General features: G+C 41.8%; 2 protein-coding genes and 1 pseudogene across 5 annotated transcripts; 1 reads left to right on the top strand and 2 right to left on the bottom strand.

Annotated features, from left to right (window-relative positions):
* Positions 1 to 1,212: 1,212 nt before the first annotated feature.
* On the bottom strand, positions 1,213 to 22,431 carry RWDD4 (RWD domain containing 4). Of its 4 annotated transcripts, XR_010794682.1 has the most exons (8): positions 22,282 to 22,431; positions 20,901 to 20,981; positions 19,349 to 19,458; positions 19,110 to 19,254; positions 17,834 to 17,951; positions 16,550 to 16,599; positions 4,329 to 4,717; positions 1,213 to 1,272 (listed from the first exon to the last, which is right to left on the bottom strand). XR_010794682.1 is itself a non-coding variant. In XM_066632695.1 (7 exons), the coding sequence occupies exons 1-7, from the start codon at positions 22,303 to 22,305 to the stop codon at positions 4,697 to 4,699; spliced, it is 549 nt and encodes a 182-aa protein (XP_066488792.1). In that variant the 5' UTR covers positions 22,306 to 22,431; the 3' UTR covers positions 4,288 to 4,696. The 4 variants fall into 4 exon arrangements, 3 of the variants coding, with proteins under 3 accessions (XP_066488792.1, XP_066488791.1, XP_066488793.1); XM_066632695.1 differs by lacking the exon at positions 1,213 to 1,272 and having other exon boundaries at positions 4,288 to 4,717; XM_066632694.1 differs by lacking the exons at positions 1,213 to 1,272; positions 4,329 to 4,717 and adding an exon at positions 9,103 to 12,967.
* A 353-nt stretch (positions 22,432 to 22,784) lies between these two features.
* On the top strand, positions 22,785 to 61,663 carry TRAPPC11 (trafficking protein particle complex subunit 11). Its single transcript, XM_066632350.1, has 30 exons — positions 22,785 to 22,892; positions 25,959 to 26,183; positions 27,013 to 27,182; positions 27,690 to 27,760; positions 28,681 to 28,795; positions 29,354 to 29,453; positions 29,941 to 30,014; positions 30,518 to 30,614; positions 32,002 to 32,135; positions 33,135 to 33,282; positions 34,575 to 34,668; positions 36,215 to 36,294; positions 36,374 to 36,452; positions 36,532 to 36,586; positions 38,087 to 38,232; positions 39,415 to 39,476; positions 39,565 to 39,697; positions 41,538 to 41,668; positions 44,351 to 44,506; positions 45,184 to 45,371; positions 46,450 to 46,598; positions 49,533 to 49,654; positions 50,465 to 50,584; positions 51,855 to 51,920; positions 52,010 to 52,166; positions 52,927 to 53,038; positions 54,561 to 54,649; positions 56,288 to 56,421; positions 56,769 to 56,936; positions 59,810 to 61,663. Exons 2-30 carry the CDS (start codon positions 25,980 to 25,982, stop codon positions 59,852 to 59,854), a joined length of 3,399 nt encoding a protein of 1,132 aa, XP_066488447.1. The 5' UTR covers positions 22,785 to 22,892; positions 25,959 to 25,979; the 3' UTR covers positions 59,855 to 61,663.
* Positions 61,664 to 75,402: 13,739 nt separating this feature from the next.
* LOC136656334 (5S ribosomal RNA) lies at positions 75,403 to 75,519 on the bottom strand (annotated as a pseudogene).
* Between the last annotated feature and the right edge of the window lie 66,557 nt (positions 75,520 to 142,076).

Raw genomic sequence — 142,076 nt, forward strand, 5'->3', positions numbered from 1 at the left:
GCGGAAAGGCTTGTACAGGCCTCGTCCCAGTGGCGGTCCTGGGCTTTTTCCCCATCTGGGGCCACCACTCTATTTGCCGCCCTGACCCAAAAGTAATTGCAGTGTCATCACATCACTGCAACTGCTTCTGGAATCACATTGGGAGTTCAAGCCTCTCCCAGAGTGATTCCGTGCCACTTTGGGCTGCCCCCCCCCATGGAGAGGAAAGATGCAGCCCAGAGCATTACAAAATTGTGCCAGGGGTCTCCTGGTGCGCTGCCATTCTAGGACGAGATGAAAGACACAGCCCAGAGTGGAGAGAAATTGTGCCTGGAGTGGGGCAGCGTTTTCATCTCCTCCAAAGAGACAGAAGATGCTGCCCAGAATCACAGCCAGAGATGCTGCGAATTGCTGCCTCTCCAGCTGTGATTCGCAGCCAGACTGGGCAGCCCCCTCTCCTTTAGAGGAGGAGAGGAGGGGAGCAACCTAGAGTGCCTGCAGCATGCCAGGAATTATGACTCCTGGTTCACTGCTGCTCTGGGCTGCTCCTTTCTTCTCCTCCTATAAAGGAGGTGGGTGGTGGCCCAGAATCTCAGCCAGAAAGGCAGCAACTTGCAGCCTCTCCAGCCAAGAATCTGGGCTGCCCCCCCCTTCATGAGGGTTATTTTAAAGGGAGGGTTATTTTAAAGGGAAAGAAGCTGGTGGAACTGCTTCTTCCAGAAAACCCCCTCTATACCCAGAAATGTCTTCCTGTCCGTCAGCAGGGCACTTAACATTGAGCATTAGTGCTGCTCCTGCTGCTGGCACAGAGGCCTAGCACTAAGTGGCACTAGCCTCCCCTCCTGCCACCACAACATGCCCTGTGGCATTTACATATAACTGGCCAAATAACTCAATCTCACTTCCTTAGTTGTAAGGGAGGAATATTTGTATCACAAGGGCTTGTTTTCAAGGCAAACAGTTCCACTATCTAACTTCCTGTGTGACCTGCATGTGGCAGGTCAGTATATAATCCAGTGAAAGCACTACTTTAATATTCACGTGTTTGTATATCCACCAGCTACAGTCAACCAGCTACACTTGAGTTGGATATGGGAGCTAACCAAGTAAAACCTTGAGTTCAACCAGCTAAAATTTCCCAACCTTGAGTCAACCAGCTACAAGGTGGTGAATGGCAATGACATCATGTAGGATACTTTGGAATGTTTGATCCATTATTATTCAAATACATACAGTCATATTCTTCAGTGACCTCTTGTGAATTGGAGGCAAAGCAATTCTTTCTTGATGATCCTGTAGGAAAACAATGCAACATAAAATCTTGCTGTTCCCCAACCTTGCACCAATCTATTCATGTGAGGCCAATAAAAATAATTTTCTTCAGTGTTATAAGGCTAAGCAAGTACAGTTGGCTTCCGAAAAGCAATTTTACTGATGTTTAGAAAATATTAGTACCTCATGGTTGTTTCCTAACAGCTCGAGCCTATTCGTTTCTACTCAGAAGCAGGGATATGCTGAAGTCACTGTGTCAAGTCGTGTGTCACTGACCCTGAGTTGCAAGTCAGGTCTGGGTCAGTGACATTTGTGACTTAAGTTAATATGAATCCTGACTAGAGTTGAGTCTTTGAGTTGTTCCCATCCTTGCACAGCAGTAAGCCCCATTAAATTCAATGGAACTTGCTCTTTTTTAATTTTTTAAAATATTTTTCAAAAACAAATATAAACAAACACACATAACACAAAAAACATACTTCACTACAAAAAACAAAAAAGGTGCAGGAAATCATGTATCACTAAAACTAATAAATCATTACATAATCAATTTCATCTTCTAAATTTACCTCTTAATATAATTTTTCATTCATCATTCATCTATCATATCATATCAAGTTATATATGTAATACAATCATCTAAATGCCCTATCATATATTTCTAAAACTTCATTTTCAACCAAGCATAAAAAGGTTTCCATTGCTCAATTTGTGTTGGTTTTCGTTGGTGATCAAAATTTCTGAAAGTCTGCCCCCTTCTGCCACATTCATTATTTTCTCTTTCTCCTCTTCTTACTCTTCATGGAACATGTCTCAAAATTTTGACTTTATTATCATCCACTAACCATTCCTTTTCCTGTGAGGCCTTCAGTAATTTGTCACTGTAAAAGGTTCTGATGAATTTCACATAAATTTCTCTTGGTAATTCGTGTTTTCTCAGATAAAAAGTGTCCACTCTTCTCACTGAGTCCAATTCTTTAGATATCTCCTCCATCAGTGTATCAATCCATTCTGATATTAATCTGACAATCTGTCACGACGTATCTTCACCTTTCTCTTCTGGTATATTTTGTATCCTCACCACTCAAGCTGCACTATCCATCTGAATTTCCATTAACACTGCCTCTGCGTCATGCTGATTCTCTTCTATCTCCGGTAGTTTATGTTGATCTTTTCTTATCTTTTTCCCCAATCTCTCAATCTTTGTTTATTTTCTTCTGATCTAATTTTCGCATCCATCAGTTGCCAACTAATTTCATCTAATTGTTTAGTTAAAGCATCTACGCTGGCTTGGGTCTGTACAGATTGGTTCATTTGTTGCTGTACTGTTGCCAACAGTTTTTCCATGTTATCTTGCATAGTCTGTTTCCAGTCTTTCCCTTTTGATTCCTCTTGTATTAATTTTCCAAGTCCCGTCTCCAACTCTGGCGAGCTTTGAACTTTTACTGTTTTACCCACCATCTTCATTCTTCCTTCCTGTAAAGCTCAAATATCTGTTATCAAACAAATCACTTTCACTTTCAGTTATCTATACATCACATCACATCAACAATCAATCCTCTAATCCAGGGGTGTCAAACTCGTTTCATACAGAGGGCCGAAGTCAGCATTCAGGGCTCAGATGAGGGCCAGAAGTGATGTCATTAAGCAGAAAGTGACATCATTAAGCAGTTAATAGCCAGAAATCAGACCCTGTTCTCATATAGAAACTCATTAACTGCAAATGACAGAAGAGAAAGTATGCAAATCTTGATCATATTTCAAGATTTGGGAAAGCCCAATTTTCATGTTGGCTGCCATTTCAGCTGTAACACCACAGCAGCCGAGAGCCTGCGAGCTGAATAAAAAGCTTCTGGGGGGCCGCATTCGGCCCCCGGGTCTTACGTTTGACACCCCTGCTCTAATCACTCATCAACAATAACAAAAGAAAATTATAAAGTCAAGTAAAACCTTTTGCTCAAAATGTTCTTTAAAACCACTAGATGTCCTCAGCATATTATCTTCTTTGTTCCACTTATAAACACAAATCTAGTTCTTGCAATGTCTTTCTAGATGTCACTAGATGTCGCTGGTGCACTGTTCTTCTATTTCTTGTTTCTGTTTTTCTTATCTGTTATTTATACTTGTAACCTTGACAACCGCATTCCTCCATCCGCAAGAATGTCAACACAACCAGCCACTCTTTCAGGCAATCCCAAACAATAATATCAAGCCAAAGCAATAAATGCTCCAATACACAAACTTTGTCCAAGGACAGTTAATTTGTAATCCACCGAAATTCAAAGTTGTAAAGTTATAATTATATTTTCATATATCCATAACAAGCTTGGCAAATCTCCTCTACAATTTCTCCTCACACTGATAAACAGCTGGGGGGGGGACCTCTCCCCCTTCTTCTCATGGCGGAAAAAGAACTAAGTCAGGCAATCAATTACTCAGTCCACACCAGGCATACACAAACGGAATGACACTTACTTAGATTTCTGCACATCTTTCCCTGCTGGGGCCTTCAGCTTGATTCAGCATGAATTCTTCACCATTGCTGCCAAGATGGCGGAATCTCCTGGGAAAGCCCCCCTGGCTGGGCCTTATCTGCTCAGGGATCAGCCATCACATGGAGGAGTTTGTCTCTCCTGACAAACAATCCTCGGGTCTCCTCAGATCCACAGTTTTGGGGAAACTGTTATGTTTCCCAAAAACATAACATGTGAGTTATGTTGATGTAACAGTGATACAATCACATTTTGTTCCCTGCTACAGGAGGTTTGGCATTGTAAAATAAAGCATTGTTGTTACCTTGGATCTATCTTATTAATGCTGAGATTATTACAGTTCCTATATACCATTTCCCTGTATGCTACAAGTAATAGTTAAACTATTGTTAGAATAATTTATAAATACATTTCATTTTTTAACTGGTTTAATGGAGTCTATCAGGTTCCAATAAGTGAATAATGAAAATGATTTTTAATAATCATATGAAGGTTTAATAGATTATTTTAGAGCTTCAATTTACATAAATAGACAAAGTAGTTTCAATATAATATTTAGGTTAAATTTTGTCAGAATGCACTTACTATACGCCATGGCATCTGAGACACGTTTTCTTTCATGTAAGCTGTCCACATGGCTTTTGCAAAGATGTTTAATGTGTAAATGGAAAAAGCCAACTTTGGAAAAATTTATATTTTGTTGTCTTTTGGCATTGCCAGAAGTGTTGTAGCTTTCTTCTGAGTGAAGAAATGACAGCTTATACTTGAAAAATTCTTCCAAATATCTTCTTATGGCAAACAAAAAAGGTCTTCTTTCCTATTTCCCTTCTTCTTGACTTATGGAAATGAATGAGTTTACTGACTCCTTGGCAGCACTAATCCATAGCAACATTCAGTGGCAAAACTGGTTCAGGTTGCCATACAAGTTTCAGCTTCCTTTGAAGTGCTGTTGACTAGAGTCTCAACCCCAATAACTAACAAAGAAACAAGGAAAAAGAATGAACCAAATATTAGCCATGAACATTATTTTGTACTTAGTTTCACAATAATATGTTTAGTATTTCTGAAGGTCTTCTAACTTATTGGTCAGAGGCGACGACATATGTTTTTCTCTTGGGGTGGGGGGAGAGGAAGGAAATTCACCTTCATGTTATAAGCACAAAGCTTAGCTTGAATCATATTCTTGCATAAATTATTGTGAAGGAGAAACTGATATTGTTTAGAATTATTAAGGGGCTGTTTCTGCTGGTAGTAAAATTCAACAAGCTGGATTGACCTTTTTCATCAACTAAGTTTAAATGATTATCTGAGATCAAAATGACTACATAATGAATAGTCATAGAATGCTTATTTCCTCAACAGGCTGTCTGAAATTGTGTTGGCACAAATTACTGCAACTTTTTGTCTCTGCAAAATTAATCAGAGATCTCTACTTGCTTTGTTCCTTGACACTGTAGTAGGTAATTGACACTTTTGTTTGTGAGATTACTCAACTGTTCCCTGCTCAATTCATTCTATTATCTGAAAGGCCCCAAATGCTACATCAGTTAGAATAAATATGCGTTTTGTGATCCAGCAACATCTGGTATAGGCTACTGTCTTAAAATAACTTACATCCAACTCCTACTGTATGATAACCTTTTAAAATTATGGTGCATAGCAACATCTCTGACTGGTAATTTGTAGTTTCTGGTTATGTGACCATTGCTGTGTAGCTGCTGTGCTTGTGTATTCATGTATCACACCACAGTAGTCTACAAAAACCATTTGGGGCAGTGGATGCAGTGTTTACATGTCACATCAGAACTGCTGTCCCATAGGAAATATGCTGCCATGGGAAATAATCATATTGTCCATCACACATAGCACTAGTACACTATGGGACCAATGACGCAGCAGTGGTGATCATTGGTTGGCAACCTTCAGTCTTGAAAGACTATGGTATAAGCCTACAGCACCCAGTATTCCCAGGTGGTCTCCCATACAAGTACTAACCAGGCCTGACCCTGCTTAGCTTCTGAGAATCAGACAAGATCAGGCATGTGCAGGGTAACAGTTGTCTTATCAATTGGCCCAAGGTTCAAGCAATCGGGTGAGCATAGTTACAGTTCCCCAAATGACCAGACGCACAGGTGACTATTTCTTAAAATAGAACCATAACTGAATGTAGCTCCACATTTTTCAAACTTCTCCCCCCCCTTTTTTTTTTTTGGTAGTACAGTCTTCAAGTATCACCTTTTTGAGTGAGTTTCACTGTCAACAGAGATGGGTGCTATACACAGGAGTGGGTGATTTGACCTTGTAGTTAGGGAACTGCTTGTCCATTTGCTGCTGCTTCATGATCTCTTCTTCCCCTCATTCTTCACTCTGTCCCCCTCATTCCCTGACTTGCACCTTTTTTTGAAGCACCAGGCCTGGAGTTGCCAATCCTCAAGGACTGGCTTTAGAGTCTCCAGGAGTTAGAATCCATCTCCAGGTGACTACTGAAGCAAACATGGAGATTTTAGCAGAGACTCCCTAGCGCAATGCTATGTCATACAGTGCTTTTCTACAAGGCTATGTAGAAAAGAAAATCTTCAAAAATAGTATCCATCAGACAAGCCTAGCCAGACCACCATACAATTCATCTTGCCACTGGTCCACCACTACTCCTTCTATTTGAACTTCCAGTGGAGGCAGGCTAAGTCGAGCAGTCAACATGGCAGTGGGGTCTATCACCTGCTATACACTGAAGTACCATGGATGGGAATATCCTGGTTGAATTGGCTTCACTGAAAGGGGCAAATTGAATCCACTTTTGCCTATGCATTTTCTGAATGAAAGGGACCTAGCTGGAAGATAGAAAGGAAGGTTACTGCTGTAGAGGAAGGGAAGGCACATGCAGTACTTCCTAAGGCAGTGGTTCCCAACCTTTATAGCACCAGGACCCACTTTTTAGGTATGACAACCTAGCAGAATCCCCTATCCCCAGATATCATTGTTTTAATTAATCAGATTTGGAGAAATGAATGGAAAATGAGAGAAAACCTGCAAATTGTCTAATTTTGTTGTTGCTGTGGCCAGATCAATGTAAAAAAAAAAATAGGTTTTTTTCACTAAGGCACTCCTTATTCCAGGAGGCCCACCCTGGGGCCTTCCTCTATAAGATCTTGCAGTAGGTAAGCTGTGTAAATCAGTAAAACCAAGGTGGTTTTTAAAAAAAGATTTTCTGGGGTGAGTTCAGTTTTTTTGCATGATTTACATAGAAATTAATTTTAGCACTCAGGACAGTGCCCATTAAAAAAAAAGTTCAGCATGTAGACTACCCTAGGTTACCAAATGCAACAATAATTTTCAGGTATGTGGAAACACCTTGAAATTAAAAAAAATTATGTTTGGAGGTTCCCTGAAAATGTTGCAAAAACGTAACTCTTTAACTGTTGCATAAACACAACTACAGTAGTAAATGAGTTCCATGACCCCCTGAAAATCACCTCGCAACACCCCAGGGGATCATATCCCCCAGGTTGGGAACCAGTGTTCTAAGGTATGTTACCCAGGAAGTGTAAAAGCAGCCTGCATCCTCTACAATGCACCATGCTGCCGAACAGATCTCCTACCTCTCAATGTCTTCCTTCAACTCTGATTTCCTATCGAGCTGCTGTATGCAAGAAAAGAATGAGCAAGCTATTCTAGTTTGTTTAGCTTGTCCCCAGAATTGGTCTATTCAGATAAATTGTCATGGCAACTAAATTTACACTCCAAAGAAAATGAGCAGCAAGTTTCCTCTCCCTGGGGGAGCTATTGAATAAATGCACACAATCTCTTCTGTAGCTGGCAGTCCTTATTAGCTTCACATATGTGATCTTACTCCCATCTAGTATTGACAGATCCAAAATCTGCTCCTCCAAAATGTTAGTGCTTTATTAGTATGATTAATTTTAAAGAAATGGCTTTTTTTGTATAGTAACCAAGGAAACATACAGGAACTCACTGTCAAATATGTGATGGAACTGGGTTTTTTGGTTATTTAGAGGAGAAAATTGCTCCATGTAAGACCACAATCAGATGAAATTGTGCTTTCTGAAGGTCAGAACACAGTAGAGCAGTGATTTTCAACCTTTTTCATCTCATGGCACACTGACAAGGCACTAAAACAGTCAAGGCACACCATCAGGTTTTTGACAACTGACAAGGCACACCAGGCTGCCAGTGGGGAGCTCACATCTCCCATTGACCCTACTAATAAATGACCTGTGGCACACCTGTGGACCACTCGCACCACACTAGTGTGCCATGGCACAGTGGTTGACAATGGCTGCAGCAGAGAGTGATTTTTTTTCTGTAATGAAAGCTTTTGACTTGCATATTTTGTTGTTTTATGTGATGATTTAACTAATTCCAACAAAGGCTTGACCAGAAACAACCCCTGCACAGGAGAGAATAGTGTTGTGTAGCTGATTGCATCTATGCGCCAGGTCCTTACTGCAACAGGTGCCAGCATCCTCCCCACAGCTATCCCTACTCCTGCCAATCCAGCACTGCCACAGTGAAAGTTTTGGCATTGCTTATCAGATGCCCAAAAGGCCTCTTCCCCCTGTGTTCTCCCCTTCTCTAAATAGTGTTTTCCACATGGGATAGGGACAGAGTACCTCTACCTTTAACCACTGTATAGAAGAGGAAATTTTGGCAGGTGCAGCGCAACATGGCCTTTAAAAAGCTGCAGCTGCCAAAATTCTCTCTTCTATACAGTGGTTAAAGATATAGGTACTCTATATCTGCTCACCCTGGATAGGGAGCATTCACATGCATCCAAAATCATGATATTTCAGAGAAAATACAAGCTGGTCAGGGAGGGCTTTGTTCCTGCATGCCTCTGGGTTTCAGTGGTTCCCCACATCCCTCATTTTGTCAGAAATGTATCAGAACCGCTCCACGTTTTGGTAACTTTGGGTGTGCAACATTTGGACCTCATCCCCCTGCCAAATTTCAGTAAACATCCTGAGCATCTCCTTGGTCCACAAAGGACTCCTCAGATGTTCAAAAACCCACATGAGAAAATCTAAATTCATCAATTAGGAGGGTGGTAAGTGGCAAAAAGATACTTGGACTGTCTGAGGCACAAAGCACATGGGACAAATAAATCTATATGTGTAGTGCTTCAAGTCATGTGCTTTTTCCATGGAGAATCTCCAATACCCTGTAGATTTCTAAAAGTTTGGTTTGGGCTTAAAGCCATTTCTGCATATATGCAACAGGGCCAAATGTGTACACCTGTGGACCAGGCAAAAATAGGTTTTAGTCATGACTAACTTTGCCAGGATATAATCCAGCATGCCCAGTGATCATATATAGAATAGAAATAAATGCACAACAAAGCTGTTAAATAAACAATTTATTTAAACCACTTTTTCCACAATAAAAAATAGATGGTATTAAGGCATCTTGTGCTCTATTTCCATTTATATAGTTAAGTGAACTTTCAGCTACAAGACAGCACAGCTATACAAATTTTATTTTATCCACCTTTTTGGTGTAATGGTAACATCTAACTCCTTATTCACTGACAAATACAAGGAAAAAATGAAAATTCCTATTCTTAAAGGGAAAGAAATACCTGAAACTGAAATACATGGAGTCAGGATAGCACCTAGGACTGGGGCAGTGCTACCTGTTAACAGATATGAACTACAAGAAATTCATTTTCAACAGAACAAATAGACTGATTTGTTAGTACTAATCTCTTCTTCAGCACAGATTTTCATACTCTTAGAATTAACTCTCAGGCAAAGTTATCACTATTCATTGCTTAAAAACTAAAAATCCCTGAAGTCTAATGACATTTAAGATTCCACTCCTGAAGCTGAGTGAATGAAAACAATCACTTGTTATAATGTTCGTAATCCTCAAGATACAGTGGCCCTAGACAGCATATTAGGACGTGTATTTCCATCTGGACTTAAAGAGAGATTGAAATGTGTGTCTTCATCTTCACATTATACAGGGGTTATGTGCTGTATGGTGTGTATTAACAAGTATAGCCTGTCCCTGCAATATGTGCCACCTGCATCCACAGATGGATTGCAGGACCAGCTGCTCAAAATGCAGAAAAATAAATTTCTACCTTCCCCTTTTCTTTCACTGCACACTACAAGATCTTTTGCAGGATAACTGTCTGAACGGGTCACAAATCTAAGAAGGGATGCTGAAGAGTCAGAAACAGAAGTCAGGCTTAGAGAAGGGAATAACACACTAATCTAGTCTCCAAGTTATGTGCACAGGGCAGTCCACACACACACACACACACACACACACACACACACACACACACACTTCTGTTTTCCATTACATTGCTCCTTTCCAATGAACTTATCAAACAGTTTTTGATGCTGTCTGCTGTAAGTTCCCTGTTAGTTTCCCTTCTTTCTAAGGGCTCTGGGGGGTAAAGACTGGTCTACTCCTAAATCCCTCTGTACCAATGAAGCTTAAAGATATGTAGGCATAGTAGATTATGCCAGTAGTGTACCCTGTTGTGCCAGTGTTGCATTATGTCAGTGTAATGTTACCACACCATCATGACACAGCCACTATGAGGCCCAAAAGTGGGCAGAGCTCAGGGAATGACAGTGGAGTACTGAGCCTTTGTGGAATCCTATGCTCATCCAGAGATTAGTAACACCACAGGCACTGGAGTAACATTTCAGGTGGAAAAGAGGAAGCAAGAAATAAAAACCACTTCCATTAGAGTCAATGGAGATCTCCAAATGACTGCCTCCTTTTCAGAGTACTAACTGGACAGGCCATGGGGCCATGGCTACCAATTGAGAAATGAGTTCTCAACATGCACTTGTGAAGGCAGTGGGGAGCACATCCATCTTTGGGGTGAACATGAGGCACCTGTTGGTAATGCTGGCCAAATGCTCATGATTATTGTTTCTTGCACGATGATAGCCAGGGCATATAGCAGGTTACACAGAGACTGCAAACAGAGTTATTTCCACTGCAACTCTCTACAGGGGGTGAGGGAATATTATTTTAATGTACAACAAATGAACCAATGAACTTGGGTACTAAGGAAATAACAAATAAAACTGAAAAATGAGCAATGGAAAATGAGGACTGGAAAAGCATCTGGGTGTCTGCACTTTTTCTCACTCACTCAAATTCTGTTGAGCATCTAAGCACAAGAATCTGTTGCAGCTGTTATCAGTTATTATGGACAATTCATTTTCCACAAGCAACCATGCTGCCTTCCAACGTATCTGGAGTCAAGATGTCCCTCTCTCCATTAACACCACCAGCAGCAGCATCTACTGAGAATTCAGCTATTCCTAAGGGATTGCCCCTACTTGGCACCATTTTCATGATGGGGAATGAGCAGGTCGTGCTGCTGGAGCATCAGCAAAGGTTACAGGGTAGGGTTAGTGGATCCCAAATGTTTTTGACTGGCAGCTCCCTTGACCTATTGGGCTACTGGCAGTGGCTCTCTTATTAGGGCTAGTCCTATATATCGTATAGGATATCACAAGAGTTCTGCGGCTCCCTGGCTGGATTCTGCGGCTCCCTGGGGAGCCACAGCTTACAGTTTGTATACCACTGGGATAGGTCCTGATAATTCACTACCTTTCTGTTTCCCCAGGCACTGGTGGTGTGATAAGCCAGAGAGTGCAGAGGGATGAATGGAGCAAGACTTTGCTCTGAAATAGGCAGCCAGTCTCATCACTAATTGTCAGAAGAATGGCATTCCTTCAGTCCTTCTCTGTTTGCTGGGCAAGAGGTGGTGGCTATGCGACTGCCAAAAGAATCAAAATCTGTCTGAGAGAAGGCCTAGAGCCTAGAGCTGCAGGTTTCTGTGCTACCCAGGGGTGGATGACAATGTTGGTACATGAGTGCCCAGGTACTGTGCCCAGGTACTGTTTTGCTTTCTCTTTTGCAGTTAGAAGTACATTGGATTCTGACTGTTATATGGTGAAGCCTTGGCATAGCAGAACCACAGTCACGCCTATCATGATTTTAGTCAATTATTGTTCTCAAATTTAGCCTTGTATGATAGTTCCAGCTTTGTATGTTTTTATCTAAACACTGGACAAGGAATATTTGATAGTTGCAATTAGACTAACTAGAATGGAATTAAATAGAAAATAAAACACAGGGTTGTATCCTAAGGAGCACATATGGAAATGTGGAACAATACTTTGCACTGTTCCAGGTGTGGTTGTACAAGCAGTTGCACAACAATGAGGTACTGATAACTTTGTGTGACATACTGTATTATGCAATGTATTGTGCATGCATAACGTCATGTCAGGATTCCATTCAGATTTCTGTTGAAGAACCATGTGCTACATATGTACGTACATGTGCACAGGTGCCCTTATTTGACTGGAAGAGTAACTGAGGCTACAATTCTATACACACTTACCTGGGAGTAATTCGCATTGAACTCAATGGTTCCTACTTCTGAGTAGACATGCCCAAGAGTGCACTACTAGAATTCAAGCCAAAGTTACTACTCTTCTTTAGACAAATCTAAATAATAAGTAGCAGATAGTAATGCATTTCTACCCAACCCACATGTGTACACATTTGATCCCCTTTGCATATATGCAACATTGGACAGAAATGGCTTAAGAGGCCAGGACTTCTTAAGGAGCGTAGGAGTTCCAAATGACTTAATTCAGTCTTTGTATGATAAAGTATTAGACGATTCACTATCAGATATTTTCATTACTCTTTTAGTACTCTGCTCCACAAGTTATGGATGTCCAAGTTAAAGGATGGCTGTACTGGCACTTTCATGCAGGCACAGTACATCTTTTGGTGTTGCTTTTGCACAGTGTGATAGTGTTGGGCTGGCAAAAACTGGATGTTTCTAGTGACAGATGTTTCAGCTTGTGTACAAACCCTGGAACCTAACTGCTATATATGTACAGGACTGTGCGTACAGAGTGAAACAATACAGTGATAAATTGCATATTGCTGCTTTCAGAGTCACATTCAAATCAATCTATATTGCTTTCACATACCTTCCTTAAAAGCAAACACGTGATGCAAAGGAAGTGATGAATATCAGTGGATGAACACACTCTTGGACATTTAAGTGTGTGAGAAATAAGTCATTTTATAAAATGCAAGTGAAAAAATTACAGAAAGGCAGTTGACTCCAGATTGCGCTGTAACAAAAGCTGGCATGTTCCTATATCAAAGTCCTCTTATTCATCATCTTTGGAGCCTGTTTTGCTCAGCTGTAAAAAAAGACAAAAATCCACAATGTTTATCATTTTTTCCCCACACAAATCCAGTTAGTGGCACACAAGTCCCATTGAAATCAGTCACATAATTTAGTCACGTAACATAAGTCTCACTGCACAGCACACTTACTATGGATAGAAGCTCTCTTATTGACTATAAACATTGATTCTTTGAATTCCAATATATTTAATCACCAGAAAAATAGATTACTTTTGGGGAGAGTCTTGGGGAAAAAAGCCTTGCTAAAGATTGATAAGAGCATGATGCATCAGACAGTGTGGCTTGTGCCAGCAAGTCTACACCTACATCTTGTCCTTCACAAATTCCTTCGCTTTGCTTCTCAGGTGCAACCCTGTTATCAACTGACATTATAATACATATATTAGTACTGTACTAATAGATTTGTAGGTCACATCAATGTATGAAGATGTGCAATGAGCAAACACCTTTAAAACAACTCAAAAGTGAGTTGTCTCCAGTCTCACCCCTCCACACCACTACTTTGCCCAATTCCATGCTGTACAATAGGTTTATAAGATGCTACACAGAGGCTGGCAACAGTTGCCTTTGCCAGTGTCCAACAGAACAGTGTTATGTCTAGGATCAGCAACAAAGGGAATTTACTTCTTTTAGCTGTAACAGGGTCTAGATGATCAGTCATGTTGCCTCGCCCTGCGTGTATGCATTTTTAATGTAAGAGGCAGACACTGTAAGAAGCAATTGAAGATAACCTCTTAGGACAAAGAACAGTTGCAAGCTCCCACTCCCCTATAACAGAAGCCAAAGGATAAGTCCTCTTCCCCACACGCCACAGTCTTGATCCAGACTTAGAGCCAAATCCTGTGGTTCACAGTGCAGCTCTGCGAACCACAGTCGCAAATGTGCTGTAAGGCACGTTTGCAGGGCTTACTGCTGGGCTCCCACTGGAGCTAGCCCAACACCAGCCAGCGCTGGGCTAGTGCCCGGCGGACGTCTGCATTCCGTGGCTTGGCGGTCTCTTGGACCGCCGGGCTGTGGAACAGGAGGTGGGGGCATGGCCAGGGGCGTGGGGGAGCGGTCCTGGGGAGGGGGGAGGCGTGGCCAAGAGGGAGATGGGCCGGGGAGAGGCAGATTTGCAGAGCCGAGCTCCGCAGGATCCAAGGCACTCAGGCAGGGCTGCTCACCCTACATGAGCGCCTTTACTTTAGCGGTGACCAAAAGGTCGCTGCTAAAGTAAGTAGCCCCATTGTGGGGCTGCTTCCCTTACCTGGGGGAAGGGGACAAATGTCCCCTTCTCCCAAGGAGCCTCCCGCGGTAACGTGGGAGGCACAGGATCCGGCGGGAGCCTGCCATGGGCACTGTGGGCAGCTCAGGATTGGGCTGCCCGTTCCCCTGCTGTTCTGTTTACATTTAAAAAATATTAACACACAGGGCTGAACACCATGATTAATATGTCTAATTTTACTCTCAGTTAAGACATTTATTGATATAATTGTGAAATGCAGTCATTGTTTCTAGACACCTCTTGAACACTCACAATTCTTGCTTCTAAAAAGACAACATGAATAATACATTAGCGATAACTTCAAATGAGACCTATAATGCAGGTAGTTGGTCTGTTACAAAAATCTCTAATAGAAGAAAAACCAACAAATTTGAGCTCTAACAAAAGAGCTGGAAAGACAGGGAGCCTGCACGTCAGACTGAGAACTTGACACTGTGACTACAGTACTGTTAAGTATTTTTTTTTTTACCAAAAGGGACTGAAATAATATCTTCAATGTCTTTAAGATATGGTTAGAAGCATCCATAACAACACTGGATAATTTTTACCACAGGAAAGTCAACTACTTATAAAATTTGCAGACGATACTACAGTGGTGGGGCTTGTTAGCTGGAATGATGAGTCTGCTTATAGGAAGGAGGTACAGGAGTTATTGTGGTGCAAAGAAAATAATCTCTCACTTAACACTCACTACATCAAAAAAACTAAAGAATTTATAATTGACTTCCAGAAAAAGAGGGATGTACACACACCATTATACATAAATGGTGAGGAGGTGGAGAGGATTGCTAGTTTCAAATTCCTAGGTATTTACATCACAGAGGACTTCTCATGGACTATTAACACCAGCATGTTGATAAAAAAGGCACAAAAGCGGTTATATTTTCTGAGGAAGCTTGGGAAGTTAAATTTGGCACAGCAGCTGCTTGTGTCTTACTATCATTGCACCATTGAGAGTGTCCTAACCTATGATATCTTGGTGTGGTATGGAAATTGCTCTGCATGTGACAAAAAAGCTCTGCAGATAATTATTAAGATCGTACAGCACATCATCAACCTTCATCTACCAGCTTTGGAGGACATCTATACACCTCGCTGTCTGCAGAAGTCACATAGTATTCTAAGACCCCCCTTCCATCCAGCTCATAAGTTCTTTGAACTGTTGCCTTCGGGTAGACGATACAGAACTATCAGAGCATGCACCACATGATTCCTGAACAGTTTTTATCCCACAGCCATAATTACGTTGAATGAGGCAATATAGTTGTTACCATGCTCCTGGGCATTATGGTCTGTTATAGTGTTTTTATATTATGATGCATATTGTATAGAAAGTGTGGGTGAGTGTGTAGAGCGTGATTGTTGGAATTGTAGTATATATTTATGCTGTAGCACAATGACAATAAAAAGTCACTACTACTACTACTAACTACTTATTAGATAGTTGTCCTGAAGGGCCCTTGAAAGATACTGCATTTGGGAATTTATCCAATAACATTTTAATCTGTTCTTGTGATTAATCTCAGATTATCCTTTCACACATGCAGATCATCACTTGATAAGCTGGGACAAGTGAAGAATGCAAGAAGTTATGTTTTAGGTTTTTATTTCATTCAATATTTTGATCTCAGCTTTCTTGTAGAGTAGGGCCTCGGTATGCATGGGGGATCCGTTCTAGGAATCCCTGTGGATACTGAATTCTACAGATAATGTAATCTTTGGCGGGGGGGCACATGCGGCATTGCAATTCCTTACCTGGGGGCCATATCCAGCCCTCTAGATGTTACGCATGGCCTCTCCATGCCTCAGAAAAGCTCCTGGATACCACTGAAAGACATTTCTGTTTCGCTCCTTCCAGTCGCATCTGGGAGGCTTTCTGAGACGCAGGGAGGCTTAATTGAAAAAGTTCTTTCATTCCTGAAATTTATTGCAAGGGGAGGGTAAACAAGGTTAGTTAAAGCTTTTAAATTTAAAAGCATTAAAATAAAATTTAAAATCTGGACATTCATTAAACTTAAGCAATTGTATTTATTTTTAGATAATTGCATTTGGGATTAGAGTGTATAATGCCTTAAAACTGATCCAAGGAAAAGATGTCAAAATATTCCTGCTTAGAATTATTTTAACACAGGCATAAAACTCAGAAAGACCAAAATACTTACATGCTAGTTTGCAGGAAGAAAATCCAAATGGCATTCATGTCCACAATGGTTAACAAAAGGAGGAGGGAGAAGGGAGAGAAACAGTTTAGACACTGCTAAAATCTGCCAAAAGGGTATGAATCAAATATTTTCAATTGTTGAACAGTTACCTTGATTACATCAACCCAATTCCATCCACGAGGAAGTTCCCCTTTGTGATCTGTTTAAAAGCAGACATGGCAAAAACTCTCTCATTACTAAGTTAGTCAAAATGGAATACCAAACTATGGCCAAATCTCAGGCTCTGTGCTTCCTTTACCCTGCTTGTACTCCTTATAGTGTAATCATATGCATGTTTACTCAGAAGTCTCATTATATTCAACAGGGCTAACTCCCAGAAAAATATGTATAGGATTGTAACCTTAACGGGTTACTTCCTAATATGTGGCAAATTGTGATGTGCTATTACATCCAAATTAACAAACTATGTGTCTGCTTGCCCTACAAACCAGGATTACAAAAATGGTTCAAAATGCAATTTCTTATTCAGTTTGGTAGGGGACACAAACCCCACAGTTTGCTGGGTTGAATAACCTAGTAAACTAGGGTTTGGCACAAACTAGGAATCTCATTAAGCAGAATGCCCAAGAAAAGGAGAGGAAAGCATGCCAGCACAGGGCTCATTAATATACAGTAGCATCAAACCATGGTTTGACATTACATGTGAATCAGTGAAAAATGTAAATTTATTTAAAAGTTGCACAAAAGGCTATCATGTAAACATTGCAGCATCATAACAATTTATAAAGCACTCACTTTTTAAAGGCACTTTACAAAAACACTAGAAAAACTATGTGTTTTGAAGAATTCTAACAGCCCAATCCTAACCTGTGCTAGAACAGGCAGGCCAGCTGGCCTATTCCAGATTCAGTGCAGGTTTGAAGGTGGAAGGAGCGCAACTTGGGGTAAGGGGACCTATGTTCCCTTACCCATAGTAATGCCCGAACCACTGCAAAGGGGCTACTCGGATCAGTGTCAGCGAAATTGCTGGCACTGATCCGAGCAGCTTGGTGTAATGCCAGGCTGCTTGGGAGGGGGATTAGGGATCTGGCCTAAGTGCCAGAGGCCAGTCCTGCCACCCGCCCCCAAATGCCCCCATTCCACACTCCCCAACCCTCTCAGCGCATACTAACCCCTGCCCAGTGGGGATTTGGCACACAGAGGCCACACATCCTCACGCCAGCCTTCCTGACTCTTAAGGAGGCGCAAACGTGCTTTACCGCATGTTTGCAATACTCCCAGGCCAGTGCAAGGAACTTGCGCTGACTCAACAAGTGCTTAGGATGTGCTGTTATTCACTTATATATAGCTTATTTTTAAGTTACATAAGGTTACACATAACAAAATACAGCTTTCTTAAGATCTGAAAAAGCCATGGAGCGTACTACACAAACCTGTTTTGTCTGCCAACTTTCGTTTTTGTGTCTTAGACAGTTGTTCTTTTTTCTCTTTTTTCTTACTAGGCTGGGCAACATCAGGATGTCCAGCGGAGATGCAGTTGTTCAATGCTGTCTAAAAAAAGTATATTTTGAATAAAGATTTTCTGCAATTTATTAGTATTTGCCATGAATTATGGCCCAATCCTAACATCCAATTTACAGCAGCCGACAATGCATGAGGTGAACAGGCAGTGACCATTTTAAAAGCCACTGTTGCAAAATGGCAGGAGCATCAGCAGCCTGCTGCTGTGGCCGGTAACTTGCTCCGCTGCAGTTAAGCTGGCCTGGAGGGGGGAATTCGTGGGTATTATTGTATTGGCAACTTTCAGTCTCGAAAGACTATGGTATCGCGCTCTGAAACGTGGTTCTGGTACAGCGTCTAGTGTGGCTGAAAAGGCCAATCCGCGAGTGACAATCCCTTCCACACCGGGAGCAAGTGCAGTATGTCCCTGGTCTGTCTCCCTGGCTTTTACATAAAAGTAAAATGCACTTTTATGTGACAGAGTAAACAGTATTTTTAATCAGTGCTCCTTATTTATCTAAAGAAGTGAATACTATAACCAGAGAAGAACATTATCATTCAATTCTAGACAACAGTTCAGCAAGCTTTGGTAACAGTATCCAAATGATTCGAACCCCAAACAAACAATTATTAATACCTTATAGCAGTGGTTCCCAAACTGTGAGCCGTGACTCCCAGGGAGCCACGGAAACCACAGAATCCTTGCAAAAAACCCACAGTCCTGTAGTCCTATTGGAGAGACACAGCCAATGGCCAAGTAGGAGCCGCCCGTTGAAAAGACTGAGGAACCACTGCCTTATAGATAGGGGTGTTTGAAAAGAGTGTTATTTATCTTACTCAGAAATAAGCCTGTTGTATTCAGTAAGGCTGTAATCCTATCTTACTCACTGGAAACGAGCAAACAAAAAAAAACCACATCTACCTATGTGAATTTATTCTTATGGTGCCATTTAAAAAAAATTATACCTCACCTTTCTTATGCTGGAACAAATGCCCAAGGCGGCTTACAAAATTCCAATGAAATTTACAATATATAAAAACAATAAATAAAAATAATAAGAAAAATGACAAAACTGGAGATTGACAAATTAGACCTAAATGAAGCAACAGAGCTTTTGTCTGGTATCATGACAAAAAAGGGCAGTATTAATATTTAGAAAAACCTATTAACAATTTCAGATAGATCAACAACTAAAGTCACAAGCTTACCACAGTATTAACAGGTTGGTTCTCCATGAACAACTCTCTATTGTCTTTGGCATATTCAAAAATTGTGTACGTCATGGATGTTCCAAGGTTAATTTCGACTTCCTCCATTAATTTATTCAATATACTTTGTTTTATAGATGAAGATCTAGAGAGATAAAAATACTTTCTTATAGAGATGAGTAAAAAATGGTTATTACAGAAGAAAGACTATTGTAAGTTTTAAAAGTTGAACTACTTACATGGCATTGTTGAAGAATGCGTCCATAGAAATGGCTGGAGCTGTTTGGGGGTATGTGTCAGGCCATGATATTTCTATTAAGAAAGCTTTAGGATCTCCACTTTCACCGATCTGAAGAATAGTTACAAATCATGACAGGAAGTTAATGTTCACACTCCCTTCTAGCCTGCATGCTTGTCTGCTAAAGCAAAACGCATACTTGCAAAAGGCTGCGTGCATGCTTGCTTGATTAAAGCAAGAGCCATTTCGCTTGACTTGTATGAACATAAACAAAGGTAATGGGTGTGTGGGTGTGAGAAGGGTGTGAGAAGATAGGGTTCCCCCTTATCCACAGTCTCTGGTATCTACCTGGGGGGGGGGAGGAACGTATCCCTTGTGGATATTGGAGGACATCTAGATACTATCTTTCTCAAGGCAATGTACAATAAAAAACATGGATAAAACATTAAAATAATTTTAAAAGGTACAAGATTAAATGATACAGATAAAAATAGCAATAACATAAAAGTAATGGCATAAAAGCAGCAACAGAAGATGAAAAGGTTCCCTAGAAAGTTTCACCTCCCCCCACAAAAGTTAAGACAAATTATTTTTTTAAATCATCTGGAAACCATATAAAGAGGGAGATGTTCTCATATATTCTGGTAACTATTTCCAGAGACATGGTGTCACAACAGAAAAGGCCTTGCACCTTGCTTCCATCCCTGTGACTTGCCGCAATCTGAAGCCCCCTGGCTTCAGATGACAGTGGTGTCCTGTGCGGGGCCCTGATTATTGTACTGGATGCGCAAGATTATATGGGAGAAGACATCCTTGAGGTCCTTGATATTTAACAACTGGAGAACCATATTTTGAACAATGCTATATAATGAAAAGCATAAAATACAGAAATAAAATAAAATGAATCTACAATTATATTTTGTCCTTTTGTCTATTAAAAGCAATCTAGTACAATACAGTATATTTCCATACCCAATATTTTCCAGAACCCGCTTTCTGCTCTGGTTGAAAAAACGATGAACAGCGTTTGCAGAGACCCCAAGCACAGATAAACATAGGGCACAATCCTAACCAGGTCTACTCAGAAGTAAGTCCTATTGTGTTCAATGGGGCTTAATCTCAGGAAAGTGTAGTTAGGATTGCAGCCCTAGTTTCATACCAGGTAGACTATGCCTGGGAACAAGGCAAAGATTTTCATGCTGCTTATAGTAGGTACCACAGCAGCATTCCCTTCCCCTCCAGTCACCTCTGATACATCCATACCTCTTCCAAACAATCAGGACAAGTCAATAGACATTACTAACAGGTAATCCATTATTCTTAGGGCACAATCCTAACCCCTTATGTCAGTGCTTTCCAGCACTGGCATAGCTGTGCCAATGGGACGTGTGCTGCATTCTGCAGTTGGGTGTCACTCACGGAGGCCTCCTCAAAGTAAGAGAATGTTTGTTCCCTTACCTCAGAGCAGTGTGGCCCTTATGTCAGTGCTGGAAAGCACTGACATAAGGGGTTAGGATTGCACCCTTAGTTAATATGGCTTTGTACAATCTCACCCTATATTGAAAGGAAACAGGACTAAGTTCTCTAAAACACTCATCGCCTTCATAAATGGAACGTAATGCTTCTAGCTCCATCTGAAAGGGAAAAAAAACAAGAAAACTGTTAATTTTAAATCTGAATAGAAAAACGCACAAATTTTTAAAGGCCAAGAGAGAGGTACAATCCCATAGCAGAGGATCAGAAGCACATAACCAATATATGATCGTTTGTATGAGCTTTATAAACCCTATTTATACAACTTATAGCACAATCCCATCTTGCACTGAAACAGGCAGGCCAGAAGGCCTGTGCTGTATCCAGTGCAAGATTGGGGCCACAAGTGGCTCAGCTGGAAGCAAGGGAAAACTCTTCCCCTTATCCCCGGATAAGCCACCATGGCCCCAATGGGTCTCCTCAGACTTGCACCACCTCAGGTGGTGGCATAAGTCCGAGGTGGCTTTGTGCTGCTCCACACTGCTTGGGGAATGGGGTTGGGATCTGGCAAAACAGCTGGGTTCCAGCACCACCTCCTGCACACCAAGCTGCCATGGCAGCTGGACGCAGCCTCCATGTGTCAGCGCAGCTTGCTCCCAAGGAGGTGCAAATGTGCTTTAGGGCATGTTTGTGACCCTCCTAGGCTGATGCGAGGGACTTGCGCCAGCCAAGCGCAGGGTTAGGATTGCGCCCTTAATATCTGAATGAATATCATCTTCTTCAAGCTTATTTCTAAAAAGAGTTAGCCCCACTGAACTCTACGGAATTCACTTCTAACTAGAAGTGCATAGGATTGCACTGTAAATCATGATTTTTATTTCAAATCAAAAAGCAACTGAGACCATCACATTTCACTTGGATACAAGATTTTTTCACAGCCACACCTACACCCTCAGGGAAGGTTTGCCACTGAAAAGAGTGAACTGCGCAGGAGGGTCAGTTGCCTTTTTTGAGGCTGAGCAGTGGTTTTTGAAGGCACCCTCAGTCTTTAAAGCCATTTGCTCTGCAGTATTGGGGGTATTAGTATAGTCTTATGAGAGCGGGTCCTGGTGTGGGAAGTGCTGTCTTGGAGCCCATGCCTACTCAGAATTAAGTCCCATTATAGTCAATGGGGCTTACTCCCAGGAAATTGTGGACAGGGTGGCAGCCTCAGAGCCCAAGCCTATGCTAGTCTACTCAGAAGTAAGTCCCACCAGAGTCAATGGGGCTTATTCCCAGGAAAGCGGGGCTAGGAAGGTGGCCTGCACCTGTTGAGGCTCCCACTGCAGCCAGACCTTCCAGGGCCAGAGGCGGGGCTGCTCTTCTCCACCCTAGCCCCGCCCCGCCCCCTTCGAGACCGGCTTAACCCTTTCAATGCCTGCACTCCTCCCACACGCAGCCCGCCCCGGCCGCGCGCCTCACCTCCTGGTCCTCGTTGGCCGTCATGGCGCGACACGGGGGGAGGGACAGCCCTCCTCCTCCTCCTTCCCCTCCCCCTCGCCGTCCTCGAGAAGGCTGCGGCGCCCACCGCTGAGGAGGATCCACGCACTCCACCTCAGAGAGGGAATCCTTTCTGCGCATGCGCCGAAAATGACAAGGCGGGGAGGGCTCGCGAGCGCTTCTCTCTCCTTCTATTGGACGGCGTCAGCACGCGCCCTCACTCCTTCCCGCTTGCTATTGGCCAGCCGTTCCTAGCCGCGCCCCCTGGCGTTCCCTTCGCTTTCCCCTCCTCACAAGCCGGACTCCTCACAAGTCTTTGGCTTGGTCCCGCCTCTTTACAATTCCCTCTTTTCATTGGTCCTTACGTTTCCTTTTGTTGTGCCCGCCCACTTTCCTCCAACCAATGGGCTTCGCGTACAGGGCACGCTCGGCGCTCATTGGTGGTTGGAGCTATCGCTCTCGGCCGCTGGGTTTCCTCAGTCAGGCCTGCAGTGTACATTGCCCCCCATCTTTCAGTGCTGACGGCTGTGTCCCTGGGAGCTGAGCGGGCCCCTGGAGGGCGAGCTGCTGCGGTGGCTGCCTCCCCTCTGCAGGTGGGGTGCGGAATGCCTGACGGGGGTGCGGGAGGGAAGAGCACGGGGTGGGCTGAGGCGCCCAGCTGGGAAAGAAGGCAGGGGGGCTCCAGGGGGGGCAGGAAGGGCAGGAGCCTCCCCTTCCCAGGCATTTGAGCCTCATCCTGTGCATGTCTACTCAGAAGTAAGTCTCATTAGAGTCAATGGGGCTTACTCCCAGGTAACTGTGGGTAGGATGGCAGGCTCAGAGCCCAAGCCTGTGTGTGTTTACTCAGAAGTAAGTCCCATTGCATTCAATGGGGCTTACTCCCAGGTGAGTGTGGATAGGATTGCGTGCTAAGTCACAGCATGAAACAGGGTGGTGCCTCTCCTGGAAACAGGATTATGGGTGGTGGCAGGACTTATTTAGGCAGGTGATTGTGGGATGCTCTCCCTCTAGTTAAGGGTTGCCAACTAGGACCCATGAGAAAGGTAAAGGGGTTAATTTGTGCCCAGGTCCATGGTCCCAGATGGGGGGGGAGGGGCAGGAGCCAAAGGAGGGACCCAGAAATTTCCTGGGGCTTACATTTTCCTCTCTCACCTGCGGTCACTGCCCTGTGGGATGCTGGGTGTGTGGCTGCTGCTGTTACTGAAAATCATATGTGCTGGGCCAAGGAATGAATACATGACAATTCTCCACGCAGTATCAAGTCTGGGAGGAGACTGGCCTGCTACAATAGCTCCTTGGTGTGTAGATCTGCTTACCATAAGAGCCCAGGGATGCAGTTTCAGGGCTACAGCTGCTGCAGAATATGCTTTAGTGCACACAGGACACTTTCCATTCTAGCGTGAGCCTAACTATGCTGATGCTGACTTCCTATATTTAAAAGATCTTGGAAAGATTTAGGAGTGTGTTTGGTTTTTCATATTACTGTCGCTGCTGACGCTGCATGGGTGGGTAGACGTGGGCTCTATATTGGGAAGCCCAGTAGACCTGGGCTCCAAAGACTATTTCAGCAGTTGCCACCCTTCCTCTGCCTTATTTTGCACCCTCCTCACCCACCAACCCCTGTTCTGCCCTTTCTTGTCACCGCTCTCCCCACCCCATCCTCCCCTTTGGGAAGGAGCCCAAAAGAAACTTTTTACCTCTTGATAGCATTCCTCTCGGAGGCCCTGGTGCCCACAGTTGGTCTCTACCTAGGGACACTCATATGCTCCCCAAAGTCAATAAAATTGGACCTGGATCCAAGAGTTCTAGTTTCTGCAACTAGACTTAGAGTCTCAAGAGGCAAGCAGGTCATGTGAAGGGAATCCCATGTTTTGGGTGAGAGCCTGCAGTTGATTTGTTAAGATCGGTGCTGTCACATGGGGCAGAATGAATTAAACTGAGTACAGCCCATCCTGTTCTATTCTCTTTCTGACTGGTGTATTCTATCTGTTTGTGGCATCAACAATTTGGAGTACAAACGGAATACAGACATACTGTGGCATCCAATTGCACCCTGAACCCCTTTCTGCCTTTTCCATCTTGCACCTGGTTCAGTGTACCAGTGAAACAAAACTGTGACAAGGCACGTGTTGACCAAGTTATCACACTTGTTAGAATAGATGAGATTGACGCCTTTGGATCACTTGACCCTGCGGAACAGATCCCCGAAATTATGAGCCCCCTTTCCTTTTTTAGACACACACCTGAGGTGTGTCTCTTTTTTTAATGCACTATGATCACTGGGATAACTTTAATGTATTGATGCTTTCTTTATTTTCTTCATATTTAACAGCACCACATTTGTATAGTATAAACCTAAAGGTTTTTTCTTGTTGGTATGAGCCTAGTATCCTTTGCAAAGGTTGCAGCACTTCACCTGGATTTAGGATCCTCTCTGAGACCAGTCCATGAGTAGACATCTGAACCATTAAAAAGTTCCATAAAAAAGAACATTTCTTTGGTTATGGGTTTTTTCTGTCACAGTTCTATACAAATAGTGAAAAATGTACTCATCTTATTTAATATTTGTTTTACCTGATGGCAGAATACAGGCATGCCCCCCATATCTATGGGGGATACATTCCTGCTCTCCTCACAGATATAGAAATGGGATAAAAGGGAACCCTATACTTACTATGGCACCAAACACTCCTGTCTCTTCCTTTGCTGCCTGTTATAGAATGTTGGAAAGAGGAACATGAGAAGTAGCCTGGAACGCTGGAGGAGAAAAACTGTTGGTTGGCATTCTTTAGTCTTGGAAGACTATGGTGTCACGCTCTGAATGGTGGTTCTGGAACAGAGTGTCCTCTCCAGTGCGCGAAGCCTGGGTAAAGTAGGTATGGAGGATAGGCTGTTACCCATGCAGCAAATCCCCCCTTTCCATGTCGCTGAAATGGTCCAATGGAAAGGCAGAGGCCAATACGGTTGGTTCCAGCGGCGTCGCAGGAGTTGCCAGAACGTGACTGTGTTCAGCCATGAACTGCCTCAGGGACTCCGGCTCCGGATTTTGCCTCGAGGTTGACTCCTGAAGCCTTTTCCATAACTGGATGTAGCCACAAGGCAGTGGAGGTTTGGGATCAGAGTTTTCCTTCTCTCAGATGAGCTGCCTTCCCAGGCTGACGAGTCCCATCTACCCGGTGGCTGTTTAGTTGCCTCTTACGACAAGTACAGCCAAACTGAGGGCCTATTCTCATCCCCAGTCCCCAGGAGGAGAGAAACTAAGAGAATGCAAACAGGAAGTTTCCTGTTCTGGTTGTCTCCTTTCTCCAGCGTTCTAGATGGCTACTCAAATTCCTCTTCTTAGCATTCAATAACAGGCTGCAAAGGAAGAGACAGGAGTGTTTGACACCACAGTAAAGGAAAATGGGTAAGTAATGGATGCCTGGGGGGGGGGTGGAGAACTACGGATAAGTGAGTACATCGATATGGGGAGGAATGCCTGTACACTAAATATTCTTGTCAGCTTTTGTTTGGGTAGAAGAGGAAGTTGTGTTTTTCCTTTTTAAATGGAAATAATTCTCTTCTTTCCAGCTTTTGATATGCCAAACAATATATGTTTTGAAAAAAGCTATTTCTTTTAGGGAAAAAACCTATTTGAATAGATATGATTGATGTTTCAGATTTTACTTCAAACTGTCAAGATGAGCCCTTCACCGTGGGACTTTCCAGTGGAGCTATGTTGCCGGCCTATGGCATTTGTTACACTCACAGGCTTGGATGTCGTGTATAATGCTGTTCATCGGGCAGTTTGGGATGCTTTTTGTGCAAACAGAAGAGCAGACAGAGTACCAATTTCTATCAAAGTTCTCCCGGGTGATCATGAGTATCCTAAATGTAGAACAAAGGTATTACTGTCTTAAAAAGAAATAAATAAAATGTGTTGGCCATAAGTTTATTGTAAGATATTTGCTGTTTGTGGTGATTCTTTAAATGTTTGTATACTTGGTTTCCTGCTTGTTGGTTATTTAAATGCTAGAATTAATATTATTAAAAGCCAGTTTGCAATAACAAGTGTAACTGTGACTTCAGTATACGAACTTGTTATGAAGGTTAAGATCCTTCCTCTGTATTTGATTGTCACAAAGCAAAATGATTTATTTAAAATATTTTTGTGATACAGTAATAATAGTTGATATGCAATAATATTTGATATATACACACAAAGCACTTCTGTACAGCAACCCTGTGCAATAAGTAATATTATCCCCATATTATAGCTGGGGAACTGATTGTTTGATTTAGTGAGTTTGTGGCACAGGTGAGGTTAGAACTTGGGAGAGCCCAGATCAGCAGTTTAATCTTCGCTACGCTCTCCAATCTTTCTACTTTTACAGATATTTAGGTGGGGTGCAGAATAAAAGATAAATCCTAATGTGAAAGCAAGCCAATATGCTGCTGGTTTGCAGTACTGCTGAGACAATTTAAAGAAACAGTTCTGAGTTCACTTATTTAAAAACTAGTTTCACTGAATAAGGTGAAACGCCCTTTGATGTGTACTTTGGATAATTATAAATTATATTTTTGATGTAAGTAGAAAAGTCAAAGGTTTTGTTAGTTTTATTGTAAATTGACTTGATTCAGAAGAAAGTTTAGGGCCTGACTCACTTGTCAGAAACTTGCTCATATTGTACAACTTTTATTAGAATGACTCACTGAATTTATTAATGCTTGCAGAGAACATCATATGAATGGTACATTCCCAAAGGTATCTTGAAAACTGGCTGGATGAACAAACACCTGAATTTGGTACCTGCACTTGTTGTAGTGTTCTATGAGTTGGACTGGGATGAGCCACAGTGGAAAGAAAAACAGTCAGAATGTGCGACCAAAGTTGAAATTGTCAGGTATAGTCAACTGATTTACAAAACATTCCTTTAGTATCTGCTAAATGCAATCGTGTATATGAAAGGGAAATGTCACTATTCACATGATCCTTTCTTCCACTTTTAGACTTACTTATTTAAAGCATTTAACCCCAGTCTTCAGCTAGAAAAGCTTCTAGAGCTGTTACTTAAACCAACAAAAATTGGCAAGTTAGAAGACCCCTTAAAATAAAAGAAAATGTATGAAAAGAAATTCTGCTCTGCTGAAATGAGGGGTTTGCTTTGGTTTGGTTTGCTTCTGCAGCTCTCATTAGCAAAAGTTAATGAGTGAAGTATTCTTCCTGTTTCTGAGCCTGATGAGATTTCAACTTATTTGCTTTGCCCTTCTAAGAGAAGAACAAAGCATCCTTTTATTTTCCTTCGATTAGGGTCTTGCTTCTCATAGTTCTGTAGTATGTTTGGTCTTCTTGTAGACTTAATCTTTTGACTATTTGCAAACACGAGCTTGGCATTATTTGATTTTTACAGGCAGAGTTTGCAGGGAAGGAACACAAAGGTTGCTGTGGTTTTGATTCAGAAGAAAACACCATTACCTCCAGGTATTTAAAAAGTCAATTTTCACTTGAGTTTAAAGTTGGAAGCAAGTCTCACATGAGGAATATAAGGTTTTGATTTGGCTAGTTTTAATTGGCAGGCAGGAATGCAGACATGAAAGGCTATGGGGGGAAATCACTTGGTATAAACTGTAGGTTTAAAATTTTGAAATCAGTAGGTTCAAGCACACTTGTCTCCTTGCTGGATTGTCACTTAAATGGCCAGAGCATTGCAGAAGCAGGCCATTCCTGGGCAAAGGAGGTTTTTCTTTGTCCGTTTTTCATCCGATAAATATTAACTATTTGCTAAAATACTGCACATGCCTCTGTCAGATTTGTAGAGCTTCACCTGCAAATGCGGATACCCACCCTGTTTATTGTTTTATATAAAAAGCAGGCTTAAACATGTCTGAATAGTATGATTTGAGTGTTAATGGACTATAAGAATTGACTTGTCTTATTAACACACTTAATCAGTTATGTTCCTTTCTGGCATAGTGTATATGGACATTTTAATTTAAGATTCTTGATCTTATACTTTTGCCAGGATGCACGGTCTTCAGAAAATTCATCATTCTTATAATCTTCTGAAGGAACTATGTGTCATTTTCCTTTTTTTTATTTAAAAGAAGTGTTGACCCCCTCTTCCAATTTAAAGGATGAAAAGTTCACTCCAGCTGATGCAATTAATTGGAATGTAGGGCAGAAAAGTGTGCCAGTTGCTATGACTTGTGAAGTTTTCACTGTGTTGAGGAATTGGCATTCACTTGAGTGAACGTTCCTAAAAAGTTCATGGCTCTAAAAATCACTAGTCAGGCCATTTCAGTATTCACACAAAGTTGGTGGTAATTATCTAGTAGCTTATTAGAATTCAAGAGGATTATAAATTAGGGTTGCTTATACTACTTCTTAATTTTCTTTCTTAGGAGAAGATGTTATTGCTTCTGAAAGAGCAGCAGCTTTATGTAATGCTTGTGACCTCTCTGGAAAATCCCTTTTTGTTCTGCCACACACTGATCACCTTGTAGGTTATATTATAAGGTATGTGAATTATGTGAGAGGGAAGCATTTCTTGACTAAGGTTGACATTCTATGTATGCTTGCTTCAGAATATGCCCCACTGAACTTAATGGTACTTTGAAGTAAATATAGAATCTCACTGTAAATAGGGCTAGCTATAAGATGAAAGTTGCAGAGTATTTTAAATAGCTTTCCCACAATCTAATTTGACAGTTAACACACCTGAAATTTGTTTAAATTGTTTGTCTTCACAAAGAATAGAACACTGTCAAATATCAATTACTCTATATATTCATGTTAAAATGTTTATGTATCCACTGTCTTTATAATTCTAGAAAGGCTCCTTTCTCCAGTTTTACCTGAGAGCTTGAGAACTATGGGGAAAAATCTGAGTTAGCATCCCAACAGCAAGACCAGAATTGGTCAAAATGAAAAGTTTTATAAATCTTCTCCTTCTTGCACTCACAGAATAATATCCATAAGTAGACTGGACTTCTGCCCCAAATCATAATCTGACTTCTGTATGGGCTGGAAATGCTCTTTCAGCATTAAGTGTTGGAAAACCCTTTCTCTTTTTAGGTTAGAGAATGCTTTTTATGAGCATGCACAGACTTACTACTATACCGAAATTCGAAGGGTGAAATCTCATAAAGAATACCTGAACAAAACGACACATCAGGTATAACTGATCTGTTCTATCCATGCTGTTTTACCTTTACTGCAGTATTTGAGAGCTAAACAAATGGCAAATGTTTTGATTTGCAAACAGAATTTAAAAGATGGAATTAAGCTAAGAGTTATACTGTCATCATTCAGACTTCAATGGATAAACTGACTTTAAAATAAATTTCGAGGTGGGAAACTTGCACTTCCTGAGGCACTCTTTTGGTGGTTTATCTGTTTTCTGGAATGTATAAATTTCACACTGAAACAATGTTTCTCTCACAGTTTATTGCTTTGATTTTATAGTCCACCACTTTATGGGCATTGAAAAATAATTTTTGGAGATTAACAAAAGCACTCATGGAAGACCATTAAGCAAGTGTTACGTATTTAAATTTGGCAACATAGGAGCCTGATATTGTGTTAATTGTTAGATTACAGTCTTGCTGTTTTTAAAACTGTCCGTCATAATTCTGAAATGTGACATACTGGTTGTGTTGCAGCTTTTATTTGTTAGACATCAGTTCAAAATAGCATTCTTCAGTGAACTGAAACAGGATACACAGAATGCTCTGAAGTAAGTACTCTTATGCAAAGGTTAATTTATTTCCTCCATTAGAAAAGGGTGGCCTCCCATGTTAGATGTTAGAAGAAAGGGGAGGTGGTGGAGGTGGGGGGGAGAGCGCCTTTCCTCTGGAAAAATGTTGTTGCTTTTCCTAGGTAAGCTTACTTGAGAGATGATCTTCAAGACACCACAAAATTCCTTTAAACTGTATTCTATGGTGTCTCTTCCTCTTAAGCCTCAAAACACCTGACCGCTTTGGTATGGTGAACACATCCTTGCTCCTTTTTGATTACATAGTTATTTGAGAGGAGATGCAGCAGTGCCATAACTGAAGGATTCAGACTGTGTATTGGCTAACTTACTTTTGAGTAGATAGGATATTAATGGGATTCTTTTATCCCAGAGTACAGGCTCTGTACCTCAGTGTTCTATCTCTCTCAATTGTTTTGTTGTTCACCATTTTTCTTTTTCCTTAACAAGTGAACAGTGTCTTAAGTATAATATCTTTTATTTAGAAACTACAGAACTGCATATAATCTTGTACATGAATTGCGAGCTCATGAAACAAACATGTTGGAAATCAAGACGATGGCAGGATTTATCAATTATAAGGTAACAGTGTTAATTTTAAACCTTCCCGTGCTTGCACAGAAGCACTGTGAGGCCACAGTGGATGGAGGAGACACTATGGTCAGCACTGTGCAAGTGTACAGTTGCTGACTTGTTAGTATCCCCTGCCCAGCCATGAATAAGCTTAATATATTTTGGTACAAGGTCCAAATTGGCAACCAATAGCCTGCAATTCATTGGCAAATCTGTATTTGGGAGTTGCTGTGCAGATCATCACTGTGCTAACTAGAATCTGGTGTGGTGTTTGAGTTGATAAACTGAAGTCAGGTGATGTGCAGACAAGCTGCTCTAAGCTATTGTTTGCTTGTATGTTCTGGAAACTTCAACCATGGTTTCTGTTAAAAACTATGGTTAGCACAAACTGTGATTTGGTGTGTTGTCTTAAATGACCTATATTATAATTAGCTTGCCATAGTTAGGGGTAGTGCAAGCTAGTGCATAGAAGGTAGATAGAAAAATATGATGCTGGGCCACAAAGAATGAGCAGTGCATTACAGAAGTTCGGGAGAGAATAGGCAGAGGGGTCTGTGTACCAGCAGAAGTAGAGCTAGAGGGAGACAATGCTGTAAGTACGACATGCTCCCCAACAACCCATGTAAGCACCCCTTCCCCTCAGTATTGGAGCCATTTGGGGCAGCAACAGCAACATACTATTGCTGCCCTAAATGGCTTTGATGCCAAGAGGGAAGGGCGCTTACATGGTACTTTGCACAGTGTGCTGTAGTTGTAGCGCCACCACCCTCTAACTTCACTTCTGTGTACCAGGACCAGAAATAAACAGGAGCTAAGAAGAATAGGAAACTATTGGCAGAACCTTGTTAAATCTGATTTGTTTCCTTTGATTTATCTTTTAGGTTTAAATACTAAATTGCATTTAACCCACATATTTTACGCATCTGACCCACCTACTGTTAATTTCATTACACCTCTCCCACTTACACTTTTTTCTTTTCCCTGGTAAAGCACTGATAAAATTATTCATGCCGAATTTTAAAATTTGAGTAGGAAAGTATTCAGTTTGAACTACAGATCTATTTCTCCCAAGATCTCTTTTGAGCAGAGTCTGTTGTTCAGTGCAGTTCTTAGCAAATGTGGAACTGAGAAATGCAAGATTGTGTGAACAAATTGAGTTGAAGCTTCCGTTCCATAGTTTGCACTCTGTCTACATATGGAAAAGGCTGTAATGTGTTCTTTATCCCATTTAATGCTACAGAGCTTTTTAAGTGATAGCAAAAGCTGTGCTCCTCTTTGACTTGTACAGTGTTAATGGTAACAGCCATAACTGTATCACATTATAGTTGCTTTTGTGAATCTGAGTTGTTGATCCTTTGTAAAATATTTTAATCAAAGTTTTAATTTTAAATCTTAGATTTGTCGCCTGTGTTTTCAGCATAATACACCACTGGATGCAATTGCACAATTTAGAAAGCACATAGATTTGTGCAAGAAAAAAATAGGGAGTGCGGAGTTGGCTTTTGAGCATGCTGCCTGGATGTCAAAACAGTATGTCTTACTAAATTTTAGTACCATGATTAATGCTTAGGTGTGCTGTTTAGAGCTGAAAATGCTATTTATAGTAGAATGCCAATAATCTGGTACCTTCAGGGCCTAGATGGTGCTGAATTATTGAAAATGCTGAACTATTGGGTTTTACTGCCCCACCTTAGATTATCCCCTGGTCTAGTGTGCCTGTCACTACAGTATTTGCATTACTGCCAACCTGCCTGGGTTGTCTCCAACCATCGTCCATAATTTGTTTTATCAATGCCATCACCAAGCCAGGTGCAAGTGTGCCTGTGCTGGAGCCAGTGAAGTTGGGATCCAATTCCCAAGCTGTGAGCACTCCATGACGATTTTGATGCAGGGGTTGCGAGAGTGCCAGACAAATGAGTGTTGGGCTACTGGAGTCTTACTGTATATGTTCTCTTTAGTTTGGAAGGTATTTCACAATCCTTCCTGCATTCAGCATTTGCTCTAACTATAGATTTGAGGAATGTAGTGGTGGTTGTTCCCAGTAAATGTTGAAGAACCAAGTAAACTGACTGATGGGTGAATTGGGCTGTGAACCAAAGGGACTCTCTTCTAAGCCCTAAACTCTTTGCACATGATAAAACTTGACTATAGTCCTTTTCATGGTGAAACATGAAAATCGCTGCAATCTAAATTAGTACTGAAATTGTTAATGCCTGTGCGACCACTTGATTTTTGCATAGAAATCTTTGAAATAAATATAGAAAGCCTTATTGTTGAAACATATTAGCCATTTGTTCATTTTTCTTCTAGTTTGAAGCACGTAATTGCTGTTTTCATACTTTCCTGTATAGCTTTGACTAGTGTACAACTTAGACTTTCTTTTTTTCTTTAAAATTAAAATCCTTAATTGTTGCACGAACTCAGGTGGTCTATATATTACCCACTCTCTTTCAGATATACTGTGCTGTGCACAGCTTTCTCAAACATCTCCAAGGCTTATTGATTTTTGTTGTTGTATTTTGTTCACAGGTTTCAAGCCTTTGGGGATTTGTTTGATGAAGCTATCAAACTAGGATTGACAGCTATTCAGACTCAGAATCCAGGTTTCTATTATCAGCAGGCAGCGTATTATGCACAAGAAAGGAAGCAACTGGCTAACATTCTCTGTAATCACGAGGTGACTCATGGACAGTTTTGCAATTGACTAAGTTCTCTAGGTCCTATTCTTACCAGGCTTTCTGCACGAGGTACAGGTCAGCTCAAAACTACAGCTGCCAACTCCTAGTTCTGCTGCTGCATGCTGAATCAGTTGTGTGAATGCTGGTGCTTCGCACTGAATGCAGCACTTAGATTTTGTGCAGTTTTTTCCTTATGTGATCTATACTTGCTACAGTTGATAGTGCGTACAGAGCTGATTTACACTCATTCTGCTTGTACGCTGGCATTTGTGCAAGTGGTTCTGTGTGGTGACAAAGTTAAGGATCTGTGTGGGCGGGCTACAAGCCATTCCTGTCACACATAATAAAAACAAATCTAAAGTAAAATTGAAAACATGAGTTAGTGAATTTGAAATAAAACAACTTCCAAAATGAAGTGTTACTCAGGGGCAGAAGTTGGCATTTTCAATTAAAGATTTCACACTTGGACAGGTATCTCTTTTCTGCTATAAGCATTCTCTAATGAAACAGGAACTCTTATGATCTGTCTGAGATTTGTCACTTAAAATGGCAGTTTCGTATTGTATGGCAAATGGCATGTGTTGCCCATACGTTATAAAATTTATAATGTCTCAGTGGAAATTTCCATTTTTGTTCAGTTACAGGTTTCTGGACAAACTCCATTGTGATAGAATACCTGTAAAAATGTTCTGTATTGAAAGCTACTTGGTAAAAACAAATTACAGTAACCATGTTGTAGGCTTTGACCACAAACCAGAGCCGTGTTTCACCATAAATGTATAGGCTTCTGTATTGGTGGTGGCAGAAACTCTATGAATACATGCAGTTCTCTCCTGCCAGAGGTCTGAAGGCACATGAGGCAGCAGCTTTGCTGTAACAAAGCACGTCTGTGTCTAGCCAGTGCCTGGATGAAGACTAGCATGTTTCCCCTCAAATTCAAACATGGAAGAAAGGCAAGATATAACTGTAAAGAAATAACATAAATAGGTGATTGGAAGGAAGCCCTAGTTACCTGCATGTCCTTGTTCCTGAGCCAATTAGTTCTACGTGAACTCTGTTAATCTCAAGGGATTTATGCACCAATAATGCTTTAAGATTTGGGAAGTATTATCTTTATAAAAGAGTGTGTTAATACAAAATTATGAATGTTACATATGGCTATGTGTGCGGGAAGGGAGGAGTCAGGTTTTCCTTCTAGGTTCTCTTTCAGTTTTGGCCTGTTTTTTTGGGGGGGGAATGTTTTTTGTTTCAGTATTGATCCACTTAAATATTGTGTTTGCTGATTTTGCAGCCTTCTGCGATGTATCCCAATCCAGATCCACTGGAAACTCAGACTGGAATGCTTGACTTCTATGGGCAAAGGCCTTGGCGGCAGGGAATACTAAGTAAATCTTTTTTTCTATTATTTATAGTGTTTAAACAGCAACTCACAGCTCTTGTTTTCATTATCTTGGGCATTTATTCTAAGTTCTCATGTCTTTCAAACTTTGTTCTGGGGAACTTTTGCAGGACTACTGTGAGCCTTGACAGGCCTGGTCAGTGCTCCGAATGACCTGTGTGTCCTAGCATATGTGCTCCAAAAACCTATGCAACACAGAGACTTTCTGTGGCAGGCATACTGGGATACTTTGACAGACACTTCCTCCAGAGCAGAATGTTTGAAAACTCCTGATTTAACTGATGGAAATGCCAGGTGACTTCATTCTTTCTGTTGCAGTATGCATATCTCGGATACCAGGGTAAATGTTCCATTGAAAACCCAGAGCCTTTCCATGTCAAGGGCCTGTCCCGTTCATTCAATGGAGGAAACTTATCCACATAAGTGTTCGTTTGCATGTGGAGATCTGCTCCCTGTGTTGAAATGAATGGGGAGGCTGGTGCATGAAAAAAGCTGCATGTGTACTTCAGAGCACATGCAGGGATCTGGACTAGGATAATTGTGAACTAAGCCTATATTTTAAATCTTTAGTTCAAAAGGAAAAATTAAAGATTGGGATATATCTTTCAGATAATTGCAAACATTGCCAACATGTGACATGAAATGAATGTGATTGTTGGTATCATCTATAATAGCAAGAAATAAAGGTGCCTTTTTGAAATGATACTGTAAAGGTTAAGAAATGCTGTGAAGCTTTGTCTTTGTTTTTAAGGGCATTGATTTTTGTAATGGGCTTTTCAATGCATAATGCTTAAATATTTCAGATGTTTATATGTTTAATTATTGGAATAAAGGTCCAGTCTTTTCATACATTGATTTTATAATCCACTGATTAGATTCAACACTGATGGCCACTGCAGATAAGATGGCAGACAAGATGGCTGCCTTGTGTGCCCGTTGGGCAAAAAGGCGGGGTACAAATTAATAAAATAATAATAATTAAAAAATAATAATAATAAGGACCCTGCTGACCTGGAGAATACAATCCCCATTCTATAAACCCCTTTTGTAGGGAGTCAGACTATTAGAACTGCTATTTTGCAGCTCGCTTGGATAAAAGTGACCCTCTCCCCTCCCCTGGTTCACTGAACAATGAAATAGGGAAGTGATTAATCTCTAGCCAGGAGTCAAGGCGAAGGGAGGGGCTCACTTTTCTCAGAGCGAGCTGCAAAATAGTTCTGATTGCCTCACTGACTAGTATTTGTCAGCTTTTATTTAATACTTTTTTTTGTATCTGTGGGGGTCCCAGAACCAAACCCCAGTGCATATAGAGTTCCCACCTGTATATCTTTTAGAGCAACCTTAAAGGAACAAAGAATCTGGAAGAAATTCTGAAACATTCTTTCTCCTAAGATACCACAGTGTTTAGAATCTTATCATGCTTGAGTTGGAACTAGACTTGTGTATTAATGTAATTGTGCTAACAGAGTACATATAGGAAGTTCTGGGATTGGACAAATGTGTTATAATGGATTTTTCACTGTCATTTGCAGGTTTTGATCTCCATGATCCTGAAAAGGAGAAAGTAGGAATTTTGGCCCTGCAACTGAAGGAGAATAAAGTTCTTCATTCTGTAAGTCAGACTAAAGCATCATCTATGGCTTTTCATTGAAAGCATAAATATAATTGAATTGTTTTTTTAATTTTATTAGGAGCTAATAATCACCTTGCTGAGTAATGCAGTCACACAGTTCAAGAAATACAAATGTCCAAGAATGAAAAGTCACTTGAGTAAGTTTCATCTAACAAATGTCAAAAATGTCTTTACTGTGGTTTTTAAGCATTGCAAATAATCTGATATTCTTTTCAGTGGTTCAGATGGGTGAAGAATATTACTATGCTAAAGACTACACCAAAGCTTTGAAGTAAGTATGATTTCTCTACATTTCTTACTGCATGACTTCAGGACTTAAAAAAAAAAAAAAAAGGTTGGAGGGGGAAGACTGATAATCTTGGCCCAATCTGGTTGGGGGCCTTATGGTGGCAGATCTTGTGATCCATCACCATAAAGACTGGGATGCTGGTGCAAAAGCCATGCTGCTGCTAAGTACGTTGTGGGCACTGGTGCAAACAGGTGGAGGCTCTGTGCATGCAAAAATAGCTCCCAGATGCCAGAGCACGTAGGTTGGCAGCAGGGGTAATTCAGGGCAGGGGTGGATCTTGGTGGCAGTGCACACACCGAGATGCTATCCCCTTTCCCTTCCTTGAAACAATTTTCCTTGGATTTATGCAAGCAGAATAACTGGTGTAGGTCTCAGGAGACCCACCCGAGAATCCACATGGCCTATGGGGAAGTAAGGAAAAGTTTTACTTATATCTCTTGGGCTGTTTGGTTACTTTTATACACACACACACACACACTGGCTGCAAGTTCATTCTGTGGGCTAGTGTGAGATAAGATTAGGCTGTTAGTTACTAAGCAAATTAAAAACTCATTGCTCATGGCTGCTTTTTATATATTTAAACAATTTTTACTCCATCTTTCTCGTACCAAGGCAAATGTCCAAGGCGGCTTACAAAATGTTTACAACAAACATAGAATATATAACATAAATACAGGTGGGGCCTCGGTATCCGTGAAGGATCCGTTCTTGAACCCACCGCAGATAACGGTCTGTAGTTTCAGTCCCTTAAGCCCTCCAAAGACTACCTGTAAGTCAGCCCACAGCCTCTGCGGGCTTCAGAATGGCCCTTATGGGCAAAAATGCTACTTCCAGTTTCTCAAAGGAAACTGGAAGTGACATTTTTATGCCTTTTAAGGCATTCTGAGGCCGGGGGGGCCCTCCAGGGCCCCACTTTACTGGCCTCTGCAGGCCTCAGAATGGCCAGCAGAAGCCTTGAAAAGTCACTTCCAGTTTGCTTATGAAAAATATAAGTTTTGATGGGCCAGTCTGATTCCCACAGAGACCGGTAGAGTGGGTTGACAGCCTGGCGTGACCCAGAAGAATCCTCCCCATCCTCCTTGTAAGTCAGACCTGCATTGCAACCCACCATGGAGGAAGGGTTACAATGCTGAGAAGTTTGGGAACCACTGGGTTAGCCTGATTAGTAGTATTTTATAAAAATAAATCAAAGTGCAGTATGTTGATTTGGATCTGGGCTGATCTTTGGCATCAGAAGATGTTTCATTTCAAAATTTTCTAGAAAAGCCACATCACCGAGCCTATCTAATGAAGTCTATGTTATTTTATTACACTTTTACAATGCAATCCGACTTGTTTACATACCCCACTGTATTCAGTACAGTTTATTCCCAACTGAGCGTTAATAGAAACATTAAACTAAGACTATATTAACACTGTATGTTTAACTGCAGGCAAGTTCATTCATTTATTTAATAAACTTTCCTTTCCATTTTCTTATAGGCTACTGGATTATGTTTTGTGTGATTATCGTACGGAAGGATGGTGGACCCTCTTAACCTCTATACTGACCACTGCTCTTAAATGTTCCTACCTCATGGCCCAAATCAAAGATTATATTACATATTCATTAGAGTTGCTGGGAAGAGGTAAGGAAGTGCATTTCAGTTCTGTGTTAAGCTGGTGCTACTTTGGTTTAAATGCTTTGTCAGTGTAAACATGGGCAGTTTTAGACAACTTCTACAGTTAGGCAATTGCCAAATTAAAAGAACTTGATTGTATGCTTTACAGTTACATCAGCAGAAGTATGCATATTAACATAGTTTGTTTTAGCAGGTGTATGTAGCAATAGGTATCAATATAGAAAGAGTTTCTTTTGAGTGAAAGTGAGAACGCTTAAAACAGTACCATCCAGCTGCATTTTTAAAGAACTTACTGTGCAATCTTATGCATGTCTACTCAGAAGTTCCACTGTGTGCAATAGGTTTTACTCCCAGGAAAATGTGCGTAGGATTGCAGCCTTAGGGCCCAATCCTATCCAGTTTTCCAGTGCAGCTGTGCCAGTGGGGCATGTGCTATGATGGATAAGGCAGAGGCCTCCTCAAGTTATGGAAACATTTGTTCCCTTACCTTGGGGCTGCGTTGCAGCTGCACTGGTGCTGGAAAGTTGGATAGGATTGGGCCTCTAATCATCTATATGTTTACTTTTAAAAGTGTTTCCAATTAGTAGGGGACTCATTTCAAGTTAGTCCAAATATTTATCTGATTATCATTTTGGCTAAGCGTTGTAATTCTATCATGCAGGTAAGTTCAGAGAAAAGTTTGGGAAAGTGCAGTGTGCTGAGAACAGAGTATAGTACTACATTTCAACTATGAAAAGAGATGTTTCAGGTATATAAACACTAGGCAGCTTTCTTTAATTCTAATTAATAGCCACTACACTACAGAGGCGTTGGGTCTTTTGTTTGTTAATGAAAACTTCAGTAGCTAGTACTTCTAGAAATGGTTGCTATTTGGTATCTAACTATATGTGATGTGGGTAGCATGTTCAAGGAAGGCTATGGGATTCTTGGATCACAGGTTCACTAGGTCATGAAGCTTCCTGACTTGTAAAGGAGTCTTCAGTCATGTGAAGCACTAGTTGCAACCTAAAGGGATATTGTCAAAGTTCAGGTTTCCACCTAATCTGCTAGGTTTATAGTTCAAGCAGGAATGTGACTGAGGAAGATTAGAGCATCTGCAAGCATTTTAACATTGTAAAAAGCTGTAACTCATGTGTTTACATGGCAAAGAAGGCCGTATTTCATAGTTTTTTCCCCTTTATTTGTTAGCTTCTACTTTGAAAGAGGATCAAAAATCTTGCATAGAAAAAAATCTGATTAAAGTTCTCATGGTAAGTAGGTAGAATTTAATTTTTGTGAAATAGTCCCCAAAGACTGGCCTCCAGAACTACTTAATGAAATCTTTTTGTTTGAATCCAGAATGAGAGTCCAGATCCAGAACCAGACTGTGATACTGCTTCTGTGAAAGCTGCGCAGAAGTTGTGGGCTGATAGAGTTTCTCTGGCAGGCAATAATATATTTACCATAGAAGTGCAAGATTTTGTTCCATTTGGTATGTATCAAGGACCCTTATTTTCAAGAAAGGTAACACTTGCATTTACTGATTTCAGAATGACGTAGGGAAATGCATGCAGATTTTTACAGTGGGGCTTATTCTGAGTTGTGCATTAATAGAGTGTTAATACAGTCTCAGTGGAGATTAAGGCATATTTTATCCAGGCAGTACAGAGTTGTTGGAAATGTGTTCCTAGAGCAGATATTTATCACCTCAGTAAACTCAGTTTATCAGATTAAAATATTCTGAAACATGGTTTAAGATGTGGGCTGATTCCATGCTTGGGATCATTAGAAAAGGCATTGAGAATAAGGTGGCTAGTATTGTAATGCCGTTGTACAAATCAATGGTAAGGCCACACCTGGAGTACTGTGTCCTGGTCACCACATCTTAAAAAGGATATAGTGGAAATGGAAAAGGTGCAAAAGAGAGCTACCAAGATGTTTACTGGTTTGGGGCACCTTCCCTATGAGGAAAGGCTACCGTATTTGGGCCTCTTCAGCCTAGAAAAGAGGCGCCTGAGGGGGGACATGATTGAGACATACAAAATTATTCAGAGGATGGACAGAGTGGATAGAGAGATGCTCTTTTCCCTCGCACATAACACCAGAACCAGGGGACATTCACTAAAGTTGAGTGTTGGGAGAGTTAGGACAGGCAGAAGAAAATATTTCTTTACCCATTGTGTAATTAATCTGTGGAACTCTTTGCCACAGGAAGTAGTGATGGCATCTTGCCTAGATGCCTTTAAGAGGGGATTGGACAAATTTCTGGAGAAAAAATTCATTATGGGTTACAAGTCATAGTAGATATGTACAAGCTCTTGGTGTTAAAGGCAAGCTGCCTCTGATTGCCAGACGCAGGGGGAGGGCACTAGGGCGCAGGTTGTGTCTGTTGTATTGTGTGCTCCCTGGGGCATTTGGTGGGCCACTGTGAGATACAGGAAGCTGGACTAGATGGGCCTTTGGCCTGTTCTAGAGGGACTCTTCTTATGTTCTTATGGCTGTGAAGTTAACAAGTTATTTCACAACATGTGAAATGATCATTTGTTTTACCAACAGTAGCAAGGATGCAACAAACTTTCCTTGCAGGGGGAGAAGGCAGTCGTCCTTGGGGTAATGTTTGAGGTATCAAAGTGAGATATCAAAACTTTACAGTTTTGTGCAAACATTTATTTTACAACACATTCTGATATGCCTTGTTGGTGTGGTTGCCATGAATGTAAGTGAGTCTTGCTATATATTTATTTTTTAACAAGTTTCATATCACTGAAAATGATATAAAAGCTCTACTTCTGCATCATTTTTCGTGTCCTCTTCAGAGGAAAAACATTGCAAGGCAATTCAAATCTTAGCTCAGTACCCACAAGCTCATTATGTATAGCCCCACAGCTGGTGATTCCCCACAGCTGGTGATTCAAAGAACTGGGAAGAGGGGAAACTTGGTGTACATTGGCATTGCTTTAATGCTTCCTCCCACAGTTGATTTGCTCAAGAAAGTATTTTGCATTTTCAACAGTAGGAGCTGCTGCAATGCAAGATTTCTGAGTGCTTCAGAAAAAGCTCTGATGGCTGCATATCTGAATTCTACTTGGATTGCAGCTACAGAGTCACAGTTCTGTGCCTTCATGTAGAACAAAATAGAAGAGCAACCAGTAATCTCCTCATAACTTGTCCAGACTTTCTGTGAAAGTTTATCTGGCTCTGTACAGAAATGTAATGCGTCTAGCACTGATGTTCCTTTTTTGATATTGTGGCTTATTGTAATTTTATGAAACATTCCAATTTAAGAGGTGTATTTAATAAATAACGTGCTTTCCTTTTGCTTTAAATTCTAGTGCAGTGCAAAGCCAAATTCCTTGCTCCAAGTTTTCATGTTGATACTCCAGTTCAGTTTGACGTATACTTGAAAGCTGATTGTCCGCATCCTATCCGGTTTTCTAAGCTGTGTGTCAGTTTTAATAATCAGGTAATCATTTTTATGTCTTTTCTAAAAGGTTAATGAGCCATTGCATTTTGCTATCTAGTTTAATGCCAGAATATACTGATACATATTTTTTAGAAATGATTTGGACAATATTTGAACACCTTGTCTTAAATTGATTATGGTGAATATTTTTTCTTTTTTTCTTTTTTCAAGTTTTCCAATATTTCAGAAAAAAACAAAAAAGGCTTCAGGAAAATGAGTTTTTTTTCCTGAATTTTTCTGGTTTCTTTTCCAGGCCTTCACATCTTTACGTATGTGTACGCGGAAGTAAGTCCCACTGAGTTCAGTGAAACTTACTCCCAAGTTAGTGAGTATAGGATTGCTGCAGAAGTCCATTGCTTTTAGTGAAACTTGCAGCCCAATGCGTCCAGGAGAAAGTACCATTGTAGTCAATGGGGCTTATTCCCAGGTATGCATAGGGTTATAGCCTCAGTCATCACTGCCTAAACTTAAGACACCCCTGTGGGGTTTGTGCCCAAGAAAGTGTGCATGGAATTCTAATCCCAATAATTTTTTTGGGAATTATTTGTTTCAACAAAATGCAGTTTAACAGTGAAGATGACCTTTTAAAGAAAGTGTAAATAAGCTTATATGTTGCTGCCTTGATAGATGTGTACAGGTGGGAACTCTATCCATGAATTTTATTCTCCGTGGGTTCCAAACCCTCTGATTGCCCAACTGAAGACCTCCCAGAAATTACCAGAACCTCCAGGTGGCATTATGTACCTCAGAGGGGTGGCATGCAGGCTTTCCAAGGCTTAGAACGGCTCCAGATACAACTGGAGCAAGGTTCCAGTTAACCGAGGAGTTAAGTCAGATAGAGGTTAAAAGAGAAGATGTTTCAGACCTCATTGATAAATTAAAGATCAATAAGTCACCGGGCCCTGATGGCATCCACCCAAGAGTTATTAAGGAATTGAAGTATGAAGTTGCAGATCTCTTGACTAAGGTATGCAACTTGTCACTCAAAACGGCCACGGTGCCAGAAGATTGGAGGATAGCAAATGTCACGCCTATTTTTAAAAAGGGAAAGAGGGGGGACCCGGGAAACTATAGGCCTGTCAGCTAACATCCATACCGGGTAAGATGGTGGAATGCCTCATCAAAGATAGGATCTCAAAACACATAGATGAACAGGCCTTGCTGAGGGAGAATCAGCATGGCTTCTGTAAGGGTAAGTCTTGCCTCACGAACCTTATAGAATTCTTTGAAAAGGTCAACAGGCATGTGGATGCAGGAGAACCCGTAGACATTGTATATCTGGACTTTCAGAAGGCGTTCGACACAGTCCCTCACCAAAGGCTACTGAAAAAACTCCACAATCAGGGAATTACAGGTCCTCTCATGGATTGAGAACTGGTTGAAGGCCAGGAAACAGAGAGTGGGTGTCAATGGGCAATTTTCACAATGGAGAGAGGTAAAAAGCGGTGTGCCCCAAGGATCTGTCCTGGGACCGGTGCTTTTCAACCTCTCCATAAATGACCTGGAGACAGGGTTGAGCAGTGAGGTTGCAAAGTTTGCAGACGACACCAAACTTTTCCGAGTGGTAAAGACCAGAAGTGATTGTGAGGAGCTCCAGAAGGATCTCTCCAGACTGGCAGAATGGGCAGCAAAATGGCAGATGCGCTTCAATGTCAGTAAGTGTAAAGTCATGCACATTGGGGCAAAAAATCAAAACTTTAGATATAGGCTGATGGGTACTGAGCTGTCTGTGACAGATCAGGAGAGAGATCTTGGGGTGGTGGTGGACAGGTCGATGAAAGTGTCGACCCAATGTGCGGCGGCAGTGAAGAAGGCCAATTCCATGCTTGGGATCATTAGGAAGGGTATTGAGAACAAAACGGCTAATATTATAATGCCGTTGTACAAATCAATGGTAAGGCCACACCTGGAGTATTGTGTCCAGTTCTGGTCGCTGCATCTCAAAAAAGACATAGTGGAAATGGAAAAGGTGGAAAAGAGAGCGACTAAGATGATTACGGGGCTGGGGCACCTTCCTTATGAGGAAAGGCTATGGCGTTTGGGCCTCTTTAGCCTAGAAAAGAGACGCCTGAGGGGGGACATGATTGAGACATACAAAATTATGCAGGTGATGGACAGAGTGGATAGGGAGATGCTCTTTACACTCTCACATAATAGCAGAACCAGGGAACATCCACTAAAATTGAGTGTTGGGCGGGTTAGGACAGACTAAAGAAAATATTTCTTTACTCAGCGTGTGGTCGGTCTGTGGAACTCCTTGCCACAGGATGTGGTGCTGCCGTCTAGCCTAGATGCCTTTAAAAGGGGATTGGACAAGTTTCTGGAGGAAAAATCCATTACGGGGAACAAGCCATGATGTGTATGCGCAGCCTCCTGATTTTAGAAATGGGTTATGTCAGAATGCCAGATGCAAGGGAGGGCACCAGGATGAGGTCTCTTGTTATCTGGTGTGCTCCCTGGGGCATTTGGTAGGCCGCTGTGAGATACAGGAAGCTGGACTAGATGGGCCTATGGCCTGATCCAGTGGGGCTGTTCTTATGTTCTTATGTTCCCGCCTCTAGTACGAATAAAAAACATCAGTAACAATCTTTCAAAACGATGGCAGAATTTAATGGTAAGTTGGTCAGTTGGATCTTGGTGCTTCTCAAAGCAAATCTTTTCCTCTCCACTTCCTTGTCATAGGAATACAACCAATATTGTGTGGTGGAAGAAGCATATCATAAAAGTGACATATTGGAATCAACCACACAGGGGACATTATGTCTTACCCCTGGTAAAACAAAGAAGTTCACTTTTAAATTTGTGGCAAAAACAGAAGATGTGGGAAAGAAGATTGAGGTAAGCTATTGATAATACTTTTATCTAGGTTTATCTAGCAGGTACAGCAACTAAAGTGAGTTGGCATTGTCTTTATCAGGCAATATAATTGATCTGTAAACGTGGTTCTATTATTGTCTATTGCCTTGAGAACAACTGTGGTTGGAAAGGAGGTTACAGATATAGTTAATGCGGAGACCATTGGTATGCTGTAGTCAACAGAAAGATAGGATCAACTACAGAGACTGTTGCACCAGCATTATGAGTTCATTGTGCAATGCCTTGCATATGTCAGTTGTTAGAGAAAGGGGCATATTGGGTTCCAGTACCTTCTAGAGCAGATAAGAAGATGGCAATCCTGCACACATTTGGATTGCAGTGGGTTAAGACTCATTTGAACTGACTTCTGAATAAACATGTATAAGGTTGTGCTATGAGCTTGGCATCTTCTAAAAATTTTCTGCAGATTGTAGTGTGGGAAAAATCTGAAACTATCAAATTCTGACTTCTAAAGGCAGGCTGACCCCCTTAACACAGGCACTTCCAAATACTGGTGTGCTTCAGCAGAAATTCTCAGGGGGCAGAATGGTTTTACATAGTTCTTAAATAAATATAATTCTGGGAGAAGATTATATTTGCTTTTTTGGTACACATTGGAATTGGGAGGAGAAGCCATATAATACTTGTCTGTCTTTCAGATTACTGCCGTGGATTTGATTCTGGGCAGTGAGAATGGCAGGTGTGTGATTTTGAATTGGCATGGAGGAGGGGGAGATGCTGCTTCTTCTCAAGAAGCATTGCTGGCTGCTCGTTCCTTCAAAAGGCGACCTAAACTTCCAGATAATGAGATTCATTGGGACAGTCTGACTGTTCAAGCAAGCACCATGTAAGTGAAAGCAGGCAGAAATGGTGGAAGGTTTTAGTTGATAAACAGCATGGTTGACGTTTTCAGTTAATGTGACATAAGCAGTCATTGGCTTCGCTAGTTTTTGTACTTAAATGCAAAATTTCCCTGGTAGAATTGAAAGACCAAGAAGACTTGGGGTTTGAGACTTATTCTTTCAGAAAACTTAACTAAGTTTAAAAAAAACTATATGGGAACAAAATCTGCCAGGACTTCAACATTTGAAACAGTATTTGGATTTGGTTACTAACTTCCATGGGATTTAAATCATTGCCTGTATAACCACTTGCAGTTCCTATATTGAAGCCATTCTTACTTTGATATGGTATTTTGACAGTTGTCTTTCCCTGCCCTGCTCCATTGGTCTCTTTCTTGTTTTCTTTATCATTCTTATTGGTGGTCCCTATGGAGATCTCTCTGAGCTTGCAGATTGTTGTGGGGGAAAGAACCTCACAATTCTGGCATCCTTGGTGAATAGAATGGTAGGGATTTGAAGTAATTTCACCTCCCATGTTCTGCCACTTTTTCTGGATGACCTTTGGAAGCTTCTCCCCCAAAGCCTCGCTTCCTCCAGTTTGTAGAATGGGAATAGTGGAATGAATGAATAAGAGCAATTAAAAGCTGCTAATGCTTTGCTGCTGAGTAACAATAGAGGATGTATATTGGTATTGATGCAAAAGGCACTTCATCACCCTGCACTGCTGGAGGTGGGCTGGAACCTGCTACTAATACTGCTGCCCGAATATGGAGGGGAAAAGACAGTATAAACAATTTTTGAACAGATATGGGGTGAACTCAAGTTCCAGCAATCTAGCACGGCACCCTAAGGGCCATGGAAATGGGCCCATCCATTAGTGAAAATTGTCATTGAGGATATGGAGTGGAAGGAGAGCACTGGAAGAGTTTTGTTTCACATGCCTTTCAAAAACTTATTATTTCCAGCTTGTCATGCATAGATTGCTTTGGTTGAGGCAGAAGCTTCTGCTTTTGTGGCAACAGGGATTAAGATTAGACTGTAAAAATGCTAAGAAATGATAGACTGCTTTTGTTTTTATCAAAGGATCATTTCCAGAGTGCCAAACATTTCTGTCCAGCTTCAACATGAACCTCCTGCCTTGACAAATGAAATGTACTGCTTGATTGTGACAATCGAGTCACACGAGAAGACAGTTGCTAAAGATGTAAAACTCACAGCAGGCTTAAAACCAGGTATTCATTGTGGTACTAGCTCAGAAGCACTGTAGGAAAGTGGTTCCCAACCTGTGGGTCGGGACACACTAGTGGGTCACAACCTGATTTTTGGTGAGTTGCCAAAGGGTGATGGAAGGATTGGATAATTGCAAGCCCTGAGACTGTTCAAAAATCAGATACTGTCACTGCTAATTACCTTGCAAAGAGCTTAGTTCCTGCAGTTTGCAAGCATGTGTAAACACAGGGAGATAAATGTTTGAGGGTCTGTTTTCTGGTTATTTTTACTTCTTCTTTCTAGATCCCTTTTTTTTAAGTGTGGTAAACCTAGGTGGGTCCTGACAGTGTCATTTTAAAAAGTAGGTCCTGGTGCTAAAAAGTTTGGGAACTCCTGCTGTAGAAAATTATGGTCCTTCTATTGAAAGGATTAAGGGGCCAATCCTATCCAGCTTTCCAGCTCTGGCGTAGCCACAATGCAGCCCTGTAGTAATGGAACACATGTGCCCAAACCTTGAAAAGGCCCCAGTGACTGCCCTTCGACCACAGGATACAGTGCACACCCACGACCACAACTGCACCAGCACTGGAAAATTGGATAGGATTGGCCCTAAGTGACTTCTTCCTTTTGTACAATTTTAGCACATGAGGAATAATTGAAATCAATTGTTTAAACCAGTGGTCCTAAAACATTTAGCACTGGGACCTACTTTTTAGAATGAGAATCTGTCAGGATCCACCAGAAATGATGTCATGACTGGAAGTGACATCATCAAGCAGGAAAATTTTTAACGACGTACCCAGGAATAAGTCCCATTAACTGTCATTGTTAAAAGTATATACATAGTAGCCTGTTAAAATACAGATGTGTATCATTTCCCCAAATGCAGTCACATACCGTAGTAACATCTAAAGTCTAATATATTAAAAATGAAATATTGAAATGAATAGGGACCCACCTGAAATTGGCTCATGATCCACAGTTTGAGGAACACTGGTTTCAACTATTTCAACCCCCAACCTGGGGGTCACGAGCTGATTTTTCAGGGTGTCACAGAGAGCTCAGCAAAACTCTGAAAGGCAGTGCTTGAGAACATTGCTGGGTTACCCAGCGTGTAATTAGTTTGTGGAAGTCTTTGCCACAGGAAGTAGTGATGGCATCTTGCCTGGATGTCTTTAAAAGGGAATTGGACAAATTTCTGGAAGAAAAGTTCATTATGGGTTACAAGTCATAGTAGGTTTGTGCAAGCTCTTGGTTTTAAAGGCAGGCTGCCTCTGATTGCCAGATGCAGGGAAGGGCACAGGGTTGTGTCTGTTGTCTGCTGGGGCCCCTTTGCAAACTAGCTTTGCAAAACTTAGTAGTTAGGAAAAGTGGGAATTTCTGGCTAGGGAAGAGGCTTCCCTAATAAACCATCACTTCCACAATGCTTCTGGCTGTGGGGGAAACTGGCTTTGCTTTGGGCTCATCTTGGCGTGTGCATGTGCAGTGAAACTTCTCCTGGTCTTTTTCCAAGTGGGCATGCTTGGAAAAAGCATGCCCTGTGCATCACCCTGTGTATGCTTAGGTGAGTTCCCTGTGTGTTGAGAGAGGAAGGGATCAAGATGGTGAGGGAGCATGAACTTGGGGGAAGGGAGTAAAGAGGTGAGGGATTACAGGCATAAATGTTACCTGCAGATCTGAAAGGTCTGGACTGTGAAGTTTAAATGTTTGGGGGGGGGGGAAGGTATAGGGCAAGGAGTGAGAGTCAAGATCTATATTGAAAGATGGTAGTAGAGTGGCGGGGGGGGAGAGAAGGCTTTTGGCAGCAGGCTGCAGGTCACGGGCTATTGCCAGAACTCCTTTCCTCCTTCCTGAGTGCCTCCACCCCAGTTGTCCATCTAATTTTCATTCCATTCATGCAGCCTTCCACTCCCATCTTGAAATTTGGTGCTGTAGTGTCACTCTCACTGATCCCTTCCCCATCCCCACTTCTGTCTTTCTGCATGACATGATGTGTGTGTGTGTATGTGTGTCTCCCCCTCCATCCATCCATTTCTGTAAATGGGGCTGTTTATGAGAACAACTTTTAGAAGTGTGTTTTATTTTAAAAGTGTGATTTATTAAAAACAATTGCTTCCTGCTTAATGTTTTCACTTCTGGAAAGTGACAATGATGCCACTTTCTGTCCCTGCTTAATGGCATTACTTGTGGGGTTCCAGACAGGTTGAAATATCTAAAAAAGAGTCCCGGTGCAGAAAAGGTTGGGAACCACTGGTTTAAACAAACATCTGATTTACAGCAGTTAAAGAAAAAACTTTGAAGCTCATTTAATTCATTGCTACTGAGGTTACCCTTCTCCTGCAATGTTGGCTTGTCAAGGTGGTGAATTCTGTTCTTTTTCAAAACACATTTGTATAAGATTTGTACGTTTGTATAAGATTTTTTCTCTTCTCACACAGTGATTTGTCCTGTAAACTGTAACTGTAAATAAGAATAAATTTTGGTGCACATATTCATTTACTGGCAGAATGGAAAGTGTGACTGATTTTTAAGACACCTTTACCAAAGAGTAACATTTTTACGTGTATAAGTTCAGAATTAAAAGCAACAATTTTCCTTGATTGTAATTTTTTGCATTTTTTGTGAATGCCTTAAATGGAAACAGCCCATGGATTGAAAATTATTGAATGCAATAATGCATAATATTGCAAACATAATCTGTCTGCTATTTTGAGAAACATGGTTTTAGACAGTGAGTTGGCATTTTAGTGATTTTAAAAATATACCACCTACATTATGCATATTAAGTGGTTCTGAAGCTTGTACTACAAGTTCATTTTCAAAATGAGCTGGCTTCCTGAATGTCATGAGTTTGACTACAAGTAGCTTGAAATATTTCATAGTTGCCACAGGAGAGATTCTTCACAAATATGGTTTAATAATCAACCTAAAATATTAAAGTTGGTTCTTTGTTGTAGGGCAAGATGCAAACCTCACTCAGAAAACTCATGTGACATTAAATGGATTAGAAATGTGTGATGATTCCTATCCTGCCTTACTTCCTGATATCCCTGTAGGAGATTTGCAGCCAGGGGAAAAGGTAAACATGCCTTGTACATTTGTCAGAACTGGGAAATAATTCAGTGACAGGATTATGTTATGCCTTCCTTGATGTAGATCCTGGTTTGGGGATTGCTGTTTGCATTTGAATCCTTGTTCAGGGTGGATTAGGTGTGACTAATGTTCTTTAGGTCAGAGTCAGAATGCATATAAGAAAAAAATGGAAAACCAGTTTAAGAATATATGCTTCTCTTCAAATTTATATTTGCGCTCATTGCAATTGCCAGTGCCAGAACCATGACTTTTCATAAGCAATAGGCAACTCTAAGAGAGCAAAACATTAATGATTAGAATGCCTTAAGACAGGGGTGCTCACACTTTTTTGGCCCGAGAGCTACTTTGAAACCCAGCAAGGCCCGGAGATCTACCAGAGTTTTTTTTACAATGTTCGCGCCATCATAACATATAACATTTATGTGTACAATGTATGTTGGTGTACCTTGAGCCCCACTGAGTATAACAGGACTTACTCCTGAGTAGACATGCCTAGGATTAGGCTGTGAGGCTGCAATCCTAGCCACACGTACCTGGGAGTAAGCCCCATTGAGTACAATGGGCCTTACTCCCGGCGTTTCCTCCCAGAGGCACCTGAAGGGGGGGTTCGGCACTCCGCGATCTACTCATTTTGCCTCGCGATCTACCGGTAGATCGCGATCCACCTATTGAGCACCCCTGCCTTAAGAGTTCAGAAAGATATGTCAACATTCTGAATGCAATGACTCAGAAGTCCTATTTAAAGCAATGAGAAACCCTTGGTATTTTGTCTGACCATCTTTTTCTCTCTCTTAAGCTGGAAAAAGCTATATATATTCACTGTGGAACAGTTGGTACCAGGATGTTTCTCGTGTATGTTTCCTATTTAGTGAATGCAACCACTGAGGGAAAAGAAATCCTCTGCAAGTGTCACAGGGTATGTTGGATTAGCTGGATTTATTGGTTTTCAATCAGGAATTCTCAAAGTATACATTGGTGAGGCTCAGTCCAGGCCTTCATGAGTGTAGTCAATTCTTGCATGTCTATACATACATTTTTATTTAAATGCAGTTGTGAACTGTGTTGAGAAACAAATGCTAGAGAGAAATTGGTGAGTTGGCTAAGAACACAAAGGACTAGTTCTTGTGGTTGCTGCTTCCCTGCAATAATATTTGAGCCAAAATATCAGAGAATTGCTGCTAATGTTACTTCCCTCTCCAATGTTTCCTATGCCTAGAGAAGCAAAATTAAAATTGAAAAGCAACTGTTGAACATTTGGATGGGTGAGCTCATGCCACTTAAGTTGGCACATCAACTTCTAGCTCAGTAAAGAATACACCATTCACCCTCTCTCTAGACCAGTGTTTCTCAACCTGTGGTTCAGGTACCACCAATTGTGCTCGAGGTGGTGACTGGTGGTGCTCATGGAACCCCTGAACACCTTCCACCCAGCAGTGAGACCAGGAACACGACACAACAAACAGAAGTAGGAGGTTCGGCTTGGCAGGCAGAGCTCTAAAGCATGCTTTTTGGCATTCAAAAAAGCCCTCCCATCCACCCTGAGCCTCTTACCCATGTTGGACAATGGAGCTCCAAGCGTGCAGGATGTTGCCCCCAAACTCTGTCCAAGAAGGAACACGCACACCCCTTGGGGCACTTATTATTATACTACTTATGCTAATAGTGCTGAGGTGACTTCATACTTATTTAGACTGTACAATCAGAAACTTTTGAGGACAGAACCTTCTTAAAGTTGGCCTGGTTGCTAGCCCCTCATAGTTCTTTACCCCTCCCAACTGGAGATCCATAGCTGCATTCCATTCCGCTTGATCAGGCGCCTCTCTGTCTACTAAGGTGTTAAACATCCCAAGGGGTTGTAATTCTTGTTTATTTACTCACATTCTTGCATCTGGGAACTGCTAGCCACTTCTCCCTTACTAACTTATTCTGGTTCAGGCTCCACATGCTAACCGAGGCCTAACATGTACATATTCATGACAGGAAGTATCTCTAGGGTATGTTAAGTGAGAATTATCTAATAAAATCATATTAGATAGTTTGAGTGTATAAATGATTTGTTGACCAGTAGTAATCCAAGTGACATTGGACTTGGGAGGGGAAAAGTCAGAGGAAGAAGAAATTGAATGTTGTTGTTTGATGTTCTGCTATCAAAATCAGGAATTAATTGCTCTTTCTTTTTTGTGCAGGATGAAACTGTTACCATAGAGACTGTTTTTCCATTTGATGTAGCTGTTAAATTCGTGTCAACTAAGGTATGTGTTGTGAACCTTTATAAACATAATCTGAATAGATAGGGTAAGCAGCAAAATAATAATTTGCCCTTTATTTCCCTTCCTGGCAGTTTGAGCATCTAGACAAAGTCTTTACAGACATTCCATTTTTACTGATGACAGACATCCTAAGTACTTCACCTTGGGCCCTTACTATTGTAACCAGCCAGCTGCAGCTTTCTCCTTCTATGGCACCAGTGGACCAGCTGGAATCTTATGTGGAAAATGGTGAGCTGCGTATCCTCAAAGAACACACTTTTAGGGCGAAAACTGGGAAGAATCTCCTTATTTGTTAAGCCATTGTACCCAGTAAAAGTGGTCATTGTCGAGTTGGTATAATTTTAAACTTGAAAAAATGAGATTAATCCCCCATCTCATGCTGAATTTCTTTCCAAATTAGTCTCCCTCCATGACCTCAACCACCATGTCAGCATCTTTTTCCCCAATTTATTTCAAAATTAGTAATAGACAATGCTCAAACGATATAAAGGTAAAGTATAGCAAGTATGAAGCAGTATATCATATCTCTACACTATCCATTCCATACTTCAAATTACAACAATGATTGTCATAAAAATTGAAGAAGGGGAGGAAAGAAGATTTAACCATCAGAAGGCAGGGCGAACTTTCACTCAACAGCAAGATATACAAAAAATAATTACTAAGTATTATATGAATTTATATAAAGAACAGACTGTAGATCTGGAGACAATAAATGAATGTCTTATTAGACAAAAATTGCCAAAGGTGACTAAGGAGCAGAAAGCAATACTGAATGATAGAATAACACCCAGAGAAAACAAGATGCAATTAAGAATAAATTAAATACATCACTGGGCCCTGATGGTCTATCAGGAATATTTTCCAAATATTTAGAGGAAGAAGTCTGTTCTCTCCATTCTATATGCCAACCATTTACCTAGTTTATTTGCATGTTCAAAACAGCTGTGGTTTTTCAACTTTTGACTGAACTTGATGCTTCTGATAGTTGTTTTACAGACTGGTGAGAGTGCTAGTGAATGTTTTTGCCTTCGTTGTCCACCAGTTGCTAGTGGTCAAAGTGGAGTAGCTACTGGATGTTACGTAATCTCTTGGAAGAGGTAAAGTACTTTGTCTCTTCAAATACCTCATGGTATAGCATTTTTTGTTTCATTACTGATGAGTATAGTAGCATTTCAGTTTAAGTGCCCCCACATGCCACTTGGCCAAAGCTGCTTTCTCCATTTTTCTTGTTTGGTCTTCTGTTTGCAGCCAGTTCTCATGGTCCTTTCATGTATCTGGTGACTGAGAGGCTGTGGGGACAGAAAAGGATAGTCCAGTTCATACAAGCACCCAATTTTGGTCTTGCCAAAATTATTGTCCTCCGTGTCACTTCTAGAAACATGAAGGCAAGTTGGCATTTCCCGTCCTACGTTCAGCTACTCAAAGTATACTCTTAACAGGACCAAGGATCTTGTATCTCTGCAAGCAAAGCTCCTGTTTCTTTAAAGGAATTTATAATGCACCTTGAGAACAATGCTGTAGCAAAATGAAGTAGGAGTAATTTCCAGAATATACTACAGAAAGGTGGAGTTACTATGGAATGCTGCCCAAGGCAGAACTTTGGCTGAAGTTTGAAGTTCCACAATCTAATCCACAGAAGGATTTCTCAAATTCTTCAGTAGGGTCTGACTGACTGCTAACAACCCTGTCAGAAAAAAGGAAGTGAGTGAATCCTGGGAGAAGGCATGCTCAACAAGGGAGTAATGCCTGGTGGTGAAGATGCATGCATCCCTTCCTGCTCCCTGCATTCTCTTTACTGCAGCAGTTTTCAAACTCTCTAGGAGAGTTTGAACCGCTTGAAGTCTTTGTGGGAGTGGGAGGAGGCAGTGGGGGGGATGACTAAAATGGTGAATAACAAATATTAACAAATTAAGGCATACAGCAGGAATTTTCCAACCAAAATTATTAAAACATAGAGGTAAAAAAAAAGGGGTTAAAGAGAGAGAGCTCTGGCGTCTTGAGTTAGCCATAAAGAAACTCCCCTCAAAGGGAGGCTGTATATTCCAAGCAGAGTCAGCTTATATTGGAAAAGGGGTGGAGAGATACAAGAAAATCTTGAAAAAGTCTCTTAGAACACGAATATTGGACATTCTTTGAGAACATTCTGTACATGGTTGTCCTTCTGGGGTATGAAGTTCAAAGTTTTGGTCTTTGCGATGTCTGTTTGCCATTCTGTGATGGACACCCTCCTAGATTCTGAAAACGAAAGCTAGAGAAATTAAAACTATTCATAATTCAATTCCTTCCCTTTTGAATTATTAGTTTAGGTATTGGGGATTGTCCAAGCCCTTCAGTCCCTAGGATCCCATTATTTTCTGTCGTCTTGCCCTTGGTTCTATACTGCATTTTGGATATGTCTTGTGGTGTTTGAACAGATCTATAGGCTATATCAATTTTCCTCTGATTATGCAAATAGGTTTGTCAGATTCAGTGCTGCCTGTCACCTAGGTCCTGTGTGTACCTGTTTGTCCCCTGTACATCATCTCTGATATACCAATTTCCATGTAACTCTTCTTTAAACTGTGTGAACCTGGTGATAAAAATGTCTGGTTTATGGGTTTATTTTTGGGTTTTTTTAAGGAGCTCGGCTGTGAAGAGTATACCTGTTAATACTGTGATCACGCTCCCCCATGTGATTGCAGACAGTATCCCACTCCATGTCAATGCAGGTAATGTTAATGTATGCATAAAGTCACATAGGTTCTGAAACCTTGATTCAGTGCAGACTGTGATTCAGGAAGTATACTGTGAATTTTTTCTTGATAAGGTTAAGGACATGGTATACTTTTTTCTTAGGGGATCTGTCCATTATGTTTTAAAGATTTTGATGTCATCTCACAAGGCACTTCCATATCTTAAAATATGAGAGATGCAAAGAAGGTAGAAGACAGCATCACTTTCACCATTTTCATCCCTATTCACTTGGGTACAGATTTCCTCATGTGTTCTGTGATTCCACAGTATAAAATTTTCATGAGAAGATGCACTCTTTATTAAAATGACCTTGCAAAACATCACTTTTTCCTACCAACATAATAATTTACAGGAGGATTTGGCTTGGGGCATTGTTTGTTATATTTATGCCCCATGCATGTGGCTAATAGCCTTGTGTTTAGATTAGACTGAGCAATAGGCTGCCCCAAGATTACTTTGTAGCCCTGCAAGAACTTCAACCCAAGACTCCCTGGTCCAAGACCAACATGTCAAATACTATACCTGAGTGGCTCTTATAAACTCGCCCTTGATATTTTAATCCTAAATTTCAGCCCAAACACATTGGTCTTGAGCTAACTCCTGTATGTGGCTCTCTCAGACCATCAGTACAGGCATGCTCTGATACCATTGGCAGTTCCATTTCAGAACCCCTGTGGTTATCTGAAACTTTGTATACCAGCGATGCCCCATCCCACCCTTTTCTGAGCCCCACAGAGGCTATGCGTCTGTCAGCAGCCTCTGCAGGCCTCAAAATGGCTGTTAAAAGGAAAAAAGTCACTTCCGGTTTTGTTGAAAAACCGGAAGTGACTTTTTGTTTTAACAGCTATTCTGAGGCCCACAGAGGCCACTGGTGGACACGCACAGCCTCTGTGGGCCTCAGAAGAGCCTATAGAGGAAGCAGGAGCACAGCTCCTGTCACCATGGGGGATGTGGGCAAACTTCAGCATCTGTGGATATGTGAAACTGCAGATATGGGATCCGCAGATATGAGGCCCCCGTAATGCCAACTTTTTTCTCTCTGCTGAAATTTCTATGCCTCATAAAGATCATGATCTCTGAGTTCTTTGATTTTAATAAAACTACAAAGTTTGAAATCAGTGATACTGAAATGACTTTAAAATACACTGGTTAAACAGGTTTGTGGATTGCTGCCAGACACCTGACTTCCTTTGCCTTGTTATTGGAGTGAAGTGCCTTAAATGCTATTCTTTGTTTATAAAAGCAAAACCCTGAAATTGGCTATCCCAGTTCCATTTTCTTTAATCCGTGTTGCGATGTCTCACTCTTCCTTTTCTCTTGCTGTTGATGAGTGACATGTGAGTGACACATGGAATTTGCCTTTCAGCACTTCAGCAACTCTGTGTCTGAAGAGAGAACTGAGTATATTTTTCTCAGTCCTGCTTTGGAATATCAAAACATGAGTAATCATGCAAACACTTTGAACATTTTAAGAAGCATGCAAGTTATCTTGGTCTTTGAGCATGTGATCCTAAACAGTGTTAATATATATTCTTTCGAACTTGAGACAAAAACAACAAATGCTCTTGCTGAAATAGAAGTATAAAATATACTTGTGCGCTTTCTTTCCTTAGATCTACCATCATTTGGTCGAGTCAGAGAATCCTTACCTGTAAAATATCATCTTCAGAATAAGACTAATTTAGTCCAAGATGTAGAAGTGTCAGTGGAACCTAGTGATGCCTTCATGTTTTCTGGTCTTAAGCAGGTATGGACTGCAAGTTGGCAAATTTATGTTTTAACCTTAGAATGCTGAGATTCTGTTTGTGCTTACTATTCAATTATAAAAGCCCCAAATTTCTGCAATATCGCTATAAATCATTAAAAGGAATTATTAAACTAACACGTGCCATAAGAAAGCTTCATCCACTCTCTGAAATTGTGAGCTGTAGAAAATGCAACAAATGCTGTCTATTCTGAGTTAACAGTAGGGATTTCCTCAAGTTTGTTCTCTGTGACTGCATTTTAAAAGAACTCTTTGTAAAGCCAACTAGTTATGTGTAATCTACTACATAACTACTCCTAGTTATGTATAATCTTGTAATTTATTTTTAGATAAGATTGAGAATCCTTCCTGGAACTGAACAAGAAATGTTGTACAACTTCTACCCTCTCATGGCTGGATACCAACAGCTACCATCACTCAACATCAACTTGCTACGGTTTCCGCATTTTACTAACCAGCTGCTCAGAAGATTTATGCCAACACATATCTTTGTAAAGGTAACTTGATAACACAAAGCCATTCAGAGGCCTTTTTAGCATATTTATAATTTAACTTAATGTATTTGAATGCTGTCTTTTAGTAGCAATGCCTCCAAGCAGCTCACAATCTAATTTAAAAACAAGTGATTTAATCTTAGAGATTCTAGCAGCATGATCCTAGGCATATCTCCACAGAGTTTTATGGGACTTACTTGGGAATAAGTGTGTGCAGGATTGTAGTTTACAAAAGTTTGAATATATAGTCAGCTGAATTGTAGTTTACAGCATAATCCTATACATGTCTAAGACATAAGTCCCATTGAGTTAAATTGTTCTTATTCCCTGCAAAGTGTGTGTAGGTTTTCAGCCTTAGATGTGTAAAATTAGTGCAGCATCTACTTGGGAATTTAAAAATGTAAGAACTGAGGCTATAATTTGACTTTCAATCTAGTAGAAAGCTTTTTGTTGACTGCATTAGATTTTTTTCCCTATTAATAATCAGGCTTCTAAGAAAGCTTTTTGTATTATGGCCAACTGAAGTTATTCTTCTGGAAGTCTAGAGTATCCTGCAAACTGTACTTAAGTGTTCAAGCTTGTATTCTACGGTCTGAACTAAAAAAAAAAAGCCATTCTGTATTATCACATGTGAGTGGTTTGGAAAAGTGAATTACAGATATTTCGGGATATTGCCACTCTTTGGGAGTAAAGAATGAGCAAGATGCAAAATTGCATTTGGAAATCTGAAATTGAAAAGAGCCTAACTTGAGCCCTGACTCCTGCTTTGGTGTTGTCTAGACTTTCCCATAAAAATGGAGTTATTTTGCTACCATGAAGCTAGTGACAATTCTTTTCTTCCCTCCTTCTCCTACAGGCTTCATTTCTTCTAAATCTTCTTGTTCACTATGTTATTACCCCAGCGCCCAGGAAGCAACCTGTCTGTGCCTGGACAGGTCCCTTCCTATGCCATAGTTTGTTGAAAAATGTGGTGTGCTTTATTTTTGCGAACTATATCGTAAAAACCAACCTAATCCTCCCTTCATAACAAAGAGGATTTGCATTCTGCTTGATTGCACTTCAGCCAAAAAGGATGGGTGTTTCCCACAAACTTTGACAATCGATGTGCTTTTTTAGATCAGTCATCCACACTAGCTGCCAACTAGAGACATAAGCCTGCTGCCCCGGGGAAAGAAGCTGTGAGCATGTCTAGCACATGAGTTGTAATCTTGCCTTATCTATATTCATGGATAAACTAAAAATATGAAAACTGCCGTTTTCCTTAAGGACTTCACTACAGTACCTCTTGTCTCTAGAAATAGCAAGTTAGAGAGAAATGGACCATGATAGAACTTGGTGGTTTCCAGTATCTAACAACACTTCCATATGTTGATATGCCATGTGCCCTTGCAAGTGTAAGCATTTGTTTTCCGGTGTAACAGAAAAATTGGGGTGTGGGCCGAGTTATACAACAAGAAAAGAGATAATGTTTCAGTTTAAAGAGCAGTGATTTCAATTAAGTATTAAAGAAGGGTAATCTTTCTAAGTTTTTGCATGTGCATTATCTATAGAGATTATAGGCTTAAAACAGGCATTGTTATGACAGTTTCTTCACTGGGGATGGAAACTTGGCTCAGTGGTAGATTGCATGCTTGGCATGCAGAATGTCCCATTGCTTGGTAGCTCCAGGTGGAATTGGAATAGATATTTGCATTGATAGAAATAATCTTTGCATTTTTCTGTCTGTGTGCCTGACAAAACTAATATATAGAGGTGGGTGTAAATGATCTTTTTTTCATGGATTTTGGTGTTTTCCAAAGTTATGTGTCTTTATAATGTATAAAAATCTGCCCTTGGAATAATTTTATAATTATGTATGTCGGGGTGTTAGAGAATATATTATTTTTTTGTTTTTTAACAAGTGTGAAAAGTGCAGAAAGCAGTGTGTGTTTCGTTATCATAAAAAACACACCACCTCTACTAATAGCCTACTCAGCCAAAATCAACATCTTTTTGTTTAGAGCTTTGTGTATCTTATCTGACCGAAATCGAATTCTTCTATGTATTTGAAAACATCCTGTTTACTGTTTTCATTTTCACCAATATGGATGTAATAAATACACTTACTTGCTTCTTGTTTGCAGAATTGACGATACCATGAAAACCTGAATTTCACGGCTTCTTTGTAGCCCAGACCTAATACACATGTTGATTTAGAAGCCTTATTGATTTGAAAGGGATTTACAGCAATACCTTGAACTTTCATCCACTTGACTTTTCATCACTTTGCTCTTTCAGCTGTTTTCAGTTATGACCATGTTTCAGATTTCATCCACATACTTTCTACCTTTTTTGATTTCATCCAGCCTTCCACAACATTAGTCAACGTTTTTGTTTATTTTTCTTTTATTTCTGTATATTTAGAATTTGCATGTGTTGTATCGTTTACGTTTTTCACCAGCCAAAATAAATTTGCAAGAAATATTATTATTATTATTAACAGTATTTATATACCGCTTTTCAACTAAAAGTTCACAAAGCGGTTTACAGAGAAAAATCAAATGGCTCCCTGTCCCAAATCTAAAAAAATAAGGCTATGCTTTGACATTCATCCATTTTTTTTTACTTTTGTCTGTGCTCTGGTCCCTAATCAGACAAAAGTGCAAGGTATTGCTGTACTTTTCAATGTTTGCCAAAGGTTTTGATTACTATAGGGTTTAATATAGCTAACCTCTAAGTAGCATTAGACTGCTGCATGGATTATAGTCCATTGAACTTGCAACTTAAGGCTGGGTGTATACTAAAATAATGAATCTAAGCCTGTAGATTGTGTATTGTAACACTGTATTTAATTGTAAATTAATATTAAACATGTTTGGGTTCTTTCCCCTTTAAAGCCACAGGGTCGCCAACCAGATGATGCTTCTATTGCTGCTGCGTAACTGAGGATTCATGCACCTAAGGGAATCAGAATTTTGCACAGACTACATGGAACTCTGCCTCTGCTTCCCCAGCTTTCTTCAATTTAGAAATGAAAAATTTATTTTTAGATTGGCAACAGTTTCCAGAGAACAAATGGATTCTCTATGAAGACTTTATTCTAACAAATAAACATGCATGAAAAGTCACTGCTTATATGTAACATAATGAGTTTTTTACTTTAATTTACCAGAAAGTTAAAAGAAAGTGTTATTTATTATGTGCATGGAATATTTTGACAATGTGGATGAAGTTCTCACAGACTTGACCCGGGCTGAACTGGCACCTGAAGTGGTGTGGAAGTTTCTGCCCCTTCCTCTTTTTGTGCATGCATTAGCATGCATGCTGCACCCCCACTATTGCCTCTCTCCTCACTGTCCTTCTGATATGGGAAAAGGAGTCAACAAGAAGAGGATCATAGTGGCAGTACCTTACCACCTTCTCCAGCACCACCTCTGCAATACCTCTCCAACTCTCTTCCTTTGTGTGGAGAGCAAAGCAAACCAAAGAGGGATAATGGCAGTGGCTCTGAAAGAGGAGGTAGTGTGTTGTCACAATTCTGCTGGCTCTTCTTTCTTGCTTCCCTTTTGTGCAAAGGAGCACAAGTCGGGACAGGATAATGGTGGGAGCAGGGTGAATGGCTGGTTGGGCACAGCCCATTGAAGATGGTTGGTGAGCATTGGGTGCAGGGTGCTCATTATCAGTTTTGCCACCCTAATCTGTTACTCAAAGCAGCAGCTTTATCAGTCTCATGGGTGGGCCAGTCCTGTTAACTTGATCAAAAAACAGCACAATTTTCATTCTGTCTTCACAAGTGGTGTCTTAAGGGGTTATGTCTGTGACTTCTATTGCAATAATTGATTTGGTGGTTTGTTTTTCCTCATACATTATATAGCATTTTATATTTCTGTTCATATAACTCATTTTTGTATCGTTTTCGATGCCAGATAAGACCAGGTTATAGTAATTCAGGCTATAGTCATTCTTATTGTCTTGTGGTCTTGGTTACCCCTATATATGATTCCAGGTGTTGAATGAACAAGTGTTTATCTTATTATAACACATGGTGATACTTAGGGAGTTGTTGGCCACTAGTACTGATGTTCCAGTTATTATGAAGCTCCTTCAGGGGGCTTTCTGTTCTCCTAAAGAACCAGCAAATGGATGTGTTGGAGGAAGGAATCCCACAAGCTTGAGGTAGCTGCTAAGGTGAACCTGAACTATTACTGCCCAACCCCAAGCAAATCCAGGCTTGTCTGTGCCACCAGTTCTTTCCTGTTGTGTCACTGATGGTTGCTTTATTACAAGAGGAGAGGAACCCAAAATAATTCAGTAGTAGAGGATGGTATGTCCCAGTTTTACATAATGGGTGGTTTCTTGTGCTGAGCACCCTTGCAAAACTATGCCTGGAAGGCCTTTGGTGACAAATGGATGTTTTGGTTAATCCATACATGTATAAAACTATATTTACAGTGTATAGCAGTTTCAAACAGGCCTGTCACTACTGACTGGCTCCCCCCTTCCCCCCAAAAACCTCCCTACTGCAACCTGGTGTTGCTAATGATAACATGGAAATCATTTTATATAAAGGGTCTATACAGTACAGCAGTGCTATCTTTTAAAGGAAGGTGGCTTGATTAGGTCAAGAGTTCCTGAAGGTACAGCTGCATGCAAAATATTACTCAATTAGTTAAGAGAAATTCATCCTGACAGTGTGTGTGAGAGCTGCTATTTAGAATATTCATGATAAATCATGTAAATAATTGCTGTTTTGTGAGATTTTTTCATTGTTTAACTAATAAATTAATTTAAACTTTTTTGCTTTTGGATTGCATGGTGTTTTTCATTTTGGATCTAAAGGAAGTTCTTAAAGTTCTTATGTGGGAAGAACTGACAGCAGCAACCCTACTAGCAAGACAGCCAGAACTGGTAATGATGTTGGAAAGGGAGAAAAGCAAATCCAGCAGAATTTGGACTGCTTCAAAAGATTAGACACTACCGTGGTTGGCTTTACCTAAGGTTGCTGTGCCACTTATGCAAGTATCAATGAGTATGTGGACTAAAAGTTGTGGATATTTTAAAAAAACTTGTCTCACAACCCTGCTGCTTTGAGGGCAGTGAATGGGGAGCTGTGCCCAGACAGATTTATGGTAGGGGAAAGAGGAGAAATAATGAAAGTGGAAGGAAGCAAGCAACTTCCTCTGCTTTTCAGGATTTACAAATTTTCATCATGATGTAAACATGAATTAAAACCAAATAGATATTTAAAACCACCAGCTACGTAAGGAACAAAAGTATGCCATAACGCAGCAGCTTTGCTAGTTTTTCTGATGAAGTTTGTTCTGCTGCTTGAGCAATCTAGACGGGATGTAGAAGCTACAAACTTGCAAAAAGCAAATTGACTAGTTCTTTCTTTTGAAGCTGATCTCAAACTTCAGGGCTGAACAGCAGTGTTCTATGCATGAAAACAAATGGAGCAGGGGCTCGATCAACTCATTTTGCTTCTGATTTCTTAGAAACTTGTTAAGTAACTTAAAATTAAGAAGAACAGAGCTGTCTATATCATAGCATACAGATTCTGGGACTATCCCTCATGAGATGTCCAACCTTTTCCATCTTTTGGAGATTAGTAAAGACTACCTTTCAATTTAGATTAATTGCCCTCCTGAATTGTTTCATCTGGTCCTCTTGGAGACTGTGTTTACTGTGTTGTTTTTGCTTTATTTTGCTTGGTTTATCTCAATATGATTGCCACTTTGAGGACCAGTGTCTGTGGCATCTACATTTTAATTTCAGTAGGATTACAGTGAAGGATGGTGACATCTGGGTAAATGTATGCATGGTGTCTCTGCAAACAAATTTTTAGGGTGGAGGCTATCAAGCAGCACCCCAGGCATATGCCAAACCCTCAACAGCATGCAAGACACAGCAGTGTGAATGACTCTTATACTAGCAACATCCACTGTTGCTAAATATTAAGTTATTTGTACATTGCTTTTCAACAAAAGAAAAGTTCACAAAGAGGTTTACAAACAAAATCAAAGAATTACATATATTGGGCAAACTCCATGTAATTGGTTCTTAATAAAAATAAAACTTTTTATAAAAAGTAAAACCAGCAAGCAAATATAATTAAAAACAGTGGCATATATGAATGAGTTTGCTGTATAGCTAGAGGTATTTGAAAATGGTATTTTACTCAGAAGTAAGCCCATTGTGTTCAGTGAGGCTTGGTTTGTAATCCTATATTACTCACCAGAAACAAATACCTCTACATACAGCCTTTTAAATTAAAATGTCCTATGTACAGATGGACTTTAAAAATTAAAAAAGTAGCAGTAGTACCCGGTGGCAATGAGGAACAAAAAAGTAAGACATTGAGGCTAAATAAACCCTTTAAATGCATTCTTCCTTCCTTTTTGGGCTTACACTTTAAAGGCACCATTAATAAAATAGTTGGCTATTTTGGCACAAATGTCTGCACAGCAGAGTTCAAGCCCATAGCAGTTCCTGCACCAGAAACCTCACAGATGTCGGTCAAGCAGAGACTAGGCCTGCATGTTGCTATTGACCAAATTCTGGCACAGAAAATAACTGACAAGATGAGACACTGACTTCTGTGAGACTGGTGTTTTTTGTTTTCTTTTACCCAAGGTTGCCACACCATGTGAATAGCTTTTGATAATGCTTGATGCAACCAGTGCATGCAGATGCATGCTTGGGAGCCCTGGACAGTTGTGGTTTTGGGCCACAGTTTTCTGCTTACATGGGTTTCCAAATCATATGTTACTGCAAATCTCTAGTCACAATTCTGTGAAAATAGGAAGATCCATAACTTTTTGTAATATGTGACACAGCACGCAGAATCCCTACTTTTTTTTTTCCACCTGCAAGGACATATGCTCATCTCACTCTTTTTTTAGTTTTTTTTTTTCATAACTTGTCCTACCTGTGCTTTGCCTTCCTGTACTTTTTGCCTTCTTGAACCTTGCCACCCCACCTAATCCCCTACTTACTTGGCAAGAGATGAAGGTGACATAGCATTTAATATTTGACTGTAAGTATACTTTTTATAGCATAATTGATAGGTAGCATAGCCAGAGAGACTTGCCGAGCAAGTGATGCCACTGTGACTGTTTTGGTATAGGTTGCTCTATACACTGTTAAAGCTAAATAACCTATTTAAAAAGTTACCGGAATATATCAATTCATATTTATAATTGCCTTTTTGGTAAATGGTAGTGCAACCAGGCAATTGGCATTAGTGTTCTCCTTTAACCCTTTAAGAAGAAGACAGTGAGCATGCATACGTGTCAAAACACAGCTGAGTTTTTTACCCATTTGTTTGGGCAATGATGGTACAACCCAAAGGAAAACAGTCATTGGCATTTTTATAGCATTTCCTGAGTGTGCAAACAATCTTATAATGTAAGCATTATCCACTAACTGCCTTGTGAGGAGGAAAGAAGCCAGCATGGCATAATACCACCCCTAAATCTTTCTTATCATAGTATTTGCAGACTTCAATTGATGCAAGTCATTTTGATAGTCTCCTTGCAGGCTAAAATCTTCCAACTAAAACAAAAATACTAAAATATTATTGCAGATTTGATGTGGAGGGTGAGTGGCTTGCCTAAGACTACCTAGTGCAGTGATTCCCAAACTGTGGGTTGGGACCCATCAGTGAGCTGTAATCTGATTTGGGGGGGGGGCTGCAAAACTGACAAGCTGATAGTTGACAAGGAAAATGTATTGAGTCCTGTGGAAACCAAAGGGAACAGTATGTGCATGTTTATGTGTGAGTAGGAAAACGTGACTTGGTTCACTTGAATCGGCAGGTTGGGGGGGGGGAGAATACAACATCACCAGAATGGTCCCAATCTGCTGAATGCAGGCCCCCAAAAACACTCAAGGAGGAAGCTCCCCTCCCCACCAAGCTGATAAAAATATAGTGAGCCCTATGGAAAGTGAAACTGAGCCATATGTGCTCATTTTCTCATGAGTAACCAACTATGTCTCAGCTGTTATGAGGAGAATGTAAAGCTACTAGAATTCTCTCTATCTGATGAACACATGTCCCAAAATGTGGTCCCCCCTCCATAATAAAAAACAAATTTAAAAAGAGGCTTGAGCAGCAGGTAAAGTGAAACTTTTTTTTAGACTCATAAAACTAGTTGGGTCCCAAGAGAGTGTCACTTTAAAAAGTGAGTCCCAGGGCTCAAAAGTTTGGGAACCATTGACCTAGTGCGTTCATGGCAGCACAAATTTGAACTGGGTGATGTCTTGATTTTCATCCACTATACTGTGTAAAAACAGAATAAAATCCCAGCTGGATCAGGCCAAATCAGTCCAGAATTCTGTTTCCTACGCAGACCCACTAACTGCCTCTGGGATGCCCACAAACAATTAGAAGGTACTGTCTCTTCCAGCACTGCATCCCTGCAACTGGTAGTCAGAGACATACTGCCCTGGTAGCTGGAAGCCATTGATAGGCTTGACTAGTCCAATCTATTTTTTTGAGTCATCCAAGTTAGCAGCCATCATTGTGTCAGATTTCACAGACTACTTGTGCACTGTTTGGAGGGGGGGAAAAACCCCTTTTGTCCTGAATTATCCCTGGTTCTAGTATTGTGAGAGAAGGGATAAAACTTTAATTTCATAATTCTCAATTATAACAGAATTTTACAATCCTCAGGCTGCAATCCTATACTTGGGAGTAAGCTCTATATAATAGGACTTACTCCTGAATAGACATGCATAAGCTTGGACTCTCAATTGCCTTTTTCCCCAAGCTCAACCACCCTAAATGTAGCTTTTCTTCACAAGGAAATGTATCATTTTGGTTGTTCACTTTTGCACTTTTTCCAGTTCTGGCTGAGACACCTCAAGGAGAACATCATGAAACTGTACACAGTATTACAAATGAGATTGCACCATTGATGTGCATAAGAGCGGTATAATGTTACCAGTCTTATTCTTGGTCCCTTTTCAAATATGGAAAGCACCTGCTTCACTAAGGCTGTATACTGAGTTCGTGTTTTCACGGAGCTATCCATCATGATCTCAAGATCTCGTTCACAGTTCATCACCAACAGCTCAGACCTCATCAGTGTATACCTGACATTTTTATTTTTTGCCACAGGGTGCATCACTGATCTTACTGAGTTTAAAGTGCATTTGCCATTTGGTTGCCCATACACTCAGTTTGGAGAGGACCTTTTGGAGCTCTTCAAAATCTGCTTTGGTTTTTATCCCCTGATAAAACCACCTGCAAACTTGGCCACCTCACTTACCCCAACACTAGATAATTTATGAACAAGTTAAAAAAAACTTGGTCCCAAAGCAGAACCCACACCTTCTTTTCCTCCACTGTGAAAATGTCCCTCTTTTAGTTCTTTACATTTATTCCCTCTCCCTATTGCTGCCCTCCCACCTTGTTTACCCCTTCTCCCTTTGGGAAGGGACCCAAAAGAAACCTCCTGATAAAATTCCTTTCAAAGGCCCTGATGCATCTCATCCTTGTGGTCGCTGATGGTATCTACTGTAATTCTGATGATACTTGCATTTTAGGTAGGTAGGTCAAACATTACAGAATTTGGCAAAGCATTTTGTTTATGGCAAGGTTTCATATGTTCTCTTTGAGGCAAAGGTGTTTAATTGGCTAGACTAGTCCTGTTGCCTGGGCAAATCTAAAGGTGACTTACATGGGAATGATCTCATGAGAGAAAGTAATTAAATGAACCACACTTCATAGTGCTCAAATAGCTTGCAGCATTAGGAAAACTTTAGAATGGTGCAGTGTTGTGAAAATTAAGTTGGATCCATACACTGATGAATTAAGTATTTTTTTTCTTTCTATCTGAAACTTTTCTTTCTGAAAAATTCTGGGATTGTAACATTTTATTTTGTAAATTATTTCCACTAATGAATTTTTATTCATTAACAATTCCTCAAAACTACACTGTTATGTATTAAAGCACTTCTTTATTTTGCAAGAACTGGGACTGTGGAGAAATTTCTTTCTTGATGTTCTTGATTTTAAAGAAATCCTAGACCATGCACTTACCTTCCTTAAGGCTTGCTACTTACTGTTAAGGCATTTCTTATTGGAAGTTGTTTCATTGTTGTTGTTTTTTAATAGATTCAGGGTTTTCTTGCAGGATCTGGATTTTCTCAGAGGGGATTTTCTAAAGTTTGAGGGCCCGATCCTATCCAGTTTTCCAGGGTTGGTGCAGCTGTGCCAATGGGGCATGCATTTCAACCTATGGTGAAGGGACGGTCCCAGAGGCATCCTCAAGGCATGGGAACATTTGTGCTGGAAAGTTGGATAGGATTGGGCCCTGAGTCATTAGAGGGAACAACAAACTTACCAGAAGCTCCAGCCACCTGACACTCATCCCAATATATCTTTTTGTGATTGTTCCTCTAGTTCCACTATGCACAGCCATTGCTATCACTTCTGCTCAATCTCTTTTCAAAACAACCTATGTTACACTGTCACCATCCTTGTCTTCCTTCAAACACACAATTTTAATGAAGTCTTTATACAAACCATTTTCCTTCCACTATTGAAATGAATGGCCCAAACTGAACTAGAGCCTGCACTGGTGGAACACACATTTCACTGATGCGTGCGGTGGCAAAAGTGCCGCAAAGTGCTTTGCAACAGCGTGGGGCCCCGGTGTGCCAGTGGGATGGCTGGAGCCTTCCCACTGGCACCGGGGGTCATCAAGAGGCCCACTAGAACAGGTAAGTCCAGCATAAGGGCAGTGGGAGGGCAGAGAGCAGAATCGGGCGACAATAGGGCTTGGATCAGGCCCAGGAGAGGGCAGGATTGGTGGTGCTGGCATGCACAGTTTCCAAATCTCCTTCCCAGGCCTGATCTACCTGCACGGATCAATGCTAACTTGCGCCAATGATATAGCTGGTGTGGGTCTGAGGTCTTTGCAGCTGCTGGGCTTACCCACCCAGGGCAAGAGGACAAATGTCCCCCTATCCCAAGGAGGCCTCCAGCAGCCAAAAGTTCACCTCAGGATGCAGTATAGCCCCTCTGGTTCTATAGGATTTACACTGGATTAGGCTGCAAAGCTACAATCCTAAACATGATTCCTTGGGAGTAAGCCCCATTGAACACAATGGAACTTACTTCTGAACATAAGAACATAAGAACAGCCCCACTGGATCAGGCCATAGGCCCATCTAGTCCAGCTTCCTGTATCTCACAGCGGCCCACCAAATGCCCCAGGGAGCACACCAGATAACAAGAGACCTCATCCTGGTGCCCTCCCTTGCATCTGGCATTCTGACATAACCCATTTCTAAAACCATTTCTAAAATCAGGAGGTTGCGCATACACATCATGGCTTGTACCCCATAATGGATTTTTCCTCCAGAAACTTGTCCAATCCCCTTTTAAAGGCATCTAGGCTAGACGCCAGCACCACATCCTGTGGCAAGGAGTTCCACAGACTGACCACACACTGAGTAAAGAAATATTTTCTTTTGTCTGTCCTAACCCGCCCAACACTCAATTTTAGTGGATGTTCCCTGGTTCTGGTATTATGTGAGAGTGTAAAGAGCATCTCCCTATCCACTCTGTCCATCACCTGCATAATTTTGTATGTCTCAATCATGTCCCCCCTCGGGTGCCTCTTTTCTAGGCTGAAGAGGCCCAAAAGCCGTAGCCTTTCCTCATAAGGAAGGTGCCCCAGCCCCGTAATCATCTTAGTCACTCTCTTTTGCACCTTTTCCATTTCCACTATGTCTTTTTTGAGATGCGGCAACCAGAACTGGACACAATACTCCAGGTGTGTGGCCTTACCATAGATTTGTACAATGGCATTATAATACTAGCCGTTTTGTTCTCAATACCCTTCCTAATGATCCCAAGCATAGAATTGGCCTTCTTCTGAGTAGAAATGCAAAGGCTGGTACTATATGTTTAAGTATATGTAACAAAACTGAATCCAACATGCATTATTGTCCTGTTTCCCCATGCCTCCATCTTCTTCCCCAGTCTCTTGCCTCCCTTCTGTAAAATGTTAGATTGTAAGCTCCTTGCAGCAGGGCCCTGTATGTTTTGCTGCTACTCAGCGAAGCACCATATGCATTAACAGCATATAGAAAAAGTTAAAACAAAGATATTCATTAATCAATATGTAGTGGGAAAAGGCTGAGTTTTCAAAGAGGAATAACAGCTTGTACTGTACTTGTAATAGTAACAAATATGGAATCGGTAAAATATTAAACAGATATTTGGAAACTCTTCAAGTCAACAGATGCTGAGAAATGATGGTCTTTGGAAGCTCTACACACAGAACCCATCTTGTGGAAAATAGTTGAAATTCATACATAAGCTGACAATAGCAGCTATTGAAGAAAACTTGCATTATGCTGATGGCATTTTTTCTTTAAGATGGGTTAGTGGTTTCCTTTCCATTTCATGTCAAGATTATAGTACTTTACTGATCTTGTCATTGTGATGGCAGAATGTCGTAGCTATGTCCAGACTCGCAAGGCACTTGTACAATAGAGCTGTCTGTCTTCTGCTGCTAAAATGATATGCTATAAACACAAGTAGAGACCCGCAAAAAAAATAGTTCACAATGTGTGTGCATTCTGCTTCTACTTTTCTTACATTCCGCTTTGAAACAAACACAACATTCTTTAGAGTTAAAACTATTTTATTTATACTGCTAATTGTGTTCAAACCTTTCTGTGTACTGTATATTTAAAGTTCTGTTTTGTAATGTATTTTTTTCTTTGAAACAAATTGTATTTGCTGAACAGTTACTTAATGCTTTTGTTTTTACGTAACTACTTATATATCATTTCTTATGTTGCTCTGCTCAATGCTGCTTTTAGCACCTGGTGGCCTACTCTGAATTCAACATGAATTTTGTTTTCTTATCAGTACCCTCTGAGGGAGGCAGGAGAGCATACACCTTTTTATGCCCTTCTAACTCTTCTAGTTTATTCAATTTTTTTTTTTTACAAATTTATAATTTCTCCTGTCACTGAGTTTATTCTAATAACAATCTGAACTGTTGGTTGTTTCTTTCTGAAGTACAACCATTGGCTGTTAATCATTCTTTTCTCTTTTAGATCATTTCTAGGTTTACATTTGTGTTTTTATTTTTAACTTGTATAACTTCTTGTTTATTTTTAGGCTATCATTGGCTACTTTACCTTTTAAAAAAAAATAAGGATGGAATAAATTGCATCTGCACTGAAATCTAGGTCTGAAGAACCATGGCTTCTGGTGTGGGTAAAAGTGCTAGCAGCCTCTTAATTATTTCTGAAGGCATGGATTAGGCCCCACTGCTTTCCATAAAGTTATGGAACCATTTTGGGAATTTGGGGGTATTTGATGCAGGAAGGCTTTCCTTCCCTGCCCTCAGAGCACTTGAAGTACATGGTGGTCCAGGAGGCCCAGCACCAAACATCCTTATGACCCTGGGATACAACAAAGGGGAAACCCTTTGTTTCAAAGTAAACCCTTTACTAACCTTCTCTGCATCACTGATCTCTTTGGGGATGTGGAATTCTAGTGTCCTCTGCCTTTCACGATGGAAGGTTTGCAATGCAGTGAGGGTCAGTATAAAAGAACCATAAACTTCCAGAAATTGAAGTCCACAGCAAGGGCCTACCAAGCTCCTCATTTGGGAGGCATCATGGAGATAGTATGCCTATAATCTAATCCTTCACTGCATCACAGGTCTTCCATCCTGGGACTCAGTGTATTTAACAAAAAAAAGCCCCCACAGGTAATGTTGGGGTTTGCTATTAATAGCCTTGCTCACACATGCTAGGTTTCTATGTAAATGTCTGGAATGAATAACAGAAGCCATTCAGATTTACATGTCCCGTTCTAGAGTTTTGAAGTGCCAACAAAATCTGTGGAATTGAGACTTTTTTCTTCCTAACTTTTGATCTGCCAATGCCTTGTTTTCTTCCTTTTCTGTTGGGATGGCTTCTTTTGTTTCATAACTTTCCCCTATGTTCCCATAAGAAAAAATGTTCATGTAGCCCCCCCCCCCCCAACGTTCCTCCTGTTCCCCATCAGCAGCAGGGATGACGCTTGCCAACTCCCTACACCCATTTTGGCATCCACTTTACGAACAAGGGAAGTATTAAAAAAATAGTCCATCACTAAAGGAGGAAAAATTGCATTTTTATGTTCTTGCTGCTGTTTCTGCTACTGTGGATTTGATTTTGAGACTGACTGATGATTTAAGGAGTTGGTAATAGTTAAGCGTCTAGACAGCAAAGAAGGTGTTGTCTTTGGCAGTGGCTTGGCAGTAGAGCAAGCACTGTGCATGTGGAAGGTCCCAAGTTCAATCCCTGCACTCTCCAGGTGAGGCTGGGAAAAACCCGTCTGCAGCTCTTAAGAACTGCTGCTGGTCTGAGTGGACAATGCTGAGCTGGGTCAACCAACTGCTTGACTCTGTGCAAGGCAGCTTCCTAACTAGGTATACTATGACTAAGGGAACCATATTGGGAATCTGTTCACTTTAAGAACACAATCAAGATTACAGCACACCGAGGGCCCGATCCTGTCCAACTTTCCAGCATTGGTGCAGCTGCAATGCAGCCCCAAAGTAAGGGAACAAACATGCCCTTACCCTGAGGAGGCCTCTTTGACTGCCTCTCCAACACAGGATGCACTGCATACCCCATTGACATAACAGCACCAGCACTGGAAAAGTGGATAGGAATGGGCCCTGAGAGTGCAGGAAAAAGTAATCTTTATACTTACTCTAAAGAAAACAATGAAGAACAAAATCCCAAATGCTTATGTACACTGAATAGAAATTAAAGCAACACAGCCCACCGAACACTAACCACAAATTACTGGTGGATTTGTCTTTACTAGATGGAAGTCTGTAGTTTTGCTCTTGCTTGTTTTGTTTTGTTACCAAGGATTTGATATCACTGAGTTAAAAAGTAGCAACACTTTAAAATATGTATCAGTAAAAGTTTGAGATTTTTCTCACTGTTGTGACTTGTACAGCAACAAAATAAACAGCTTCGCTACTGGGGAGGGGCAAGAACAGTTTTGACACACTCGGAATCAGTGGGCCAACTACATCCCCCTTTCTATTACCCTCAGTAAAGTCCTCTCCTACCTTTGGCATGCCCAAAATTATCAAGTTCAGCTGCTACTCCATCAAAGCAACAGCTAGAGGCTACTGCTCACCTTAGACATCAGTGTTAATCTTAACCAAGTCACCCTTGAAGCCCCACATATTTCCCACCCATTGTATCCTGAGGGTATGTATCCTAAAAAACATTGTATCCTAAAAAACAAACAACCTTCTCAGATTAAAAAAAAATTACAGAGCAGCTGCAATGCACACACTTCCCCATTTACCATGGCACAATGCTGTTTGCTCTTTTGTCTCCTTTGTGCCTATTTTAGAGTGTAACCCCTTTGGGGCAGAAGCCTGCCTTCTCTCCTCTTATAAAACACTATGCACTATGATGCACATTGATGGTGCTTCATAAATAAAAATATAATCCAATGGAGTATTTCCCACAATGCTAGTTAGTTACCAGTAGTTCAGATGGTGGAACTTGCAGGCAAACTCTGAAAGAGGTACATTGGGGAGTGTGAGGAGCTCAGGTGTTAGCACCCAACCACTAGTTCTAGATCCTGGTGCTCATTGCCACACTAAGGCTGCAATCCTATACACAATTTCCTGGCAGTAAGCCCCATTGGACATAATGGGACATACTTCTGAGTAGACACACATAGGATTGTGCTCTAGGGCTGCAATCCTATCCAAACTTACCTTGGAGTAAGCCTCATTGTCTGTAATGGGACTTACTTCTGAGTAGACATGCATAGACTTGGGCTCTAATACCCACATTCTCAAAGTGCTGAGCTGGCGCAAGCCTCACAGACTAGAGGCCTAGAGCGCTTTTAAATTAAACCTACATATGAATTTATGCTTTCACTTACTTCTGTACCATCCAAGTTTTGCACTTTACGAATGAAAAAAACAATGAATAGTACAGGTTAACTTTGCAGTTGCTGTTTGTTTTTAAGTAGAAAAAATGAGTAACATATATGAGGTGGGAGCTGAATATAAAACTTTTGGCGGACGTCATAATCCTGATGTTTCTCAATTCTTGGGATCCACCCAATGTGTAAAAAGTCATATTGGAATAGCTTCAGTTGATGTTGCCAGCTAATTATCCATGTTAACCATACAAATAAGGAACATAATCCTCATCTGCCTAAACAGTAATAATCCTATTAAAAAAAAGTGGAATACACAGTATTGTGATAATAAGAGAAGATTGTCCTCAAAAAGAATTTAGGCACCTCCTCCACTGAACAGTAAACAATTTTCTTTTATGTGTTCCACCCACTTCATTCCTTGCCCCTTGGTGGTGGTGGGTAGGAGTGGAGAGAAAAGGATACACTTTTGAGCAGTATACCAAGCAGTTCTGTATACACATGGCAATTCTCTGGGCATGATCTACTAGCATCAATAGAATCAAAACACAACCTAAAAAAACCAGAACTTCTGCTTGCTGAGCTCCTTTCATAGACCATTTTTCAGTGCATGGCACACAAAGTGTTCGTTAAAGATTTACACTGAGAAGGCTGGTCCTAAAAGCATGGCAAACTTGCCAGTGTATATGAGAGGTACTATCCCCAGCCAGAAAGCCTTTAGACAAATTATCCACAATTATCTTTTCAATTTACCTTGTTCTTAACATTTTCCTTTTCATACACATACTTCAATTTAATAGACCCGTTTCAACAAGTAACAGGAGGCATCCATGCTTTGACACTGCTTGCTCCACGTTGTATAATAGAGATGCTTATCCAAACAAAAGTGTGCCTAAGGAAAGCAAAAAAGCACTAAGAGAAGGACCAAGATATTATTGGAACTGCCATAGTGCTGTTATTAATGTGGGATTTCAGGGCCGGCCCATCCATGTGACCAAATGGAGCTCTTGCTTCAGACAGCAGATTGGTAGAAACACCCAGCTCTGTCCACTTAGGGTCCAATCCTATCCAACCTTCCAGGACTGATATAGCCACAAAGCAGCTCCAAGGTAAGGAGACAAGTGGTCTCTTACTGTGAGGAGGTCTTCATGACTGTCCCCCCTCCATAAGATGCAGTGCAATGGTTACCAGTCAGAGAGCTTTAGCCTGGTGGGATCACAGGCATTGATCTCAGCTGAAATTTATTTTTTTTGGGTAGCATTCCTTCTCCTCCTACCACTGCACTTACAGACTAGCAAGCACTTCATCAGCTGATGTTTTGCTTTCCACACAACCCCTATTTGATGAAACAGACTGCAGCAGACCACCAAAGCATATGCTGAATACTACATTGGTTGGGCTTTAGGGTGCTTCAGGAGACTTCTAAACGTACAGTGTGGGGCTAAACATACAGTGTAAGGCTAAACATACAGTGTGTGTGTGTGGGGGGGGGGGTTGATCATCTAGTGCAGTTGTTCCCAAATATTTTAGCATCCAGGCCCACATAAAAAAAAGTTTCACTTTGCCTGCCCTGGAGGCTGTGACTATAATGATTGGGTAGGTTGTTTAACCCTTGATGCACATAGCTAATCTGCCCTGTCAGTTTCACAACCATCAAAAATTGGGTCTTGACCAGGGTGACCAGACATCCTCTTTTCCCAGGAAATGTCCTCTTTTTTAGCTTCGTGTTCCAGAAAAAGAACTTAAATGTCCTCCTTTTCCCTGTGAGCAGGTGGAACATAGCCTTGTAATTAATAAATTCTATGCAATATAGTTTTAAATGTAATAATAAGTAATATAGTGTTTAAATGAAACACATGAAATCCATATACTGTATTTTGTATTGGCAACCTTCAGTCTCGAAAGACTATGGTATCGCGCTCTGAAAGGTGGTTCTGGCACAGCATCTAGTGTGGCTGAAAAGGCCAATCCGGGAGTGACAATCCCTTCCACACCTGGAGCAAGTGGTCTGTCCCTGGTCTGTCTCCCTGCCTGAGCGGCCAGCTTGGAGGCAGGCTGTGCAGCATGGCCTTTCCCAGTTTGAGGAGACACTTGGCCAACAGTCTGAGGCAAAGAGGCAAAGAAGGAAGGCCCATAGCCATATACTGTACATAGCTGTTTTTAGCTTTTATTTTGTCACATCCTACATTTTTCTCAGATGTCCTACATTTTGGGGTGCTTTGTCCTATCTGGTCACCCTGGTTTTGACTCACTGGTGGGCCATGATGAACCCACAGTTTGGGAACCACTGAACTCACAAAACGTATTCAGAAAAATGCAGTGCCACTGTTTTGGGTGTGCAACTTGCTGTGTGTGTGTGTGCCCTACATTTGTCTTGGATGTCCTACATTTTGGGGTGCCTGGTCTTCTTTGGCAGTTATGACATCTGGTCACCCTGGTCTTGACCCAGTACGATGGGCCCACAATTTGGGAACCACTGAATTCTAGCAAGAACTGATTCAGTCTGCCCATGGTTGGCAACCTTTAGTCTCGAAAGACTGTGGCATAAGCCTACAGCACCAGGTATTCCCAGGCGGTCTCCCATCCAAGTACTAACCAGGCCTGACCCTGCTTAGCTTCCGAGATCAGATGAGATCGGGCATGTGCAGGGTAACAGTTGCTGTCCAGCCTGCCCAAGGTGGACGGGAGCCTGAGAGCGCGGCAGAGCCCCAGGCGGGGGGCGGGGGCGGAGGCGGAGGCGGGGAGACGCGGAACCTGCAGCCTGCCCGACGGGGCGGTCCCGCGGAGCTGGAGCAGCGCCTGCCCTGTGCGCGCCGCCAGCCAGCCAGCCAGCCGGGCTGCAGAGATGCCGCGCAGGATGGAGAAGTTCCTGCAGATCGCGCCGCACTCGCTGGCCATCGTGCTGAGCCCCTGCGGCGGCGGCGGCGGCGGCGGCGAGGCGGCTGCCGGGCCGCGGGAGGGCGGCGGCGGCGGCGGCGGGGGGGCGCTGGGGCGCCGCCACACGGGCTACGAGGTGTTCGCGGACTTCAAGCAGGAGAACATGCAGCACTTCTGGAACCAGCGCGTGACGGCCGCGCTCGCCGAGACCTTCTTCCTGGGCTGGCTGGACGAGCAGGTGCTGCTGATCCAGGGCCGGGAGGAGCACCTGGAGGCGCTGCGCCAGGGCTGGACGCGCAGGGCGCTCAAGCCCCCCGCGGGCTTCCGCATCCAGTCCCTCGGTGAGTGACAGCCCCAGCCTGGGAAGTAGGTCCCCTTCCAGGCAGTGGGGCTTACTCCCAGGAAAGTGTGGGGAGGATGGCAGCCTCAAGAAGTAAGTCCCATTAGAGTCAATGGGGCTTACTCCCAGGTAACTGTGGGTAGGATGACAGCCTCAGAGCCCAAGCGTGTGCAAGTCTACTCAGAAGTAAGTCCCGTTAGAGTCAATAGGGCTTACTCCCAGGAAAGTGTGGGTAAGAGTGCCACAATCATATGCAGAGCCCAATCATATGCAGGCATATGCAGAACTAAGTCCCATTAGAGTCAATGGGGCTTATTCCCAGGAAAGTGTGGATAGGAAGGCAGGCTTTCAGTCCATTCCTGTGCATGTCTACTCGGAAGTAAATCCCATTATAATCAATGGGGTTTACTCCCAGGTAAGTGTGGATTCGATTGCAGCCTGAGTAGGCAAGCCGGGACTGGAGTGCCTGCACAGCAGCTCCCCTGATGTCCCCAGTGGATGGAACTGGGAGGTGTGCGCCTGCTCCCACCTTTCCCCTGGCTGGCCAAGTTCTCCTGGGGGGGGGGGGGGAGGACAGCTGCACACTTCCAAGCTCAATGCCAGGGACCTGAAGTGGGTGGGGAGGCAGGGCCTCACCACCGGAGTCCCCAAGCACCCACAACACATGTACACACAGCACATGCACACACAGAGCATGTGTGAGTGTGGCAGTGTTTCTCCCTCAAGTGGTGTTTCTCAACCAGTGGTACAGGTACCACCAGTGGTCAGGGAGATGCAGTGGATGGGGTGGCAGGTGAGGCAGAGCCTCCCCACTGGAGTCCTTTGAAAAGCACCACTACCGCCCTGAGGTACACTACCCACACACTCTACCTGCCTGCTTCTCTGCCCTCCCTACTCTGCACATGGGTTGTGGATGCTTGGGTGCTTCACATGACAGACTGCAGTGCTTTTTGAAGGACTCAGGTGGGGAGGCTCTGCCTCACCTGCTTCCCCATCCATCGCACATCTCTGCTCAAAGCACACTCTTTACTCTCTCCCTCCCATCCCTAGCCAACCCACCACCACCAGGGTGCCCAGACACGTCCTCTTTTCCCAGGAAATGTCCTCTTTTCTAGCCTCCTGTCCTGGAAAAAAAACTTAGATCACAACCCTATGCATGTCTACTCAGAAGTAAGCCCAATTGTGATCAGTAGGGCTTGTTCCCAGGAAAGTGGGTGTAGGATTGCACCCTTAAATGTCCTCCTTTTCCCTGTGAGCAGGCAGTGCAGAGCCTTCTTGGAATGAATAAATTAACATAGTTTTATATTTAACAATAAGTAATACAGTGTTTAACCCATATCTGTCCAGCCCACAGGTGTACACATTTGATTCCTGTTGTGCATGTGCAACTCTGGGCAAAAATGGCTTAAATTAAGCACATGAAATCCATATACGTGAATGTTAGCTTTTATTTTTGTCACATCCTACATTTTTCTTGGTTGTCCTACATTTTGGAGTGGCTGGTCCTCTTTTGCAATTATGGCATCTGGTCACCCTGACCACCATCCCAATTCACTGCTTCCTTCTATGCCCCCTCCATTCTAATGACACCTATATGTGTTGTTTTGAATCCATGGGGCTGTTTGTGCACACACTCCCATTTTTGCCCATCCCACAGGTGTACACATTTGGTCCTTGTTGCTTGTGTGCAACGTTGGGCAGAAAGGACTTATTAAAGAAAGCAGCACTTAATTCTTGAAATGTGTCTGGCTTCTAAACTATCACGGCAGAAGTGGCCTATTGGCCTCAGGAAAAGAATATCCCTCCAACCCCAACTGGTTGGAGACCAGTTTAGCAGGTAAATGCATGCCTGTTTCTAGCTGTGCCTGGTTCACTAACAAGCAGCTCTTATTGATGCACTTGTTGGGAAGGAGTGTCACATCAAAAGTGAGAAAGGTTTCTTGGGGAGGGGGGTTGGAGAGGTTTGCCCCAAGTGAACTTGGATGCTGATTATCTCTTCCATTCTCTGTTTCCATAGTATATGAACCTTTCCACCACTGTTATATCAGAAGAGTTAAGTGTGATCCTGAATTTTTGCATCTGAGATTTTCTGCCCTCATTGTGATCTTAAAGAGTGGTGCCAGCTACCAAACTCAAGTCTGTGCTGGAGATTCTTTGTAAGAAGATGTGTTTGCAGTGATGTACCCAAAAGTGTAGGGTGGATGCTTATGCTCTTTTTTCCCCCCTCTCTGACAAGTAGCTGTATATGGGGGAAATAACCTGAAATTTAATCCCCAGGCTCTTATTTCGTCATTGGAGTTGATACTAGAAACATTCTTGTTTTTGCTGGACTTTCAGCAAGTTTTGGTGGAATATAGCAATGCAATCCTATGCAAGTCTACTTACAAATAAACTTCACTGAGTTTAGTAGAACTTACTCTCTGTATAGGGTTTGCAGTCAAAGTTTTTCTTGTGCATTTTTTCTGTTCACTTACTGTGTCCCAGTATCTTGTACAGTGGATACTTGGGAGGTTTTTTTTATGTGACAGCTCTTGTCACTCCTTTCAATAGCCTGTGTTTTTAATGTCAGGGCAGTTTGTGGTGAGATCTCTGAATCATTGTTTCTTGGACCATGCCAGAATAAGTAATGGCTTCCCAGTACTGGCAAAGAGGAACTGTGGGACTTGTCACTGTACTTAAGAATTGTTTGTAATTTTTTGTATGATGGTGTCTTGTCTGCATAAACTGTTTTTCTTTTGTTTCTGTTGATGAAGTGGCTGAAAATCCTGACACCCCTGCCCCATCAAATCTTGTAGTCAGGGGACGCATTGTTGCATAAGATTGTGAATACCCAGCCGTCTCTATCGTATCACCAAATTATTCAGGAAATGACATGAGAATAACTTCATGGATTTTTTTGTTTTCGTTACATGGAAACTTTCATTCAATTTTTTTATGCCTGGGCTATTAAACAACATGTTGCATTTTATATTTGGCTAATCATCCAGAGCAATTATGTTGAATTATTTATAATTGGCAGGTCACAGTCTTTCTCTTTGGGATATGGGGTCAGCAGTTCAAGTAGCATGCAATTTTCTTGATTTATTGTAAGCAGCCCTCCCTGCCCCTCTGACCTTGAATTATTAGGAGGGTTGCCCCTTAGGACTGCATGCTGTCAATTATTTAGTTTATTATCTTTTTTTCTTAACCACTATTGGGGGTGTCATTCAGATTTTGAGCCTTGGGCACCAAAATACATTGGAGTATTGCCAGCTTGTTTAGTGCCTTGCTTCTCTTTGCACAAATTTTGGAACTTGTCTGTCCATGTGCAAAATATTTCAGCTGTGCAGAGCATTGATAGACAGGTTTTCAGTGTCTTTCTCCCTCTTGAAGCTAAGTGATATTTAAACTGTTGATGCTGTTTTGTAGAATTTACTTTGGTTACAGCCATTTAAATTAGCTGGACATGCTTCCAAGTAAATATGCCCAGATTCAGGTTATATATTATTATTAATGTGATTTAGGTAAGTAAATTGCTTTGTGAATGTTTTTGGTGAGAAGTGACATATAAATATTCTTAAATAAAAATAAATATTACATATTTTAAATGTGTAGAAATTCATTGGAGAAAGAAGAGGAGTCTTGAGAAGGTCCACATGTTTTGCCTGGGCTTGGTGATCAAATTGGCTTGGTGACCAAGCAGCCATTAAAGCTTAGCTTTCTTGCTCCCTGTTCCACAGAAGCAAAGTACCTAGCTAGGGGCTTCAGAGTCTCTAGTGGGTGTCTGAATGTGTAGCAGTCCTCCCCATACATGCTGTTGATGCTGTGTCCCATCAAAGGATATAGCCTTGTACTATTTGGAAAGATGCACACTTTGTGTTGCTGCTGGCTTAAAAAAAATACTCCTGTGCAGACTATGCTGAAGACTTTCCCTGTTCATTGCCAAATTTCTGGTGTGAATTGTGACTCAGGCTTCTTGTCGCATTATAGAGTTAATTGATGTTGCATTGCTATGACATCATTATCACAAACTGTGAATTGTCAGAGTGCTTCTCTTGCATAATTTTAAGATTGTTGTAGATCAGCCTTGTTTCATCCTTTTGCTAATTCATTCTCTTGTTTTCAAAAACAATTTTCTTCTGTATTCATGTATATCCTTACCAGTTTTCACTTCATGCATCTGATGCAGTGGACTGTAGTCCGCAAAAGCATAAGGCGAAATAAATTTGTTAGTCTTTACAGTTCCACAGGACTCTTTATTGTTTTTGGTTACCAGGAGTGACTTAGCAGCTGTATTTGTGGGATTCTTATGGCATAGTTTGCAGTTTTGGATTACAACCATTGGAATTCTGAGTAGGAATTCTAAAGGGTACGTCATTAGTTAAACATTGCCTTTCCTTTAGAACTCATCTTATCAGTGCTCACTTTAGGCTTGGAAGGACTGAGCCATATTGTTGTACATGTGAACACTCTTGAGTGCTTATTCTCAAGACTATATTTTTCTAAAAGTGCCATTGGTGGGTTTTGGTATACATATAGGTCCAAAGTTACTTTTGGGAGGTGGTTTCATTTGAAAGTCTGTGTGCTTTTGTTTTTCTGAGACTGGTCTTCAGATAGTTTTCAGACAGTATTCTAAACCTAGTACTTTGAGTCTTCACGTTGGCTAACGTAGACTGTTCAAAATCTCAGATTGAATAGTTGTACTTTCCTCCTACCTGCTCTAGCTTACTTATGAAGCAACTTCACAAGGAGTTGGTTCAGAAGTGGTAGTAATTCATAGTCTGTCATGTGAGCAAACCTCAATTTCTGTGCTCCCACCCCCTTGTTTTGGTTCCTCCAATGATTCCTCTTTTGTGGCAAACAATAGCTTGCTATTGCAGTTCAGTAGCAAACTATAGTTGTGCTCCACGCTACAATTGCAAACTACAATGGCATATACAGTAATTCGCATTTGGAGGGCAAGCACAAACTGTTGATTGTCAGTTTTGGATGTACACTAATGGCAGTTGGACCACATGAGGGGTGGGGAAGGAGGGAATGTGAGAGTCTGGAGGCTCACCCATCTGTGCCAAAGTATGATTTGGCTCAGATGTAATGCCAGTCTAATATAAATCATACAAAGACAAGCTTTTAGCACTGTAAGTTAAAATGCATTTAATTTAAGATGCAATTGCTTAATTCCACAGGGGTGATAGTTTTTGTAAATGGCCTTAATTAGATGTGAGAGAAATTACATTTGTAAGCAGGTGTGCATGATTTGTATGTGCTGTGAATTAGGATATTAAAGTAGAAGTAACTCTAAATTCTGCAAAGGTTGGTCTTTACACAGTAATTGGCAAGTCAATCATGTTTCTGTGAGTGAAAGATCTGAGTAATTGTCAGTCCCCAAAGGGGAAATCTTTCTGCAGCTGTGAACTATCTTTGCATCTAATCCAGGAATTAGTGTACCTTTTTGAGTCTGTTGTAAAGAAATGTGTGTGCATGCACAGGAGAAAATTTTTCTTAGGACCCAATCCTGCCCAACTTTCCAGCACTGATTCAGCTGCGATGCAACCTGTAGGTAAGGGAACAAATGTTCTCTTACCTTGAGAAGGTCTCCATGGCTGCCCCCCACTGCAGGATGCAGCACATGCCCTATTTGCATGGTTGCACCAGCCCTGGAAAGTTGGATAGGATTGGGCCTTTAGTTGCATATACGGTAGAAAAGTTTGCAGTGTATTTGTTTCAACACAACACTGATGAAACTGCACTATGGCTATTATGGGCAGCTTCACATGTAACTCTCCAGGGGTGTCCAAACTCTTTGGCAGGAGGGCCACATCATCTCTCTGACACTGTGTTGGGGGCCGGGGGAAAAAGAATTAATTTACGTTTCAAATTTGAATAAATTTACATAAATTAATATATTACTTTTGATTAATTAATTGATTCTATGAATCAGTGAAGGTCATGCAATAGCTCAAGGCCTATAAAAGGCCTTGCGCAAAGCAAGGCCGGTCTTTCCTTCACTGCCACTGCTGCATCACAGATGTGAACAGCAAGTAGTGGAGGGAGCCCTCACCCCACAGCTCATGTGAGAGGTTGAACAGTCACCCTTATGCTGAGAGCACTTGTGTCCGGCAAGCATGGTCTCCAGCAAGTTTCTGGAGGGCCAGAGTCTCATTGGAGTCTGGGGGCTCCCCACGGGCCGCATTGGGAGTCCCCAAGGGCTACAAGTGGCCCCCGGGCCGGGGCTTGGGCACCCCTGCTCTAGACTGTAGCGCATGGTGTGGTGTTACTGTTGTGAGCCTTGGTCTTTTGCGCTCTCCCCCCACTATTTGAAAGGAGGAAATTTGCTGCATCTATATTTGGTTTAAAGTAAAAACAGTTTGCTTTGTTTGTGGTTTTAGACATTGTTTCAGAGTAGATAACAATCAAACATTGGACTATATTAAAGGACACAGCAATTAAAATTCAGTATTCTCCTAAATAAGGCTTTTATTTTGTATTTGGGTGGAACAGTGTTACTCAAGATGCATAAGTTTGTCTCTGACCATGGTTTGCCTTGATCACTGTAGCTTGTTATTTACAGTATGCTTGTTGCATTCATGGGAAAAAAGTTTTATGAGAGTTGTAGAGCCAGGCTGTGCTGTTTCATGTGTTTGCAGATTTCTGGACATAAGCAAGAACAAGTGCATATTTTGACATAACTTTCTGTATTTACTCAACCAGATTTATAGTTTTCATAAATTCCTGAGAAATACATGTCTGTACTGTATTGTCATCTCTGCTTTCTGAGATTTTGCAAGGCTAGAAGTATTACAGTTCTCACAAAATGTCAGGGCTGAAGCTTTCAGCACCCTTCCCAGCAAGCATGGTCAGCATTGGAATTCTAATGTAATTTTTGCATTTGCTTCTTTTTGACGTTTTCTTGTGCTAAATAGCTACACCCTAATAGCCTGTAATAAGTTGATTTGGTACCTTGTAATTACCAGAGTAACTCAAGTGTTAGGAAATTGGAGGGTGTGCCTACATTTCAGAGTTGGCTGAAGGTGGAGCTTCGCACAATATTTTGCTCTTTTGAGGGCATAAAGGTCAGCATTCAAAGGGAAGACTTACTGAGAATGGCATGCACAAAGGTGCTGCGGCAGGGACAGACTAATGAAAAGCCATTGATGGTCCCTGTTCTAATCTGTGTTGGTATTTCAATACCCCTCAGCTTCTCCACATGTGGCTGGAGTGTCCTTGTAGCTTGGAGCCTGTAAGCAGCAAGGAGTTCAATCTGCAGAAAGGAGTGAAAAGGCCCTTTTTTCCACTTCCATTCTTCTTCTGACAAACTTTGCTTACCTAGGGTTTTTCTTGATGTCATGTTGCCTTATCTACTTATGCCCCCACGGTCATGTTGCCTTATCTGCTGACTATTAGAAAACACTTGCGTTGCTTCGGTGGACTGATGCAGGCACTTGGGCTCTCTCTGTAATGCTTGCTTGCTGCATTTGGTGCTAGGCAAGGGGCTTGTTTGAAAAATGTCTGTATTAAAAGGTCAGGAAGGTATTAACATTTGACTGAAGCCTGTTAACAACCTTTGTGATATGTGATTCCTATTGCTCAGAAGCCAGTTTCCTCAATTTGATTTTTCTGAACAGCAAGTTTTCAAGAGAAACCTGTGCAATAATTAAGCAAAATGGCACTAGCAACAGTCCAGCAGAATGAGCTTGGAGGGTGTATTGTTCATTGTTTATACGCTTCCATGCATGTCAGTATAGGAACTTTTATGCAGGTTTGGGTTAAAGCAAGTGCTGTCATTCTTTCCTCCCCTGCACTTTTGTCTTTTTTCCCATCGTGAAATTAAATTAACACCCTGCTAATTTTTTTGCACTCAGAAGTGGTGCTTTGTCGTAATTTTCTGGTCATTAGTGGATAAGTGTAGAAGTGTATAGTTAGTAGGTACAGCTCGTTAAATGCTGTTAATTCATTGACAGTCACAAAATGGGTATTGTCATGTTGCTAAAGATCTTTTTTTAAACCATGAAACCTTCCGCCAAAAGAATGTTTAGCTTCACAGTTGGGGGGCAAAAAAAAAAAAAAAACTTCTTAAGGAGAAATGTGTGAAGGAATTTATACATGTTTTCTATGGGTCTCTTGCATTGACAATAGGAACAAGTCTTTGCATTGTCAATTTTTGGGATCTTTCAAATCTGTTATGTAGTTGCTAGTCTTTTGTGACAGGCGATCAGTTGTTATTAAGAATATTTTATACTTCTTTTCAGTAAAAGTGCACAGAATGATTTGCATAGCAAAATATGTAAATAATTGACTTCCTGTCCCAAAAGAGTTCACAGTCTAAAAAGATGCAGAAGGAAGACTAGCAGACATCTACAGTACTGTTCTAGAAAAGATGTTTTGCTGAATGAGTAAGGATAGTTGCTTGTCCTCTGCTAAATATAAGAGGAGCACTACTTTAAAGTAGTATAGCAAGTTACCACCCAATCTAATGCATGAGTATTCAGAAGTTTGACTTATTCACACTTGTTAAGTTCAGTGGCACTTATTCCCAAATCAGTGTGCATCAGATTCTTTCTTTCTTAAATGAAAAGTAGAACTGCTTTCATAATGGAGAAGTGACTGGGATTAGATACATCAGAGGACATTTGTCCAATTGCAGGGAGGTTAGTACTTCTGAAGTGAGAAGCAATCTGTGCTGCAGAAAGGTAGGATTTAGGATAAGGAGACCATCTTGACTGTAGTGCAGGTTTCAGGAACTGTAAAAATGAGCTGATGCAGACTTGCCAAACCCATGACTTAAACAAATTGGATATGATCTAGCTAAAGTTGTTTTAAGTCTTGTTGATTTCAATGGGAGAGATTTAAACTTGTCCTTAACTCAGCCATTGAGGCCCAGAAGCACTTAACTTTGGATAGACAAAACTCATTATGTTGAAACTGAGCACTCTCTCTCTTAATATACCAAATAAAACTCCAAATGTGTGCAAGGAAAACAAGGAAGTTTTTTTCCTTGTTTGAATACTTGGCTATTAAAATGTTGTAATTTCAGGCACTGCACTGCGTAGTGATTATGCTAGGCCTTTTATTTGTTCAAACTTGTTTTCAAAATTGCATGTCTCCATATAATTAAGTCATAATGTTCTATCAGGCTACAATTAATCATTCTGTTGCAAAGTTTTAAGTAGTGCATGGACATTGTCCCCACTGAAGAAAATAGGCTTTGCAGTGGTGGATTTTTATAATCTGGTTTCTCAATGTAACTTTGCAAGAAAAGAAGCCTGGTTTCATCATGAAACCACTTACAGCCAAATCCTAGCCTGTGTCAGCACAGCCAGGCTACATGACCTGTGCTGTATCTAGTGCAGGTCAGAAGGCAGCTGGAGGTCATCTCGGAGTAAGGGGATACATTACAGGGCTGTGTCAAGCCCTGACCTGTCCTATGGGGCTTCCCAGATCTGCACCATCTGGGGCAAATCCATAATGCCCAGTATAATGCTAGGAGGGCTGGAAAGGGGTTTAGGATATGGTGGAGGAGGCCTCAGCTGATTGCACCCCCTCCCGGGTCTGACCTGCCCCCATTTGGCCCTGCCCCACCAAGAAACCCCTGCTCTCCACCACCCTTCCCATGTCCCTGCACCACTGGTGCAAACCTTCCAGAATTCCTATCTGATTCTGCTCCTGGATGTAGCACTGGCAGGCTGGTGGAGGCCTTTGAGCTGGCACTGCTGGCTCACAAGTAGTTGTAAATGTGCTTTATGGCATGTTTGCAACACTCTGAGCCAGTGTAGTGATATGTTTGAATTGTGCTGCCATCAGTCACACACTATGATGATGTGAAAGCTTCAGTTGTATCTGCCTCTTTAAAGCAGTTACTCAGCTACACAAACAAATGAAACGTTCTCTTTGCCTGATTGAAACTTGCATTGGTTTTGTTTACTCTGTAATAATTGTAGAGTGTGGTGCAGAAATACAGTGTGAACTTCCTTCTGATGCTTATGCTGCAAGTTCTTGTTCAAGATTAAGCTTTTTTTCCTAGTAAATAACAATCACAGCAAAGTATGAATACCACTTAATAGGCTCTTTTGGCAAAGAAAAGTTCATATTGGGTGACTCATGAACACAGACTGTTGCTGTCTGGTATAAACCAGCCTGAACGGTTGGTATCGGATGACAAGATCTCAAGAGCAATGCAGGAGCTGCTTAGACTTAACTTGCCTTGAAAATAAAGTAATTTGATGGACTGAGGGCTTGGTTTTGTGAAAATTGCTTTGGTTTGACATATACCGTACTTAATTTCAATATTTTTGCAAAAAGAGAAGCTGAAGTGAAGAAACAGAAATGTGTAAGAATGGAGTATGTGTTCCAATCTTATCATACGTTAACACCATTACATGTTGTTGGTTGGCAACCTTCAGTCTCGAAAGACTATGGTATAAGCCTATAGCACCTGGTATTCCTTGGCGGTCTCCCATCCAAGTACTAACCAAGCCTAACCCTGCTTAGCTTCCAAGATCAGACAAGATCAGGCATATGCAGGGTCAATTTGCTATCGTTGTTACTGCTACATAAACAGATGTTTTCTGCCATGTTTGTTTTTTCCTGTATACACATACACTGATTTCTTTTTTAGTTAGAAATCAGTGTTTCATATTGTTATGTAGTGGGGGGCATCATAATGTGTCATCAGTATAATTCAGCTTGCAGCATGAAGACAGAGTTCTATTTTATCCAAGGATTGATATGTTTGTTTGTTAGTTTGACATGATGAGTGAAAAGGAGCTATCTGGCACTGAACTCCATCCCTTTTCAGGAAAGAAGTGGAATAGCTGCTGCTTGATGCTGTAGCTGTTGCCTGTACTGAGCAGGTGGTTGGACTAAAGACTCCTTTCAACTCTAATATTCCTTGAAATTTGCTTTGAGCAAGTTGAATACATTTTTTAAAAGTGATTAGATAGTGATTAACAGCCCAATCCTATCTAAATCCCCATGTGGCAATGCATCGATGCCAGCATGGCTGTAGGGGATTTTTGGCTGCTGGAAGTCTTTTCAGAGTAAGGGGTATTTGCCCCGGGATAAGCCCTAGCAGTTGCTATGAGTCATGTGCCAGCTCAATAGTATGTGTTAACTGGGAAGGTGGATCAGGCCTAGGAAGGAGGTCAAGATTCAGCATTCACTGCCTCCAGTCTCTATCCCTTTCTGGCCTCATCTACCCACCTCCCTACCTCTGTCATCCTACCTCTTATCACCACCCTGTTCCACCCACCCTGAAACTTTCATCCCTCTCCCTATCTCCCTCCAACCTGCCACATGGGCTTACCTGCCCTGGTGCGTCTCCATGGATCCACCAGCATATGGGAGGCCACTCCAGCCTCCCCACCAGCAGGCCTGCAGAGCGCATTGGCAGAGGCTGCTTTGTGACTGCCATAAAGCACACTCTGCCTGTGCACTGCAAGTCCTGCCAATGGGGGAGGGGATAGGATTGGGCCATAAAGCTTCTATGTCTTGCTAGATCATTCATAATAGGAACACTTACAGGCATGTTCTGTCATTTTGAATCATATGTGCATTCAAAACAAAGTTTTGGAGCAAGATATGCAACTTGTAGTCAGTGGAAAATATGCAAAGAATTTCGATATCCTGCCTAATAGAAACTACAAAGTTTGTCAAAAAATGTCTTTATAGTGTCAAACTTATGCTATAAATGTACACACGTACTTTATATTTTAGTTTTATTCTATAATTCATACATAGAACCAATTGCCAGTTAATTAATTAATCAGGCAATCAGATCAAATGCTCAAAATGCTTTCTATTGACATCTCTGTACTGTTGACATTGTTGACTAAGGGATCTGCAGGCATCCACCAACATGTGTGCTGGGATGGTTTTCAATTTTCACCATCTTTTCAATTACACATCTTTTCAATAGCTTCTTTTAGATGTTAAGAGTGTTGCAGGTTTTCTACAATGAAGTATGTATGAATTAGAGCTCATTAAAATGTATGTACATTTTTTCTGAGATACCCTGTATTTTGAATTATCTCTGTGTGCTGTCCCTTCCTGCATAGAGAATCATGCACTCCACAAGAAACCCAGACTGATCAAGAATCGCACACCAAACTGTGTATGTGTAGACTTCTGCATCACCTTACTTTTACAAGCATAGATCTAAGGGTGTTCATACAAAAAATAAACACATTCTTCAGACAGTACTGTCAAGCATTTGTTTTAGAAGACCTGCAACTTGTTTTAGAAGAATGTAAATTTGTTATATTTGCACTTAGGCAAAATTACCTGAAGACACAGGTGGGAGTTATCTGGCTTGGCAGCAGAACTTGTGAAAGGCATCTTGGAGTTGCAGTGGATCACAAGATGAACCTGAGTCAGCAGTGTGATGAAGCTGCAAAGAAGGTGAATGCAATTTTGTCCTGTTTTAGTAGAATCGTAGCTTCCAGGTCGTGAGAAGTTGTGGTTCTGCTTTACTCTGTGTTGGTCAGACCTCATCTGTGTCCAATTCTGGTCACCTCACTTTTGGAAAGACATACCCAAACTGGAGCATGATCAGAGAAGAGTAATGATGATGAGCACAAGACTGGAGAACAAGCCCTTTGAGGAAAGGTTGAGGGAATCTCAGTTGAGGAAAGGTTGAGCTATGTTTATCCTGGAAAAGAGAAGGCTGAGAGAGGATATGATAGTGCTATTCAAGTACCTGAAGAGCTGTCATATGGAAGAAGGAACAAATTTTTTCTCACTTGCCTCTGAGAGTAGAACTAGATCCAGTGGATACAAACTGCAAGAGAGGAAATTCCAGTTGGATATTGGGAAGAAATTATTGACGGTAAGGGTGGTTTGGCAGTGGAACAGATTGCTGAAGGGGCTAGCCGATTCTCCCTCACTATTCAAGCAGAGGCTGGAGATGCTGTAGGAGGATTTTCTGCCACAGGCAGGGATTGGACTAGATGACCTTGTGATGACCAAGTCCCTGATTCTGTATAAAAGTTCTATTAACCCATCTCAAAAATAATCCCAAACTAGGGTTAGCTAATCCACTCCTGTTTCCCCCCCCTAGACCAACAATTTTCAATCAGTGTGCCGTGAATGGTCCACAGGTGTGTTGCAGGAGTTTGAGAGATTATCTTTTATTAATAAGGCAATTGGGGGGTGGGACAGTGACATCTTGTGGAAGAACCAAGACCAGATTCCCAGATACGCTCACCTTCTGGCCATGTGTTCTTTGGGTGTCAATGCAAAGAGCCTCATAAGCAGTAGCATGTGTACTGCCTTTTGCTGTGAGGATCAGTTGATTGTGTAAGTTCACAGACTGTGTGCTGTAAACTAGAGAAGAATGCTCACAGTAGATAATGCACTTTATACGCTAAACTGGTTTTTGGTGTTCTGCTGTAATCAGAAGCATTGTAGGCTTGGCCTATCTTTAATTGAGCATGTAAAAGTTTTAGACTCTTCTGTGGATAGTGGATTGGGCACCAGTGGTGTTTTCCTTAAGCCCTTAGGTGGGAAAGCTTGTACTTCTTGTACTTAAAGAAGGGCAGGAGGTCTGGTCTAGAGGGTAGAGCCTCCATTTGCCTGAAGATTAACATCCACAAGGTCGCCAGTTCGAGGCCACCGGCACCGTGCGACCTTGAAGCAGCTGGCAAGCTGCAGCTGAGCTGTTCCATCTGCTCGGAGCGTGGGAGGATGGAGGCCAGAATGTTAAACCAGATCGGAGTGTAACAGCTTGAATGTGGTGGTTCTTGAAAGAGAGAACCTTCTTTCAATTTGTAAAAATCCCTGCGTGGATTTAATAAGCCTGCCTGTGTAAACCGCCTTGAATAAAGTCTTGAATAAAGACCAAGAAAGGCGGTATATAAATACTGTATATTATATTATATTATTAAACAAATTAGGTAAAATAGGTGTATATGACTTTCTTGATTAGGGGCTTTAAAAATTGCACAGTGCAGTTAATCAACAATCCAGTTAATTTGCCCTTCTTTATTACAAACCAAGTGAATCCTACATGCACAAATCCAGTATTGTATTTTGTGTGTGTGTGTAACCTTGAGTTGACAAATGATTAACAAAAGAGAGTTTATTTTGCAAAGTTTTACTTTTCCTCCCATATTCTGTCTCGCGTTGATATCCCCCCAAGTATATATAAATATACACTAGTAAAAAAGTATTCCATGATTTATGTTTAATCTTTTTCTTGTTTTATTAACTGGTGCTCTGTAATCCCTTTTAAAATGACACACTTATTGGGACCCACCTAGTTTTACTAACCTTAAAAAAAAGTGTTTTGCTTTACCAGTTGCTCAATCTTGTTTTGATCCTTTTTACTGTAATGGGAGAGGGGAGAAGGACAGCCTTCTGGAGCATTTATTGAACTCCATGTTCATTGAATCAGGAGCTTTCTGATGGCCTTGCATTCCCCCTCGCCTTTGATAAGAACTGCATGGTTGCTTACAGGATGCTGCTACCTGATTTATGAATGCCAAGGAATGGGGCTTATAATAGTGGTTGGGCAGCAGTGGTCCCCCCAGGTAGCAGCTTGTTTAACCCTTGATGCATATAGCCTTGTCAGTTTCACAATCCACCAAAAATTGAGTTGCGAGCCACTGGTGGGTCCCGACCCACAGTTTGCGAACCACTGCATCTGATATTCTACCATTTTAGGATTTAGCTGTGAATTAACAAGAAGAGTCTCTGCATGGGAATTAGTGACATTGCAAAAAGGACAGGGTGTAGAAAGATGGTCTAATAATTGATAGGTGTGCATCAAAGATGAAGGAATAAGCACATGTTTATGCATCTGAGCTAGATGTTTAAGGGTATATGATGTCTGATTGCTCAGGTAAAACTAGGCAATTCCCTGAATTCCCATAATAAATTAGGGCATATGTATAGAGCAATTTTATTATACTTAATCCTGTGAATGGAAAATGTTGGAGTTAACATGCTGCCATCCTGATGTCCGCAACAGCAGGTTCAGTGAAGTTTTCATTCTTTGTTCAATGTCAAAATGCAAGAACTGCCATTATCTTGAACCTTTTTTGTCCATATGTTTGATTTGACACCACTGTTGTGTTAATATCAGTGTTGCATTGGATAACTTGATCTAATGGCAGTCTTAGATGTACCATATTTGTGTATCACTTGCCGCATATAAAAGAAACTTAATTGTAGACAAAGTTTTGGAGTTATTCTAATAGATTAATTTCCTTTGACATTTTTGCCAGTTTTTGAGAGTGTAGATGCAGCCGGTTTTTGTTGAAATCAAAAGGGGTTTTACTAGTAACCTTTTCTTTATGTAATATAGTCTTATCGTATTTTATGTTCAGGATGCATCTTAAAAGCGTAAAACCACAAACATTACACCTCAAAACACAGCTAATACTGTTTAAAAAACCATCAAAGATCTGTTGAAAGAGAGACTTTTTCCTCTAAAAGTCTTTTTCTAGAGCATCGCAGGCTCAACCAGATCTCTTTTGGCAAGAGGCTTGATAATGTTGCTCCGCCCTGAGAATGCTCTGCATAGTGTGGTAATGGATGTTATGCAAGAGATGGAATATTAAACAGAGTTTCCCTCTTAACAAATGAGAGGCACGTGTAGGAATGTATTCCCTAAGGTGTTAGAGTGATAGTTTTGCCAAGTTTGAAATTATCTTTTCCAAAGGGGAGAGCAAGTGATTATAGGGCAGTTGGGGAGCAGTTAAGTGGTTTTATAACAGATGCTGGAAAGCTTGCTCTACCCAGTCCCACCTGCTGAGTGACATAAACCATTCATAACAGTGGTAGAGTAGGAATATGCGGTCAGAATCACAGCTTCACTTTGCCAGTGCACAGCAAAGTAGCTGTGTTTGGGAAAGTGTTGCTGACTGGGATTATCTATAGTGAGAGAGTTCCTCGTGAGGATGGCAAAAATTCTGAAAGTGTGCTCTTTTATTCATTTCCTAAACTATTAAACTGTCCTGCTGAAGCATGCCTTTGGAACTGCAACAGAAGGCATCTAACTCCGGACCAGATCAGACGGAAAGCTCTTCAACCTCTCCAGACTGAGAGCAAAGTCCAGCTGAAATGTCTGCGTGACTTCCTCTTTGCTGACGATGCAGCTGTCACTACCCACTCTACCAAAGATCTCCAGCAGCTCATGAATCGTTTTAGCAAGGCCTGCCAAGATTCTGGACTGACGATCAGCCTTAGGAAAACACAGGTCATGGTTCAGGATGTGGACTCACCTCCCTGCATTACAATCTCTGAGCATGAACTGGAGGTTGTCCATGACTTTTTGTACCTTGTCTCAACGATCTCCGACACTCTTTCTCTGGATACCGAGCTAAACAAATGCATCGGTAAAGCAGCTACCACGTTTTCCAGACTCGCAAAGAGAGTCTGGTCCAACAAGAAGCTGACAGAACATACCAAGATCCAGGTCTACAGAGCTTGTGTCCTGAGTACACTTCTGTACTGCAGGAAGTCATGGACTCTTCGCTCACAGCAGGAGAGGAAACTGAACGCTTTCCACATGCGCTGCTTCCGACGTATCCTCGGCATCACCTGGCAGGACAAAGTTCCAAACAACACAGTCCTGGAACGAGCTGGAATCCCTAGCATGTATGCACTGCTGAAACAGAGACGCCTGCGTTGGCTCGGTCATGTCGTGAGAATGGATGATGGCCGAATCCGAAAGGATCTGCTCTATGGAGAACTCGTGCAGGGAAAGCGCCCTACAGGTAGACCACAGCTGCGATACAAGGACATCTGCAAGAGGGATCTGAAGGCCTTAGGAATGGACCACAACAGGTGGGAAACCCTGGCCTCTGAGCAGTCTGCTTGGAGGTAGGCTGTGCAGTATGGCCTTTTCCAGTTTGAAGAGACACTTTGCCAACAGACTGAGGCAAAGAGGCAAAGAAGGAAGGCAGACCAGGGAGACAGACCAGGGACAGACTGCACTTGCTCCCAGTGTGGAAGGGATTGTCACTCCTGAATCAGCCTTTTCAGCCAGAACCACCATTCAGAGTGCAATACCATAGTCTTTCGAGACTGAAGGTTGCCAACTGAAACTATTAAAAAAAAGATTTTGAGACCTGGTAGTAAGTCCATGGAGTTTGTACTTCTTTTGTTGCCCAATTGCACAGAGAAATGCATGCTGAAATTATACTTTGGTGGTGGTCAACTGTTTTTAAGTGTACACATTGAATCCAAGTTATAAGACTGTGCCATAATGAAAGTACAGTACAGCCCCTTGTGCTTTTGGGTGACTTTGCTGAGTCTACTGAGTTTGGGAGCAGGCAGCAGTGTACTGCTGTGGAGAACGTGTAGAGTTTTGGCATGAGCATGAGCTGTAGCTAGACCCACAGGCCTAGATCCACAGGGCATGGCATGAGCATGAGCTGTAGTTAGACCCACAGGTCCTCCTGCTTCTGTTCAAATGTCCACTGGCCATACCATGTGTCAGGGATTGACCAGGCTGAGCACTGGATCCTAGTCAAGTTGACCATGGAAGCCTTAGTATAAGTGGTAGTGGCAGCACCCAATGTGTTCTCAGAGGGTGGGCTGGAGGTGCAAACATGGGATGAGTGCAGGGCTGTACCCAATGTCCCCAGGAATCTGTCACCAGCACTGCCATGTGTTGCACCTGTTTTACCTTAACTTATAAACATACAGAAGAGTCTCTTTTCACCTTCTCCTTTCCTCACATGCCTATCCCCTCACTGTGCAACTTAATAATTGCTGAAAACATTTTTTTCTGCAGGTAATTATATAGTGGAAGAATTCACTACTTAAATTATGTCTTTCAGAATAAACAGACATTCTGGTTACTGTTAAGCTTGTTTGCCTTTTGTCAGATAACAAGTAACAGTCACCCAGCAAGACATATTTTGGGGGGGGAAAAATCCCTGAAGGGAAAAGCATACTTACTACATCTTAAATGGTTTTGCTGTGAGCTTAATAATGATAGGTTCTTACTGTTTTACCTGTAATTAACCTTTCCTTAATTCTGCCTATTTCCTTTTCAAAGCCTGTGATTGCTTGGAACAGCTCACCTTCTTAGTGAGCCAGGGGTACATTACTGTATACTGATGAAATGTCAGGTGCCTGCCCTGTGTACTGTACGAGCTTCTTTCTTCAAGCTGTGCTTTGTTTTTCCTGTCTTTCCTAATACACGGGATCCTTACTTCAGCAGTACTGGGATACCTTCTCCCTCTTCTTAGGTAGTAGGGTCAATGAAACTTGTTGGTTGTTTGGCTATGTGTTCCTAACAGGGTCTAACTAAGAGGAAACTCTGGGAATTTAGAGGCAAGCAAAAAGGACCAAGTGCTTAGAATGCTAGCATTCCAGGTTCCCAGGCTTTGGGACTGGCCAGTGCTGAGTGAACAACTAGGATGTAGTCAGTGCAACACCTTGGCCATGGTGAAGGACTCAGTTGTTGTTTGCATCCCTTATCTCATATTAATGCTACATATTAAGTTCATTTTCAGTTTGTTGCATTTATTCAGTTATTTTCCCTACCCTTTTAATGCTTATGGGTGTTATTTTCCATTGAGCCACGTTTTGTAACTTTTCACTATCTTTTATAGGCTCTTGGTGGTTTGGCTGACGACAGCGTTTCCATGTTAATTTTAATCATGTTAATACTTGGTTGGCATATGTGGTGCTAACAGCATTTTGCCGTTGCTTATCTTACTTAATATTATTCTGTGTAACCTATAAACTTTTTTTTTTTAACTTTTTATGTAGGCACATGGAAGAACAATAATAAACCATGAGGCATTCACCCCAATCCAGTGAGATTGCCAGGTTTCTGCCTGGGGATCTCCCTTCTAGGTACAGTAAAAGCTGCTTTGTCCAGTGCTTCATTGAGTGGCAAACTTAGTTAATTGGCATTTTCTCGTTGAACACTGAAGCTAATTGAGTTGTTTAATGAAGTATTTCTTAAGCAACCTGACCACTTCCAAGCCCCCCCCCCCCAATTCACCTAACAGGGCTTGCTCTGCAGTGCTGCTCCTTCCTTTCGTCATGAGGTCAATCTAAGAATGAAAACTTTCCAATTCTTTCCACGTGATGGCCTTGTGAGGCAGGAGTGGAATTCCTACAAGGCCCTCATAAAGAAAGGATAGAAACGCACCACAGTGCAAGTCCTGTTGGGTAAGGAAGAAGCAGAGGGAGCCCTGAGAGTTGTCAAAACTTGTTAAACTGCACACTAACCAATGTCTGTTTTTCCCCATGCATGCTAGATAACACTACTTTTACTATAGCTGTTTCCTTTCTAAGAAAGAATAGTCAAAGTTTGAAGCCCCAACCATGCTTTTGAGGCTGCATTTGCAAGCTTTTACAGTTTGGATTAATCAGTTTTCCTGGTCTTCTCCCTCCCCCGTTCCTTGTGTCTAAGATAATTATTTGGCCGATAACTGGAAAATATGCTAATGGAAGAATCACGTCAGTATTTCCAGATGTTCAGTGCATTATTACTGACCCATCTTCCTTTGGTTTTCCTTGACTCTATTTCCCTTAAATGAGCCAAGTCTTCAGAGCACTACCATTCATGTTGTGCTCTGCTGCAATGTCCAAGAACATGGTAATAAAATTGTCCAACCACCTTGGGCTATCATTTTTCCTTGGCAGATAAACAGGTGGTGGAGGAGGTGGTAACGGTGTAGCCTTCTTCCAACAGTGACAGAATATCCTTTCTTAATATGTTAGCTTTTTGCTTCACAACTATAGCACTTCCCACATTTGAAAGATAATGTACTGGCTTGCTCTAATGTATCCTTTTTGAGTGTCACCTGTAGCTTAGTTTTTTCCTTGGCTTTTGCAAACAGAAGATCATCTCCATATGTTTAAACCAGTTTATATGAGTTTAAATCTGCATATCTTGTTTACTAGCCCAATCTGTAAATGGATTCTATACATCTGTCACCCCTACCTCGTCCTACCACAGGGAAGGGAAGCCCAACCTCTAGGAGGTTTGTGAAGCTTTTACTTACATAATACTTTTAGGTCCAAAAATGCTTGGTGGAATACTCCCTTGTTTATATGGGCCAAGTGAGAGACAAAACAGAAAGAGAGGAGGGGTTGGCCTTCCTCCTCAGCTTAACCCCGTTTCTCCTTTCCTTGGGTTTTACTCTCCCTTAGGGTCCTTACTTAGAGGCTCTTCTCCAATAATGCAGTCCTGGATAAAGACCACCTGGGTATCCTAGACCCCAAGCCACTTGCTGGGTATCAGCTCAATCTTGTTCCTCTGGGGAATGGGTTTGGGAGCCCTATATGGGTGATCATAGCCCCACCCCAGGGTGCTTGGGAACTTGGGGATGTTAGGGATAACCACACCCAAGTCCCCAGCCTAGGGGTTACCTCTGGGCTGTACTTGCTCACTGTTTGCCCCCTCCCTTTTCCTGGGCCCCAGCTCCTTAGTCTGCTTGGCCTGGGCTTGGCTTTTCCTGGAGTGACTTTAGGCTCTGCTGGCCCTTAACCTTTTCGTCAGAAGAGGAGGTTATCTCCTCTCCTTCCTGGCTCCTCACTTCCCTTGTACTCTCTCTAGAGCCCTTTATAGGGCTGAGGCCAGACCCATCCCCTGGGGAAAGCTGATACTCATTGACCCCTTCCTTTTACGGCTGGAAGCAGTTAGTGGCTGGTGGCATCACTGAGTTTTGTGATCCTTCCTGATTGATGGGTGTGGAAGCCTGCCTCCCACCTAGCTAACCAGTGAAGTCGTGTGCCCCACCACCCAGCTGGGTACATGTGATCTTTTTCTCAATTGTCTAGTGGAGCTACATGCACCACTGCCCAGTCACCCAGCAGGGTGCTACCTGCTATGCCAGCTTGCCATACCCATCAGGGCTTGCAACAGCCATCTACAGTACTTGTTCTTGAGAGAGTATTTTTTCTAGCAGTACATTATATTTTGATTAGCAACATTGCTAACTTTATGACTGCTTTCTAATTACTACCTGTAATATTATTGTTTCTTCTCACTACAACTCTGTGCAAAACTTATCCTTTTGCAACTCCTCCACTTTTAAACCTGTGTGCTTGTTCTTGCTCTCTCTCTCTCTCCCTTACTATCTTTGATGACTTTTGGGCCTTTAGCTCTTTTAGTAACAATTTTATGTGCTTTTACTTTCTTCTTCTTAAATTGTGAGAATAGGTTCCCACAAATGTAATAATGAGACAGACATGCTGATGAACACTGCTTTATCTGTACATTGCAGTATTTTAAAAAATTATGTATTACATTTAAATTTTATTGCTTTTTCCAAGGAATTAAAGGTAGTGTGTTTTACTAGCTCCAAGTTAATCCTCATAACCACTTTGTGAGATAGGTTGAGAGATAGCAAGTAGCTGAAGGTCTCCCAGTGAGATTCATGACTGAGTAGGAATTGGAATGGGACTCTCTTCAGTCCTAAGCCCATACTCTGTTCACTGGTCCACACTGGTTGTCTCATTCCTGCTTTGCTGTTGTCAAAGACACTCAATCTGCTGTTGGCATAGGAGAACTTTAGAATATTTATGGTGCTCTCTGGGCGGAATCTTTCATCTTGACATGTTAGCAACTTCTTGTCTTCCTTCAGTGAATGGTCCTAGCTTCTTAGAACCATCAGTCCTGAAACTCTCTAAAGCATCGCACAGGTCAGTGACTGCACATGTATCAGAGGTTTTCCTCACACAGTTCACTTGACAATGTTTGTATCAGCTTTACATCCACTACTTGCAAAAGTAACCTAATAACTCTAATAACTAAGAGCACCAATTCATATCCAAGATTATCCCAGTTCAGGTTTCACTTTTCCTGATTATCTGTAGGCACCAACTCTTAAGTATATGCGGCATGCAGCTCTTTTGCTTTGGGTTTGGTATTAGCAGATGTGAGAGAGCACCTGCGCCGAAAGTGGCTGGTGCCTTGTGGGTGCCGTGTTTGTCTAGCTGGAAAGACAGTGCTTTCCAACAACAGTGATGTGTTCATATATTTTGTGTCCCTTCTGTCAAGCAAATGAAGTGGTGCTCTGCTAGCTATGTCCTTCTGCCTTTTGGACCCTAAAACCTGAAACTAGCAGCTGCCATGGCACAGACTGTGTTTCCCGGTTAGGGATTGCACTGTGTTATTGCAGTTGGTGTAAAGAGCTGGGGGACGGAGCATCTAGACAGTGGAGCAGGTGGGCATAGCCATCCCTTGCAAATGCATTCCTATACTGCTTTAAACGACATCTGTTCAGGTATGAGCCCTGCAGCAGTGGGGTTACACTCAGTAGAAAGTTACTGATAAATTGCCAACAGGAATGCATTGTATTTCTAAGGGCTAATTCAAACATAATCTCAGCAAATGGTTGCTGCTGACAGTCACTACTGCGTGGGTGAGCTGGGTACTCCATGCCAGCCCCTGGGGCAGATGGTGCTGGCTCAGTTACTCACCATGCAGTTTGGCCATCCCACATAGGAAACAAACATTGCAGCTGCTGTTTGGAATCCCAGCCACACAAAAGTGATTTTCAGGCGCAACCACAGTCTCTAACTAGGGATCCAGTCTCTAACTAGGGATCCACATTTCATTGTGGCGCCTAGTATTTTTGACAACTATTCACTTCTTTTCATGTTATTACGATAGTAAAATGTGAACAGCAGTGATTGCATCACTCAACAGCTTGGCTTTGGCAGTGAATCTTAGTGCCAAATTGTATATATTGTGTTGCACCTGACCAAAACAAAGGGCACAGTGATTGGCTTGTACGTTGAAAATCTGTGTGTAGACATGCAACAAATCGGTTTTGTGGGTGTGTAAGCCTGAGTGTTGATTTATTAAATTTTTTTTTAGTGAATACCATAAAAATGAAGCATGTAGCAACAGCTAGGAGGCAAGAAGATGTGGAGCAATAGCGAAAATTAGTGAAGAGCATATTTGTCATTTCACTCAGTATATGTTGTTTTTATGACATAAATGTCCCTGACTTTCTTCTCAGTGCTTGGTTTATATGTAAAATCAAATTTGTTCCATTCACTGGTGGCATGTGAGATTTTCTTGGCCATCATTAAAACATAAAAATCTGAAAGCTGAAAAAGTCATCTCCCTCCTACATTTTTGGGCTGGCTTCTGGATAAGGCACAAAATATAAGGCCCAAAACAAATTTGTCAAGCCCTGCTCTAACTCTAAGAATATGAAGAGAAATGTTGTTATGGTGTTTCATGAAAGAGTTTATAATTGCATGTCATTTTGTTGAGACTTTTTGGAGGACATTGCTAGTTAGTTCATCTAATGACTGAATGCAGTATAGGATGCAATCCTAACCAACTTTCCAGCCCTGAAATAGCTGTGCCAATGTGGCGTGCACTGAATCCTGCAGTGAGGAGGCAGTCAAGGGAGCCTCCTCTAGGTAAGGTCATGTTTGTTACCTTACCTTGGGGCTGCATTGCTGCTAGGTCAGTGCTGGAAAGTCAGATAGGATTGCACCCATAGTGTCTATACTGATGCATTCTGGGGCAATGTCGGAGGAGAGAGGAACCTCCATGTGATCCAGAAGTGGATCTTTAGAGCTATTTTTAGTCCTGACTTGGAAATGGCACTGTTCACCATGCCAAGGTAGGAATGTTGGTTTTGGCACTTTTGTTTAAGCACATTTACACTGGGACCCTGGTATCTGCAGATTTTGGTACATGTGGAGGGTTCTGTTCCAAATTGTTGGCATCCTTCAGTCTCGGAAGACTATGGTGCCATGCTCTGAATGGTGGTTCTGGAACAGAGTGTCCTCTCCAGTGCGCGAAGCCTGGGTAAAGTAGGTATGGAGGATAGGCTGTTACCCATGCAGCAAATCCCCCTCTCCACGTCACTGAAATGGTCCAATGGAAAGGCAGAGGCCAATACGGTTGGTTCCAGCGGCGTCACAGGAGTTGCCAGAATGTGACTATGTTCAGCCATGAACTGCCTCAGGGACTCCGGCTCCGGATTTTGCCTCGAGGTTGACTCCTGAAGCCTTTTCCATAACTGGATGTAGCCACAAGGCAGTGGAGGTTTGGGATCAGAGTTTTCCTTCTCTCAGATGAGCTGCCTTCCCAGGCTGACGAGTCCCATCTACCCTTCCAAATTACAGGCTTGATTATTCATTTATACATTTCTAGTTCTGCATAGAAAATGAAAGTGGAATGGCTGCTCTGACTGTCCTTGGAATTTGATACTATTCAAATTTGAAATTTGATGCTATGTCACAGGTAGCTTTACTTTTCTCTTTACATATGGAGTTCTTTCCATGAACATTGTATTGGCAACCTTCAGTCTTGAAAGACTATGGTATCGCGCTCTGAAAGGTGGTTCTGGCACAGCGTCTAGTGTGGCTGAAAAGGCCAATCTGGGAGTGACAATCCCTTCCACACCAGGAGCAAGTGCAGTCTGTCCCTGGTCTGTCTCCCTGGCTATGGGCCTTCCTTCTTTGCCTCTTAGCCTCAGACTGTTGGCAAAGTGTCTCTTCAAACTGGGAAAGGCCATGCTGCACAGCCTGCCTCCAAGCGGGCCGCTCAGAGGCCAGGGTTTCCCACTTGTTGAGGTCCATCCCTAAGGCCTTCAGATCCCTCTTGCAGATGTCCTTGTATCGCAGCTGTGGTCTACCTGTAGGGCGCTTTCCTTGCACGAGTTCTCCATAGAGGAGATCCTTTGGGATCCGGCCATCATCCATTCTCACGACATGACCAAGCCAACGCAGGCGTCTCTGTTTCAGCAGTGAATACATGCTAGGGATTCCAGCACGTTCCAGGACTGTGTTGTTTGGAACTTTGTCCTGCCAGGTGATGCCGAGGATGCGTCGGAGGCAGCGCATGTGGAAAGCGCTCAGTTTCCTCTCCTGTTGTGGGCGAAGAGTCCATGACTCGCTGCAGTACAGAAGTGTACTCAGGACGCAAGCTCTGTAGACCTGGATCTTGGTATGTTCCGTCAGCTTCTTGTTGGACCAGACTCTCTTTGTGAGTCTGGAAAACGTGGTAGCTGCTTTACCGATGCGCTTGTTTAGCTCGGCATCGAGAGAATGAGTGTCGGAGATCGTTGAGCCAAGGTACACAAAGTCATGGACAACCTCCAGTTCATGCTCAGAGATTGTAATGCAGGGAGGTGAGTCCACATCCTGAACCATGACCTGTGTTTTCTTCAGGCTGATTGTCAGTCCAAAATCTTGGCAGGCCTTGCTAAAACGATCCATGAGCTGCTGGAGATCTTTGGCAGAGTGGGTAGTGACAGCTGCATCGTCGGCAAAGAGGAAGTCACGCAGACATTTCAGCTGGACTTTGGATTTTGCTCTCAGTCTGGAGAGGTTGAAGAGCTTTCCGTCTGATCTGGTCCGGAGATAGATGCCTTCTGTTGCAGTTCCAAAGGCCTGCTTCAGCAGGACAGCGAAGAAAATCCCAAACAAGGTTGGTGCAAGAACACAGCCCTGCTTCACTCCGCTTCGGATGTCAAAAGGGTCTGATGTGGAGCCATCGAAGACAACAGTGCCCTTCATGTCCTTGTGGAAGGATCTGATGATGCTGAGGAGCCTGGGTGGACATCCAATCTTGGGGAGAATCTTGAAGAGGCCGTCTCTGCTGACCAGGTCGAAAGCCTTTGTGAGATCTATGAAGGCTATAAAGAGTGGCTGTCGTTGTTCCCTGCATTTCTCCTGCAGTTGTCTAAGGGAGAATACCATATCAGTGGTGGACCTGTTGGCTCGGAATCCACACTGCGATTCTGGATAGACGCTCTCTGCAAGTACCTGGAGCCTCTTTAGTACAACTCGGGCAAACAGCTTTCCTACAACGCTAAGGAGAGAGATGCCGTGGTAGTTGTTGCAGTCACCCCTGTCACCTTTGTTCTTGTACAGCGTGATGATGTTTGCATCCCTCATGTCTTGAGGTACTCCACCTTCTCTCCAGCAGAGACAGAGGATTTCATGCAGCTCAGTGACGATGATCTCTTTGCAGCATTTTAGGACTTCAGCAGGGATGCTGTCTTTTCCAGGTGCCTTGCCAAAGGCAAGGGAGTCCAGGGCCACGTGAAGTTCTTCTAGGGTTGGTTCACTGTCAAGCTCTTCCAGCACAGGCAGGCACTCAATGTTGTTCAGTGCTTCTTCGGTGACTACATTTTCTCTGGAATATAGCTCAGAGTAGTGCTGCACCCAGCGTTCCATCTGCTGCGCCCGATCCTGGATGACCTCGCCTGTGGCAGACTTCAGAGGGGCAATTTTCTTCTGTGTTGGACCTAGGGCCTGCTTGATACCATCATACATCCCCTTGATGTTGCCCGTGTCAGCTGCTATCTGTATCTCGGAACAGAGCTGGAGCCAGTAGTCGTTAGCACATCTCCTGGCAGTCTGTTGGACTTTGCTGCGAGCAGTTCGGAGGACCTGCAGGTTGCGCTCACTGGGACAGACCTTGTATGCTGCTTGAGCTCTCCTCTTTTCCTCAATGACTGGTGTCAACTCCTCAGAGTGGGCTTCAAACCAGTCTGCCGCCTTGTTGGTCTTCTTGCCGAATATGGACAAGGCGGTGTTGTAAACGGTATTCTTGAAATGTTCCCATCTGTTGGATGCGTTTGCGTCGGCCGGGCCTGGAAGAGATTCCTCAAGCGCTTGTGCAAATTCCTCCACTTTTCTCTGATCCCGGGTCTTGCTGGTATCAATGCGAGGTCTTCCTTCCTTTTTCGTGTGATACAGTCGCTTTGTTTGCAGTTTCACTCTGCTGCACACCAGGGAGTGGTCAGTGTCGCAGGCAGCACCATGATAACTGCGTGTGATCTTGATGCTGGGAAGGCTGGAGCGTCTGGTGAGGATCAGGTCGAGCTGGTGCCAGTGCTTTGATCTTGGATGTCTCCAAGAGACTCTATGTTGGGGCTTTGTGTTGAAGAATGTGTTGCTGACACAGAGACCGTGATGACAGCAAAACTCTAGCAGGCGTTGGCCATTTTCGTTCATCCTCCCAGTGCCAAACTGACCTAAGCAAGTGGGCCATGAACTGTTATCAGCACCAACTCTAGCATTGAAATCGCCGAGGATGAACAATGGCTCTTTTACAGGGATTTTCTTGACAGTGGTGGCCAGGTCATCATAGAATTTGTCTTTGGCTTCTGCTGGAGACGACAGAGTCGGTGCATAAGCACTGATGAGAGTGATAGGTCCTGCTGATGACTGGAGCTGCAGGGACAAAATTCTTTCACTTCCCACAGTAGGTGGGATGATGGATTTCAGCAGGGTATTTCTGACCGCAAAGCCAACGCCATGTTCCCTGGTTTCGTTTGGTGGTTTTCCCTGCCAGAAAAATGAGAAATTTCTCTCCTTGACAGATCCGGAATCTGGCAGCCTAGTCTCTTGAAGGGCGACGATGTCCATCTGCAGTCTGCTCAGCTCCATGTCGATGACAGCTGTTTTGCGTGCTTTCCATGAACACAAAGTGCCCTTTATACTAGTGGTACTCAAACTTTGAGGGAGCTTTACTCCCTCGGTAAGTCTTTGTGGGGGAGGGGCTAGGGCAGCAACGCGATCCCCAGGATCGAGCTGCTAAGGGGAGGCGGGGGGGGTTGCTTGTCACTTACTTTTCGAAGGCAGTGTAAGGGTTTGCTTAGATGTCATTAGCTCACATCCTTGAACTACTGAAGCAGCAGCACAGTGGCCAGGAATGCTGCCTTGTAGAGATTGAGCAAGGGAACAAGAAATTTTGTGTTCCCTGCTCTAGAATTTTTGTATCTGATACACTTGGTTTGTGTAGATTGTTTTGGAGTTAGTTGGCAAATGGGAGAGAAAACTGACAGCTGGGTGCTCAGACAGAGAGTGGGTCTTTTCCAAAGGCAGGAGCATATGGCAATTTGGGTTGAAGTAGAGTCAAAACAAAACTGGATGGAGACATTACACTTGCCATTCACAGGGACTAGCATTCCTGAAGCAAGTTTCTCCCTGCCAGTTGTGTTCCTTAGCAGAATTCTTGTAAATCCAGGCAGGTTGAAATGATGTTAAGAAGAACCCTGCTGGATCAGACCCAGGGCCCATTTAGTCCAGCTTCCTGTATCTCACAGTGGCCCACCAGATGCCTCAAGGAGCACAGAAGACAACAAGAGATTTGCAACTTGCTGCTCCTCCCCTGCTTCTGACATTCTCCTTATCCTTGCACCCCCCCCCCCAAACGAAGACAGCAGGCTTGGGTTAACTTGTGTCACTTTATTAAACACAAGTGACCAATTTTTAACATATAAAACCTTCCCTTGAATAAAACTGAACACACCTTCCCTCCCTTGCCAGTCTGGGATAGGCAAAAAAAAACAACTGCCATCCACGGCCATTTCGGATGACAGAAAAAGATTCCTACCTGGTCCTCATGATGAGAGAACAGCTAATCTCAGACTGTATATATCCATCATGGCTTGTAACCTGTGATGGAGTTTTCTTCCGGAAATCTGTCCAATCCCCTTTTAAAGGCATCTAGGCCAGATGTCTCACCATGTCCTGCGGCAAGGAGTTCCACAGAGTAATTGCATGCTGGGTAAACGCTACAAGACAGTATGACTGAAAGGGCTGTGGGAAACAGCTGAGATGGTAGCCGTGTGGAAAGCTGTTTTTAGTGGAGGTTTTATTTGATACAGGATATATAAACAGATGAGAGAGAATGGCATACAAATTTTGCATGGTAAGTCTTAAGGAAGGGTGAGGCTACATGTTGAAATTAGAGATATTTGGGTGGGAGCTTTTCCCTTAAAAGTAAAGGAGACTGAAATGTTTGTATCTTCTGTATGGTATCTCATCCTTATCTGTCACCAGAAACTAAAGAAAATGTTGTAAGGCATTATGTATTGATATAGCACAGGTTAAGGGGATTACAGGACCCTGGGGCTAGTCAGCGATTAAAACTACTTATGACTGTCTTCTTGGTGGAACACAGGTGGTTTAGGTGTAAATATTTGTGCTTTCTAATCTTTCCAAGAGATCTGGAGAATGCTGATGTGCTCGTCCAAATGTGCCACAGCTTAATTTTTCTGCAGTCTAGTTTTGCAGGGTCAGTGCACTGGTATGCCAGAGCATTTGCCTGACCTTCCCTCTGTTTTTGCAGGCATAGCTTCCACAAATGCACACTCTGATCATACTTTTATTTAACAAGCAAGAAATGAGTGAATCTGTGAAGTTGTACCTGTCATAGAATGAAAACCAATATGACTATACGGGAGCTAAATAATTTTTTTCCACAAAGGTTCCTGGTAAATGGTTGCAGGTAAAACAAAAGTTTGTTGATCAAGTACCGGGAAGTAAGTAATCTAACACTTCTTTAGCGAACTCCCTTATGAGCACATGGGCATGAGCCCTTGAGCCATACTTCTTAAAAGCAGCACGTTGATTTTCTTTTGTAATCCGAATTACAACAGTGAAACTACTTAGGTCTGAAAATTGTGCATCCATAAACAACATTAGGAAAAGGGCATTAAAAGCATTTTGTTCAAACTTGCAAGGTTCTTATGCAATCCACCAACATTTAGCTAATATTGACCAATCTTACAGGTTTTTTGAAAGGTTTACTGTGTTAATGTGCATGAAGAACTTTGAACTCAAACATTTTATATAAATGCTATATATTAATGACATTTAATTTGGCATTGCTTGGGAAGCACATTAAAAGCACCTTTTACTATGGAATGTGTCACTGTGGAATGCTGTTACATCTGACCTTCAAATGGCAAGATAATTCACCAGTTCTTTTTATACAAAATGCACTTTGTTCTATGCTGCAATGATTGGTTCAAGAATTATGTGAGAGCTTTTGAGTCTTTGTTAATGTGAAAAGAAAACAATGTTATAAACTTAAATGAACTGAGTTCTTTTTTCTTTTTCTTCTGTTTTTGTAAAGATTTGTTTTTGAGACAGTGGACCCTAGGTACCCGTGGGGGATCTGTTCCCAGACCCCCTCTGGTTACCAATTTTCACAGATAATCAAAACTAAGGAGCGGCCGACCCGAAAAACCGAAAGTGCCATTCAGGAGGCTTCAGCAGGCAGTATGTGGTCTCACTGAGCCTCAGAAGACCACCCAGATATGACTTCTGGTTGTGTCCAGTAGGTCCTCCAAAGCCCTCCAGCGTGGGCTTGCAATCCATGTTGAGTCAAATCCACAGATTGCAAACAAATGGATGATGATGGCCGACTATATTGTTATATAATTAAATAAAGCAGAATGATTAAATACTGGTCTTAGTATGATCGGTAAGAACCAGGTAGGCTGTCCAGTAACAGACAGCCAACGCTACAATGTATAAAATTTAAAATGTTTATTTAAGAGTACAGGTTGAGCCTCATTATTCACGTGAGTTCCGTTCCAAGCACTCACGTGGTTGGCAAAAAATGCAATATAGCAAATCAATTTAAAAAACAAAGTTTCTTTGCTCCAGTGATTTAAAAACAGCCTTGCTGATGTTTGTGATATAAGATAAGAGTCATTAAGAAGAAATCCATCAGTCCTTCACTTAGAAAGGCGCTTCACTCAGTCCCTCCCTTCACCAACGCAAAGTGATCACCTTTCTTTCACGTGCTCAGGGGGAAGGGAGGGGTTGCCTGGAGAGAGAAGGATTGATTGTCAGCCAGCTGCCCTCTCTCTCTCTCTCTCATTAAGGAGGCTATTGTTAAAGGACTGTTCAGTTTTTCAAACTGATTTTAAAGGGATTCATTTTTCCCCTTCTCCAGGGATCAGCACATTCCATCTCATTTGCAGTGGCCATTCGTATTGAGTCAAATCTGTGTATAAAAAATCAGGGTATAACAAGGCTGGACCTGTAGTACAAAGAAATCCAAAACAATTCCACAGAAAAAAAAATGAAGAACCAGTAAGAAATGGCATAATCTGTACATTAATGTGATTACGTAGGAAACGGAAGATTTCCAAATATTTAGCTTCAATTTTTTTAAAAGCTATTCAGTTGAGATTTATTTCTTCTATAAACAACAACATTTCCTTAGTGGAAGTTGTTTTCTATAAGTAATAAATTGAGTGAATCTCAGGTCTGTACCTTGTCACTTATGATAAAAGTGCCTCTTCCATCTTGTGTAAGAAGTCTGCTTCCTTTATGCAAATTTCTCTTTACATATATTAAACTTGGATGCTGTGCCAACGGTGCATGGATGCTGGATGTTCATGGGTACACATCCATCATATGCTAAACCTGTCCTGGTTTAGCATGCCAAATGCCAGTGCATGCCTAATAGCATGCCAAATGCCAGTGCAACAAGAGCCAAACGGCAATCATGTCCTGGCAAAACAATACTGGTGCAGCCCTTTCCTGGTAACACCCCAGTGTAGAAAACACCAACACAACCTGCTATCTAGGAGCAGAGTTCTGACATCCATGCATCATTGCTGTGATGTTGGCATGTCATTGGTGTGATGTCTAAGCAGCCAGTCACTGCATCAAATCAACCCCAATACTGGTGACCAGGGAAGGGCTGCTAAGGTGAGAGGGGATGGGGGCAGGTATAGGGACAGTGAACAGCCAGTGCTGGAGGGGCCCCTGTTGCCAGCTACTAGGATTGAGCAACACAGTAGCAGGCACCATCCTCAGCAATGGGGAAATGCCCCAAAGACACACACATACCCCACAGCACACACCCCACCTACAGGAGTTACAGTGGCATCAGCAGCAAAGGGGCAAAAGCAAATAATTGTGAAGAGCTCACACTAGTCACTACAGACAGGAAAGCTCTAGATGTCCCTTGGGATCTTCATGATATCCTCACCTATGGGGAGCAAGAAGAAACGCAGAGAGCACCAAAGAATAAACAACAGCATTGGCCATAACTGTTCCCTGGCTTGACATGCATATTTTATGTTTGTGAGAGAGAGTAGTGTCACAAGCGCTTGCATGCCATTGTGCCCTGTGTGTGGCGAGAGCATGGTGGCTTGGATTATTACCTTTCCCTCTTTTGTGGGGAGGCAGCAGTGGAACTCTGCAGGGGAGCACTGTTCAACCTCCTGTGGCAATGGTTCAATCCTGAAAAATGAAAAGGGTTTGGATGAGGTTTTGACCAGCAGAAACAGTGGTTAGAGTCCTTAGAAAGGAGCAGATAGTCCCTGTTCTTAGCTGTTGCAAAAGAGGTGGTTAAGCCACACAGTTTAAGACACCTTTGATAGTCCTAGAGGGTCAGGATTGTGGGGGGAGGGGGGTTAAAACATGAGGAGAAGATGCAGCACTAATACATTGCAGCATGGGTTTGCTTTGCTTACTTGTGTGTTTAGGATGCACTGCCCCTCCCTTGTTGAGGTGGTGAGGGTAGAGGCTCCAGGTGGGTGTTTTTATGTGGGGACCTGCTGGGGCAGAATATGTGCAGTAAGAATTCTGAGAAGACAGGAGGTGACCAAATATAGTACCTTGCCATACATGTGAGGGACAAGAAGTTGTCTATGCAAAGTGTTCCTATTTTGCACCAAGTGTCCTTTCACCATTCTTCCTATCACCAAAGTTCTCCTTTTAGAGAAGTATGGCCCTATGCTGCTTGTCTGATCAACTGATGGAGTTCCTTATGGGGTTTCTTCTACCTATGCCAGCTGTTGCCAGTGTAATATTTTTCTGGCATTTGGGACCTGTCCATTATCTGACAGGAAGTTAGGATATGGTGGCCACAATCCTAACCAATTTTCCAGCACTGACATAAGGGCAATGCAACTTCGAGGTAAAGAACAAACATTCCCTTACCTTGAGGAGGTCTCCTTGACAGCCCCCCAACTGCAGGAAGCAGCACATGCCCCACTGGCACAGGTATGCCAGTGCTGGAAAGTTGGTTAGGATTGTGCCCAGTGAATGTTAACTCCTCTTTGTTCCTCCCACATTATATGCTAATCCCTTCCTGTTTTGGCCTAACGGGTTACAACCCATGATGTGTATGTGCAACCTCCTGATTTTAGAAATGGGTTATGACAGAAAGGCAGATGCAAGGGAGGGCACCAGGATGCAGGTCTCTTGCTGTCTTGTGTGCTCCCTTGGCATTTGGTGGGCCACTGTGAGATACAGGAAGCTGGACTAGATGGGTCTGTGACCTGATCCAATGGGACTATTCTTACATTCTTGACCACTAGCAGAGTTGCACCGGCATTCAAGTTATGTTGACACAGTTTTTTTCGTCGTTGCACGAACATCCATGATACATCAGTTGGCCGTTCTCCTACACTGGCGAGACTGTTGTTGCACTGGTGTACATAAAGATTGTGCCGTCATTGAGAGTGGTGAAGGGACTGGCGGCCAGAAACAGGGCCTTTTCGGTGGTGGCACCTGCACTATGGAATTCCCTCCCCTTTGAAAGTCTGAATATAATAAATAAATATATAAATAAATAAAGATACACGGGAGTTGGATTGCACTGTTAATCAACTAAAAGCCATGCAGTTAACAAGTTAAAAAGAAATTTAATTGTTTGACAGTACTTATGGGAAAAAAGTTCTTTATCTTACTTTCATCTTTATTGACTCTTCTTAGACATGCTGTCTGCAGTGCAGACAGAGGTATTTGGAAAACATATCTATTTTCTTTATTAGCCAATGGTTTAAAAAGCATCTGATTTAAGTCCAAGCTATGTATTGAGTATATCTTGAAATAAATTACCCCTTGACACCCCATTGAACATGACAGTTATGACTAGTTGATCATTTTGATGTAGAATAAAGTATCATAAAAATGGCAGTTAAGCAGAGTTGAATATTTGGACATGGTTGACAAGAAAATGACTTGAAAAATAGCTGAGATGTTTTTAAGAAACCTCGAGCCATTTTCACTCAGCTCTTTGCATCAATTGATTGTTATCTTTGGAAATGATCTAGACCAGAGTTTCTCAAACTGTAGGTTAGGACCCACTAGGTATGCTGTGAACCTATTTTAGGTGGGTCCTCATTCATTTCAATATTTTATTTTTAATATATTAGACACTTGATGCTACTACAGAATGTGACTACATTTGGGGAAATGTTACAGATCTGTACTTTCAACAGACTGCTGTGTATATGCTTTAAACAATTATAATAAATGGGACTTATTCCTGGGTAAGTGTAGGTAGTATTGTTAAAAAAGTTTTCTGCTTGATAATATCACTTCTGGTCATGACATTACTTCTGGTGGGTCCTAACAGATTCTCATTTTAAAAAGTGAGTTTCGGTGCTAAGAGTTCGAGAACCACAGATGTAGACTTCTGTAATAAGCCAGAGAGCATAGAAGTACAGAATGCAGTCACAAAGGTGCGTGATAGAGGGCACTGGGGTGTTATGTGTCCACTGTTGTAACAATCTGGCGGTGTAATCTTGCACCCTGAAATGTTCTCTGCATGCAACAATTTATTTTATACAGGTAGCAGGAGCAAGCAAACTGGCATGTTTCCTTTGCCACTTAGTGAGAGGTTGCATGTAGGACAAAAATGCTCCATGCTTAGCTTTTCTAGTCATAACACTGTGACTCCAAAAAGCACAGATGCTCGTGGTTTGGTGGTTTACCTTGGATTTCCCATTAACTCTTTTCTACATTGGCAGATTTACCAGATGGTGGTGGTGAGCAGCAGCAACAGCAGTCCTCTCAGTGCCATCGTTGGTCCTTGGTGAGCTTACCCAGATGGTAAGCAGCAGCTGCATTGGCAGGGTAGCAGCCATGGTGCTCCTCTCAGCCCTGGACTCATAATTTTAACTCTTTCTACAGTGCCCTCTGGGAGAAAGTCAGGGATCAAATCAATCAATCAGTAATATTTCTTAGAATAGGAAGTGGTCAGTGTCATTTTACTTGTGTGTGTGTGTGTGTGTGTGTGTGTGTGTGTGTGTGTGTGTGTGTGGTCTCTAAAAGCTACATGAACTGAACAGCAAAAGACAGGCATTTTTAGACCCCTGCAACCTCCCATCCTGTGTCTCAAGCAGCTAAGTGGTTTGAGGTGGCAGATGTCATTTGTTGTCTCACTTTCTTTTATTTCAGCTTGGTTTCTTTTTTCATTTGTAGCCAGTTTCATGCAGCCACCAGTGGAAGTCTTCTCTGGTTAAAAATCAATGGTTTTCTGTTACTCATTGTTTGCAAGCCATTGTGAGATTTCTAGATGCCTGGGCACGATAGATATGCAAAGTAGGAATTAGTTAGAATTGTTAAGACTCTTCCGTCTTTATTAGCCCATTCAAAGTAATGGAAAACATGGAAGACGGTATTCCTTATTAAAACATGATTAATAGAAAGTTTTGGTATTCTGAAGTTATCAAGAAATCAGGTTTTGTTTATTGAAAGAAAAAACAGATTGGCAGCCTATGCAGAGGAGCCTGGCATTCTGCCAGCATTGAGTGAGACTGTGGATGTGAAAAGAACCAAACCTTGACTTGGAATGAGGTCATCTTTCTGTAAAGATGTAAATTAGACCCGCATTCTAGGAGAAGAAAGGTTTTGCAATTATATATACAAAGGCCATGGGCTCTTTTTGTATGATTCAACTGGAGTTAGGCAAGATATCTATTGGTTTGATGTGTATCAAGAGAATCTGATACAAGAGGCAGAATGTAGTATCTTTCACTGGCTGTTTTGTACAGTTTGAGTTTCTTTGAGTTTTAAACCTATACTCTCTTGATTAAAATTCTGTCGTCTTCTCACATGAGGACTTGGGCAAATTAAAGCCAGAAATTGAAAGAGTGTCTGGTCTGTTTATATCAGCAGCCAGAAAGGAAACCAGTTTTGGCTGTATAAAAATATCTGTTCCGAAGGAAAGGGTGTAACATCTCATAATTGAGAGGAAAGGGTGTGAAATTGATAAATAATTGCAGGAAGCAATGAACAATTCAATTTTTGTCTAACCATCCAATAGCAAATGCTAATTGGATTTGGCCTTCCAGCTCTGTTAGGTTGTTATATAAGATAAATTAAAAACAAGTATTCTCAATTTTCCTCTAGAGAGATGCAAACAAAATCTAAAAGAGAATTCATTTTTCTGAGGATTCTGAGCCTTTCAAATGTCTGGAACCTGACACTTATCCTTTTAAGAAATATGAATGCTGTTAGATAGCAATGCCTCAAATTAAGAACAAAAATTATTGGTAACCATGTTGGTCCATTAGACATTCCTTTATTGGGCCCAAATAAAGCATCACAACAGAGCTTACGGTGATATTTTGGTTGGTTCTAATAAGTGTATTGCCCTGCTTTGGCTTTTTATGAAGTGGTAGCAGTATGTAGTAGGCTGTAAGAATGTGGGCTTTTCATAAGGGTGGTACCTATCTGCCTAGTCAATTACTTCTTCCAGTCCGTTTTTGTAAAAATAATGGTGCTCACTATGGATGCCCTTTCTCAGTATAAATCTATCCCAGATGTGTTTTAAACTATTGCCAACCTGAGCTGCTAAGGTAAGTTCCCCCCCCCTTTTCTACACTCTCTGCCTGAAGGTACAACACAAACACTTCTTTCCTCCTAGCCAGATGACATTCTAATTGAGATGGTAGGACTGATTGATGGAGGCTAGGGCGTGGGCTTCTGTCACCTCGGTCCTGAAAACCATACCTGTTCCACATTTCTGGAGTGGGAATGTGCAGTGACAGCCATCCTCATAAAATGGAATGAGCGAGTTGTGTTTAATTACTGTTGTTTTTTTTTACAGGGATGTTTGTTTAAATGATACATGAAGAAATAATAATGAGGATACTTTTGAACTTGCACAGAGTGGATTTCCTCCATTTCTCAGCAACTGTAGGATCAGGAAACAGGGTTTCCAGGCAGACATGAGTTCCGTCCTTCTCTGTCCTTTTTGCAAGTGCCGCCACCCAAGGAGGTCCGGGGGCCGGCTGCAAGAAATAGGGCCTTCTCGGTAGTGGCACCAACATTATGGAACTCCCTTCCCCTTGACTTGAGAATGGCTCCCTCTCTTGAGAGTTTTCGGCGAGGCCTGAAAACACTGTTGTTTAAACAAGCCTTCTGATTTCTGGCCTTCTTAACTTTTTTATACATCTTTTAGTTTTACAGGCTTGATTCCTCGGTGATCTGCTCTTTTACTCTGACTACTGTTTTTATGGCCTCTGTAGTGTGTTTTTAAATGTTTTTATCTGCTTGTATTAATGTTTTAAAAATCTGTTTTGTGTTTTTTTTAATATGTTGTTAGCCGTCCTGGGTCCCGTTAGGGAGAAGGGCGGGATAAAAATAAAGTTTTATTATTATTATTATTATTATTATTATTATTATTATTATTATTATTATTATTCTCTGTAGAAGTTATTCTCTCCCAGTTCTTCAGCCTCTTTAGCCCTTGCTTGCAGCTCTACCTTTCCCTTTGTCTCCACCACATGCCCCTGCCTCCCACAGGTAGAAAGAATCATGCTTCCATTCAGTGACTTTTTGCAGGTTTTCACTTGTGCCATTAATAATCAGGACTGTCAACTTATCAGGTCTTCAGAAATGCTTCAAATGTGACTCATTCTTTCCCTGATCTTTTTCTCATCTGCTTTAAATTTTACACTTTAAATTGTTAGGGCCCTTGGTACATTTTAAGTATAGTTCTTGATACAGCTTTCCCATAAACCGATGTAGGATATAATGCTAATTAATTTAAAACTTTGGTTTTTGTTTTCTTTGTTTGATCAACAACTGGAGGGTTTTTTGATGCTTAGTTGGGACTGGTTTTTGTTTGCATGAGCTTAAGAAAGAAACACATCTTGTCTGTCAGGTGTAAATGTGTGCTAGGATACTACATCTCAGATTTTTTCAGGGTTGCTCCTAAGTTATCCTTTCACTTGTACATACAGAAGTGACAGTGCAAGGTTGTTGCACACAGAAATCTAAATTGTGTATGCACACCATGCTTGCCAAGCACATTGCACAGCATGTTCTGCAACATGTACCTGGTGGGCATAGCGTTTCGAATGCATCATTGCATAGTATCTTTTGCATGTGATTGTGCCGCTGTGCTTAGAAAACCACAAAATGCTGCCTTGCTTCCACATGTGCTTCGTTGTGTACAACTCTCAGAAACATGTTCAAACCTGCTTGGATTCCATTTGGCTACTGTTGGTTGGTTATACAATCGATCTGCTGGTTATAGGCATCAGGTTTGTAATCCCAAACTTGCTGGCAATATGAGTATTTCCCTCACTTCTGGATACAGAAGCATTTGCATTTATCCTTTTGCAACCCAGCCTAATTCATGCATCTGAAATAATAGGAGATTCCCCCCTTTGCCCTAACATCACTCCTCTTCTCTCTTATCTTTCTGGTGCATAGGTTGTAAACTCCCTGGGCCAGGGACATGTCCTCTCATCTCTTGTAAGGTCCCATGTACATTGATGACATTCTCTGAATTAGCAATAATAATGTATCTTGAAATGTTGCTGTTAATGCAAGCCAAAATGACTTGGGGTGCAATCCTAACCCCTTATGTCAGTGCTTTCCAGCACTGTCACAAGCGCAATACAGCTCTTAGGTAAGGGAACAAACATTCCCTTACTTTGAGGAGGCCTCCATGACACCCAACTGCAGGGTGCAGCACATGTCCCATTGGCACCACTATGCCAGTGCTGGAAAGCACTGACATAAGGGGTTAGAATTGTGCCCTTAATCACTGAACCAGAGCATGACAATAGCTTCATAATGTGGGCTTCTCCAGAACATGAGTCCTAAGCAACAGTCTCCAAGAAATGTATGTATCTTGATTGACAGCATGTAGAAGCAGGAATAGCACAATCCCTGAGAGCTTGAACTGGGAAGTCTCTTGTTGAGATCTCATCTAGGCCATAACAGAGTCACTAAATAGCCCTTGATAAGAATACAGGTAGTGCGTAAGAACATCCAACTTACAGACATCCCAACTTAATGACAGCTACATCACACTTTCACGCAGGCATAGTCTGTCCTAACATTTTTGTGCAGGTGCAGTAGCACTGGTTTGGGAGAAGGAGAGAGACACTGCATTTTGGAAACACAGAAGGAGCCAGAACAGTGCTTAATAGAACTGTACTCATGTTCCTTTCCAGTGAATGTTACAGCAAATCGTAACTTGTTATAAAGTGTAAAATGCAAGTTATAAAATGCAACTACTACAAATGCAGACCACCCATCTAAGCTAAGGCCCATTTGTATGTTACAGCAAAAAAAAAAAAAAAAAAAAAAAAAGCAGGGTTACCACAGTATACGTTCATAAGGGAGTGAATTTCTACTGTGGTTTATGGATAACGTATTTATAGAAATATTTATGTACTGTTTTTCAACCACTACAGAAAATGGTTCACAATTTTGTTTTATGTTGCATAAATAATGTTTCAGCTTAACAACAGAAGTCCAGAATCTAACCTATACTTAAGTAGGGGATGATCTGTATCATTCTCTTGATCAGTTAATGTGCAGGTAACAATACTGGCCTATCTTCAGGGCTATTGTAAGAATTGCTGTCATAATGCAGGCGAAATTCCTTGACCACTTTTGAATGCAATATAAAAATGTAATATTTTGTAAACCATGCAGTGTGTCAAGTGTTCAGGTAGCTTGTTGCTTGTAGGGAGTAAGAATCTCTCCAACCAGTGGTAGTGAAGCCTTATAGACTCTTTTTATCTTTTCAGGTGTCTAATACCAAAAGGTGTGTGTGGGCAGTAAAACATAATTTGCTAGCTACATCTGAGTTAATTGGCAAGGCTGCAGTGAATCCTAGCAACGTCAGTGAGGTTTATCCCAAGTAAATGAATTTACAGAGTAATCCTGTGCATGTCTACTCAGAAGTAAGTTCCATTGTGTTGAATGGGGCTTACTTCCAGGAAAATACATATAGGATTGCAGCCTTAGTATCTGGATGTGAGCTTACTATAAAATGTTGTTTTTAATCCACCTTTTGCCCCAGAAACCAGTTCTGGAAACAGGAAATACTTGTCATTCTTTTAAAAGGGAAATTGATTTCATTATGAATCTGTTTTTATAACTCTTACTTCCTACTGTTATCCATCTCTTGACCCTTCATATTCCTCTCCTGCAACATCCGCATACCTGTTTATGAGAGCTCTGCTCAAACCTGGCATGTGCACTATATTTCAGGATATGTGAAAGCAATGAAAGCAGCAGGTGTTCACATTTATCATGCCCTAACTTCACACAATACATTAGTGATTAGCAGCATTCTGCCCTGCTGCCATTTGTAGATTAGCCCAGTGCTGAAGGTGTGCTAGATAATTTATAAACTTAATGGAACCCAGTCCTATCCAACCATGCCGATGCAGCCACAATGCAGCTCTGAGGTAAAAGAACAAACATTCCCTTGCCTTGGGGAAGCCTTCATGACTACCCCTTCACTGCAGGAAGCAGCGCATGCCCCATTGGCACAGCTGCATCAGTGCTGGGAAGTTGGCTAGGATTTGAGTATAATTATTTACCGGATATAAACTGAGAGTTTGTTAGATTAAAGCACAAGTTCAATGTTCATGGTGAGTGAACATATTTACGAATTGAAATACTTCTTATTTTAAATACTTCCAGCACCTCTTTGCCAGTCACTAGAAGAAGCCATGGTGGAACTTGATGTCATCAGAGGGAGAGATAAGTGCCCCCCCCTCCTCTTGTACATGAGAAGAGGATGAAACAGAGAGCAGACCAGGAAGTGGCAGGCAGGGGGAGCCAACTTGCCACATCATCCAGCCTACCACTAGTGAAATTTTCAGTTGACCTCATGATTGAGCTGACCCTACTCTTACACCTTTAATGGGTTATGCAGAACTTTTCTAGATGGTTTAACACAAAGGAATAAAGGTTCAGGAACATATTTCTGTCAGTAGCTCCCCATCTTCTTTACATTCTGTGTCTTTCCACTGTCTTACTTAGGCTATGACCACCTTCACCAGGGTGAAGGGTGCCATCAGGTGATGACAGTGTTTTTAACTTTGTATTACAGGTCTGGAATAAAAAGAAACTTCTTTATTCCACCAGAGGTCAGTATAAACAAAGAAATTGCAATTAAAATGTGTAAAAGAAAACCTTAAAAAAAAAGTTAAAGCATAGTAATAATAAGGTAAATAAAAGTTGACCTTGAAGGGTCTCCTACAGTGTACATTTGAATTAGGAAAATCTGTGATTGACTGACAACCAAACAATTAGTTTGATAATAAAATAATAAAACTATCTCTGATATATTGTTGCTAAGATGGCTATAGCTTATTGTTGCTGAATAGATCTGATTTACTGAGCAAGACATTTAAGTGATAACTTTCTGGCTTAAAAAAAAATTAATGCTCTTTGAAATCCTCAAGGGAATTTGATATATGTGCAATCTTCATTTAGCAGAATGTTGTTTCACAGAATTCTAGTATTTGTTCCCCACCATTGCAGTAGTCTTCTGTTTGCATTCTTCTGATCTTAATGCCAGCTCTCCAACTGCCCTAAACGAGTCGTAGCTATTGACAGAACATACATGTATTTTTGCATACTGAAGGTTGCAGTTTGCTTATCTGCCATCTTCAGCTGAAAAAATCTCAGATGGTCTTTGCGTAAGACCCTGAAGAGTCTTGGCCAGTCCGAATAGAAAATTCCAGGCTGGGAGGAACTTCCAGTTCAACATTAGAGCACCTGCTTTTCATTAAACGACTTGTAAGACTAAAGCTGTAAAGAGCTTCTTATGTTCATGTGGCTTCCTTTGTGCAGAGACATGCCATCTTTCTTGCATTTACCCAACTCATACAGCAGTGAACTTTCACGAGAATCATCTGTGCCTTTCCACTGTCTGTCTTGGCTGTGCCCACCTTCAACAGGGTGAAGGGTGCCATCAAGTGATGACAATGTCTTTAATGCTGCTGGTCTGGAATAAAAAAAACAAAACTTCCTCATGAACAGGGAATGGAACTTTATGCCTCCATTACAACTGTAATCTTAAAATCAGAAATACATCAGAAACTATGTCCTTCATTCTTCTCTTAAAATGCTTTAGAAGTGCTGAAATATCTAACACTTGAGATCATTCATTAATGGACTGTTCACCCTTTTTTAATGCTTTTCTACAAAGCTCACCACACGTCCGTCTCCCCTTTTCTCATTGTTTAGTTTATAGCTCAGATATTTCTGTCCAAAGTACATATTTTAATAAGAGTATAGAGTCTCACAAGATACAGTGAAGTCTTAAAAGCCCAATGTTGGCAAGAAGTCCGGAAAAAAAATAGAGTTGCAATAAACTAGTGATATATAATTTTACCAATCTAATGATATTTGACAGTTTCCTCTCTCAAGAACCTTCCTGTGTAAACATTGTTGAACTAGAGATTTATAAAAGCCAGTAATTGTTAAGAAAACATTCTTTACTGGCTGGATATAACATTTTTGTTTTGGGTCTGCTTTCTTTTTGGCATATATTACATCCTTTCGTTCTCTCTTCTGTCTGTTTTAGTTTCCAGTTTGTATAGTGGTTTCCTCTGGTCATTTGTCATCTTAGATTCTCTGAGGTCAAGTGGTTACTCGTGAAAGCTGAAATATGAGCAGGATATTTTATATACATCACCCTCCCCTCAAACTAATTAATTTTCTGAGTTTCCAAGGCATTTAGAATCAAGGACCAAAACCATACTGTGGGCTGACAGAAATAGGGACAGAGCTACAGCAAAATGTATAAACACAGATGTGCATAAATACTGTGATATATCTTTGTAGTTATCATGAGCACTGACCCCAAAGCATTTCATAACTGTCAGTGCTGAAATACTGAATTAGAAGTCAGTCAAGATAGGATTGGGACCAAGTCAGTGGTCAAGTTGTTGAAAGGAAAAATGGAAGACTCCGCTTGATCTGAAGGCTGGATCCAAAGGGAACAGTGGAGGGTAGACAAGAGCACAGTGTTGAACTGAGCCTTGAGCCAGGGAAAATTATGGACAGGAGAGGTGAATTGTATTATGGGAAAGGAGATTTGTTGCAAATTAGATAAAGCAATTTGGGGCCCAGTGCTGAAAAGCCCTGCTGCCAGCACTGGGTGTCACAAATGTCCTGTAAGGCACTTCTACAGCACTTAGGCTCAGCACCAGCCAGTAGTAAGACTTCTTGGGGGGGGGGAGACAAGGAGTTGGCGGAATGGAGTGGAGGGAGGGGAGGATTGTGTCTGGGAGGGGGCGGAGGCAGCCTCTGTTGCCACATCCTAACCCCACTCCTGAGCCGGGTAACCCGACACATGGGTGCAGAGCTAAGGAGAGTCATTGGCACTGCCACGGCATTACTTGAGGTAAGGGAGCCAATGCTCCCATACCCTGAGGGGATTCTGGAGGTAGCCCTGGCACCCACATGATGCAGTGGTGCCCATTTAGGTGCCACTGCAGCCCTGAGTGCTGCAGTGTTCTGCATTAGGCTGTTGGATCGTAGGAGACCATGGAGATTAAGGTTAAGACTAGCAGGGAGAGATCAACTGTTCCTCTTCACTTCCACATAGCATCTTTTCCAGCGGCCTGTTGCTGGTGACTCGTTTGCTTTTCTTTTTTAATATACAGGTATGAAAAATCCTTCCTGAGGTGTGGTCATTGCTTTTCCTCATGTACATTTTGGAAAGAAAGAAAAAAAGTAAAAAGGCTTTTAGGAAGTTGGCAGCAATTGGAGGCAGTTGTAGTGATTATACAGGCCCCAAAATGGCTCAGGATTTTTTGCACTTCTGAAGAATGTGTAAGAACTCAATAAGTACTGTAGTTTAAAGAAAGCATTTTAAAATATATTCAATCTTGTGAAAAAAGCATCAGGACTGTTACTTGTAGTTAGAAATCAGCAGACTATGAAAAGTCAGAAAGTTGGCAAAAGATGACAAAGCTGTTTCTAAATAAATTTGCCGAGTTTGTTTTGCAGCTTGTTTATTACTGAAATATATATAGAAATATAGCTGGGTGTTATTTCCAATATATTTTGCAGACATAATGCACGTCTGCAGTTGCAGACTTGCCATAAGGTCCAGTGGGGCAAAAAGCCTGGGCACGAGCTGCTAGGACCCTGCAGAAGCCTCTCTGAGGCTCCAAACGGGGGTGGAAACTGTGCTTCCAGTTTTCGGGAAGCACAGTTTATAGCATCAGGGAACCTCACAGAGGCTTCCCCGATGTTGGTGGAGGTCGTGTGAGGCTCTGTGAGCCTCAGGTGAGGGGGGCAGCTTTTTGTGCGGGGGTGCCAGCGACAGCCCACAGAGGGCGCCATCGTGTACCTTTGCCCTGGGCATGGGGCTGGGGAGGTCTGCTGCTCTATGTCTGATACTTGCTGTTAAGTAACCCGTAATGCAGCTTGAAAGCCTCTGAAGCTAGTTCCTTGTAAATTAACACATGGCCCTAGTGGTGTAGCTAAGGGGATAGCAATTGCACTGGGCAGCAAGCTTTCAGAGGTCAACAAGCTGAGCTTGATACTAGTGGCCAAAATTATGAAAACCTTGGTATGTATGAATAATACCATCATGTTATATATCATTGGAAAAGTAATTTAATGTAGAATGCAATGAAACAAACCACATTGGAATATCTGTATTCTATCAAATGTTATGGCCAATTAACAAGAATTGTTAATTTTATTTATTTTATTTTATTTATTTACTTAATTAAATTAATTTATTTCATTTTATTTATTTACTTAATTAATTAAATTTGATTTTGTCATGCGGGGTTCTACAAAATCTTCTTTGACCCCAGGTAGCAGATAGATGCCTTAGCTATGCCACTAGCTGGGGTAGGTGGCAGAGCAAGTGGGTGACGAGCAGCTGGGGACAGGAGGCGGGCTTTCCCCTGATTTTCCCTTTTTAAAAAGCTCAGGCGTGATGCCACTTCTGGTTGTGACATCATTTCTAAAGCATCATTTTGAGTTTGGCACCGGAGTACATGAACATTAGCTACTGCACTGTGTGGCCTAATCGGGAGAAGCTTTTTAGTTGCAAGAAGTGACAGTAGTTTGCATGTAGCGTTGTCCTAATTTCTTTTCAAAAGAGCTCCATGCAAGTACAGAAGTTCTAGTGCTGCTCTGATGGCCTCAGAATCTCATGTCAGGAGAGTATTGCTGTTTCCAGCCCTGCCACACTCCATTGGGGAGGCCCAGTAATGTACACAAGCAGCTTGCATGGCACAGTTGGCTGAGTCACATGGGTCTGGAGGACAAGCTTTGGTGCAATTGTTGCTGCTGTGTCGGTGCTGAAGCTGTTCTGAAGGAGCCATTTGTGCCTTGTCATCCGATCTTATCAGCAAGTGTATTTTTGTAGGAGAACACAGAACCAAGCCACTGCCCTTTTGCTGTCCTTATATTGCCTGGTTAGGTAGATTGCTAAAGCCGCAGTCAAAAAATCTATTGTGGAAAATAACAAGTATCTCTATTTCCCTATCCATGCATTGATTGAAAGAGATGGTAGGATAAGCTAATGCAACCATAAATCCTAGTCTAGACAAAGCCCTTGTGGCGATATGAGGGATGCTGTGCAGACCTAGGGGCACGCCTAATGTTTTTGCAAATTAATGGATTTTCTGGCCCAAACCTCCACATGGATGATGTGCAGTGGGATGTAGCTGATACTCTACGGCAGTCTGGCAGAGTGCCTGTTTCTGTTCTCACACTGGGCTGAAAGAAAGTATCTTTCTCCTCTTCATGAGATATTCATTGTAAAGTCTCATTTATTCAGGAATGTGGTAGTTTAGCATATTGAGTGCTTCTATCTATTTTCTGTCTCTATTTGCAGATTAGGGTTGCCTCACCATATAGCTTGTTTGCTACTTTAAAGTCAGAGAGTCAAAATGATTGGGCCTCTTTTTTAAGCTATATATGGTCAACAATTGAATTCCTCAACTCTAGAGGAACCCACATTGCAAACACTTCGTATACTTTCTATTTCAGACTTGATTCAGATTAACTAAGCCTAAATGCATAAAGTCAGGATGCCTTTTCTGATCGTCGGGCTGATTGGTTTTTAAGCGCCTAAGCTTCAGCTTTCCCAACATGCTTGACTCTTTGTCTGCATTAGCACAATTGCTTTTGAGTAAAATTTTATCTTACAGGACACACAGGTCCGGCATCTTCAGAAATGCTTCCACTTCGTTAAGCAGTCAGAATTCATAGTCTGCAGCAAGAGAGAATATCTGTTAATCTTCTTAAAGGCAGCAGATAAGATTTCAGAATCAGATTAAATATTTGTGTTTCAGTGTCAGCAGACCTCCCTGGATCTGTCTGACCATCAAATCCTCTTCACATTCTTTGTTCTTTCTGTCTGCCTTTCACTCTTTCAAGTTGTGAGTGTGGTTTTTTTTTGTTTTTTTTTAATTATTATTTATGTAATAGTATACACTAGAACTTTTGTTTTTTGGGTTGTTTTTTTTTTACTGTGGGTAGGCTGTGTGTTTTTTTTTTTTTGTACTATCATAAATTTGCATCTCAAGTTTCAACTGCCATGAGTTATTTCTTAAAGGTTGCCCTCCATATCTTGGGTTTGCATGGGAAACACTGAGGACAACTGTGTGCCGATTAATTCATGTGCTTTCATATAGCAATAAAGAGTGTCATGTGACTGGACCTTTATCACAGTTCCGCTGGGTATTTAACATAAGAAAAGCCTCACTGGAAGATGAATGGCCCAATGACTTTTTTGCTGCAGAGTAGATAGCATTTTTATTTTAGAGTTTAACACTCACAGCAGTAATACTGCAGTGTGTGTGTGTTCAGTAGTTAATATAGTTGCTATCAGAATAGCTATATGGACTGTGGTTAAGGCTGCAATTCATCCTTACCTGTGAGTAAGACCCATTGAACTCAGTGGGGCTTATTTCTGAGTAGGCATGTGTAGGATTGCACTTGTAAGAGGGGGAAGAGAAAGGGGCTAACTTTTTAGGCTTGTGGTGCACAAGTTTGTATATTCTATTATTCCAATTTATACTTTACAGCAGTGTTTCTCAAATTGTGGGTCGGGACCCACTAGGTGGGTCGTGAGCCAATTTCTGGTGGGTTCCCTTTCATTTCTATGTGTTTTATTTTTAATTGCATTGGGAAAATGTTACAGATCTGTACTTTTTACAGGCTACTATGTATATTCTTTTGATAGTAAATGGGACTTACTCTTGGGTAAGTGTGGATAGGATTGCAGCCTAGGATTGTTAAAAATTTTCCTGCTTGATGATGTCACTTTTGGTCATGATATCACTACTGGTGGGTCCTGACAGATTCTCTTTTTAAAAAGTGGGTCCTGGTGCTAAAAGTTTGAGAACCACTACTTTACAGTAGTTGAGGCTGCGATCCTATTCAAACTTATCTGTGTCATAAAACGAAGTGGAATTTACTTCTTAGCAAGTAATTTCCCTTAGGATTAGGGAAAGAATGCTAATAGAGTGTACTAAATCAGATGTACAACACTTTGTTAAAGTGTGATGAAGACAGACCATAGCGCAGTGATGGAACACCTGCTTTGCATGTCCCATGTTCAATCCCTGGAAAATCCTGGTAGGGCAGAGAAAAATGCCTGACTGAAACTCTGGAGAGCCACTATCAGTCAGCATAGATAATACTGAACTAGATGGATTCGGACATCTCTAAGGTGACATCCTGTGTTCTTAATGTTAAACAACGGTGTTTGGCAATGCTGTTCTTTAACTGTGCAGTAGAGGGCACTGTTTTATGTTAAAACATGAAGCAAATGGTAGGTTTTGTTCATTACCTGAATTCCTGTTTTAAAGTTGCAGTATTAATTTACTTCTCCCTGAAGCATAATTTCTATCTTTTCTAGCCGTGGTATCTACCAAGAAGGTTGAGAAAGGCATAGTAAATTACTGTGAATTCATCCCTCCCTCCTGCACGCACACACACAACCTTTTCTTTAAAACAGGGGTGTCCAAAATTTTTGGCAGGAGGGCCACATCTTCTCTCTGACACTGTGTTGGGAGCCGGGGGGGGGGAAATTAATTTATATTTCAAATTTGAATAAATTTACATATGTTTTTTTGTATTGGCAACCTTCAGTCTCGAAAGACTATGGTATCGCGCTCTGAAAGGTGGTTCTGGCACAGCGTCTAGTGTGGCTGAAAAGGCCAATCCGGGAGTGACAATCCCTTCCACACCGGGAGCAAGTGCAGTCTGTCCCTGGTCTGTCTCCCTGGCTATGGGCCTTCCTTCTTTGCCTCTTAGCCTCAGACTGTTGGCAAAGTGTCTCTTCAAACTGGGAAAGGCCATGCTGCACAGCCTGCCTCCAAGCGGGCCGCTCAGAGGCCAGGGTCTCCCACTTGTTGAGGTCCATCCCTAAGGCCTTCAGATCCCTCTTGCAGATGTCCTTGTATCGCAGCTGTGGTCTACCTGTAGGGCGCTTTCCTTGCACGAGTTCTCCATAGAGGAGATCCTTTGGGATCCGGCCATCATCCATTCTCACGACATGACCAAGCCAACGCAGGCGTCTCTGTTTCAGCAGTGAATACATGCTAGGGATTCCAGCACGTTCCAGGACTGTGTTGTTTGGAACTTTGTCCTGCCAGGTGATGCCGAGGATGCGTCGGAGGCAGCGCATGTGGAAAGCGCTCAGTTTCCTCTCCTGTTGTGAGCGAAGAGTCCATGACTCGCTGCAGTACAGAAGTGTACTCAGGACGCAAGCTCTGTAGACCTGGATCTTGGTATGTTCCGTCAGCTTCTTGTTGGACCAGACTCTCTTTGTGAGTCTGGAAAACGTGGTAGCTGCTTTACCGATGCGCTTGTTTAGCTCGGTATCGAGAGAATGAGTGTCGGAGATCGTTGAGCCAAGGTACACAAAGTCATGGACAACCTCCAGTTCATGCTCAGAGATTGTAATGCAGGGAGGTGAGTCCACATCCTGAACCATGACCTGTGTTTTCTTCAGGCTGATTGTCAGTCCAAAATCTTGGCAGGCCTTGCTAAAACGATCCATGAGCTGCTGGAGATCTTTGGCAGAGTGGGTAGTGACAGCTGCATCGTCGGCAAAGAGGAAGTCACGCAGACATTTCAGCTGGACTTTGGATTTTGCTCTTAGTCTGGAGAGGTTGAAGAGCTTTCCGTCTGATCTGGTCCGGAGATAGATGCCTTCTGTTGCAGTTCCAAAGGCCTGCTTCAGCAGGACAGCGAAGAAAATCCCAAACAAGGTTGGTGCAAGAACACAGCCCTGCTTCACTCCGCTGATGTGGAGCCATCGAAGACAACAGTGCCCTTCATGTCCTTGTGGAAAGATCTGATGATGCTGAGGAGCCTGGGTGGACATCCAATCTTGGGGAGAATCTTGAAGAGGCCGTCTCTGCTGACCAGGTCGAAAGCCTTTGTGAGATCTATGAAGGCTATAAAGAGTGGCTGTCGTTGTTCCCTGCATTTCTCCTGCAGTTGTCTAAGGGAGAATACCATATCAGTGGTGGACCTGTTGGCTCGGAATCCACACTGCGATTCTGGATAGACGCTCTCTGCAAGTACCTGGAGCCTCTTTAGTACAACTCGGGCAAACAGCTTTCCTACAACGCTAAGGAGAGAGATGCCGCGGTAGTTGTTGCAGTCACCCCTGTCACCTTTGTTCTTGTACAGCGTGATGATGTTTGCATCCCTCATGTCTTGAGGTACTCCACCTTCTCTCCAGCAGAGACAGAGGATTTCATGCAGCTCAGTGACGATGATCTCTTTGCAGCATTTTAGGACTTCAGCAGGGATGCTGTCTTTTCCAGGTGCCTTGCCAAAGGCAAGGGAGTCCAGGGCCACGTGAAGTTCTTCTAGGGTTGGTTCACTGTCAAGCTCTTCCAGCACAGGCAGGCACTCAATGTTGTTCAGTGCTTCTTCGGTGACTACATTTTCTCTGGAATATAGCTCAGAGTAGTGCTGCACCCAGCGTTCCATCTGCTGCGCCCGATCCTGGATGACCTCGCCTGTGGCAGACTTCAGAGGGGCAATTTTCTTCTGTGTTGGACCTAGGGCCTGCTTGATACCGTCATACATCCCCTTGATGTTGCCAGTGTCAGCTGCTATCTGTATCTCGGAACAGAGCTGGAGCCAGTAGTCGTTAGCACATCTCCTGGCAGTCTGCTGGACTTTGCTGCGAGCAGTTCGGAGGACCTGCAGGTTGCGCTCACTGGGACAGGCCTTGTATGCTGCTTGAGCTCTCCTCTTTTCCTCAATGACTGGTGTCAACTCCTCAGAGTGGGCTTCAAACCAGTCTGCCGCCTTGTTGGTCTTCTTGCCGAATATGGACAAGGCGGTGTTGTAAACGGTATTCTTGAAATGTTCCCATCTGTTGGATGCGTTTGCGTCGGCCGGGCCTGGAAGAGATTCCTCAAGCGCTTGTGCAAATTCCTCCACTTTTCTCTGATCCCGGGTCTTGCTGGTATCAATGCGAGGTCTTCCTTCCTTTTTCGTGTGATACAGTTGCTTTGTTTGCAGTTTCACTCTGCTGCACACCAGGGAGTGGTCAGTGTCGCAGGCAGCACCATGATACATATGTTTACATAAATGAATATATTAAAGATAAACTTATATGAATGAATGAAGGTTTTGCAATAGCACAAGGCCTATAAAAGACCTTGCACAAAGCAAGGCTGGCCTTTCCTTTGCTGCTGCTACTGCATCACAGATGTGAAACAGCAAGCAGTGGAAGGAGCCCTCATCCCACAGCTCACGGGAGAGGACAAACAGTTGCCTTCACACTGAGAGCAGTTGCATCAGGCCAGCGCGGGCTCCAACAAATCACTGGAGGGCCAGAGGCTCATTGGAGACTGGGAGCTCTCTGAGGGCTGCATTGAGAGGCCTCGAGGGCTCTAAAAGGCTTATTGCGTATTTGATGGCTATGTACAAGGATGGTGGGTTTAACAGGAAAAAGCAAACAGAACTGTGATCATGTGAAGAGTTCCAAATGAATGAAAGATGAGACTTTACACAGTACAAATTTCTGCCTATCTGGATACAGGGGCTGGGGCCCAAAATGGTATACCCACATTTTCTCTATACAGGGGGGCCACCACAGTTTCATTTATCTGCAGATCAGATCTGCGGGGCCACTGAAGGATTCCCTAGGTCTCTTAATACCTTATAAGGCATTTAAAAAGTCAGTTCCAGTTTTTTGAAAAAATGGAAGTCACTTTTTTCAGTCTCATAGCCATTCTGAGCCTGGCAGAGAACATGGGCAGATGTGTGTGACCTCTGCTGAACTCAAGACTCTCTGGAGGTGAGGGGAGCACACCTCCTCTCACCTCTGGATTGTGGGGATGAGGGTAGGACATTCCTTCGTATATGCAGATTCAGCTATTGGGGAGGGGGTTCCGGAACAGAACCCCCACAAATACAGGGGCATACCTGTACTCCCATGTTCTCATATTGTCATGTTATGCTTCACTGTACAATTGCATTGTGATGCTATTATGGTAATGGCTCTACATTGAGCTGCCATTTTCATGCATAACTTAGTTCTGCATCTAGCTTTGCTATAGCAATTCTCCACTTAGTAGTTTAGTTTTTTTCCTGGTTTGCAAACAGGAGGAACCAAAATGACCTTTTCTACCTCAAAGCAGTGCAAAAATACTGTAATATGGATATTTTTGATTATGTGGGTGAGCCAGTTATTAATGAATTGCACTATAAACTGGGCACAACTTTATAACTGCCTTTAAAATGTTGTTTAAATTTTTTAATGGATCTTGTGTACCTTTAAATATAGTTTCAGGTTTACCTGAAAAGTGAAGGTTTTACAGGAGGAAAAGGACAACCCTTTCTTTATTCTTGGTATTCCAAAATAATAGCTCAATCCTGTCCCCCACCACTCTATAGCATGCAGCCTTGCCAACGGAGCACATTCTGCATGCTATAGTGGGGAGCAATCAAAGGCTAATTAGAGGTAAGGTAACACTTTTTTACTTACCTGCATAGGCCTTCTAGCCACCTATGAGTCTCCTCAGGCCCACTTAAACTTTCCAGCACTGACATAAGGGCAGTGCAGCTCTGAGGTAAGGGAACAAACATTTCCTTACCTTGAGGAGGCCTCCGTGAGTGACACCCAACTGCAGGATGCAGGACATGTCCCATTGGCACCGCTATGCCAGTGCTGGAAAGCATTGACATAAGGGGTTAGGATTGCGCCCTAAATCTATGTCCATAATCTTTGAGTAGTGTTGGCAGAGTAACTCTTTTAGGGCTCAGCCAGGTAGGAGTTGGGACCATGAAGGACCGTTTTCCTCTGAAATCTAGAGCCAGTCCTAGTCATATTCTTTTACACTTTTCATCTTTAATAACCCATTCTGGATATTTCTATACAATTTCAGTTAAGTATTATTTAGTAGAACTCCAAAACATTTTTAGATAAGTTTTGATAAGTCAATTATTTTGTTTTTGTTCTCAGCATTGGAAGGTGCCCCTAGGATTGGGTTGAGATGGGTGACAGCTTTGGTCAGGGCAGTCTGCATCTCCAGGTAGTTTTATTTTTACTTTTGTTGGTAAGGTATGCCAATGCTCATGTATTTAACAATTTTGTTAAAAATCTGTATTGGATCGAATAAAATATTGAGTTTTACTGGCAAACAGATGTTATACATAAATCTGTCCTGGCATGCAGCATTTCTTATGTTAGTGGTGAATAGTTTATTGTTTATTGTTGTCATCTTTGACAGGCTGTGAGTGGAAGGTTTTTCTATAGAGAAAAATATTTATAGCAAGTGGAAGGGTTTCACATTCACTCTGGAATGGGCTACTAGAGTAGGCATTTAAGACTGTTTCACATATACAGGCTTTTGGTTAATATTTCCTAAATATTAGTTCTTAATTTGTCCTTGGGTTCTAACTTGTTTGCATCCATGTAGAGATACTGTTATGTGAACCAAAAGCACATACATACTGATATGGGATTGCAATAATCCTTGTTTTTACGAAACATTTTTATGAAGTACAAATATGGCAAGAACCAGAAGTTTCACCAGAGTTTGTCACCTGGTGTTCAGAGCTCATTGTGTCACCCCCATGATGGACCTCCTCCAGGACCTCCATAACAGACCATACAGAATAAATTACAATATCATAGGCACTACTAAATGCAGTGGCATCACTAGGGTTGGTGTAACCTCTGTTATTTTAATATATAACGGTACAGGTCACTCAGAAAATTAGTAACCAACAAAAAACCAGTCACCAACTTGATGGCACTCGCACAGCTGAGTAAGAGTTCTAGTATTAGCTCTGATACATGGAAATGAGAACTGACTCATACTTTATTGGTACAATCTTATTGGTTTCCTGTTGTGTCATAGCAATACCTCATTGGCTCTCAGAACAATCGATCTAAATGGTCAGTTTTGAGTTAAAAAAAATCCACTTTTTGTTACATAAGGCAGTTGTGTTTTCTGGTTATTTGGCCACATTTTTTGGTAGAATACAGATATTTCAGTGTAGTTTATTTCATTGCATTCTGCATTAATTATGGATTGAATGATGTATAACATGAAAGTATTATTCAAAAATACCAAGATTTCACAATTTTGGCCAGCAGTGGTATCACACACACCCAGAGTGTGTCACTCGGTGCGGTCTGCACCCTCATAGTGGTGCCACTGGCAAGATTGACTACAGGGTGAATACAATACAAGGAAGATGCTGTTCTCCTTTGCAATGTGTGGCTGGAGGATAAGAATAGGCTCTCCGTTTGACTGTACTTGTCGTAAGAGGTGACTAAACAGCCACCGGGTAGATGGGACTCGTCAGCCTGGGAAGGCAGCTCATCTGAGAGAAGGAAAACTCTGATCCCAAGCCTCCACTGCCTTGTGGCTACATCCAGTTATGGAAAAGCTTCAGGAGTCAACCTCGAGGCAAAATCCGGAGCTGGAGTCCCTGAGGCAGTTCATGGCTGAGCGCAGTCACATTCTGGCAACTCCTGCGACGTCGCTGGAACCAGCCTTTATTGGCTTCTGCCTTTCCATTGGACCATTCCAGCTATGTGGAGAGGGGGGATTTGCTGCATGGGAAACAGTCTATCCTCCATATCTACTTTACCCAGACTTTGCATACTAGAGAAGACACTCTGTTCCAGAACCACCATTCAGAGCGCAATACCATAGTCTTCCGAGACTGAAGGATGCCAACACGAAGTTGCATGAGTTGTGAGTGCTGATATCTTTCTTCTGTGGGCTTCTTTCTGAATATCTTTATTCTGCAGTTCTTATTTCTGTGTTTCTTGCATGAAATTCAGTATGTTAATGTAAAAAGAAAGTTATTGAACCTTGAAACATTTCTTGATCTCCATTCAGTACTTTTGCTTTCAGTAGATAAAATTATACTAATTACTCTTAATTTTACTAGTCCTTTTAGTTTTTGTGCAAGAATTTGATGGTATTTGACTGCCAGAAAAATAATATGAAATCAATGGGGAGAAAGTGCTGTTTAAATCATCATCACTATAGTAATCTTAATAAACATAATAGCAAACAATGAAGAGTCAAGGGTGTGCCAAGTGTGTATGTGTCTGTGTGTGTGTTGGCTGCCATAATTTGTAATAAAAGGAAAAAGTTTTTAAATCTGATGAATGAACATTTTTGTCTATGTTCATCTATTTTTGGTTTTATAATTGTAAGCGTCAATGAAACTACAGACAGTTCTCTTTATATGCAAATTTGCTATCTGCGAATTTGCTTCTCTGCGAGAGGCAGAATTGCCACCTTCCGCTCATTATCTTTGAATCTGTTCTCATTATCTGTGAGTACAATTATACTCCTTGTTTTTTAAAAAGTTTTCTCTGTTGGGTAAATTTTCTGCATCAAACAGGCATTGGTATTATTAGCCTCTAGAGAATCACTGGACACGTTTGTGTCCACTTCCAGACTTGCCCCGCCATCTTGGTCACCATCTCAGGGACTCCAGCTGAACCTTCACAACTCTGGTGATGATGAGAGGCAGATGATGAGAAATCACTGGAAGATTTCCTGAGGTCTGCTCTGGGCTGGAGCAAGCCCAGGGAAGGAGCCAAGAAACAGGTGGAGGTAGAAGATGGGTGAAGGCACCCCCTTCCCACTACTTATCTCTGAGACCTCGCTGTTGGGCCAGCAACCTTCAGTGAGTCAAGGGAGCCAGCATGGAGAAATTGTCATTGCCACAACCTTCAATGCATCGAAGAATATTCAGCGTGGAGGAGGAAGCATCAAATGGTGAAGATGTTGATGAGCCCTTGCTGTCAACCAGCCCCATAGATTTCAAGATTCAGGTTCATAAAGTTCATAGAGTATATGGTGAAGAAGGTTCCCTGGAACCTAACCCTATTTTCCCCATAGGCTCATTGATTCAGTGTCCACTAGGTTTTCCAGGAACCTAACCCTAGCGGATAATGAGATCTGACTGTAGTTCGGCCCAGTGCAGATGTAATACTCCATAGCCCAATCCTATATATATCTACTCAGAATTAAACCCAACTTAGTTCAGTGGGACTTACTCCTGTGTAAGTGTGCATAAGATTGCAGGCACAATCTCTTATCTATGGTTAAAAGACTGTGATCAGACTTGCATGCTCTCTCCCATCTTTTCTCTTCCATGTGAACTCCCCTCCTCTTTCCCAGTCCATCATTAACTATGGTGCATCACTACATCTGCCTTGGTGCATGCCACTTTTGGAATGTATGTTGCAATACAAGGTACTGAGTTGGTACATTCCAGCAACTGCCATGTATGGGATACTGATACTGTAGCTGTTGATCATGTGGATTGTGTGCTGAAAAATCACTTCCTTCTCACTGGAATCCCTGCCTGAGGCTCTCCTGTTGCTTTCAGAGAAAATTACCTCTCTCTCTGCAACCACAAGGGCTAGAAACTTGATGCATAAATAAATATTTATTGATTGATTCTTTTAATAATTAAAAACTGATGTTCTGATTTAAGTTTCAGCACTTTGGATGAGTGCAGTGGAAGATATGTATGATCTTGTTTGTGACTTGGGAGTGGCGTGGGTGTTAGCATTTCACATTATAAAGAAAGCAAATAACCAAGGATTTAAATCACCAGTCCTAAAGCTTGAAACTGCAGGCAGGATTTAATCTTGGCAGTTTTAATCCCACCCTTTTATGTTCAGATTAGGTACATGTGGGGATGTCCTGAAAGAATGTTAGCAGGGGGTTCTTTATGAACTGCTTAAGAATAGCATCATTCTTTCTTTCTTTATCCCCCCCCCCACCTTCCAACCTTTAGTATTTTATTAAAAACTATATAGTGGGTAGAAATATTTAAATTTAAAGATTGCCAACATGGTGTGGGGATATAGATACTAAACTTTAAGAGCCTGTGGTGTAAGTTCTTACAGTGGTGCAAGCTCTGAACATAAGATTTGTGTTTTTCATTGCCTTTGATGACTACTATTATGTAATCTTTTTAAAGGAATTTTATGTTATAAAATATCACATTTTTATATTTATATTTACTGTATATGGGGGGGGGGAGAGTATTTTAAAGCCTGTGGGTCATATCTACTTAAGAATAATCTCCAGAATGACTGACTAATGGGTGGGATTTTCCATATGGAAGTTTGCAGACATATTGCTCAGTCAGTCAGAAATCAGCCAATATTGAAATATGGGACGGGAGCCTTGCACACCTCATTTTATCAAATATGTTGGATGCCGCGCTTATTTATGACAAAAAAGTACAGAAAAATATGCACCCTTATGCTGACATACTGTGTACCTTGTCATCCCCTGGACAGCGCACATGGTACAACCAAAACAGGGAATTGTTTCTGGATATACAGGTGTGCATCACTTGATGGGGATGCATTCTCCGATCCCTGTTATGATTAGGTTGTTAAGTGAACATTCAGCACAATCTAGTGTCTTTATTGTGTAAACAAACATTTCCTGCCAGACACTCACTGGCTTTACAGGCTGCTGGAGATGCATTGCTTCTTCTTTGCATTAAGAGCCCCTTTGTTGCGTAACACTGCTGCAGGGAGACCTGAATGCCTTATTAAGAGCCTGTGTGTTGTACTTTGTTCACCATCGTATATGTGGTCCGTTGTTAAGCGGAAAATTGTTAAAATGGCGTGCGCCTGTATGCATCTGTGGATCAGAGATGTAATTATTATAAGACTGAAGTATCAAACAGCATCATGCATATGCATAGAAAGCTAGGTGCTTGTACATTATTAAAAGTCAAGACAGACTGTACTTGCAGGTCTATAATTAAAAAAGACAAAATATAAGAAGAGGGGAAGGGGCTGGAGGTGAAAAGGAATGTGTAATAATAGAGCAGTCCCAATATTTGAGTCCAAATGATCATTACTCTATTAATTGGTTTTTGTGTTTTGAGCCAAAAGCTCTGTTGGTGCCATTGGCTACAGTCTTCAGAGTTGGCAAGGGGTAACTCCTAAGCAAGTGCGTGAAAGATGACTACCTCTTTCTTTAACCCTCTCTAGGCTTTATATGTGAACTTGTTTGTTTTATCTCAATATTAGAAATTGGTGCAATATTTTGGTGACAATTAAGCATTGACTTGCACAGGTTTTGAAACCGTGGATAACGCTCATTTGTCAGTTAACAGTTAAGTGTTCTGTGTCATCCAACTTCAGAGGGTCTGCTAGTTGATAATGTTTTGTGTGTGTGTGTGTAGTGAACTTTGTTGTGTTTTTTGTGTTGTGTTATGTGTGTTAGTTTATTTTTGTTTTTGGAAAATAAAAAAAGTTTCCACAGTGTAAGAAAAACATGGACCTTTTGGTCCATACTTGCAAACATTCACATGCCTAACTCTCTCATACATATGTTTTTTTTACCCAGCAAAAATGGGAGTTCATATGACTTTTCAATTCCCATGACTCTTAAAATCCATGTGCCAAGACTTCTCAGCAGAGGTTTTTTCAAATCTCCGGAATAAGAATTATATAGAAGAAATTATTCATGTAGTCTCATATCTATTTGAAAATAAAATGTAACCTACATTAGTTTCATGCATGAAATTAGAAAAAAAAAGCATGAAATCAAAATGCATGATACTGTACATGATGTATGTCTGCTGGTTTACACAGAGGGAAATTAAATAGTAGTTTAGGCCTATGATTTTCAAACTCAGGGAGTTAGAGGACCACAGTAATTTCCTTGCAGGGGAGGAATGCAGCGGGGCCAGTGGGAAGGCAGTGACACGATCCCCAGGATTGCATTGCTAAGGGGGGCTGCAGGAACTGGGATGTATTCACCAGTCCCTGCAGCAGCCTCCTGGGGATGCGGAGAGCCCTGCACAAGCGTCTGTAGGGCACCCCAGCCTTCTAAAAGTGAAAGTGGAGCAATCGCGCTCTACTTCCACTTTCACTTTTCGAATGTTGGAGAGCCTTGCAGATGCTCGTGCAGGGCTCCCCACAACCCTGACAGGCTGCTGCAGGGACTGGTGAGTACATCCCAGTCTCTGCAGCTCCCTCTTAGCGACACGATCCTGGGGATCGTGTTTCTGCCTTTCCCCTGCTCCCTCCCCTTAAGGGGGCAGAGGCCAGGGCTGTCAGGCTGGGGCGCCGCACTGCCCCAGTTTGAATAATAATAATAATAATAATAATAATAATAATAATAATAATAATAATATTTATATTTATTATTATTATTATTATTATTATTATTATTATTATTATTATTAATACAGGTATTTATATCCTGGCTTTCTTTATCTTTATTCAAGACGGTTTACATAGGCAGGCTATTTAAATCTCCGTAGGGATTTTTACAATTGAAAGAAGGTGCTATCTTTCAAGAACCACAACATTCAGATGTTTCTTTCTGATCTGGTTTCACATTCTGGCCTCCATCCTCCCATGCTCAGAGCAGATGGAATAACTCGGCTCAGCTTGTCAGCTGCTTCAAGGTTGCACGGTGCCAGTGACCTCGAACTGGCGACCTTGTGGATGTTTTCTTCAGGCAAATGGAGGCTCTACCCTCTAGACCAGACCTCCTGCCCAGACCAGACCTCCTGCCCGAATAGCTCTGGTTTAGGCTGAAATGAGTGCTGGTCTCAACTTTCTTTCCTTAGTTTCACATATCTGTAGCATATTTGAAGACCACAAATTGTTATGCAGAAGCCAGCTGCATTGCATATTATTCTAAATGACAAAATTTTAAAAGGAAGGCGAAAAGGGAGGAAGAAAATAAATTTCCTTTAGCAAATACCAGCACATGTTTTATCTGTTGTCCAAATATAACAGCAGACACCTGTCTTTGTCTTTTCCTCATCTTCATCAAAGAGCTGTCTGGCAAATAGTGTTTGTTACCCTGTGGCTTTTTAAAGCTACTGTCTGTAAAGTCATGGCCGTAACAAGGGAACAGCTGTTGAGTGCTTCAGCATTTATCACCATGCATTAGTGCAGTAATGTTTTTTTAGTTCAGAAACTGAAAAGAAATTATATAAAGCAATGGGTATTCAACAGGTGGCCCACAAGTCTGATCAGGGACCATAATGCAGTTCTATACACCTCCTCAGCTGATTGGACCCTTCTGTTGTTTGTCCCAACAAACATCACTATAGTGATTGATGCCTCCTACTGCTGGCTTCCCTACCCCCTATCATATGGCCGATTTTGAATATGGAGCATATGTGTAGGGCAATGTCGGATGGCCAATATGTATCTCTGTTGTATGAATGTCTCTTGGGAAATTGTAGTTGAACTGTTTTCAACTCCCTAAACTGCTGCTAGGGGAGCAGAGTATGCGTGTACTCCCCTACGCATTGACTCTGCATGTACTAGGCATGCACTCTGATATGATACATTGTAAAAAGAAACTTGCAGCATAGAGAACCCTACCAACATTGCCAACATTGGCACTTTGCCTTGTTTATAGTAGAGTTTTCTGCTGATCAATTCACTGTTCACATAGAATTGAATTCCATACCAAGATCCAGGTCTACAGAGCTTGCGTCCTGAGTACACTTCTGTACTGCAGCGAGTCATGGACTCTTCGCTCACAACAGGAGAGGAAACTGAACGCTTTCCACATGTGCTGTCTCTGACGCATCCTCGGCATCACCTGGCAGGACAAAGTTCCAAACAACACAGTCCTGGAATGTGCTGGAATCCCTAGCATGTATGCACTGCTGAAACAGAGATGCCTGCGTTGGCTCGGTCATGTCCTGAGAATGGATGATGGCCGGATCCCAAAGGATCTCCTCTATGGAGAACTCGTGCAAGGAAAGCACCCTACAGGTAGACCACAGCTGCGATACAAGGACATCTGCAAGAGGGATCTGAAGGCCTTAGGAGTGGACCTCAACAGGTGGGAAACCTTGGCCTCTGAGCGGCCCGCTTGGAGGCAGGCTGTGCAGCATGGCCTTTCCCAGTTTGAAGAGACACTTTGCCAACAGACTGTGGCAAAGAGGCAAAGAAGGAAGGCCCATAGCCAGGGAGACAGACCAGGGACAGACTGCACTTGCTCCCGTTGTGGAAGGGATTGTCACTCCCGAATTGGCCTTTTCAGCCACACTAGACGCTGTTCCAGAACCACCATTCAGAGCGCGATACCATAGTCTTTCAAGACTGAAGATTGCCTACTACTACTACTACTACTACTACTACTACTACTACTATTCACATGCAGTTTAAACACTGAAGGCAGAACTAGAGACTGACCATGGTCCCGATTACCATTTTCATGTCCTCAAGGTACTGCCCACACAGCATAACATTTTTTTTAAAGGAGTCTCTTCCTTCGTATACCACTTTGTAAGCTATTTTTTAAAACTTGGAAGTGTTTGAAAAGCATCTTCCAGTGTGATGTGGAGGTGAACTGCTAGTTTAAAAAAAAAAAAAGCAGCCTGTTGTGGAAGTGGGTCCTCGTCTTTTGACTCTCCGGATCTCATGTCTTGGTTGGCACACGTGTCTGTGGAAAATTGCTATCCAAAAATGCGGTAACAATATACAATATAGAAACATAATTTTATGTCATAAATCTGTTAAAAGATTCAAGACTTAAAATCACAGATCAGTCAGGTGATACTTGGCAATAGAAATGTCTACTATTACTCTCAAGACATCCTCTGTTGCAGTGTCATAACTATAGAAAGGGGTGTTTTAGTACTGAAGACATATCAGTATGAACTGGGGAAACACAGTTAATTTGCATATTTAATCACTTTCCTTGCTCCAATTTGATGTCTGCAAATGATCACTTGGAGCTTTTGGAAGTGATTTTAGCTTTTTGCACTTCACGCCTTCTGTTCTTCATAGGCTGCCATTTGTCTGTGTTTCACAGTCTGTTTTTCATGTCTGTCTTTCTAGTCCTCTTCCGCTGATACTTATTTCCTTTGTTACTTGCCTTGTGGTCCTGGGCTGTCATTTGTGATTGACCATGTTGTGGCCTGACAGAGTCCTTTGCTCTAGGATTCTATTTTTTTTAAAACTGAGTAAAGAGTAGAATGCCATCACCATTGGCTGTGCCCACAGACTCAATTTCACACAAATCAAGACACAGGCAAAGAACCCTTAAACTCTTCTCCTGTATGAACAACAGTGTGCGATTGGGATGGAGGCCTGACCTTTGGCTTGTGTTATAGGTGTGGGTAACTGTGGCACGTAAGGGAAAATAACTCCATCAGGGCCTCTGTTGCTGTCTGTCTTAAGTGGGAGTTAAAAGTTGATTGAAGGAGCCCTTTGCCTGTGTCTTCAAGTCCACAGAAGTGACCGAGTAGCATTCTGTAGCATAGCAGCATTATGGGAATGAGATGTGTGAACTCTACTCTGATTTACATTCATGTGAACAGTTTGCAAGTAAAGATTCAGAGAGTCTGAATTCTCCTCTTTAAGGAGTTTGTACAGAAGCTTCTCTAAAGAACATTCAAAATACAAACATGCCAGGGCTGACTTATCCATTAGGCACATTGCTTAGGCCTATGATACTTTTAGGGGCCCACAAAAATGTTTTATGTTAAAATCAGAAGAAAAAAATGAACTTTCAGGTTTGAATAAAATGTTTTAATTTTTTTTCTCACATCAGAAAAAATGGAAACTTATGATTCATGAAAATCTATTAAATTTTGCCTAAAACAGAAAAAATAACAAATGTTGACATATTTAAAGTTATATAAAAATAATTTTAATATTGATATTGTGGTGAGAGGGGCCTACGAAGGCAAAAGTGCCTAGGGCATTTGAAAGACACAGTGTGGTTCGGAAACATGCCTGGCCAATATGTCCATAGGTGGGTTCAGCACCCATTCCCAGCATTCCTGAACATTCCCCATCTCATTTCAATGCACACCAGGAAGCCCTGTTAGCCTGCTTTTCAAGGTAAGACCATACAATTGTACACGTACATTTGTATGGTCTAGTAGGCGTACTGTAAATGCTTCTTCATATTTCACATGTTTGCTTACCTGTTAGTGATGCTGGATTTAAGAAGAAAACAAAGTTGTTAAACCAAAGTTATGGTTCATGTTAATATGGCTACAGCTTTTTTAAGAACTGAAAGAACCTGGGAAGCCATCTCAGTTCACTTTCAGTTCTTAAAAACACTGTAAGAGTTGTAAGCTATGTGCTAATTTTGAGTAACAAAGGGTTTAACCTCTGAAATGTGTATCAGTGAGATCAAAACTTCGTAATTAGCTAGCTGAGAACCAATCTACCCATTATACAGAATGAGGTGGTAAGCTAAGGGTGTTACAATTCTGGACTGTTTCACTTGAGGCAGGGAGTCTTATTTTTGAATCCTCCACAATGCAGAAACATTCTGCATGTAATAAACCAGCAAGCTGGGGAAAGAGCTGCACTAAACCTCTTCTTTGATGTGCTCACTTACCATATACAGTGCGGGTGTTGTTTGCTTTTTGTTTTATGGGGAAGCATTCTGAAATATGATTCAGTACCTGCAGTTTAAAGAGGGAAGGTCCAGAATTATATTGTCTCACTCTGCATAATGTGTGGATTGGTTCTGAGACACCCAGGTGCAATTACTCTTAGTTTACTGAGCTAAAAGCTCGGGATACTTAAAGAAGAACCAGAAATAGGATATGGACTGGTGAAACTTTGTTCTGTACATGAGACTTGGAGAAGCCAAGTTTACAAAAAATGCTATTTGTTCAAATAAACTTTGTAAAGGTTTTTTAAAAGCTAGTGAAAGAGAACAAGGATAGAAGCCCTGAATTCCTGTCATCACACATTCCACAACCATAAGAAGTGAGAGAAATACGATCTGAAACTCACTTAAGAGGTTCTGCAATTAAACCTGGATTAGTTCAGCAGCACAATATACATGATGCCTTTCTGGAGGTAAACGACAGACTTGCCTGAGGTTGTTTGAACGGCTCTCTCTTTTTAGTTTTTTTTTTTTAAAAAACAACATTTAATTTCTCAAACATAGTGTCCAAGAAGGTATACACAGAATGAGCCAAGTTAACAACTGAGGTGTTAATTGAATCACATCAGTAGAAAAAGTCATATTTTGTGACAATCTGTAGCCTTGCCAGCAGTTTTTTTGTGGCACCCTTTTGTGTATCTGGTTTAAATGATGATGAGTGGTTTTGAAAGGGAACAAATTAAGAATATTGGTGACAGACGCCCCAGGAGAGCTGATTTTCTGTGTCCCTCCTTCGTATTTTTCTGCTTAGTGCACCTGAGTGTGGGTGTTGGAAAGACAAGACCTGTGCCTTCTGAAACTCAAACAGCAGTGATAACCTGATACTGGACCTCTCTCAAAAGCCACCATCTTTTGAAAGAGACCTGAGAAGGAATTGAGGAGAAATAAGCTTATTTTATTTTATCTGTTGGCACTGCAGCATTTGTGATAGTTATTTTGTCTATGAGAAGTCCTAACCCCTTTTTTCTAGTAATTTTCAGTACTGTATAAGAAAGTCAAGAGTCTCCTATTTTTAACCCATAGGACTTTTTCAAACCTCACTATGTGTGGGACACTATTTAAAGTTCTGTGTCACAGATCTCTGTAGTGTTACTATTCAGTACTCAACTTTGTTTGGTCCTGTTGCCTTATTTGAACCCTTGGCTGCATTTCTCAGGCTGCATTTCTACTATGTCCACCTCATTTTATGTACATTTTATGTACTAGGAGGCCATTGTCTTCAAGCTTCTCAACCTTGTTCTTCTGGGATTCATTATGAAGAAATAGATTGGGCATAATTAAGAGAGTCCTGGGAGCCAGCTTGGTGTAGTGGTTTGGGAATTGGAAGATCCAGGTTCAAATCCCTGCTCAGCCATGAAGCTTCCTGGGTGACCTTGGGCAGTGTACTATCTTTTAGTCTCACCCCCCTCACAGGGTTGTTGTGAAGGAACCATGTACAATGCCCTGAGCTCCTTGGAGGAAAGGTGATATAAAAATGTGAAAAATAAATGGTATCTGAACTTCTCAAACAAAACACTTTTGTAATCTTGCCCTGTGTGATGCAAATGAGCTGACTTATTCAACTTGAATCTGTGAACTTTCTAAACTTCAAATGAACACCAGTACTGAATGCTGGGATGTACAAATCAGCCTTTTAAATGTGTGTAGAATTTTGAGAAACATAATGGTTTTACAGCCCAATCCTAACCACAGTCCCATCGGGCTACTTGGATTCGCATCAGTGATATTGCTGGCATAAATTCAAGCCGCCCCATATCAGGGAAAAGGTTCAGGAGGGGGGAATAGGATATGGTGGAGGCCTCCTCTGCTATCTTTCCCCTTTCTGGGCCTGATCCATACCCACCCTACCCTCCTCCACCCTGTTCCACCCTCTCCCGCCAGCCAGTAGAGTGCCTACCTGCTCCGATGGGCGCTTACCTCTGACTGGCACCAGCAGACCAGCACAGGCCTTTCTGCCAGCACCAGGGTTCTTTGCACTGTTGCGTGTGCCCATCCCACCGGCAGAGGCTGGCATAGGCTTGGGCTGTTAGTATGAGCAGCTCTAAAGTTACCCATCCTTCTGTTACAAATGTGCCTTATTTATAATTAAGTTTATATATAGCAAAAAGCTTGTGTTGTTTAATATGATTTAAATTGTGAAATGAAGGTTCTGTTCTAGCTTTGGATGAATTGTGAACTATTGATTTAGTGTAGAATGGCTTGTGGAAAAATACATATGGTTTCTGTTATGATGCACTGGAAGCAAAGTAAAAAAGTAATTAGGATGGAGGAGGTGTCTTGAATAGCAGAAATTTGGCAACTTAACCTTGAAGCTTCACAGCCTTGAATTTGTTCAGGTTTACTTGCTTGGAGCATAATTTTCTCCCAGGGCCTTTCTTTAGGATTAAAAAAAAATGCTTCTTACTACATTTAACCTTAGCACTATATGTCAGCAAGATTATCCTTTCTGAAGAGACAGTAGTGTTGTGCACAGCCTCTGTTTACTGGATGAGCCTGTGTTATGGGATGGGAAGAAAGACAGACTTACTGCAGAAAGATTACATTCACCATACCTGTTCTTTGTAAAACAGCAGGAATGACTCAACCATAAGGTTGAATATCTCACAGTGGGTTGTGGGTTGGCGGAGGCAAAGAAGGTGGTGGTAGAGGTGGACTGGTAGATGATGAGGAGATGAGTGCTGATTCTGCATGTGGGCTGGCTGACGTGTGGGGCATGTATATGTGTTGGAATGTGTGCTAGCAGGAAGGCAGCAGGATTGAGGGGAGAATAGCAGATCCACTTCTTTTTCTAGTAGCAGGTCACTTTGGGCTGCCTCCTAAAACATAGTGGGGATTGTAATTGGTTCAACTTCTGCTCATGGATACATTTACCAGGGATGTACTGGAATCACTGCACGCAAGTCTCGAGTTGAGTTGTGAGTCACCAAACCCCTGACTCAACTCTACTCACGAGTCATAATCGGTGGCCATTGTGACTCCACCTGAGCTGCTTAGAGTCATTTTTCACTCAAGCCTGAGTCATTTCAAGAAATGAGTTGTAGCACAAATCAGGTATAACTCTACAGAAAAAAACGGATGTACTGTTCAGGTGTGTGTGTCAAAGTTCTTATTTAACACTCCCTTAATGTTCCCATCCCATCTGCAGTCAGTGACCACCATTTAAATTTCATTTATGTAAACAAAAACTGTGCTGTTATTTGAGTGGATGTAGCAATGCAGAAAAAATGATTGGTTCCATACAAACCCCAGCAACAACCACCACCCCCATTCACATCATGACGCCCAATTCTGCCTTCGGAAAGAGCACCAAGCAGCACTGCACGAACCAACAAGGAGGCGTCCAAACTCAGCAAGGTGGGAGGGGACGGCAGATCGCCAAAGAATCCCCTCCCCACTGTACCCCA

The sequence above is a fragment of the Tiliqua scincoides genome, chromosome 6, assembly GCF_035046505.1.
Source record: "Tiliqua scincoides isolate rTilSci1 chromosome 6, rTilSci1.hap2, whole genome shotgun sequence".
In the NCBI taxonomy this organism is placed as follows: Eukaryota; Metazoa; Chordata; class Lepidosauria; order Squamata; family Scincidae; genus Tiliqua; species Tiliqua scincoides.

What these genes read in the sequence shown, in the direction of transcription:
- RWDD4 (XM_066632694.1), bottom strand. Translation starts at nt 22,305, where the DNA reads ATGACGGCCAACGAGGACCAGGAG. An exon ending in CGGCCAACGAGGACCAGGAG is followed by an intron (nt 20,982 to 22,281) that starts GTGAGGCGCGCG and finishes TTTCCCTTTCAG; the next exon opens with ATGGAGCTAGAAGCATTACG. An exon ending in ATTGGGTTGATGTAATCAAG is followed by an intron (nt 12,968 to 16,549) that starts GTAACTGTTCAA and finishes CTTTTTTTACAG; the next exon opens with CTGAGCAAAACAGGCTCCAA.
- TRAPPC11 (XM_066632350.1), top strand. Translation starts at nt 25,980, where the DNA reads ATGAGCCCTTCACCGTGGGACTTTCCAGTGGAGCTATGTTGCCGGCCT. An exon ending in ACTGTTCAAGCAAGCACCAT is followed by an intron (nt 45,372 to 46,449) that starts GTAAGTGAAAGC and finishes TTTTTATCAAAG; the next exon opens with GATCATTTCCAGAGTGCCAA. An exon ending in TCCTCTGCAAGTGTCACAGG is followed by an intron (nt 50,585 to 51,854) that starts GTATGTTGGATT and finishes TTTTTTGTGCAG; the next exon opens with GATGAAACTGTTACCATAGA.